This window comes from Thrips palmi, unplaced genomic scaffold (assembly GCF_012932325.1).
Source record: "Thrips palmi isolate BJ-2018 unplaced genomic scaffold, TpBJ-2018v1 HiC_scaffold_8, whole genome shotgun sequence".
In the NCBI taxonomy this organism is placed as follows: Eukaryota; Metazoa; Arthropoda; class Insecta; order Thysanoptera; family Thripidae; genus Thrips; species Thrips palmi.
The window spans coordinates 8097939-8236004 of record NW_023144635.1 but is presented as its reverse complement, the minus strand read 5'-3'; the positions used below and the strand labels follow the sequence as shown (position 1 = coordinate 8236004).

Sequence of the window (138066 nt, the reverse complement as noted above, 5' to 3'; positions counted from 1 at the left end):
CTCTGGATAGACCTCGTCAAGAAGTCGGTTGCCTCTGCCGAAAATTATGCTCATGGCACTAGCCTCGAACCCGAGACCTGCCAGTCAGGAACGCAGCACTCTAACCACGGCGCTACCAGGTTGCTATGCGCGCCACTAACCTAGCGCCAAACTTCAATAGCCACCCATCTTGCTTGATGCTGGACAAATAATAACTTCGGCGATGGGGTGAGCGCTGTGCGTAGCAACCAAGTAGCGCTGTGGTTAGAGTGCTGCGTTCCTGACTGGCAGGTCTCGGGTTCGAGACTAGTACCATGACCATATTTTTCGGCAGAGGCAACCGACTTCTTGACGAGGTTTATTCGGAGAGGATTGAGTACCAGCGCTGGCAAGGCGGGTGCCATGGCGTCCCGGTGGCTCAGCGGTTAAGAGCATGATGTGGGAAGCGGCAGGTCCCGGGTTCGGGACCGGTAGTATACACAATTTTTTCGGCGACCAATTGCTCGGGGAGGTATATCCAGAGAAGATTGAGTACCAGCGCAGGCAGGGCGGGTGCCATGGCGTCCCGGTGGCTCAGTGGTTAAGAGCATGATGTGGGAAGCAGCAGGTCCCGGGTTCGGGACCGGTAGTATACACAATTTTTTCGGCGACCAATTGCTTCGGGAGGTATATCCAGAGAAGATTGAGTACCAGCGCAGGCAGGGCGGGTGCCATGGCGTCCCGGTGGCTCAGTGGTTAAGAGCATGATGTGGGAAGCAGCAGGTCCCGGGTTCGAGACCGCTCAAAGTACCATTTTTTCGGGACCAGATTTCTCGAACGGCAGCTCAAGACGAGTTGCGACATCGCCGCCGACAAGCTGGTTCGGTGGCTGAGCGGTCAGGGTAGAGGAGTTGACTAGACTCGGCACTCGGGGTCGCGGGTTCAAATACCCAATGTGACCCCTCTGAGGTAAGGCCTCTGAATCTGGACTCTCACTGTACCACAGAAACCGCGCGCACTTCGGGTGGGCCAGCCTAATACGAACCCACTAATCTGTCGAATTGCGCGGCAGGGAGCGTCGGATGAAGGCCCGGTTCCCATAAGAACACCGAAGCTGATCGGCGGGTCTCCTTGAGACTTTCGTATTGCCACTTTAAGCCGCCGATTTTTTCGTTTTTTTTGTTGAATATTTTTATTTAATTTTTTTTATTAGGTAGGCGAACTATAGGGAGGCGAAAAATGGCAATATCTTATTGAATATTTTTATTCAATATTTTTATTAGGTAGGCGAAATATAGGTAGGCGAAATAGACAGGTAGGCGAACATTTAGGTAGGAGAAATGAACAACTCCCGGAAAAAGGAGAGTCTCGCACCTGCCGGAGAGAAAGAGGGAGAGAGGGAGAGCGAAAGCGAGGAGGAGAGACAGAGCCAGAGAGAGAGCGAAAGCGAGGGAGGAGAGTGAGGAGAGCAAACACGCTGTACGGTGTAGCTTTGGCGGCGGCAATCCGGTCGGGTCTCAATGCGCGCTCGCTGTACCGCGGAGCGGCTGTGGCGGCGCGGCGCGGGGCGGGGTGGTTGGGGCGGGGCTGGCGGCGGCGGGCGGTTGTGAATATTGAGCAAGTCAAGTCCCACCCGCGAGGCGCGCCGCGTGTAGCCGCGCGGAGCACCAGAACAGAACCATCAGAAATAGTTACGACCAACTTGGGGATCCGCAGCGCCGCGCAGCGCCTCCCAGAGCCGCGCTGCCGCACCGCGCCCGGCCCGGTCTCCATACGGGGTGCCTGCCTGCCTGCCCGCCTGCTGCCGGTGAGGGAACGCGCCTGGGCCCGGCAGGTGCAGACATTCTTTCGTAATGAGCGGCCCTGGAATTCGGCGAAGCGAATCTCCGACTTTGAGCTCGCCGTGGCAGGGCGGGGCGGCTAGGGCTCAGAGAGACCAGAGGGCCGTGGCGAGGCTAGCGGGAAATACCTCCGAAGGGCGCGGCCGCCCAGTCAAGGGCCCGGCCGCCCTCGGTAGGCACGCGCCGCCCTTTACAACCTATATCGACAAGCGTTCCAGCAGTCAACTTTTTCCCGCTTCTGTTTTTTTATTGAAAACTTTTCATTTTCTTAACGGACTGCTGCGTGGGGAATTCCTTGCGGCCGCTCGAAGCGCGCCCCGGCCCGGCGGTGAGGGGGTGGGGGGGCGAGGCGCTCAACCTGGCGGACTTGAAAGTTGGACCCCGGGCCGGCCGGCCGGCAAGGGTTGTTGAGGCAAGGCGGGGCCGGGCGAGGCGGCGTGGCACGCCACCTCTTCGTCCCACCTATTGTTTCTGGCCGCCCTAACAGCGAATTTACGAGGCCTTCGCGTGATCGGGGCGCCGCATCGCGCCTCACGCCGCCCCGCGCCTCACGCCGCCCCGCGCCGCCCCGCGCCCCGTCTGCCCGGCCAAGACGTATGCGTGCGGGGGGGAGGGGGGGCGGAAGGGGCCGTGCTCAGCAATTATACGGGCAGCCATCTCGCACTGCTTAGCCTTCACTCCCCGTCACGCTCCCCTGCGTGCCGCCCTGGTGCCCGCCCGGCCCGGCTCGCTCCGAACGGCGCTTTCGCCGCGCTGCCTGTCTCGCGCTCGCGGGGTGCGAGAGAGACAGCGAGAGACAGCGCGCAGAAAGTACTGTTCGGAAGCCTGCCTCCTGCCGCCCCCCCCCCCGCGCCGCCAGGTGCGCTCCACCGGCACGGCCACCGGCACGGCCACCGGCACGGCCACCGGCACGGCGCCGTATCGAGACACATCTACACGGCGTCGTAGCGCCGTAGTGTCCCTCCGTGCGGGCGGCTAAGAGGCGCAGGACCACCGGTCGGCACGGCAACGGCCTACCCGCCAGTGTCCGCGCTGTCTCACTCTCGCTCCCGTTTGGCGCTAGGCTTCGCGCTCCAGGCTTCGCGCGCCGCCGCCTCAACCCTCAACTTGGTCACTTCCGCTCGGGGTAACTTTGCCAGTGCCGTGCCTCGGCCGCGCCTCGGCCTCGCTGCACATCGCGTGCTGGGCGTGCCGGGCCGTCGGGCTGTCCTTCCTGGCCGCTCCGCCCGCCTCGCCGCGTCACTGAATCTCTTTCGATTATCTTGTCACGGCTGTGACAAGGCGCCTCCCTGACGTGGGGCCATGTGTGCCATGCTGCCTAGCTGCGCGAGCTGCGCTCTGCCTCTCTCGCTCCTCGACGGCATCCCTCATGAGTGCGAGAAAGACAACGCGGCGAGACCACTGTGCGCGGCATCGTTCCACCGCCGCCTCCATCTCACATGGCCGAATGGAAATCCGGCGCCCCACGCGGTGCCAGTGCCGCCCCGCCCCGCCCCGCCCCGCCCCGCCCCGCCCCGCCCCATCGCGCCGTCATAACATGCGAACGCCTGCAGCTGTGTTTGACGCGCGGCGCCTTTTTCCAGTCAGAGCAAGACGTGTCGGATAATAGACCCTGCCTTTCGGCCCAGCTTATTGTTTCTGTTTTTCATAATCTTTTCGATTAGGGTCTCCGAGCTGGATCGGTAAAGGCGGTGCAAGGCGTAGCGGTGTAAGCAGGGCCCGGTCACGCTCTACAGCGCCTCCAACACACGGTTCCTGCGGCCAGCGCGGCCTGCGGTCGCCCCTGCTGCAGGTGCTCACCTCACCCGCCCCAACTCACCCCACCTTATCGGGGCCCTTGTCGACCGTCAGCAGGAGGGGGCAGCCGCACGCTATCACGCCCGACGTGTACGCAGTGTAGGCCGGGCGCAAAGCGGGGCGCAAAGTCACACACAGGGATGCGGGGCACGCCGTCAAAGGAAGTGCGCCGTTAAGGTCCCCCCCCCTCCCCCCCTCACTACGGCCGGGGCTCTCGTTGGCTCCTTGGCTCCGCGGCCAAAGATCGCGACCGGATCCAGTTCCAAAGGAGAGCTTGGAGGCGCCGAGCACAGCGAGCGCCGGGCGCGCCTTCATAGTGCTGCCGCGCTGCCGCCATGGACGCCGCCGCCATGGACGCGCGACGGGGCGCCGAGTCCTGGGAGTCCTCCCTTCCTGGCAAACCTGGCCGCCTGCCAGTCCCGTGTCCCGCTGGCATGGCGCTGCCGGCCCGCCCCGCCTCGCCCCGCCCCGCCCCGCGAGGACGCTCCTTCAGGTGGACAAGGTGGTCTGGGTCGGGGACTCCTGGGACACGTGGCGGCGTAATTGAATGTGGGGCCTAGGGGGGCCTGGGGACGGCACCCGCGGGGCTAGGGGACCGCACGGGGAGGGGCGCGGCGGGGGGTGGGGGCGGCATCGGCTCGAGGGGGACGCGCAGGGGGAGGCTGCAGGCTTTCAGCTTTCCTGGCTTTCATTGTCGCCGAGCCTCGGGGCATATTGCGCTGTGCTGCGCCATGCTTTGCCATGCTTGGCGCACCGCGACGCGAGGAACCGCGGGAGGCTCCTGCAGGAAAGTACCCCCGCAAACCCCGCCGCCCACGCCACCGCCCACGCCGCACCGCGCCCGCATTGTTGCCTCTTTTTTTGTTTTTCAATTCCAGTAATGGCGAAATACCGGCTTTGTCTCCGGGAGAGAGAGAGAGAAAGACGACGCCGTCACTTGGAGCCGTCCGCGGCGGCAAAGGCTCCCCTTGCAAGGAGGACTCCCTCCGCGCCGTCGTCGCGTCGTCGCGGGCCCGGCGCGAGGCTAGCCCGGCCGGCCCGTCCAGCCTCCACGCCGTGCGGGTGGTCGGTCTGTCCGTAAGTCTGTGCGCACTCACTCCGCGCGGACGTGACGCGGAGGGCGGGAAGCCGAAAATGCTGTTGGGAAACAATCCGGGCCACTTCCTGGCTTCCTGGCGCTCTTTATTCTGTATCTCTGGCTGCTGCTGGCCGGACCGGGGCCGCGCCATGCCGCCGCGGGAGCCGGGACCGGGACCGCCCGCTAGCGCCGCCAGCGCCGTCACAGAGATACTGTGTAGTTTGCCGCGAGCGTGACTCTCATTCCAACTTGTCCAGCCTTCTTTGTGGCGCTGTGCTGTTTACCCCCCCCCCTTCCATTCGCCCCTGGAGGACACGGAACATGGCAACGTCCCTCCCTCGAGAAATATCATTTTGAGCGAGGGGGATTTATTTACCCGGCCACGCCGTGCCACGCCGCTACCGGCACGCTGTGCCTGGCCGCCTGGCCGTGGCGTGGCCCCGGGCGCCAGCTGGCCGACGAGCGCGATGGAGATGAAGACGATCATGATCGCGGCGATGTGCCTTTTTGGTGATTCGGCTCGCGAGGCGCCGCGCTGCTGCCGCCCTGGCCGCCCCGGCCGCCTCCCTCGCCGGCGGGCTGACGGGCCGACCGACGGGGAGCCGCCGACCGTGTAAGAACTCGAGAGCACTTTTCTAATAAGACACGCCGGCGTTTTTCTAATTACGCGGCGGCCGGGGGAAAGGAAGGCGAGGGGGGGGGAGAGAGATCAGGTGTCGCCGGTCTTTTGTCTCTCCCGCGGGGAATGAAAAGGACGCTGCGACGACGGAGGCAGGCCGAGCCAAGTCGCCGCGGCCACGCCGGCCTCACCGGCCACGCCCGAAACGGCGGCAAACTTTTAAAACTGTTTTTTTACTTCTTTCGAAACTGGTTGCTGAATAAAATACGCTTTTCTTGTTGCTGAATTTTCGGTGCAGTCCTTCGGTCTTTTGCATAAACGCTGATGTGAAAGAGAGTGAGAATCTGATGACAGAAAATGACTTACTAGTCACATGTGCGTGCGTTTTAGTGATGTATGCAATAAACTGAATCAATAAATTTTTCAGAGGGGAAATAAGAAGTATGATGTGCAAGTTGGACTAGGGCAAGATTTTTCATGCTCCTTGGATGAGGGGTGAGACCTACTTCAATCGACTCGTCTGGGGACCTGTCAAAGTTTTCTTGTCTCCGATAGTCTGAAGTGCCTCTCGTTTGCACCTGTAACGGCGAAGCGGCGTCGGGAATACTCCTCGCACCAGAGTCTCGGCGGCGGCGATACCCCTCGCCGCGCCGCCAGCGTGGTGTAGTGACGTCAGTGACGTCGGCTGCTGGGCTTAGAACGTCCCGAGTGGTCCAGAGACAGGCCGTCCACATACCTAATTATTAACCAGCTCTTCGCCCAGCCTCGGCCAAAGCCGTATTGACATCCCTGGCCCCGGTCGCCCCTGCGGCCCCTCCCTCCAGGCCACGGCTCGGCCGCTGACCCACTGCAGACCCGGCAGTGACACGTCTTCCATCTACACATCTCATCCACACTCACTGCACTTCTTGAATGAAAGATAAATAAAGTCTGATTCCATTTGCTACAAAATATTGACTCAATTTATTTGGAGAAGCAGTCTTTTAATATGAATACATTAATGAATAGCACTGGCGCTACACACTCGTCTCCCTGCTCAGCCTGTGCAGGGCCTTCTCGAGCACGCCGCGCTCCTCCAGCTTGCTCCACTGGTCGCTGGAGAAGTACTGCCGCAGCCTGTCCGTGACGGCCGCCCGGGGCGGGCCTCCGCGGCCGCCGCCCTCACCCTCGAGGCCGTCAAGGCGCACCGCGCTGGACAGGGACATGCTGTCCTCGGCGTAGTCGGCCGCGCCGCAGCCGGGGATGCCGCCGTCGTCGTCCTCGTCGTCACCAGGGCCGTCCTCGCCGAGCCGGGAGGGCCGCGGCGACGGCGACGCCACGGGCACCACGTTGAGGCGGGTCAGCGCGTCCCAGGAGCGCGGCGAGAAGCAGCCCTTGGCCGCCAGCACGTTGTCGGCGGAGGACGGCGCCGCCGTGTCCGAGGACGCCGATGACGAGGATGACGACGACGTGGAGGGGCGGCCGCGGAGGCAGCCCAGCCGCTGCAGCTTCTCCCAGGCCACCGGGTCGAAGTACTTCTGCACCGAGGAGGCGGGCATCGAGTGCAGGTTCATGCTCGTCATCTTGCGCCACGTCTCCGGCGAGAAGTACTTCTGCACGTCCTCCAGCGACATGTCCAGGTACTGCGTCTCCTCCGCGGCGTCCCTCGCCTTGCGGAAGCTCTTGTTGCGGCCGGGGCCGGGGCGCGCGGTGCCCGCGGCCACGGGGGGCCGGCCGGTGGGCTCGGCCATGTCGCGACACTCACGTCACACGCCACGCATGGCGCTCGCGACACGCACCGGGATCACGCACTACAACAGCACTGCGGCGTCGGCTTGACCGGCACGGAGACAGTAGCGCGGCGCCGAGGCGCGCAGTTCCTGACCTCGCAGCTGCCCGATCGTGTGGTCTATTCCGAGGCGAGAGGCACCCCCTCCACCCCCTCCTCCACGCGATGTCCACCCTTGGCCCACAGCGCCTAGTTCGTCCCACATATCCCAGGATATTTGTATTTAAGCGCGAGGAGGGAGGGGTGGGGCACGCCGCACTCGGGGCCCAGGCCAAAAGAAGGGAATGCCTAGGACCACTTCCTGGAACACGCCGTCGTGACTCGCGCGCTTTTCAGGCAGAGGAAGTGACGTCATTTTGACTTTTGGCAGCGATTTGGTTTGTACATATTTGCGTCGCACTTGGCAGGGAACGTCGCACTACGTCGCGCCGCCCAACCTCTGCATAGGCTGTCGGAGTCGTATCCCTCCGCGCGGTCAACATAACCTATAAATGTCCCGGTTTTCACTGATTTTAAAAGAAATGACGCATTGTTTTTCTAAAATGATGCATCTAAACCGTTTCTAGAATGAAGTGGAGCACTATAATTGAGGTACTGTGACATGTCCGCGAAACATCGGAAGTTTATCGTAATTATAATACATCGGTTTTGACGAAATTCATCAGTAAAAAAGGATCTTACGTCAGTGGGTTCCGAAAAAAATCAGCTTTTACGAATTGTATGGTTAAACTGCTAACTTTTGAGTAGTTTTTTCATAATTACCATTGCAAAATTCGGTCCCATAAGATTAGCATTGTAACATAGTCCCTCTGGTCCTCGCGGATGAACACAGATTCGGCCCACTCCGCCAGCCTATTTCGGCCCGCACCGCCGAAAGCAGCGCCAACACGTTTGAAAGTGGCGACGGAAAAGAAGAAACTGTCGTATATTTCATACCGTTAAGCTGTGCTTCATCAGCGCAGAGTGTCTCTGCCACGCTTTTGCTCAACTCATCTATGAAACGCGTCCGGTCGCCTGACCGGATCGCCACCCTGCAATATTCCCGTGGCGACTGCGTTGAAATAAGGTTTTCATGAATACTGAGCGGGAAATATTTTGCCCTCGTCCTCATGCACGATACGCCTTCCTCTGCGAATGACGCAGACTAATGCGAGAGTCAATACTCCGCGCTTAACGGCTTCCTAGCGCGACGCATAGCAGCTCTCGCCGCAGGGAGTAGTTCCACTCCGCGGCGCGCGGCGATACTCCCTGTCGGGATTCGGGCCGCGGAGTATCTCCGCGCTTGGCGGACTGCGAGCTGCGAATGGGAAGCGCGCCATTTCCTGCCGAGAGTTTAATGGTCTCGCGTCCGCCGTAATTTCGTTAGCAGAGCGCCGCTGAAAAATGAGGGCGTTTTCAACGAATGACCGCGGCACTGGTTTTTCCAGTGGTGCGTGGAGAAGGAAAGGGAAGTCCTGCGCGGCGCGCCGTCGCTGGCAAATACTCGTGGACCGCGCACACACTGTTGTTGGCGACAAAGGTGCTGGTACAGTGTGGTGTCTCCGCGCCGGCGCGGCGCCCTGCAGGCCGGTCAGACGAACAGCCAGACGGAATGGCACGGCAGGCACGGCAGCTGTGGCAGCGCGTAGCTGGCGGGTCCACGCCGTTGAGGCTGGCGGGCTGGTGGGGCCAGGCCGGTGCCTCTGACGGCGGCTCGGCCTGGCGGCCCGGTCGCGCGGCAGCGTGCGGGGTGGGGTCGGCCCGCCGGCCCGCGCCCGCCGCGTCGCGTCAGATGGTGGTGCCGGCTCGGCGGCGACAGGCATGGCCATGGGTACGGCCAGCAAGGCCATGGGCGGCGCGGGCCCCACGGACGCAGCGCGCAGGCACGCCGTCGTGCACGCAGCACTGCTTGGGCTCGCCGGGCTGCTGCTGGTGCTGCAGCACCACCAGGTCGATGGCCAGGCCGTCCCCGCCAAATCCTACTCCAAGTAAGTCTTCTTCTGCTGTGCCGCTGCACTGTTTGGAGCTCTCGGCCAGGCGAGAGGTCGATGACTTTCGCGGTCGAATCGTGTTCGACATGATTGTCTGCGATGGCCTCGTGCCTGAGGGGTGCACGCGGTCTCTAGTAGGCGCTCAGATAAGATGACACCTGTGCCCGAGTGAGTGTCGAGGGTGGCCGACGCGGTCCCGTTCGCGGCCGGAGCTCCCGGCACGGGTCATGCTTTCTTCCCTTCTCGTCGCGCACCAGTGTCGTTGTCGCATCACTGGCGATACAGCTCCGCACCGACGCCGTGTCCCGGGCTTGTCCGGGACGTGTCCGGGATGCCTCCGGCCGCGTCGCCGTCATGCTCGACCTGCTGCCTCTTCCGGCGCGCCCCGTCCTCGGCGTCCTCGGCGCGGCCCTGGAGCCCTAGTCCGCCCCGGCGTGCCCCAGCCTCGGCCTGCACGGCCTGGACCGCCTGGCCAACAAGGTTGCCCAGACGATGACCTCACCTCGTTACGAATTGGACACACGAAAAATACCCCTCCCCTTGGCACTATCCGCTGCCTCCGCCTGGCGCCTGCCCCTAGGTCGCTCCGCTCAGTGTCAGAGAAGGCGGAGCACACAGGAGCCTGTTCACGTGTTTCCACTCCCGGAAAGCCACGCGAAGCGCATCCGCCAGAAAACGGACGCAGCTTTTTCACTCGGGAGTAACGGCAGCCTCTCTATCGTGCATCTGTCAGTCCGCCCCGTCCGCGCCACTCCGCCACTCTGGACTCCACAGCGCGTGCGCGATGCGCGATGCGCCGGGCGACGGAAAAGTACATTAATTTCCAGTGGGCTCCCGGAAGCGGTCCGAACTGCGAACGCGGCTCGTTGGATGTACGTGTTCGCACTCGCCGCGCCGGCCGCCGTGCCGCCGCTGGGTGTGGGCGTCGCCAGCGTCGCCGAAGACCGGCAAGGGCGACGCACGGCCGTGTCAAGGGTTCAAACACTGACCGCGAGTGACGTCACGCGATCTGTTTTTCTGGGTTCGCGATGACGCGCGGGCTGCAGCTAGTGGGCTGGAAGGCGCTCAAGATGGCCTGGCCGCCGTGCCCCGTGGGGTTTCCTCGCCGGCAACCGGTCCGTGACGTCCCCAGCCAAAAGTATTCTTTTCATTGAGCAGCCGTCAAAACATTATGGAGACGGCATAGAACCGGTTTGTCAGCGTTTTGCCGCCAAGCTTATCAACAAGAGGCAGTCTTCTTTCCTTTTTATCTTCTCGGCGAGGTGAGACTGGAGGGACGGCGAAGCGACGGTCTGCATCCACGCCGCGCGCAACGCCGAGTTTTGAATTTGGCGCGAAATTGCCGAGTGCCGGTGTCCAGACGCAATGTTTCTCTTGACTAGCGCCTGCAAGACCGAGGATAGGCAAGCCCGCTCAGCTTGGATGTTCGGCGGGCTTGTCTACCTTGCAAGGCGCCTGCGAGACGAAGGATAGGCAAGCCCGCTCAGCACGGGTGGTCGGCGGGCTTGTCTATCTGCAAGGCGCCTGCGAGACAAAGGATAGGCAAGCCCGCTCAGCACGGGTGGTCGGCGGGCTTGTCTATCTGCAAGGCGCCTGCGAGACGAAGGATAGGCAAGCCCGCTCAGCACGCATCTAGTGCGGGCCTGCCTACCTCGCAGGCGGCCCATAGCGCACGGCTCCAAGGACGCCGCCAGATTGGCGCTTCACAGCAGGGCACGCAAGTCGCCTCTCCTCTGCTATGTCTCGTCACGTGCCGCGTGAGCGCCGTGCCGTGCCGTGCCGCTCGGCTTGGCGTCGTGGGGATGGCCCGGCTGGTTAATAGCGACTACTCGCCCAACGCTGGCTCAGAGCACTTATCCTGGCGTGGGAAACGTAAAAAAGAAATACACAGAGAAAAGAACTAAAGCACCCGGTTTAAAGTGAGCGTGCTAAATAAAGTGATTGGATGAGTTTGTCTGACGGTCTGTTCCAGTTGATGTGTGGAAAAGCGATTTGTTAGTCATGCATTTGGCCGCTGCTCCCTCGAGCCGGCGTTCATCCGGCAGACCCCGTATTTATTGGTGTTGAGAGAGATTGCGCGCTGCACGCATTGGACTCAACGCGACCAGACCAGACCCCTTCCTCATTCCTGCGATCGCTGGCACGACTTGGGGAACGCACACAGAGAATCATGTAAACACGTTGAGGTAAATGTGTTCCTTGTTGCAGCTTCACGGTGCTGCGCGTCAGCCCCGCCACCCAGGAGCAGGTGACGGGCCTCCTCAGCCTGGACGGCCGGCCCGGCGTCGACTGGTGGACGCCGCCCCGCGTCGGCGCCCCCGCCGACGTCATGGTGTCGCCCGAGGCCCGCGACGCCGTGCTGCAGCAGATGAACAGCCTGGGCCTGCAGTGGGAGGTGCTGCACAGCGACCTGCAGCAGTGAGTACACACTGGGAATTCCCCGCGACGTGGGTGGGGCGTGGGGCGTGGGCGGTTGGCTCGGCCGAAGGTGGCGTTGTGTTGCTGCTCCCGATCCAGGTTCCGTGGACGCGCGGCCGGCCTGCCGCTCTGCCGCGACAAGCACGCCGTGGACGAGGTCTGATGCAGCGGCTCGCCGTGGCCGTGGCCGTGCGCCGTCTGTTCCCAGCTCCATGGAGGCCGAGGCCGCCGACCTGAGGGAAGCGCGGCGCAGCCGGCGGAGCACGTCCAGGTCGCCGACGCTGCCCTTCCCCGCGCTGCCCAGAGCGGCCTCCTGGACGGCGGGCTCACGACGGTATCCGCCAGCATGCCGCACTGCAGCACGACGGCGCGCATGCGACGCTACACCGCAAACACGTGCAAAGACACCGCTTCCTGGGCGCATGCATGCAGCATGCCGTCGCGCGTTCAGGTCCCTCACGCCTTCCAGGACGCCTTCCAGGACGCCTTCCAGGACGGCCCGGCGGCCGGTGGGGCTGCGGGGCTGCGACTGACCCTGGCCGTGACCGCCAGACCGCCACCGTGACGCGCTCGGCGGGGCGCGGCATGTCGCGCGGCGTGTCGCAGCGGCGGGACGCGAGCGGTGCGGCGCTGCGAGCCCGAAGCCCGAAGCCCGCGCCGCCATGGCGGACGCCCCAGCAGCCGGCCGGGGTTTTCCTTGCCGCATTGCCGCACTCCTCTGGCTCTGCCTCCTCTCATCTGTTTTTCCAGCACTTGCCTCCTCAGTCTCGCACCGAGTACCGAGTTCCGAACCCTCTTGCAGCGCGGCCCAGGGCCAGCCCTGCTGCGCGCCAGGGCGGCCGGCCGGTCGGACCACTCTGCTTGCGAGGCCGGCGTGCGTTTGCTGCGTCACGCGCACGAAGACCCACTGCACCGCCACCAGACGCACGACCTGCACGAGTGACGGCTCGCCCGCTAACGCCAAGCTCCCCGTTTTGCAGGCACAACGGCGTGGTGGACAGAGAGCTGGCGGCGGCCCAGCTGGCCGGCAGGGTGGCGGCGGACGCCTACATCGACAACAAGCGGTACTTCCTCTACGATGAGGTGAGCCATGGGAGTGAGCTGGAGAGCAGGGAGCGTTCCTCCTGGACAGACAGCCGCCAGACTCGGCGGCACGGCGCGCCGCCGCGGACGTCACTGGCTGGCGGCGCGGCTGGCGGCCTGGCTGCCAGCTTGGCTGCCCGCCAAAGGGACTCTGACGAGGGTGGCTCGGGTTTTCCGGGGAATGCTAATGTCCCCGGCGGGGGGACGGCGAGGACGACGCGCTGACAACCAACTCGTTCCAGATCGAGGACTACATCAAGCGGGTGGCGGAGAACCACCCGAACCGCGTCAAGGTGCACGACATCGGGCGCACCTTCGAGGGCCGGCGCATGCTCGTGGTGCACGTCAGCAACTGCCCCTACTGCAACTACACGGCCATCTGGGTGGACGCGGGCATCCACGCGCGGGAGTGGATCGCGCCCGCCACGGCCCTGTTCGCCCTGTCGCAGCTCGCCGAGAACGAGACGGCGCACGCCGACATGCGCGAGCAGCTGGACTGGTACATCCTGGTGGTGGCGAACCCCGACGGCTACCAGTTCACGCACACCACGGTGAGCTGCCGGTCGGTGGACACGGTGTCCCTCGAACCTCGAACCATCGAACCAGAATGGACTCAAGATTCACTTGACTTTGCTGTCCAAGCGCCTAAAACTGCGTTATTTTAAATCCGCAGGACCGCATGTGGCGAAAAACGCGCTCCACCACCTCCATGCCGGGATGCTACGGCGCGGACCCCAACAGAAACTTCGATTTTCACTGGAATGGTAATTATCAAGCACACAGTGAACGATGCCTGTCTCTGACACAGTTTCGCGACGGTTTTTCGTTGCCGTTTTTCTGCACCCGGTGATTCCAGCACAGCTGCGGGACTGATTGTCATTTTTTTTTTGCAGAGGTCGGTGCCAGCAAGAATCCGTGCAGCGAGACGTTCGCGGGCCGGAACGCGTTCTCCGAGATCGAAGCCAAGAACATCCGGACCTTCCTGTGGGACAACCGGCTCAAAATCAAGCTGTACATCAGCTATCATTCTTACGGCAACGTAAGTGTCTCTCTCACGCCACTTTGTTCTTTGAAGTGATTGGCCTGCCAGAAGATGGTGGAGTGAGAACGGCGCTTTGTTCCAGTTCATCCTGTACCCGTGGGGCTACACGGCGGAGAATCCCAAAGACTGGCAGACGCTGGTGAGTGACGATGTCGCTGACGGTGTAGCGGCGGCATGGCGGCGCGTCGAATGGGCTGCCTACCCGGCGGGCGCTGGTGGCTGGCTGCTCGCGCTTGCCGCCACCGTTCGGCGCGGGCGCAGCGCGACGCCACTCCAGCTAAACACGATTTTCATTGTCTTGTTGCAGAAATCGGTGGCGATGAAAGCCAACGAAGCCATGGTCCGCGCGGGCAGCGAGCCCTACACGATCGGGTCGTCCACGCAGACGCTCTGTAAGTGACTGGCGGCGCGGTCTGGCCATGGGGGCGTGGCCGTGGCGGGCCTGCACTGTTCGAATCGAGGCCGCCTCGCCTCGTCCCCGTAGCGCGGCCCTAGCGCCCTTATCTGCCCGCGCCTTTCGCCATATGGGTCCGCGCGGCTGGGCGGGTCCTTCATTAAGTGCCGTTTCAAACCGATTATGCATCACCATCGCGAAGGGAAATGCTGGAAAAACCCCTAATTGCTCCCGCTTTCGCTCTGCCCCTCAGACGCGGCGGCGGGCGGCAGCGACGACTGGGCGAAGGGCTTCGCGGGCATCCCGCTGTCCTACACCATCGAGCTGCCCGGCTACAAGTTCGGCTTCCAGCTGCCCACGTCCTACATCGACGCCGTGGCGCGCCAGAGCTTCGAGGGGCTGCGCGCCTTCGCGAGCGAGGTGAAGCGGCTGCGCGCCGTCAACGGGCCCAACCTCACGGTGGAGACGCGCGCCTTCCCCCGGAGGACGCAACAGGGCCGCGCGCAGGCCCCGCCCACCACCAGGGCCTTCGGCCGCCTCTGACGCGGAGCCGCCACCCTCGCCGAAGGCCGCTCGCCGCGCCACCGAAAGACAGGAAGGAAAACGAAGACACCCCAGACTGACCCAACGAGCCGATTCTACTTAAAGACAGACCCTCTTCCCTTTGTCGCTGCAACGTCACCCCGTCCCCCCGCCCGCGGGCCAAAAGACTGAGCATCACTGTGTTCGTTTCAGGCACTCGTGGCAGCCAACGGGTACGCAGTGCGCCGCGGTGCGCAGTGCCCGCCAACGAGTGCCACAATTGAATAGCGTGTAATTGAAAATAAAAGGAAAGAAAACGAGGAATCGTCGGCGCCAGTCTCCACCTCCTCCCGTGCCTTGCGCCGTGCCTTGCGCCGTGCCGCACGCCAGACCGATTTCACTTCCATAGCTTCCACAAAGACAGTCAGAAACAGAGGCGTCTCGCGCCCGACGCTCGACCGCAGTCGCAGGAGGCCCTGTCACACTAGTGGCGACAGGAGTGGGCCGATCACAGGGACCCATTTCCACACTTTACAAAAAAAAGGTTTTCATTGAAATACACCGATGTGTCCTCCGTTGTTGTTGGTTGGCTATCTATCTATACATCTATGGCGTTGACGCCGCGAGGCGAGGGGGCTCACTAGGAAAAATTGTACCTCCGTGAACCTTCTCGCCGCGAGCAGTAGCCGTACGGCTACGTACCAATGTATTGAATAAACGATGCAAACCGAGCTTCAGAGCAGCACCGCGCCAGTGCTGTACTGACGGGGACCGAAAGTAACCAAAATCGCCTCCCCCTCCCCCGCGGCCCTGCCCGGCCCTGCCCGGCCCATCGGATCGGGGCCCATGGCTGCCCATGGCCCGTGCCGTGCCGGTATAAGAGGTGCGGGCCCCGCGGCGGGCGCAGTGCCGGGGCAGGGGCAGGGGGGCACGCTACCATCACCATCGCCGGCACGGAGTCAGCCAGTCCGACCGCGGCCATGTCACGCTACGGGTGCCCGGGGGCCGTCGCCAAGGCCCTGGAGCTGGCGGTGCTGGGCCTGGCCCTGGCCGCCGTGCTGGAGGTCGCCGTGCCGGTCGCCGCCGCCGCCGCGCTGGACGTGCTGGGGGACATCGTCACCTACGACAAGTGAGTGGCCATAGGGGTGGTCGCAATGCAAGGCCTGCCTCGCGGCGAGGGTGCTGTGGGCCTTCGGCGCGGTGCTCTGCCCTAGTCGGCTGACTAGGTGACCTGCTCTGCATGTGCCAGAGTCGCGACTTGCTCAGGTCTTCGGCCTCCCGGTTGACGGTCACCCCCGAGGACGGCGACGGAGCTGGACCATTGTCCGAGCCGGACTGGCGGCGCGCACGACACGGCCACGGCCAATGGCACCGACGTAAACACGACGCGCAGACATTTTTTAATGTGGGTGATCGTCGGGGGAACGCAAAACGCTCATTACCGTTTTTTAGTGGAAGAGCAATGTGAACCAGCGCTCCATTATTGCATGCCGAGCATGAGTAGTGTGTACCCAGCGACCTCGGTGCGCGCGATGCAAGCTGCAGCGCAATGCGCATCTCTCACGCGCTTCCTGGCCGCCGCGTCCACGACGACGTCCCCCGGACGACGGCCGGTGACGTCACTGTGACCGCGACACAGAAAGGGGCGAAGTGGCGGCCCGAGCCTCACCGTGGCGCCACGCCCCGGCCAGAGTGTCCGCGAGGGCGGCGAGGGCCGTGAGGCGACCGCGCCGCGACCCACCAGATTAGGGAAAGTGGAGCAAAAGCCGAGATCGGTACCGCCGTGCCGGCCCGCCCCGCCCGGTTGGGCTAAGCTAGGCCCTTCCCGGCGGGATTCCCTCCGCCCTAGTCCCCAGTGTGGTGTCGTCATACATGTCACTTTCTCTGGCCGACGAAATAAAACAAGTCAAAGTTGTGACCGTTACATGCCCGCAGCCACAAGGTGTTCCGCGTGGTGCCCGCCGACCAGAGGCAGCTCTCCGCCCTGGACGAGCTCCTCCAGACCGGCGACCTGGACGTCTGGAGCAAGTCGCGTGAAGTCAACACCCCGTGGGACATCATGGTGAACCCGCGGTCCGCCGACCTCGTGCGGAAGGCCCTGGAGGAGCACCAGCTGGACTGGAAGGTGCTCATCTCCGACGTCGGCAGGTAAGGAGTGCAGGCCTCACCGAAGATGAAAAGGAGGGTGAAAAATAATTGGGGTGAATTGGTGACGCAGGGCGCTGTCTCCTGCCGAGAAGAAGACCGGGCAGCCCGGCGTGTCCTCCAGGTCGGCGCCGGGGACTTCCGACAGCCCGCGGTACCTGCGCTACAAAGAGGTCTGTGCTCAAAATACGCGCGAGTCCTCGATCTTCCGCTCATCGACAGATCGCTCAGTGTGTTGCTATCCGCTTCTGTAGGTCAATGAGTTCCTGGACGACCTGGCCAAGCGATTCCCCAAGATGGTGACCGTCAAGACCATCGGCAAGTCCAGCGAGGGCCGCGACCTCCGCGTCATCACCATCTCGTCGTCCAAGACGCTGGGCGACGACGGCGGTGACATCGACCCCACCGACGTCGAGGACAAGGACAAGCAGGACAAGCAGGAGCAGGACCGGGAGGGCCGCGCCAAGAAGAAGAACCGCAAGGGCAAGGCCAAGCCCGGCATCTTCATCGACGCGGGCATCCACGCGCGGGAGTGGATCGCGCCCGCCACCGCGCTCTACATCATCCACCAGCTCGTGGAGAACGCCACGCACACCGCCAAGCTCACCAACGACGTCGACTGGCACATCCTGCCGCTCATGAACCCCGACGGCTACGAGTACTGCCACACCACGGTGAGTGCGGGCCAGCGACCGCGAGGCGCGCGCGGCGGGAGCGGGATGTAGGACCGTGTGCTTGTTGTGCTGCAGGATCGCCTGTGGAGGAAGACGCGCTCCAAGACGTGGTGGGGCCTGGGCTGCGCCGGCGCCGACGCCAACAGGAACTTCGACTTCCATTGGCGAGGTGAGAGGAGGACCGTGTCCTTTCAAGTCCCATTGCTATCGCGGCATCCGCCATGCTCATTCTCTTCGTGTCCTCCACAGAGGTGGGCGCCAGCTGGTCGTCCTGCTCCTTCACCTACGCGGGCAGCAAGCCCTTCTCCGAGCCCGAGTCCCGCGCGGTCCGGGACTACCTGCTCGCCAACAAGGAGCAGCTTAAGATGTACCTCACGTACCACAGCTACGGCAATGTGAGTGGAAAGCCGCTGGACTCATCCTCATTTTTTCACCTCAGATTTATGATCTTAATTCCACCCCCCTTGTCCACAGTTCCTGCTGTATCCTTGGGGCTACACCAACACACTCCCCAGTGACTGGAAGACCCTTGTAAGTAAAGCGTCGTTTTGGCAATACTTTACGACTGTAGCGACAGTGACTATAGAATTAAGCATTCTGTCTTCTCCTAGGATGCTTTGGCGAAAAAGGCCAACGCTGCGATGGTTGCCGCTGGAAGTGAACCCTACACCATTGGCAGCTCAACGAATGTGCTCTGTAAGTTTCCCTCCAGTCGGTTTACCACTGGTTGGTGCGTGTTTGCGGTCGTGGAGTATTGACGGCCTTGCGTTGCATTGTGCGTTGCAGACGCGGCGGCGGGGGGTAGCGACGACTGGGCGAAGGGTGTGGCGGGCATCCCGCTGTCCTACACCATCGAGCTGCCGGGCGGCAACGGCCACGGCTTCGACCTGCCCGCCTCGTACATCCCCGAGGTGGGCCGCCACCAGATGCACCTCATCACCGTGTTCGCCAAGTACGTCGGCGCCATGAAGCAGGGCCAGAACAAGGAGTGACCTGGACCCGTACACGCTAGACTGAGCAGTCCAAATAGGCGCCTCGATTACTAATAAAAGTTTCAAAAAAGTTTTGAACTGCCGTTTTGCGGCGATTTGGAGAACTATCCTACGGTGCTATCTCCCTCATTTAATTAGTGTAATTATATTTAATATTTATTTCAATCTGTGTATTTATGTTAATAAATAATTCTGCCATCGCTTGAAGTTAGTTGTGTTTTTAAAAAGTTGAGTGCGCAACGGTTGTGTACCTTTGCGGCGCTGCCTGCCTTACTGTCATCTTTGGTCAAAATGCACAAGAATTGATAGGCATTTTCTCTAGTGCCGTGTCTGTCCACACATGTAGCGAAGCTACGGGCGTTTGAGGCGTGGGCTGCTCTGCACCACGGATTTCCGCTTGAGAAGGAGTCAGGAGAATAAACACAAAAGACACGATTTGGAAATTGACAGCTCATTTAATAATTTAGACATGTCCATGCAAGACAAAGACAAGGTTGCACCTGTAACACTTTTACCATAAATGAGACCAAACATTTTTTAAAATTTTTGGTACAAAGACTACCTTATTCTGTATAAAATTCATTTTACATCTCAAGGTACATAAACAGAAACTACAAGAAGATGAAACCATAACAATCTATTTCCGAATGAGGATATGAATTCTTTCTATTGTATCAGACATGCCACATAAAAGAATAAGAGGATGTTCCAAGGTATGATTAAGAATAATCTCAGGGAGACACATATCATTAAAAATATCAGTGCTCTTTGAGCCATTAGTTCATTAATTAAAACATAGCAGTGAAGCTAGCACTGCATTTGCACAATTCCATTCTGGCCTGATAAATTATAAAGGCAATCAGAGACATAAATAATAAAACAGATAAACTGTAAAATAAACAAACAACAGATCAAAATTAAAACGTAAAACAAACAAAGACTCATTTTAAAAGTTTTGGCAAATAGAAAATTAATTTCAAATGTCTGCCAAGCGACAAATACAGAAACAAACTGACTGGGGCCATTCTCTAGTTTCATCAATAGTTCTCCAAGTACAAAGTTCTATCAAACCAGTGAGATAAAAAGTACGGATCAGGCTATGAAAGAAAACAAATCTTCTATACAAATTGTAGGCTATTCAACAAAGTCTAATACAATCATGGCTGAATCCAGAGGTTGCAGAACATTGAAACAAGGAACAGAAATTTAAACAAGGCTTAAGTTTTTGTCAACAACAACAAAATTGAAAAGGAAAATACTGCAAGATTAAAAACTGCAGATGTTCAGAACGTAATGTTGAAATTTCTGATTTGTTTTTTTTTTCTTATAGAGAATTAAAATGTAAGCTGCTCAGAGACAACCTCATTCCTCTTACCTAACAATATTCTAGTTTTAATTGACATCTCCAAAACAAGTGATATGAATTATGTTCACTGAACTCAGCCATTACAAGAAGTTATCATACAACAATATGCCAAGGTAACTTTCTTACAAGCCCCGACATATTCTTTATATCCATGATTTAAACAAAAAATCAAACAAGAGTTTCTTATGTAACACTGTTACTTTGAAAAGAAACCAATGAAATCACAAAAATGTTATGAGGTACTTGATACCTTTAGACTAATTATAAAATCACAAACATGGAAGTATTAAAACCTGTCATATTAATTTCATTGAGCCCCTTGCTTAACACCTGTAGTACAAAATTCATTATTTCATAAATGGGAATGATCATAAGATATCTTACTCGTACTCATTGTGAGGTGCATTGTCTTAACTCTGCATAATCCTTTTTGACATTGAAGCTTGTAAATACTGCAATAGTAGCAGTCAATGCATTTTGTGCGTTTACCAAACTTTAAGTGATAGACTCAATATTGACATACTGGGTACAGTTCAACAGAATGAATAAAATTAATATTGCATACTTTTTCTTAAATTTGAAAGAAAAGTAGAGCCAAAGACTATTTCACTCTAGAAAAATAATGTGGTTGAAGTGAGGAAATAGCTTTTTGACGATTTTCACAGTAATACAGAGTGTCATATCCCTTCCCTCCCTTCCCAAATGAACATTAATTGTATTCATATCCTTGTATTCAGGCTCTGGACAATCATCGTACTTATGAGAACCTAACCCATCAACATGGTTGAATCAAAAATACGGACTATATCAGAGGCCATTAATCTCTAAAGGTGAAGTATTTAAATACGTATGCTTGAGAACGCATCCGCAAAATCATTATCACAATCACAACTAATAAAAATCACATCCTGTAACTACTAATGGAAAGTTAACTAAAAATCTTACACACAGCACTGGGAGAGTACATACAGTCTACACATTTATACTTCTGGACTTGAAGCGTCACTATTTCCAAACTTAATCTGGAGATCAGCTGGTTCGTCATGTTCACTCTCTGTATCAACAGACACAGTTCTTGAGGCAGGTTGGCGAACAGCCTCCCCACTAGATGTCCAACGCCGTTTCCATGACTCCAGTCTCATGATCTGCAAACAAATTATTTTTATGTTAATTTTCTCAAAGAGACAAAAGATGAACGATAAACAACTCTACACGAACACGAACCCAATAGGGGACTGAATGCCAAAAGAATACCGTTTCACAGAAACTGCTACTACATGCCTCACACAGAGTACTACCTACACTACAATGAAGGACAATTCCTACGAGATTTTAAATAAACAAAATAACAGACAGATACTGCAGTCAATATGAGAAACATGAAAATACTGTAGTCAATATAACATGCATCAAGAGGGAAAACCAGTTGAGATGACAAATTTGCATCTCAAAACCATAAAAATGGAATGGTATTATCTTACACCAATAAAGGAGGCCTTGAGATAAACAGCACTCATTGCACAGATTTTTGAAATAAGTACTTCTCTTAATCCCCCTTCAGATTAAGAAAACATAGTTGACACTGAGGGAAAATTGACCACTTTTACAGAAATGAAATGTTAGTAGAGTACAAAACATGCAAAAGTACATTGAAATGATTTTATTGATACCCTAAAGTATACTTGTAGTTTTTCACACATGTAGTTTTGTTTAGCACCTGTTAGTGTGATATCTGCAGGCAACAAAGGTTGGTCACAATGTAAATAAGCCATGCCAAAATTTGTGAAGCTTTTCAAATATTATCTGGTTGCAGTCCTATCAGAGATACTTTCTCACGCATTATATATGACGTTGAAACTTATTAGGCAAAGTAAACTACCTAAATTACGCAATGCTACAAGTTGTTTCCATTTGTTCTCTTTTTTCATAAGTCAGAGTTGTTACCAAATTTTTATTAACCACAATGCATAACACACAAATGAGAAAGAGGTTTTTACTTTCAAGACAGCGCCTACAAAAGGTGGGAAAAAGAGAGGAAAGTCATAACTTGGCATGAAATTAGAGGAGAACCAAAAGGCCATGCACAATGCTACAAGATAGCAAAGTCGGCTTTTGCTCTGAGACATCACAGCATGGCACTTACTCCGGCCACTTCCAGGGTTCACATGGACTCGTTGGTGTTTGTAGATTGGCAAAGTACTGAACAACATAGTGATAGTGTAAAGTACTAGTTAAATAATTCATGAAAAGATCTTGTTAAATTTTTATCACCCAAGACATAATAAACTTAATCTTAAACTAAGTTTGAATGAACATTTTTCAGGGAATATTTCCCATTAAAGTTGGGTTTTCACTAAACCATAATGAAACTCACCTCTGCTTTAAGTTCTGCAACTTTGTCCTGAAGCTCCCGTACCCTGTCACTGTCATCAAGGTTGCTGCGTAACTCACCCTCTGCTACCATCTCTTCATTCTGCCAAAATCAACAAATTTTTATATGAATTTTTGTTTTTGATTCCACACATCAAATCACACATTTTCATTCAACTGATTATTCATTACCTTCATTTCTAATCTGGAGATCTTTTGTGTCAGCTCAGCCACAGCCTGAGCATGTTCAGCATCCCTTATTCTAGCCATCATTGTTTCATCCTTCATCTGTAAGTAAAACAATATGATGTGTAAAGATTTTACATTAATCCGGAAAGAGCAGTGATCTGAGGTGAATTTACCTTGGATTCCAAATCAGCATAGCGATGCTGTTGGTCCCTGAGCTCCCTAGCTGCCTCTCGCTCACGGGTGGCACATGTCTCAAGGTCCTCCCGTAACTGCTTGTTTTCAGCATCTTGGCGACGAAGCTGGTTGGTGCTGACTTGTACTTGTGTTTCTAGTTCCATCACCTTCAGTCTGAGCTCCTTGACCTCTGTAAGAGTATCCATTTCTCGGATTCGTGTAGTCATGAGCTCCTCTTCTAGTCGTTGAGTATCGGCACTGCGATTGTCCCAGAACAAAAGCTTTTTAGGAGTAGAATCTGGAGGTGGATTGGCCTCAACACGATGCTCCTGTAATACAAGGTATTGCATTAGGGCAGTGGAAAAGAAAACAATCTGAAGTGACAGAACATGGGTAAAAGCTTTTACCTGGAGATGCCTCTGCCATTGTGAACTCAGTTCTGACACACGTTGGCGAAGATCTTTCAGAGAGAGGTTGGCTTCAGCTTCTCGTAGCTTGACTGCAATGAGCTCTTCTTGCAAATGTGCTACTGAATTGTCTACTGTTGATTCTCGCAACGTCTTTTTATCCTGGCAATTAAAACAGGTTAAGGGTTTATGGACTTTTTTTTAAGAGTACAAAATTTACATAGCACACATGAAATTTAAGTTACACACCTCCTCTAGTTCTTGGATACGTGACCTCAGATCCCTAATGATTGCTTCATTTTCTGCTTCTCGGAGTCGAACTTTGACAAGCTGTTCTTGGAGGCACTCAACCATTTCTTCCTTCTGAGTAAGCATCTCTTTTTTCAATGAGATTTCATCCATTGAGGATTGTGCTGAATTGTGCTGAGAAAGGTCATAGCAAATTAGTGCTCCAATTAAACTCAATTTTTATGTGCAACATGTTAGATGAGATTCAAAGTTAAATGGGAAGCAGGACACTTACTGTCTCTTCCATAATCATTGAAAGCTTGCTCAGTTCTTCTTGTGCTATTTCTAGTTTATGAGAGGTTTCTAAATGAGTGTGGCGAAGGGCAGCCAATTCTCTTTGGACAACAAATGTTGTTTCCTCTTCTTCTGCACGAGACACTTGTCCTCGTACCAATCTATCAGCCAACTCACTGGATTCTGCTTCAAGAAGTTCAACTCGTTGACGAAGCAGTCGGTTCTCATTGCGAAGTCGCTGAAATTGGTGAGTCATATTTTAGAATAAAACCAAGTTTATTTTTAACAATGTTTTTAAAATAAAGTAAGGCAGATTTAATGTACCTTTAATTCCACCATTTCCTCTTGCTCCTTGGTTTTCAGCGCAGTGTACTCCTTTTCCAACTTTTTCATTTTCTTCGAATTGAGCTTAATGTTGTATGCCATGTTCATAAGACCATCAGGGTCCTCCTCAGCACGAGGTGGTAGGTCCTTTTGGAAATACTATAAAAAAAAAAAAAGAGTTTTCATTGAATAAAAAAAGTGCAAAAAGAGAGGCAGGACACATAAAACACAGCTGTATTGGTCATTCACCTTGAGCATGCCCTCCATATCCAAGCTGAGTATGTTGTCTTTTGCAATTGTAAGAAGAGCTAAGGCCACTTTAAATATAATTTCCATTCCTTCCAATAAAAATACATCCATTATCCTGGCAAAAAAGGACATTATTTTGACAGAGCTTCTACTTTTAAGACAAAAATGAACTGATTAAATAATTGATGTATACCTGCATGCAACTGGAAGAGGCAGAGCAGTCGTGAAAAGAGTTAAAAACCAGCTACTTGCATACATGCTGGTATGGAAACTTTGAGATAAAAAGTGAATGTGGAGGTCTTGAAGATGCTCCTGAACTAAATTTTCCAGTTGGTACATGTAAAGTCCTAGTTCTGCCATGGTGGGCTTGAACATTTCTCTCAAGCGATAATCCTGCATTAGTTTCACTAGAACAGCAAATGTTTCTTCCTCAGGCATCTGTTTAAAAAATCAAGAGAAAAAAAATCAGTACAAAGTCACAAAGACCTTTCAAATATTTTTTTTTTAAATCTGCACAATTATGGCACACTTACATGCATGAGTAGGAGGCCAACTATGAATCCTGAGCCCTGGCAGTAACCCACTTCACGGTCATGCAAAGAATATGCCTTCATGACGTTGAATAGACTCTCCTGGCCCAAGCCATCCTTCTCCTTAAAAAACTCATGCTCAGGATATGTCCTGGCAATGTCTCGTCGGATCACCTAATGGCAGATACAGGAATAAATTAAATAACTGGGTAATAAAATAAATGAGAACTTTGCTAGTAGAGAGAATAACAACTGCTAACCTTTTCACAAGCCGATGTTGCCTTGATATACTCTGCATATTGTTTGGTGATAGGAGACTCCTGCGCACTGCATAGCCTTTGCCAGACAGTGCCTCGCAGTTTGTTTGGGATGCCCTTACGGACAAGATCCTGTGAACATCAAAATTTCAGTTGCTTCCATGACACTTCATAACACTTAAATAATGGTCTGGAACATCCAGCATTAAAAGAGAAGCTTACCCGGACATACTGGTTTTTCTTTTTGAAGAAATTGTCCCAGTCACTGACAACCCGCCCCCAGATAGTCCATGCATCTTCTTCAGCATCTTCAGTTCTGTCTTGACTTGAGCTTGTGCCTGGAAAAGAATTCAATCTGATCATTGGATCTAGATAGAACAATCACAAGGCAAACTGCAATGACGGACAGGTTGGCATAAATAGACCCGGTAAAGTCCCCCTTCCACATAAGATAAGAGATAAGACTGATAGCATCTGAATTTTCTTATCTGTGAGAAGCAAATACAGTCCGCTCACAAGGTGCATTTGGTTTTAATCACATAAAGAAAACGTCAAGAGAAAAGGGAATTAAAATACGTACCAGATGTTAGGGATATTTGTGAGGTGTCCGAACTCTTGCGGGAATGTCCACTGGTTCCAGACAAGGAGTTCAAGGATTTGGCATCGGCTTCGATGAGCCTGTAGCAGAAGAAACGACAAATCAGACCAAAGAAACTCGTTCGTCTCACTGGGATTCGAACCCGGGCCTACCCCTCATTCCCCGCCGCCCCGTCCTTGTCCTTGTCCTTGCCCGCCCCGCGCCGCTTCAGCTCCCAGCCCCGGTTCAGGCTCAGAGGGCCGAGGCGGCCGAGGCCGAGCAGCCGCCGGGCAGACTGCTCCAGTTTCACCCTTCCCGCCGAAACCGAAACCGAAGCCGAGGAGGCGGCCATGTCGCGGGCCTGGCCGGCTTGGCCGGCTTGGCCGGCTTGGCCTCGGGTGCGGAAGGAGGCGGTAGCGGACACCGGCATTTCCAGGTCGAAGGGCAGCGCGACAGCGCGGCAGCACCGCCAGACGGCCGGCGGGTACTTTGGGAGCTTCCCCGAGGGGGCGTGGGCCGGGCCGGGCAGTGTCTCTGCGTCTCAGGCTGGCGGCCGACTGCCAGAGGGCTGGCTAGAGCCTAGGGCTGCAGGGCCCAGCCGGGCAGGTAAGGGAAGGGAATGGCGCTGCCCTGAGGACGGCGACGGTGGCGGCGCGGCGGCGGCCTCGGCCACGACATGTGCATACGTACCGGTTTGCCTCCTCCAGCTTGGCGAGTAGCGCCAGCTCGGCGGTGGAGACGAGGTCGTTGTTGTTGGGTTCGGCTTGCTCCGCTTGCTCGGCGGGGCCTTGGGGGCCTTGGCCACAGCCCTGGCCACAGCCTTGGCTCGGGCTGGGGCTCGGCGTGGCGCTCACGGCCTTGGCGTCGGGGTGTGCGTCGGTGTGCGCGGCGGATTGGGCTGGCGTCGCGGCGGCCTGCACCATGGCCAGCTTCACGGACGCGCCCGGCCCGGCCTCGGACACGGCCCGGCGAGCAGGTGCAAGGTCCGCGCGGGGCTCCCCACCCCCCCGGCCGTCCCGGACGGGGCCTCGGCCATCCGCGGGTACCGCAGCGCCGGTCCTGCAACAGTCAAAAACAATGCCGTCAGCGCCGTCAGGACCGTCAGGACGCAGGGCCTCGCTGACCCGCCTCAACCTCGCGTCCACTGTGTACTCGGGGGACTGGAAGGACACGCTACAGGACGCTGTCGGGCTGACGCCATGCAGGACGCGGTCCCCAGGTCCCAAGTCCCCAGCACGTCGCCAGGTCAGCGCCCTGCCGCGCTGCCCCGCGCTGTCTCCAGACGCCTCTTGGCCGACGCCAACCTGCTGTGTTGCCAGCCCCGGGCCCGGCCCCGGCCGCGGCTCAGCTGACTGGAGCAGAGAAAGTCCTGCTGGAGTCCGGCCGCTGGCCCCGCCGTGTGCCCCGCCTGCATGGCCTCTGGCCGACACGCCGCTGCAAAATCGTCTTTGGCGGCCGGCCTAGCCTCTCTCTCACCGCCCGGGACACTTCTTCCAGTAGCAACTACGTACAACTAGGCGGCACGCGGCACGCGGCCGTGGGCGGAGTGAGAGTGAGAGTGTGCGAGTGCGCGCCTCGGCCCGCTCCCATGTCCCTCCAGACCTCCAGGCCCTCCAGGCTCGCTCGGAATGACGTCCTCGCCCGAGTATCGCAGCCAGACACCGCATCATTGACTGACTGACACATGAGTTTTCTGATCGGTTGGCCCAGAGACAACATCAACTCTCAACCGGGTTCAGGAAAACAGGCGGATCTCGTCCATGTTTTTCCGCAGGCCACACGGCCGTTGGTCGCCGACGCCCCAGAGGGCCAGAGGCCCGGCCCGCCGGATGCGCGGAGAGCGGAACCAGCGCGTCGGTCCGCCGGACCTGTCGATGCGTCCCGCCCTCCGTGCCGCGGCGCCGCGCGGTGACACCGCCCGCCCCGCCCCGCGGCTAGATATGACCGCAACCGGTACCGAACCACGGCGCGGCGGGGCGGGGCGGGGCGCGGCGGCGCACCGGCAGGTCAACGCACTGGCGTGCTGGCGTGCCATCCCGAGCAACGGGATGCGCGGCGGGGCGGGGCGGGGCGGGGCGGGGCGCGGCGGGGCGGGGCGGGGCGCGAGGTGTGTGCAAGAGGGCCCGCAGGACCGTACGCCACACCTTGGACCGCGGACCGCGGCGCGGCCGTGACCACAGAGTACACGGAGTACACCATTTGCTTATTTCCGCCGCGGAGGAAGCCAGGGGCTGTCGGCGGGGCCGCCCAGCGACGGAGTCCACCCGCCTTCCCGGCTGGGTGAAAACCAACGAGCCGACGAGACGGTTTCCAAAATGAAACTTGCTGTTCCCGTCTGGTTCACGTTCACGGCCTGGACGGTGGCGATGGCGAGGGCGGCCTCGCGCCTCGCCGCCACGCGTGCTTGCTTACCAGACCCTCCTCTGCTGCACCACGCTGCACATGACGGCGGCTGTCTAGAGGCGCTGGCGCTGCATCAGGCTGGGCACCAGGCTGGACTCCGCTTCACACTTCACATGGCGCTGCAAAAGGGGAGGGGGGCGGACGACGGGGGTAATCCAGCGCCAACAACGCGGAGCGTGAAGGCGCCGCCGCCGCCGGGATTTCGGACCACACGCACACACACACGCACACCGCCGCGTGAGATCGTTATGGCCGGGCACTCGGGCGCGCACGCCGCGCAGCAGGTCGAGGGGGCCATTACACTTGACGGAAGGAAACGGGGGCACGGCGACTATAAAAGCGACGTCCACGTCGCTCGTTGAGTAATTATCACACAAACTGGAACTGCCGCTACCCGGCTCCTTGTTTGCTCCTGACTGCAACTGCAAGTACACTGCACACTGCGGTGACGTCACCGCTTGACGTGACGCCAGGCTGCACGCTACACCGCGCACTGTCACTTTTGCCGCTCGCGTCTCTCCTCTTTTTTAAGGACGTGCGCGTCGCGACGACTCGCACGGCGATAGGGCGATCTCCCGCGAGGACGCCGACGAACGCGCCAGCCCGTCAGCGCTTTCGTCGCTCTGGCTGTCTCTCTCGCACTCGCGGTGCGTGCCGGTCGGGTGCGAGAGAGACAGAGAGCAGGCCGGCCACCTTTCTCCGGCCCCAGGCCTAGGCCCCAGGCCCCAGGCCGCCACGGGCAAGGCCGCGGAGTGCTTGGTGCTTTCCCATGCAGGGACTCTCGCGCCCACAGCCCCGCGCCCCGCCCCGCGCCCCGCACCTCGCAGCCCCGCGGCCAAGGGCACCTGCACTGGAGCGGAGTCCGGGCCGCGGCTTTCTCACCAGAGCGCAGAGGGCCACGGCGGCCACCGGCTACTCGACAACCTTCGCCGTGTTCGACAGCACCGCGCGCACTTCGCACCGAGACGAGCACGCCCCGGGGCCGTCCAAGCACGCCGCCATTGACGTAAGCAGGCCGCATCACTGGCGCCCCGTCCATTCTCACACTCTCGTTGGCGTCCGCCACGTACACGCGCGTGTGTGTTCCGTCCACGGCACGACCGCGACGCCGCGGTGCAGCGGCGGCAGGTTCCCACCGAGGCCTGTTGTGCTCGCCGAGCTTCGCCTCGCCGCCTCTCGTCCTTTCGTAAGCACCCAGTGCCTCTCGGAGCCTTCGGCAATTGCAGCCCGGCTCCAAAAAGTCGAAAACTCGGCCGCAGGGCCGTGTAGCTCGCCCATTCCGTTCACTGTGACGCGCTCGTGGGGCGCCCCTCCGGCCGGATGCAAGTGAGTGAGACGAGACTGTTGGAATACTTCTAGCGCCTGCTGGTCGGCCACTGGGACGCGACGACGCGGCGACGCGGCCAGGGAGAAGGGACGCGGAGTCTAACGGTGTGGTGGACGACGGGCACGTCATTAGGCCGGCCGGCTAAGACGGTCGTCGGCGCGGTGCGGCCGTCGTCGGCGTCCTCTTCGCCTCGAGGCGCGGCCGCGGCCTCCACTCCGTCTCCCTCGCACTCGTGGCGGGCGAGAGCGACAGGGCGATGCAGCCTCCAGCTACGCCGCTGCCGCTTTCTCAGTGACACCCCTTCCCCCTCCCCCCAGCGACGCGTGCCCCGCAGCCTGCCACACGCCACGACGCCCTGCCGTGCCCCGCCGTGCCCCGCCGTGCCCGCGCCCAGCAAATCGGAGCCACTTGAGTCGTCGCGCAGCTGGGCGGCCAGGCACGGCGCGGCACGGCACGGCGGCGTGGGCCTGCGCGAGAGTGCCAATGACGGCGTCTAGTTGATCCCCGAGCAGGAGAAGCGCCCTGTCACCAAGGACTGCGCGCCGACCGCGAGGAGTGGCACCGCGTAGCGCAATGTTTTATAGTGCACACTACCTGCAGTCCTAAACCACAGATGATGCACCGCGCTCTGGACCATCCAACCAGCATAAAAGTCACTTCTGCATGGACTGAATTATCGCTGGGGTCTTTGCGACTGATTGTGCACACATGCTTGCGCATTACAGCCAGGAGCAGGAGCACTTAATAGTCACACCTAAAACGTATCGTCGCCCCATCCCCAGGGCAAAATAAATACAAAACGCGTGTCTGCTGTCACAGAACGCCTCCCCGCGCGGCCCGGGCCTGCCAGTCCAACTGTCACACGTAAAGGGGTGCGGTGCGCGAGTGTGTACACGAGGGGGCGTGTGGTCCGAAATCCGGGGGGGGGGGCCGTGGTGGTAATCCAAAAGGCGTAATCCAAAGGGCACTGTAGTCACACAAACACACAGACACGCACACACACGAACGACGGTCGCGGAGGACGATGGGGCGTCCGGCTCGGGGGTCCTCGCGGTCCACGCTCCGGCACGAGCCAACATGCACTGGCGGGGCCTAGCGGGGCCCAGCAGGCCCAGGGTCCCAGCGGCAAGCGGCACGGCGCGGCACGGCGCGGCACGGCAGTAAGGCCATGTGGTAAGGCGCTGCCGCGCTGCTCCAGCCCCCTCCCGTCCCCCCTTTCTCGGCTCGGAGGCGGCGCGGTGGCGGGGCGGGGCGGGGCGCGGAGTCGAGTCCGTCCGCCCCTGCACGTCGAGCGCGGCGGCGCGGCCGCGTCGGGGCCGCCAGACAGACCTCGGACAACCCCGCCAACACACATGACCATACTGGTGCGCCCCGCCCCACACCGTGCTTTGATTCGAGGCGGGGCTCGCGTCGTCGTTTCGCCCGCAAAAGAAATAAGCAGCAAGCACCCCCACCCGGGCCGGCCGGGCCAGTCCGCCCCACGCGTTTGCGTTTCGCGTTTATCGCCACCCGGCGAGCCGAGGCGAGGCAGCGCACGGATTCCGAGAGTCGTTTCCATCGCGCTGCCTCTCTCGCACCTACACGGCACACCGTGTGAGCGCGAGAGAGACAGAGCGATAAAAAGTCATGCTGGTGGGTCCGTCCGTAACGCCATCGCGCACAAATCAAGCCTAGCAAACGACCGCGAGCGCGGGGGGCTCGGAGGCGGCCAGCGGGCTGTCTCTCTCGCACCTGTAGGGCACGCCCCGCGAGTGCGAGAGAGACAGAGCGTCGGGAAGGCTGTTCGGAATCAGCAGGCCGCGGTAACGTGGTAAAGATTCCCGCCGGATTTGCCTCATCTCGCCTCCAGCGCCTCCAGTGTAGTAGTACAGCGTGCGGGAGCCTTCAGCCTTCCCTTCTCGCCCTGCAGGCTGCCAGGCTGCCAGGCTCGCTGGGATGGGAACGTTGCATCGCATTAGCGGGCCACTTCCCGGTGTGCCGCCCTGCCTGCATCTCTAGTCCCCAGTCTAGCGCTAGCGGACTCCATGACGGGGACGGGGCCGCCGAGGTTCTCATTAGCGGAGGGGCTCGAGCTGGTCGCTGACCCCTGGCGGTCTGGCAAGGCGGGGCGCGGCCCGGGGGCGGTGTCCGGGCCAGTGGTTCAAAACGGTGCCGCCGCGCCGGGGGCAGCCAGGGATCGCGAGCGGGGGCGGGGGCGGGGCCAGGCCGCCGGTTAGACGCTAGACCGTCGCGTCCCACACGCGTCTTGCCTTCTCCCAGAAGGCGCCACATTCTCAAACGCGAACGGCGTGCATTCGCGCGCACCGAGCAGCAAGCACCGCTGGACATGTTTATTCATTTCATTCCGAGTCCGGAGCCTCGCCCGGCTTGTCGCTCGCACTACACGGGCTGTCCCACGGCGCGTGCCGCGGCGCCGCGGCGGCAGTCCGGTCACGTCGCCGCCGGCGCTGCCCTGGCGTTGCCGGCAAACAAAGTTAAGTGGCGCGAACTGCGGAGAACTGGCCAACTGGGCCCCGAAACGAATGCAAATGGCCCCACCCGCGCCGGGCCCGGGCGTGGCGCAACACAACTGGTTCCGAGCCGTCCTGGGTGCCACCCAAGCCAGTGCCGCACGGTGCCACCCAGACAGAAGTCTAGGCCTCGTGTCATTCGGGCACTGCCTTTCCCGTTAGGCGACGAACAGGGAGCAGTACCGACCGACACCTGGTAGCTACGTACTTCTTTTACTGTCCTCGCGTGTGAGTGTGTGTGAGAGAAAGAGACACACACACACAAGCCACACAAGCAAGGGCGGGGCCCCGCGATGCGATATAATGTATCGCCGGGCTCTTGTCGCACGCACGGGGCGTGGCGGCGCGGCAATGCGAACGCCCACCGCGCCGTGTCCATGAGCCCCCCAAGGCCGGCCCGCCGCGGCCCGCCGTCCTGGAGAAACAAAACAGAACGAAATCTACGGCGGCGAGAAGGAGGGAGAGAGACAGGAGAACGGGGGGACGTCGTCCCTGGGGAGCCTGCCGCCACACCGTCAGGCTACGCTAGGCTACGCCAGGCCAGGCAGCCGCCCGCGGCGTGTCACACTTTGGGGCGCACACGCCACACCGTCGTCAGGCCGACATCTGCTTATTCAGAACGGTGCTTTCGTCGCGCTGTCTCTCTCGCACGCCCGCGACGTTCCGCAAGGGGTGCGAGGGAGAGGGGGATACGCCGCGTGCGTGTGGCGGCAGGCACGGCAGGCACGGCAGGCACGGCTTGCGCGACCCCTCCGGAAGTACGTTCGGGCGCAGGGCGGCTAGGACCGGGCCGGGACCGGGCTGGGACCGGACTCGCTAGGCGCTCGACGCCCGGAGGCTGCATCCAGGCGGCCGGGGCCTACCCGGCCGGTGTTACAGTGTTACACCACACCCACACGCCACCGGCTGCGTGCGGGGCGGCGCCGGCTGGGCCGTGCAGCCGCGGAGCCGCGGACATGGAGACGGACGGGTCGGCGACTCTCACGCACCCCGGCCGTGCCGCGACTTGACTTCCCCGCAGTGCCGGCCTCTCGTCGCTCTGTCTCTGTCACACGCACGCGGGACGCGCCGCGAGAGCGACAGAGACAGCGCGACGAGAGGCCCACCGTTCGGAGCCAGCCCGCAGGGCGCAAGGCGCACGCCGCAATCCCCCATCTTCCCACAGTCTAATTAAAGCAGAGCCCCCTGCCCATACGAGGCCTGCCCTCTGCGGGGCCCTGCCTCTGCCCTGCTCGCCGAGCCCGGCGCCAACAGGTAGAGCAGGGAAGACGCAGCCGAATGGCCGCTCCAAGGGTCCCACGCGCTCGCACGCGCAACTGCACGCGGGGAATGCGAGCACGGCAAAAAAGACACCGACATAAACACGAGCAAACAAGACATTTCGTTTTCTAGCGCGCGGCGCCGCGCCGAAATACGCGTCTCGAAATACGTGCGCGCGCGCCGCCCCCCAAACAACACGGCAATGTCTGTCCGTCCGTTCGTCGCCCCGCTGCTCCAGACGCATGTCATCCGGAAGCAGGCAGACAGACAGACAGGCAGACGGGAAGCTGCACAGAGCCGACCTTATTACATCCGGTGCAGCAGCCAGGCAGCCAGCCCTAGCCAGGCCGAGCCTTGGGCAGGCAGGAGAGGGTCTCGTCCTCCTGGCGGAGGGAGGGGCGGGGAGGTCGTTAAACTTTCATGGCGTTCGAGGCCCCCCGCCACAACAACCACCCCGCTTACGTACCGCCCCGACGTGTTAAAGGGCCGCACGCGCGCAGTCCCCGCGCAGTCCCCGCGCAGTCCCCGCGCAGTCCCCGCGCAGTCCCCGCGAGACGCGGCGCCACAGTTTATGGCGACTCGCGCGGATGGGATGGGATGGGTGGGCCGACGGCGCGGCGCCGCGGGACACTTTTAGTAAGGACACGGGCGCGAAGTGTGGCATCGCTCATGCCGAATCAAGGAAACTGCTTCATTTTCGTGTCGTTGATGCGGAGGACTGCGGACGATACGAACCACCGACACCGGTACGGTCACAGCACCATGGCGAGCGTTCCACCGAACCAACCTGAAACAGACACGAGAAACGTCAACTATTAGAACACTGCCCACACGACACTGTTTAAAATTTAAAACCTTGCGGTCCCGCGGCGTGGCGCGGCGAGTCCACCCACACCGCGCCATTCCGTGACAAAGCCGCGAGCAAACCATTCCACGCCGCGGACGAAGCTTGACCGACCGGGCGGCCGCGGGTAGCGATATCCGCGCGGACCAAATTGGCACCCCTCCCCTCCCCCTCCCCCGACCCCACCGCGTTCGCCGGGCGCGCCGAAAACCCGCGCTGCTCGCCGAGATTCGAAATAAAAACAGAAAAAACAAAACAGAAAAACACAAAAACGCGCCGCTGAAACAAGAACCGGAAATAAAACTAAGAGGGCGCGCGGCCAGCACCGCTGCTGCTTTGCATCACAGTTTCCTCCTGACAACAATGGCGCCGCTCGCCCTCCCTCTCTGTCCCTCCGCCCCGACCGGTCCCGTCTCGTGCAGTGTCGTGACGCCACCGCCAGTGTAGGAACCAGGGGCGAAGGGAACGACCGCGCCGCGCACGGCGAGGAAAAGACGACAAAGTGAGGCACTCGTCGTGGAGGCGGACAAAGTGGCAAAGCGAGGCGCCGCGGCTTCCCTCTCAGACACCAATCCGACGCTCCGTCTCTCTCGCACCCCGACGGGACGCCCCCAAGGGTGCGACAGAGATGGGGCGACGAAACGACTTCTCGAGGTGCGCGATGGCGGTGGTCTTGACCACGTCAACCGGCACCACCACACCGGCAAAGAAATGCTAGCAGTGTCTGCGTGTTTTGGTGCGTGGGCGGATCGGTCGGTCTGACGCAGCCTAACGCAGCCAGGCCGGTCCGCGGCGGCGCGACCTTGGCGAGCCCCCTGGCCCCCCTCAGCGCCGCGCCGCCGCGTCGCGGACTGGCGCCCCCGCGGCCGCCCGGAGCCCGGCCCGCCCACGCCGCTGGAGCGCGCTGCTGGAGAGCTCCGTCTCTCTCGCACTGCTTCGGGACGCGCCGCGAGTGCGAGAGAGACGGAGCGAGGCTGCTCGGCATCACTCTGGCCGGGCCGGGCTGGGCCCAGCGCAGGAGACGTGTCGTCACTTTATTAAAAGCCCTTTCCTTTCCGAGTGTTGACGACAGCGGCCTGCTCCGGCACCGCCAGCACCGCCAGCACCGTGACTCGTTTGCATGCGCCCCGAAACACCGCCGGGCCTGCCCCTTGACCTGCAAGCCTGGAGCCGCTCCAGCAGCATAACCTCATGCACTCCAGCAAACTCCAGGGACTTCCAGCGCAGACTTCGGTCCGGTGCGGTCAAGCAAGCTGCAGCACAAGGATCCACTCCAGCAAACTCAAGCAAACTCCAGCTGAGGGTTTTACAGTGGAAAGTAAAGCCTCCGGCGCTCCAGCACACGCGTCATTTAAAATACTTAAACTGTACTAACGGCCTGGCCAACGGGGCTGGCTGCCTGGCGGCGCCCACGCGGTCTCAGCGGGGGGCTGCGCCGCCGCACCTGAGAGCGGTAGCGGGTCCCGCCAAAAACGTTTCGCCGGCTGGCCGTGCCTCGCCTCGCCCACGACTCCACTCCACTGTTGCGCTCTCGCTCACTCTCATTGTTCCACTCGTCTGGTCCGTCCTCCTTTGCGAAGCGAGCACCGTTTGGTTCCGTTCCATCCGGGCCCCACACGGCCACCATCTCCGCGACGCTGCTGGAGTCGTCGCTGGAGTCAGCGAGTGGCGGGCCGGGCCGAACGACGCTGCGCCGAGCCGTCTCCGTCTTTGCATCACCACATCACTGGCATCAGCAACAACGGCGGGCCGCTGCACCGCGGCGTGGCACAACAACACCGCTTGCGAAATGACTAATGGCCCGTTTACTTGGCGGTGACGTCCGACTTCTTTTCACTCGTTTTCTCCCCGTTCTGCTACGCTCGTCGTCGGCGCTTCCCGCGCTTCGAGCTTCGAGCACGCCGTAAATCGAGACGCAAAGGAGCCGCGCAGGGCTGACGAGGCTCACGGAGCGGCGAAGAGGAGAGAGAGAGGAGCGGGCGTAGACACACCGCAAAGCAGAAGGCACGCCGACGCCGTAGCAGGCGTCAAAGAGTACGCTCCAGCCCAACTCCAGCGAGGGGCGGAAAGGGCCAGAAGGGAGAACGTGAAACCATTTCGCACGGAACAGCCCCCTCCTTCCACACACACCGACAGACAGACACACAAACACACACACGCAGCCGACACACACCTCATTAATTTCCAGCAGGCCGGTCCGTGTCCCGGCCGGGCTTTACAAATTTATCTGGGCCGCCGGACGCCGCGCCGAAGCCATGACTAACGGTCCCGCTGCGGCCGGGGTGGCGGTGGACGGGGTGGACGGGGCGGACGCCGGCGACCCCTGCGGGGTCCAATGGGGTCCCCGATGGGGGCCCGGGGACCGCCGCCGAGAGCGCCTCCCCGCCCAGGACGCCACATTACACCTCCTCGGCGACTGCTCATCGGGGGCTGAGCGCGGCGGGCGGCGCTGCGCGGTGCGGGTCCAGGACGCCGACGGTCACGGCGGCGAGGGAGGGGCGGGTCAGCCCGGCGCCTTACGGCACCTCAGGGGGTTGGCGCCGACCTGGCCGGCCGTGCCGGTGACCCGCTGCAGGCCATGCTGGCCCTGCCCGTCACTGGGGCACGGTGGGGCACGCCGGCCGAACACGAGAAGTGCGAGAACAGTGCCGAAACCCCAGCCGGTGTTCTGCCTTTCCTTCCTGGCATCGACCATTCAGCCGTGCGCGGCCCGGCCAGGCCAAAGCTCCGTCTCTCTCGCGCCCCTGCGGGACGCCCCGACGCCCATGGGTGTGAGAGAGACGGAGCGACGAGAGCACTACAATGGGGCACCGCACCGCCACCGCCGCGAAGTGCGTTGCGCCATCCGCGATAAATATTCACGGCGTTGCGCAAACCGATACACAAAACGCAAAATTAACAATTGCGATACGAATTGCGATACGACGACGCACAACCGCACCGCCACAGGCCGAGGCAACGCCGAGGCAGCGCGCGCCGACCAGCCTATCATCAGCACGGCCTGCGAGGCCTCCCACACGCCGCTGCAGATGCACGACAGCTGCCAGCGGCTGCAGGTGTCCAGGTGCGCGCCGGGCGGCCGGCCAGCCAGGCGTGGCGGCATGGCACGGCGCGGCACGGCACGGCCAACAGGGTCCGGAACTGTTTGCAACTTTGATGAGTCCATTTTCCCACGTGTGCCGCTGCTCGGGTGAGGCGATTCGGGGAAGTTCCAGCGAGGAGTTCCAGCCAGGGGTTCCAGCGAGGAGTACCAGCAAGAGATTTTAGCGAGGAGTACCAGCAAGAAATTTCAGCGAGGTTCCCGCAATACTCTTGAGTCGGAAATGGTAAACAAGGTTCGAGCATGTCCAGCATGGTCCAGCATGGTCAGTTCAAAAAAGGTTTCCAGCTGGGTGGGGGGGGGGGGGGTCCCCGCGGCCCACCTCAGGTGGAAGGGCCCGGCCGAAGGGGCCCCGCCAGAGAGCACCTCTGCAACTTTGATAATGACAAAACGCTCTCCTCTCGTTCATCTGCACTGCACCGCGGCACGGCCTCCGTCGTCGTGTGTGTGTGGCTCGACGTCTCACTCGACGGCGGCACGGCGGCGTCGCGGTGGGTGGATAACGGGCTGCGGCACCGTAAGCTCGCACGCGCGCACACTCTCTCACACCCACACACACGCCCCCCACACACACGCACGCGCAGACAAACACATTAAGTATTTTATGAGCACGCACACACACATGCACGAACACAGGCACGCGCACGGCGTCTGCGGAGTTTGCATATATTGCGGCGTTCAACAAACACGACAAAAAAATGCGTCCCCGCGAACGGCGGGATTTGGTGCGACGCGGCGTTCTGGCGACCGCGAGAAAGGGGGGGCATTTTGGACGCTTTTGTCGGTGTCCTTTCGGATTCCACGTGCCGTGCCGCCGCGCCGCGCTCTCGAAATGATTGCAGCCCGCGCCTCGGCTGCCTCGGCCGTGCCGCCGGCGAGGAAGACATTCCAGGCTGCAGCATGCGGGACGCGATGCGGGACCCGCGGCACCAGCGGCACCAGCGGCACAGGGGCTGGCTCCCGTTCCCCGTTTGCAAAGTGGATTACTTCGCTACTCATGGCCGGTGCAGCGGACCGGAGGCCTATGGCTTGGAGCCTACGCCCTGGGCCCTATGGCTGGGGCGCCTTCAGTCCCGCGCAGCTGGCTCGCCGGACTCAATAATACACGAAAACTTTAAGTGGCGCGAAAGGCGGAGCAGAGGAAGAAAAGGGCGATAACAACAACAACAACAACAGCTGCGACTCAAGAGCCCATAAGCGTTCCGGCCCCCGGAGCCCGCCAGAACCTCTAATGCGAGGTTAATAGGAACAATCGTAATTACATAGAGTCGGCTCGAAATGAAACCAGCCGCGACCGAGCCCGGCCGGCGTCGACCCCGCCGCCTGGCCGCGCCGCGCACCGCGATCCACGATCCGCCTGCTGCCGCCGACCCGACCCGATTCGCGGCCGCGGGCCCCCTCGGGTCCCCCCGCGGGTCCCCCCGCGGGTCCCCCCGCGGGTCCCCCTCCCCCTTGCGTCACAAACTCCGCGGAGAAAGTCCGCCAAAGACTCACTCGGCTCGGGGTTCTCACTGTTATGTGTTAGGCGCTTATTACGCACCCAAATTGCGTTTTCTTTACGACTCGGCGGGGAAACCGGGTTAAATTGAACCGGGTTTAATTCAGTGCGGTATATCCCCGCCTGCGGACCTAGCGAGCCAGCCGGCCAGCCCGTGGTGGTCACGCAGCCCGCGCGGAAGCGCGGGGTGCCTGCAGGCCCTGCGAGGCACGTCCCTCACCTCGACAACAAGGGCGAAAGCCACCACCACGCCGACGCGGAGGTCGCCGACGTCGCCGACACAGCAGGCGGCTCGACGAGACCGCAGCCGCTTTAGATTATCCGCCGCAGCCACCGCAGGCTCGGCATCAGCTCGGCATGGCGCTGGGGCTGGGGCGCTGGGGGCGCCGGGGTGGCGCCGCGGCGGGGGCGCACGTCGCCGGGGGGCTGTGCCTAGTCGCGGAAGTACACGTCGTCGGCGAGGTGCACGTTAACGGGGACGTTCAAGTCGTCCGCGAGGTTCGCGTGGTGGAGGTGCCCGTCGTCGTCGGGGAGGTTCGCGTCGGCCACTCACGCGTCCCGCACACATACGCACGCACTGGCGGCTTGGCGACGCGCAGCTCGGCGGTCTGCAGGCGTTAGCGTTTTCCGCCGCTGGCGGTGTAGTGGCCGCGTCGCCGCGCCTCACTGCCGTGCTGCCTGACCCAAATACGAACGGGCGCCGTCAAGGCGAAGAGCGGCGCGCACTGCCGGCACGTACACCGGAACGCCGCGCCCGCCGCCCGGGCTGCAGTTGCTCCCCTTCGGGTACATCGAGGCACTCGCCGCCCTCATCAGCAAGGCGGGCAGTGGCGGGGGCGGCGACACGGCGCCAAGATTTCCCCCGACGTCGCCTGGCTCGGCGGCCGGCGGGGCTCCACACCCGGGGCAATGAGCAATGCGCCGTCCCCCGCGTCAAACATGCACAAGCAATCTGCACGCGCAGATTGCCCACGGCGGTCAGCCACAACACCGACGCACGCACCGCGAAAACAGTCTGCTCCACTTGAAAAACGCAATTTTGTTTTATTACTGCGAGGCCGCCTTTGTTTTGTTTTTTCGGCAAGCCGGGCGTTGTCTTTCTCACTGTGTCCGTCTCCCCTGCGGCACGCCCCCACGCGTGCGAGAGAGACGGAGCGACGAGAGCCCTCGGTACCGGCAGGACGGTGCGGCCTCTGGAGGTGACCGCGCACCACGTCCGCCGGGGCCTCATTGATCGGGGTCTGGCGGGGCCGGCGGGCCGGCGGGGCGGAGTGCAAACAGGTGTTGTCAGGGCCAGCCCGGCCAGACGCTACGACCACACACCGCATAGGCCTCGGGCCTCTCGGGCAGCCTCGGGTCTCAACGAGGAGGCGAGGCGCCTTCGTCCACGCCTCCAGGCCCAAAACACTGAGGGATCTTTTTAACAGTGCAGGGTGCACAGCATTGGACGGCTATGCAAAGATGGAGAAGAATCTAAAGCAGCATCGACACACTGACCAAACAAAAAAAGTGAAAAAAAAAAACAGAAAAAAACTGAAATTTTAGTACAGGTACACATACACAGGTGTATGCTAGTCGCGAAGTGGATGGGTACGGAGTGAGTGCGCGGCGTGTGCAGGACGCTTCTGCCGGCCTCGTCACCGGGTCAGGCAGTCGGGCCTCGTCCGTGACCTCACTGGAGGCTGCGGCACACTGTGGCACGCTGCGGCGATGAGCTCAGCCGGACCGGAATAACGCACCGCGCCATGCCGCGCCACGCCGCGGCCGTGAGGTCGAGAGGCGAGACCGGAAGACGAGGCGAGGCCGTGCGGACCGCGGCGAGAAGTGACTGGATTCAAAAGCGGGTCAGCAGGGCGCGCCGGAACAACAACAAGAGCCCCCCGAAAAAAAGCAGACACAAAAACAAAGGCCGGTCATTGTCGTTCCATTCATCTCGGAAATGAGAACTTCATCGCCGCGCTGCCGCACAGTGGGCTAAAACGCCCTTTTAGACGCTCAAAACCTACATTTCAGCCATTTTCGATCGTATATGTCCCAAATTTGGTACAGACCCTCTTTTGGTCTTACTTTATAAAATTTTGAACAAGCGGCGGCAAGTGTGACCTTATCTCAGCCGTGGTTCACCGAAAATTGATTTAATATAATCGTATTTTTATGTTGTATATTTCTGAGTCTGCGGGAGCAGTCTCTCTTTCCACTAGATCAATGCAAAACATATTGTTGTTTTTAAATGTAAATTTCAGACGAAACAATTGAAAACTGCTGAAAGGAGTCAAAAAGGAGTCAAAAACATCACTTAAATTATATGTACGTTCTTAAAAACATTACTGTGAAAAATCATGGCTACAGATTTTATAACAACTGCCAAACTTCAATTTCCTAAAACCAATTTTTAAATGTTATATCATTTTACTCTTCATGGAACAATAACATGGCAGGCTCATTAGCCTGGTCATCAAAGGGGCCAACTATAAGTGAAAGAACTGTGGCACACAGTTTTTAAGACTTGGCTTTAGGTTTTTTTTTCTGAAAGAGCTGATCACAGAATCAGATGAATTAACATTGCAGTCAGAAGATCTGCATTCCCATCAATTCTGTTGCACTTCCGGGTGGCCTTTTCTTGAGTGTTAGTTGAAGAGAAGGGGCAGGGGGGCTAGGGAAAAGGAGCCAAATAGCACGTGAAAAGACAAGGGACGGTTGGGATGGTGACACGGTTGCTTGGATTCTTTCTTCGTTGGGACACATTTTCTATCAAAAAGGGGAAAATTGCCAATTTTTTAATGTTTCACAGCCGCGTATTACTGTTTGCGCAAATATGCGCAGGTTTTCTCTGTTGATCCTTTTAATTGACACATAGGTTGGTAATTTCCAGCGCTGAAACCTGCTTGATAGTGCTTGATTCTATAGTAGATCTCAAACTTTTGTTTTTAAAGTAAAAGTTATACAAATAAAGCGATTATATGCACACCAACACCCTTCAAATTATCGCAGGAAGATAACTCGGGTATCATTTTGAACGGGAATACTTGTTCTTTAAAATGGAACCTCCGGAGGTTCAAAATCTAGATGCAAAGCCGTCAAAATCGCTGTGGCGTTTTGTTGCATTTTTTTACTAAAAATAACACATTATCACAAGTTTTAACTTTGACGGCCTGTAGTGGTCGTAGTTTTGGTCTGACAACAAAAATAAGACCAGATTTGAAATCTGCGGAAAATTTCCTATCCGATGGAGACAAAGTTTGCCCGTTTAAACGATTTTTAATAAAGAGGTTTTGAGCGCCTAAAAGGATGTTTTAGCCCAATGTGTGCCGCCGGACCCGGGACAGCAGTGCCATGCATTTCATGCATGACATGCAAACGAGCCGGCGAGCCTCGCGTCGCGGCGCCCCAGTGCAGGGCCAGGGCCAGACAGGACGCGCGCAGCCTCAATGATTTCCCCGCAGCCTAGTTTGCAGGAGGGGCGACGCAAGGCGACTCAGCCCTTGGCCCAAGCCAGGGCCGATCGGGGCTGGCGGGGCTGGAAACAGATCGGCCACTTCCCCCCCCCCCCTTTCACCTCGGCCCTTCCTTCCTCCTCGAGGACCCGCAGGATAACGAGGGTAAACAGGGCCACGAACAGGCGGCCGGGCGACTGACGGGGAGACTCAGGGTGAGACAGGCCTGCCACCCTCTCCGCTCCACTCGACGGCTCGGGGGATGAAGGCTAAGGCAAGGCTAGCTCGGCCACAAAGGCATCGGCACAGTCAGCTCTAGCCCGGGACAGCGGTTTGCCCGGCAGTTAGTCGAGACGGTCGGGTCGGCGTTTAGCCCGGCAGTGCTGCGCCGCGCTGCGCTCAGCCTCCCAGCGAAGCCGCGGCAAGAACTTGGCCGCCACAAATCAATCCACGCCGCAAAGTCGGCGCTAAGCCGCGCCTCGAAACTCGAAAGGCAAGGCGCCTTTTAAAAGTTGCTCGTCTCTAAAAATCGGAAACTTATCAAAAGCGCGGCACGAGAAGCGGGCGGCGCAAGCGGCGCAAGGCGCAACTCGGGCCGGCTGAAGTTTGGGTCGCCTCGCCTCGCGGGACGTGCTAGTCGTTATTATGTGCCGCCGAAAAGTTGCCAAAGCCGGATGGAAATAAGGGGGGGGGGCAGGTGCAGCGGTCCTCCGTCGCCATGGCGACCACGGCAGCGGCGAGGTGCATCGGCAGAGCCACCCGGAGCCACTCACCTTTTCAACGCGGTGCGGTTGTTGTCGACGGTGAAGTCGACGTTGTTGTTGTTGTTTACGTTACAGCTGTCGCTGGCGTGATTGTTGTTGTTGTTGCATTCGCCGCCCCTGCTCTGCCAACGGTGCAGGCCCAGAGTCTGCAGGACCATGCTGTCCGTCGTCTTTACATTTCAGGGAACCGGCCAATCTCTATCGGAATCAATTACATCTCTAAAGCCGTGGCGTCTCTCTCATCCGCCCGGCGCGCTCAGCGCGCTCAGCGCCGCGAGGAGGAGGGAAGGAAAGAAATGGCACTACTTGAGGAGGAAACGGAGAAGGGGGGTGGCGACTTGCACTCAGCAGGCACCGCGCCTTCCTTGCCCAGCCAATGCAATTAGAAGTGCCATTTAAGGTCCCCCCCCCCCACTCCCTTCCCCTGAGGGCATTGCTATTCCGTCGGCACGGCGGCCAGCGCACCGGGGAGAGGAGGGGGGGGGGCACGCGGTGGAAGCGCAAACCGAGTTTGGCAGCTCGGCGGCAAAGGCACAGAGAGATAGAGAGGGATAGAGACACAGTCGGCCCACGTCGATGACAAAGTAGCAGGAATTCCAACTTGCCAGAGCAACGCGCCGACCGAGAGGCGACGGCAAACTTGATCCACAGTAAAGCCATCAACACGCCGAGCTCTATAGTTCGCTACACTGTCGGTTCGCCAAGTTGGCGGTCGAAGCCCTTGGAGGAGAAGTCCTAGAAATCTGCTCCCTATAGAGGGAAAGCACAAGGAGATTTTCTTTAATTAAAACGTGCCGGACGTCCCGTCGGACTGGCCAGGGCAGACAGGCGGAAAAATCTGCCGGGGCCTTCGGTTTTGGGACCAGTAACGTCACAAAGTTAGTCAAAGAGTGACTAAATCTCCGAAAATAGCCGTTTACGCTGATTTTGGGCGGCCACTGTGTCCAATCTAGTCACCGTAAAAGGCCTCCCTCGACGTCCTAGTATTCTTAAGACCCTACTCTTTCATGCCCTGTATCGGGAAGACGTTGACCACAACGATTTTGGCTTTGACCGCAACGATTTTCCGACCAAGTTGGTCAAAAGTGGTCGAATCTCGGAAATTTGCTGATTTTGCTGACTTTGGGTGGCCACTGTGTCCAATCTAGTCGCCGTAAAAGGCCTCCCTCGACGCCCTAGTATTCTTAAGACCCTACTCTTTCATGCCCGGTATCGGGAAGACGTTGACCACAACGATTTTGGCTTTGACCGCAACGATTTTCCGACCAAGTTGGTCAAAAGTGGTCGAATCTCGGAAATTTGCTGATTTTGCTGACTTTGGGTGGCCACTGTGTCCAATCTAGTCGCCGTAGAAGGCCTCCCTCGACGCCCTAGTATTCTTAAGACCCTACTCTTTCATGCCCGGTATCGGGAAGACGTTGACCACAACGATTTTGGCTTTGACCGCAACGATTTTCCGACCAAGTTGGTCAAAAAGTGGTCGAATCTGGGAAATTTGCTGATTTTGCTGACTTTGGGAGGCCACTGTGTCCAATCTAGTCGCCGTAAAAGGCCTTCCTCGACGCCCTAGTATTCTTAAGACCCTACTCTTTCATGCCCTGTATCGGGAAGGCTATTGACCGCAACTAGTTTGGGAGCGGTAGCCTCACAAAGTTGGTCATGAAGGGTAAAAACATAATGATGATCGGGGGCCATTTGCGGCCTTTTGGGGGCCAGTCCGAGCCTGGTCTGCGAGGTCTGCGAGGTCTGCGCTGTCCGGCGGGGCGGCCGCCACATGGCAGCGTGCCCGGGGCGAGCGGCGAGCCGGGCGGGGGCGGCGCTCCGCTCCGGCGAGACCATTCTATCCGGGCCGCCGCGCGCGAAGGCGAAAACATGAAAATGGAAAAATGAAAATGAACGCGGCAGCGGCTCTCGCGGTATAAATAAATCCCAAATAAATCAGGCGGCCGGCGAACGGACCGACAGACAGCTGGAGAAGACGGCCAGCGTCCTATGCTGGAACGGTCTGCTGGAGAGGCTCGCGGCGGGGCGGGGCGGGGCGTGGCAGCGCACCCGATCCCCCACCGCCACCCCACCCCACCCCGTGCCGTTCCGTCAGGACATAAGCACCGGCGGCGGCCTCGGAGACCGCCGTGCGACGTAGGCCACCCGGCCGACAGCCGCGCTCCACGGGACGGCATCCGAACGCCGTGCGAGCGCGCGCGCGGGGCGCCAAGGGACACGACACGGGGAGGAGGGAAGGGGAGGGGGACAGGACACGGATACACTGACACAGCACACGCCAAAGGGATGGGGAAAACAGGAAACTTTCCGCTCCGTCGGCAGCAGAAGCAGCAGCGGGGTCGCAGGCTGTACCGGAGGCGACCGGAGGCAGGCAGGGGGCGAAGTCGACCGCCACACGCCGCGTCCGCACTCGCACAGAGTCCCGAGGACATTCCTCCTGCTTTGCGGCCGTTGCCAATGGGGATGCCACGGTCCGGCGGGGCCCGGACACACTCCCCGGCGCCCACAATGTCGTTACCAACGTTACCCTCGGCGATGACGGCGGCCTCCGCGATAACAATGATGCAGCAGCTCGTCAAAAAGAGGCACTGGGGCCGCAATCGGGGCGGCGATGGGGAGCGCGATAAGGGGGAGGGGGTCATCATCCCCCGAGGACTCGGAGGGGGGGGGGGAGGCCACGAGTTCCTCAATCAGGGCCGAGAGGGCTGACGAGTGCAGATCTCCGCCCCTGCTCTTGCCTTTCCGCAGCCTGGGCCGCCCGGCTCAGGGAATTAAAAGGAGATGAAGTAATCCCGGGGATCGGATCATCAAAAGGGGGCGGGGGCGCGCGCCGCACTGCGCAGGCCTGGAGGCGGGCCCTGGTGGACGACGAGGAGGACGACGAGGAGGACGACGGGGAGGAAGACCGCCATCCCCACGCCACACACAGCCCGTGGACACAATGCGTCGGCCTGGCCGGCTGTTTCTCCGGGGCAAATGTTGACGGGGATTATCGAGCGACTCGACTACTCGAAGCAGACTCGAAGCCCGAGCCAGGCACAGTGGGCCAGAAGACCGGTGGAGGCGGCCAAAACTCTAGACGCGTTTTGAGCTCCAGAGTCGCTAAACAGGACTCGAACCGAACGTGTGACCCCACCAATGGATTCCTCGTTCGGAGACCAATAGATTGGTGGGGTCACACGTTCGGTTCGAGTCCAATTTAGCGACTCTGGAGCTCAAAACGTGTCTGGAGTTTTGGCCGCCTCCGCCGGTCTTCTGGCCCACTGTGCAAGGCGAGGGCCAAACCCAGGCCAGTGCCGCCAATCTCCATCCAGCAGGCTCATTTCGAACACCGTCCTCTCTCTCGCACTCGTGGGGCGTTCCGAGGGTGTGCGAGAGAGACGGCGCGGCATGGCTGGGGGCCGGCCGCACCCCCGCGGACCGGAAAGGATGCCGCAGGGGAGCGCAAACAGCACGCAGAAGAACAGCCCCGCCGCCACTGGGCGCCTCGAGGAGCAGGAGGAGGAGGAGGCCGAGCTCCAGAAGACGGACCGCCAAACAGTCGGGGATCGAACAGAAGCCGAAGCCGCCCCGGCTGCAGGCTCAGCGGAGGCAGCTCCGCGCCTGGAGGGCGGGCAGCCCGAGTCTGGAGAAAAGGGACTCCAGCTCCACTCCTGCCTCTGGAGGCTCCAGGCTGGAAGCACACTGGAAGCCCTGCCGGGGGCGCCGCAGCGCCGTGCCCCCGCGACCGCCACGCGGATTCATCAGGCAGGGTTCCCCGCGGCGCGGCGCAGACCTTCCGTCCTTCTGTCTCTCTCGCACCCCGACTGGGGCGGCGCGTGAGTGCGAGAGAGACAGCGACAGCAAAGTTCGGAGTCGGCCTAGGCTGGGTGGTGCGGCGCCGAGGGCGGGGATCGAACGCGTCGCCGCCACGTTGGCCGACGGGGCGACGGGGGTACTCGAGGGGGACGCACTTCCAAATCAATTCGGGGCCGAGGCGCAGGGCCAGGCCGGGGGGAACCCCGCGCCGGGCTTTACGGCAATTGCGGCAGTAATATTTTTATATTTTTATGCGATGCCCGTAACGGCAGCGCCAGACTTGGGGATGCGATGCGGCGACACAACGGAAGCAAAAACCAAAAAACCTCGTCTGCCACGGCGCGTCCCATCCCATCGACCACGCTTGCATTCCACCATCGAGATACCCGCCGGCAGGACCATTCCGGACATTCATGCTGTCGCGCTCCGTCTCCATCGGGGCGCCCCGTGAGTGCGAGAGAGACAGCGGCCTGCAGGCACTCGGACACCACGCGACGTCCGCGTCCACCACACTGGCGGCGCGCTTCCTGGCCGCGGGCCAGCGCGGCGTCACCCGCGACATCGCCGTCAGCGGCAAAAACCGCGGCAATACCCAGCGGCGCGCACTGCGTCTTCCATAAGCTTCCCGTTGAGAGTCCCTAGCGCGAGGGGTAGCGACGGGGCATTTCCTCCCCGCCGCTGATAGTGCATGCGCCATCGGACCCCAAAGAAATGGCCCGGGGAATTGCAATGCCGGCCGTCTATCGCGCGCGGAGTATCGACGGGTCGTTTTTCCCGCCGCTGATAGCTCACGGCTCTCCTTTCCGGAGGCATAAGTCGCCGATTGAAGAAGCAGCAGCGGAAGACGCACTGACTCTCTCTCTCTCTCTCTCTTTCTCTCTCTGCCTTTTAGCGCGCAGCGCACGCACACGGACCGTGAGGGGCGGAGAAAAGTTGCTCCCGGGAAACTGATTTCCGCTTTCCGCGGCGCGAGCAGCAGCAAGCAGGCAAGGCCGACGACTGGCGGGGCGGGCACTTACTGGGACAAAACGGGCCAGCCGACGCTCACTGCTAACGCGGACCAACTTTCCACCCAGCGAACCAACGAACCTGCGAACAAAAGAAACAATTTCCCTGTAATTACGAAACACCAACGCGGCACAAAAGGGGCGCCGCCACACTAGACAGACGGACAGACAGCGGCCGAGCGAAATGTGAGTGGGGTGGGGGTGGGGTGGCGGCCCTAACGCCCCCTGTCAGCGGGCGTTTCTCACACAAGCCCCTATAGGTAGGCAAACTCTCCACCCGGCCACACTCTTTTTTTCTGCCCGCAGAGAGACAAGACGAGCAAACAGGACTGGCTGGGGGCTGGGCAGCCTATCGGGCAGCCATCGGGCGGCCCACTAGGCGAGGGATAGGGGCTGCTAGGCTGCTATAGCCAGACGGCCGTGGAGGTTAGAACGCGTTAAAGGGCGATGCCGTAAAGGGTCGCACTGCCCTCGTGGCCGAGGCGGGGCGGCGGGGCGAGCCGTGGGCCCCACAGTGGGCCCCACACCCCGTCTGGGAGGGCTCAAATACTTCCCTGAAGGCCGCTAGCGCCGCTAGGGCCTCTCCCGGAACGTTTACACAATGTCAAATATTTATTCCGGTCCCGGGGCTTCGAGCTACGGCTGTGGCGGATCGCGCCCGGCTCCTCCTAACCATTCCGTCCTTCGACCGGGCCAAAAACAACAACAAGCAACCAAAAAAACAGCAAAAAACCAAATACGAGATACGCTGAAAACCTGCACTGCGCGATCCTCCCTTGCCTGCGGACCCAGCTGAAGAACACTCTCGCAGCTCAAAAGAAACGCGCCTTTCGCGAATCGCCACGGAACGATAGGAAAAACGGCGGGTTTCGCCGAAAATCAGCAATTCCAAGCCATTCCCGTTCGCGCACATAAACACACAGCTGCTCTCCGCTGGCCCGCCGTTGGCACGCCGTGTGCATAGCGCAGCTACCCTCCGCCCTGGGCCCCTGGGCCCCTGGGGGACTCGAGGGACCCCTCGAGGGGCTCGGCGGGGGCTCCGGTTTCCTCGCAGAGCGAGCCGGGCCCCGCGGCCCCCGCGGCCCCACCTGTGCACCTGCGGGGGGTAGGTAATTACGGCGAGCCTGCGGAAAGAGGGAGGGGGAGAGGGGAGGGGGGCGATGAGGCCCGGAATTAAACTGCCACTCTGCGCGAAGGCCTCGCCGTCGGTCGCTGTCGATGTCTTTGTTGCGCCGGCCGGAAGGCGCAACGCACGCCGCGGCACGCCAACCGCTCAAAAAACGACTCCCACTTCGATCGGAATCGAACCCGGGGGCCGGCACTCGCGGACACGAGACCAAGGACAACACAAACACAACACACCCGCTCACTCACCTAGCCGGGCACTCCCCCCGCGATGCGGGCGGGGGTGCTTCGCGGTGGGCCTATGCTTCGCGTGCTTCGCAGTGTGCTTCGCGGGCTGCTTGGCGGGCTGCCTTGCGGCTTCGCGGTGTGCTGGTCTGCTTCGCGGAGGGCGCGGGGGCGTCTCCTCTCCAGCGGGGGGCGGCGCCTCGGAATCGCGCGGCTAGACTGAGCGCACGGCGCGCGGGGCGCCCTGCTCGCCGGGCTGCCTACCGCCAGGGGGTGGGGCGGCAGGCGGCGGCAGGGCGCAGCCAGCGGGGAGGGGAGGGGGCGCTGGAGAAATGCCGGTGGCGGTGGAGGGGGAAGGGGAGGAAGGGGGCGAGCCACCCCGGACGCGGAGACGCGACACGACGCCGCGCGCGAGATTCAAAGGCAAAGGCAAAGCGGCAAAGGCATGCCTGCTGGCAGCGCCTGCCAGGCAGCCCAAGGACTCCAGCGGACTCCAGCGAGTGCGGCGCGGCCTCGCTTCGAGGACCGGGGCCACGAAACGCAACCCCGCGCCCAACACAAACGCCCACGCCAACCCACCCCCACACACATGCACACGCACATGCGCGCGCACACGCACACACACACACCGCGGCGCGAGACTGCCGTCAGAGAGAGAGGTGGATGGATACGCCCTGCCCTCCGAGTCCCTCCGAGTGAGCGATGCGCATGTCCGCATCACTCCCACGGGGTGCACTTGGCGGCCGCGGTACACTGCACCACCCTGCCTCTTTTCCTTGCTTTTTTTCGCTTTTCCGAGAAGCAGGGACGACCCCGCTCGGGGGGCTCGGGGAGCGTGTTGGGAGTGATATGGGATCGGGGGCGTTGGGCGGGGGCGTGGCGGGGGCGGGGGCACGTGTGGCGTGCAAGGGAGACGTAACTCCTGTCCCGCTGCGAGCGGTCCGCCTAGAAGCTCGCCCAGCCCGAGGAGGAGCAGCGCAGCGACCAGCCCGACCCATTCCAGCGCCGAGGGGCCGGAGGGTCGCACCGTCGCGCCGTCTCCGTCGCACTCACGGAGCGAGGCGGAGCGAAGAGGCGCCCCTCTCGGAGACGGCCTGCAGGAAGGGTGCAGCGAGGCAGCGAGGGCGGCGGGCGGGCACACCGCAGACCAGACCAGACCAGACCAGACCGCACTGCCGTTGCATTGTCTGCGCCGGGCCGCCCTTTGACAGACGAGGGGGAGCCTCCTGCGTTCTCCGCGCTGTGCGCGCTTCGCACGAGAAGGATGAGGCGCAAAACGGACGCGTCGGTGCACCCGCCACTGCCGAAAAAAAAAATATTGCGAAATCCCGGAAAAAGCGGTCTGGTGCGTTGACTGGCAAAAGGACAAGTTTGGTCGGAAGGCGTGCAGGACGCGGGGCGCGGGTGTCTGGACCCCATCTCCTGGCGAACCAAGCCGCCCTTCCCGGCTGGCGCGCACACACACACTCACACAGTGTTCAAATAGTGCTGCCCGGCCAGCCCGGCACCGAGCCTGTAAGTTACGGGGCAAGTTGGCGGCACGCGACTCTCCCCGTCTCCGTCGCACCCCGAGAACGACTGCCCGCGTCTCTCTTTCGGTCTCTCTCTCTCTCTCGCCGAGCCAGCAGTAAACTCAATAACGAGTGGATTAAGGCTGGCGGGGAGGTAAACACGCTGGAAGCACTGGAAGCGTGGGAAGCGCGCTCCAGCAGACACGCGCCCTGTCGCTCCGTCTCTGTCGCACTCATGGGGCGTCCCGTGGGGGTGCGAGAGAGACGGGCTGCGAGCTTTGCGCCCGATCGGCCGGCCGAGTCAAATCCCCTGCACTCCGGCCGCAATCAACCGCGGGGCTCACTGCCGTCCGCCCCAATGAGGCCCCGATCTAGCAGTGGCGGGGCGGGGCGGATAGCAGTGCACTGCCATGGCCGGAGCAGGGACGGCCAGGCCAGGCCAGGCCCCCGAAAAAACAAAGATAGCACTCGCCGCCGTAATCCGAAGAGGCCCTCCAGTCCGCGTTGCCGTTCGCGAGGCGTTTGCTCGGCCGGCCGGAGTGAAAGTGCGGCGCGCTTTTGGTAAAAAGGCCATACACTTTTTAAAGGCCGCGCACACTATCGGGCGGCGGCGAGGGGTTCTTGGTTTCCTGGAAGAGCAGGCCGAGTGCAGGGCAGCCTATCGGGCGCAGGCGCTCCTCGCACACCTCGGCCACGCCACGCCACGCCGCGCCACGCCGCGCCACGCCGCGCCACGCCGCGCCACGCCGCGCCACGCCCACCGAATGAGATAGCCTGGAAACGCGGATAGCGCGCCCAACGCCCCAGGCCGCCAGGCCCAGGTCGTCGCCAAACCGGGTTAGCTGGTCGGGAAAATAGTGAGGTGAAGGCAGCGGCGCTAGTGCAGGAAAAACGGATCCAACAACAACAAGTATTGTCACCGCGGCCAGGCCGTCACAGTGCACCCAACGAAAACGTAAATAATCTGCAACGCCCCCAAGAGACAGCGAAAAAAGGGAACAAGAAAATATGAAATATATTGCGCCTGTCCTCTGTCTTCCTCCGAGGGAGCAACAGCATGCTGCTAAGCTGAGATGAAATACTGGGGAAGGACCCCCTCCCGCCCCCCTTCCCTCGGCCCGGGGAGGGCGGGGGATATGACCGGGATTATGCACTACTCGTCTGTCTCCGGGGCGCAGCGGCGGCAGCCCGTCGAACAAGCAAAACACACAGACACGGCCCTCGCGCACAGCTGACTGCATCTCTCGCCTCGACTCAACAAAGGGGGCTCCCGCGCACGCTCAGGGCTCCGCCACCACAGCGCTTTCAGCGCGACCTCCGGCGACAAAAAAGAGAGAGAAAAAGAAATTCTCCATTTCAATTTGGGAAATGTACCTGTGTGTGTTGACTCGAGGCCCCCGTTCGCTCGCACCGCGCTGAGCTGGTCGTCCGGAACGGGGCGTGGCGGGGTGTGGCGGGGCGGGGTGTGGCGACGCCGGTTCCGGCCCTTGGTTATTGGGGGCGCCCCGCCGCACCCCGCCCCGCCCCGCCACGCCCCACGTGGAAGGTAAAAGCCCGCCGGCCAAAAAGGTCTCGTTATGCTCGGGTTGTCGTCGCGCTGTCCGAGGCGACGAAGCCTCGGCGCGACTAATTAATTCCCCCTTCTATTCGGCCAAGCTGACTCGCACCAATCACAATACAATTCGTCATCGGTACCCAATGGGGATCACCCACAACTACGCATTTCGGGTGACCAACAGTGGGGGTACCTCTGACCCATTTAACTTTATCCTAACGGTCTGCCGGATGAAAGGCAAGTGGCGGCGAAATGTCACGATATTTAGCCAGTGTATGCACGCCCCGGTCCCCACCGCCCAGCCACCCCACTGTCCGTCAGGGGCCCCCTCCCACTCCACTGGCAACCGGTGACAGGGGCGTAAAGCGGACGGCAGGCTCGGCAGGCTCGGCTTGATGGAGGTTACGCATCACACGGAGGCCTTGCGCGATGATCAATACAGCGACGGCATACCGACCGAGAGCAGCCGAAAGGAGCCACCCCCTACTCCCCCACACCCGAAAAAAAGGACAGAGGGCGCACGCACACACACACACACACACAGGCTGCGAGGCCCCTACACACACACACACAGAGCATGCACCTCCTTGGTGCCCCAGTCTTCCGCCACATAAAAGAGTTGTTGGAGAGCACTGGCGCAGGATCGTGCTGTAACGGCGAGGTCTTTCGGTCTCTACATCCGCGCCCCCTCCTTCCCCGTCGCCCCCGTTGACCACCAACGACACTTGGATTAGCACTCAGTGCCGACTGCGGGGGCGAACTCAAACAGCGACACGGTGTAAGTGAAGCCGTGGCGGCGCGGCGCGTCTGTGCGCCGAGGCGGGCGTGTCTTCCTTCTCCCTCCGCCCCGGGGAGAGCGAGAGAGACGGAGAGCAGGTGGCAGACATGGCTGTACACACAGCGTACACACACAGACGGCAGGGGTGCCCTCTAACGACCAGCTCATCCTCGCCGCGCGTCTCGGAACGTCTCGGAAGCCCAGAAGGACGATTCTCAGAGGCGCCGCTTTCGTCGCGCTCTCTCTCTCTCGCACCCGTGCGAGGATCGCCGAAGTGGGAGAGAGACAGAGCGACGCCGCCGTGCAGGGGGGCCCCTCGACGACGACTTGGTGGCGTGTTTGCGAGCCGGCGCCTCCTGCATCTCAGCGCCGCTCAGCAGCGCCCCGCTGCAGACAAGTCGCGTGGAAGGCGATCAAGAGCGACGAGGAGAACACGCGACTCCCCACGGCGCGCGGCACAAAGCGAAGCGGATCCCGCCAAGTCTCGCGATGCAAATGCAAAGGAATCCCTTTCGACTGGCGCGGTCAAACGGCGGAGGCCGCGGCGCAAAACTTAGCCTTAGCTCCAAGAAAGTAGAGGGGAGGGGAAGGGGGGCCGCTTTCATAAATTAGGGTAAGGATTAGCAGCGGCTCACAAGAGACAAAGCGGTCGGGTTTTACGCGACAATGTCGTGCAGCAGGCCGAGCAGGCCCCTTCCGTCGCCTCCGCGTCCTGCTTGATGGGCTTCACGGCGACGACACGCCGGCAGCATGGCAGCACGGCGGTGTGGCTAAACTTGGCTCGCTGCGTTATTGAAACAAGTGCGGTGCGGAACTCATGATCAAACACGTCTATTTTTTCCCCCCAAATTTTTCCCTTTCGTTGCCGCGCGAGGCTCGCGCATACCACGTATCAGCGGCGGACAAATTCTGTGGAAGAAGGAAAAAATGAAAAGTGTGCAAAATTGTGTCTGTAGAACGACGGATGCATACAGTGTCCGAGAGGAGTTTCAGAGTGTAGGCGAGAGCGTGAGTTTTGTTTCACGCTTTATGGGCGGGCCCTGCGCCCCGCCACTCCCCGCGCAGGCCCGCCTGCCATCTTCTATCTTCCGGCTGAAAAATGTGGACACCATACAGGGCCGGGCACAATGAGGCCAGCAGCGCCACTAGGCTCCAGGACCGGGTTCCAGGACCCGGCAGCGGATTTGGGAGCGGGGCTCGGCCGGCCCCCCGCCTGGCGGCCTGGGCGCCGCGCTCCACGCCATGCGCCGCGGCGCTGCGTATGGGAGGTGGCAAAATAAGACAGATACCGCCGCGTGCCAGGGGGTAGGCCCCGCGGGGCCCAGGGGAGGGGGCAGATAAATCAAAATTACGCGCGCCTGGCCGCCTGGCCTGCCCGCGTGTGCGCGCGTCGTGTAGCGGAGAGTGTCCTCGCCGCATGCGTGCATGTGTGTGTGTGTGTGTGCGTGGTGTGTGTCACCACTGTGTAAATGTGGCGACAGCTACCGCGCCTTGTGTGCCGAGCAAATACCAAAAGTGACACTCGGCCGAGGAAGGGTCGATCCCCGAAAAGCCTTGACACAGAGCGCCGCCAGTCGGTCGAACGCCCGGCGGACCCGGCGGACCCAGGGGCGACATTTTGATATGCCAACCCCCGCCGCCGCCGCCGACACCCGGCCGGGAAAGGACGACCAACCCCCTCTTCTCCTGCAGCGCGAAGAACGAAGACGAACGACAAACAATGCCCGGGAGAGATTCAAAGGCAAACCGCTGAAGGGTTTAACAAAGTTTTCGGCAAGTCTGCTTGATAGCACAGCGGATGAACCAAAGGGGGCGACGTCTGCACACGGAAACAGGCGACGTGTACACTTTCAGCCGACGCACGGAAACGAAGGTGGTTCGGCTGATTCCCCTCGCCACGATAAGAGCGATGTGTCAACACACTCGAAAAATCTCACGCGGGGAAAGTTGTCGGTTTCGCAAGCGACTTTGCAGGCGGCTGGGCAAGAATACTGCAACACCGTAACTACCAGTGTGGATGTCGGACAAGACGCGCGACGCGAGCCTCACCTTAATAGAAGTGACGATGTGGGTGGCGGGGCCGCGTCACCGAGCCATGCACCTGTGGGTGGGACAGAGAGAGGAACACGTTAGCGACAAGGAGAGCCTTACAGTGCCGACAACGCCGCGGTCGGTCGGCACACCTGTGCGCCACAATCACCCGCCACAGGGCAGCACGCCCGTCCACGAAACACGTAACGCGCGTCAAGCGCCTCGAGCCAAGCGGCAAGACTATGACAGATAGATGGATAGATACCCTGTTCGACGGAATTCTTTTTTTTCTGCGGCCGCGGCTACACTGTGTGCCGCTCCCCGATGGCAGGCCGGGGCGGGGTAGGGCGGCACCTCGCCGGCCGCCCCGACCGTAATGCACGAAGTTCGAGGGCGTTACCATAAATACGGGAGCGCCGCCACACTACAGTGTGTGAGAGAGTGCGTCGCGTCCGCAGGGCGAGATTGACATGCAGGCACCGCCACACCCAGAAAAAAAAAGACTTCGGACTCTCCCTTTTAACAAGATTGTGTTGTTTTCTGATCGGGTTCTTCTTTCTTCGGTCTGTGAATCAAACTCCTTTCAATTTTTTTTGTTGGACCACTCTCACCCGCCAAAGAAATTAGTTTCAAAAGTTGGGGCACAGTTAGTTATTTTTTATTCCCTTTCCCGACCCGGTTTAACTTTTACGCGTCGATGCTCACTTATCAATAATGCAACGAAGGCGGGTTTTTTCCTCTTTTTGTTGAAAGAAACCCGCGCGTCTGGCGGCCAACCTTGAGGCGGGGGACCAGTGCGTCCCGTCCGTCCACCCAGTCCACCCCGCGCGGCGTCCCGCGTCCCGCCTGGCCAAACTTTGCTCTTGCCCTACAGCCAAAGTGCCCAACGATGTCACCGCGCGGCGTGGCGTGGGCCCTGCCGGTGCCCCGGGCTGGGTTGGCGGTGCGCTGGTGGCGCCGCCGGACAGCGGGCGGCCTCTGGCGGCCAGGCCGCGAACCACTGGGCAGCGTCCACGCCGTGCCTGCCGTGACCGATGTGGAGCACGACGGCGACGCCACAACGTCACGACGTCCAGCGGGAGGTCCTCGACTCGCCCCGTCGGCCCCAAACCACAATCACATTCGGCCAGCCCTTTGCCCCGATCCACGGGCCAGGCCGCGACTTCTGGTCCACTGCCCGAAAAATTCGTCTGGCCAGGCCATCATCAGCGCGCCCTTCGCGCATCGCGGCCGCAAAAACCTCTTCCAGCGAACGCGTGCGGCGGCGGCGCGGCGGCGAGTGTGACCTGGTTGGAGGCTAGCGTGACCGCGGCGCCGCACTCGGGAAAGCGAGCGGAGAAAGGATAAGATTGATATCGCCTGCAGCCCGGGCAGCCCCGCTAATCCGCGGCGGAGCGGGCCACCCTACGGTGGCGGTGGCGGTCAAGCAGGCGGAGAGCCCCCGGCGGGTAGGCAGCGCGGACGCACGCCTGTCCCGCGGGTCTGCCACCCCGCCGGGGGCTCCGCCCGCGCGGCGCGTCCACACCACGAAACGCTTTTCCGCAGCCATGTCCCCGTCGCTCCTCGCGGACTGTCGGTGCGTGCGAGGGAGACAGCCGGCGACGCATTGTCCGGCGTGACCTTTCACTGGCAGCCTGACTGGAGCGGCGGCTGGAGCTGGAGCCCAGGCTGGAGCGCGAGCAGAGCCCGGCGAAACTTTACTGGTGGGCTGCCAAAATTGGTGCGCCGCTGGGCGCTGGGCTCTGGACATGGCGGCTGCTCCGCGAAGTCCGCCCCATCTGGTCGCGGGTCCAGGCAAGCTGGAGGCAAGCTGGGGGCAAGCTGGAGGCGAGCTGAAGTCGGTCCCGGAGGACTGATTCCGAAGACTGCTCTCGTCCCTCTATCTCCCTCGCAAACCTACGGGACGCCTCACGAGTGCGAGAGAGACAGAGAGCAGCGCCTATTTCCTGGACCGCCACACCACCACCACACCGCCTCATCGCATAACGGCTCCGCCAAAACTTACGCAATCTCCCAAAAGCGAGCGAGGCGGCGGCGCGGCCGGGACGAATAGGAAAGAGAAAGAAAAGGCAAAATGGCTGGCATCTTCTTTGCTTTGGTCGGTGCCATCGCCGCGTAACGCGGCAACGCGCGGACGGGCGCTTTTGATCCGCGGCAGCGCAGCAAGGCGCGGCTAAATCGTGATGGGGCTTGGGGGAGGGGGAGGGGGCGGGGGCAGCCGGGTACCGCCGTGGTGAGTCACGGCGTGCGATTCGAGTCGGGCCGTCGGGCCCATGGCACCTCTACTCTCATCGGCTGGTCCGGCCCGGCCCGACCTGCGGACCGACAGACAGACCGCCGCCCAAGGCCTCGCCTCGGCCACGCCGCCGCCGCCGTGCTCCGCTTCACTTCGCTCCGCCGCGAACCGACCTTTCCGCGCACGCCGCACGCCGAACATTGGCTGTGAATGCATGCCCCGTCCGCGGCGACGTCCACTCGCCGATGCTTCCTTCCTCGTCCTCCCCGGGGCTCTTCCTCTTCCTCCCGATCATCGACGTCGCGGGGAAAGCGGCGCGGCGGGTCGGCCGGGTCGCGTCGCCATGCGGCGGTCCAGCGACTCCCCCGATCAGCGCCGCTGTCTCTCTCGCACGCACGGGCCGGCCCGCGAGGGTGCGAGAGAGAAGGTCCGGAATCGGCGCGCAGGTCGGTGACTCACGGCCGCGCCGCGTCACGGGCCGGGCCGCGGACACCGGCGGACACGCACGCCCGCGGGCCGCGTGCCGCCACGGCGTGCCGACAACGCCGACGCGCGTGCAGAGCGGCGGAGCGGTCCGGGCCCGGCAGGGCAGGCACGGCGCCAAACGGTCCGCGGGCACAACAACCTCCTCGAGCACAAGCGGGCCGTGATCTAGACCACGCAAACAACGGCCAAGCAAACACCGTCCCGGGGTGGGTCCAGGCCTGCAGGCTCTGACGTCGGGCGAGGGGCGCGGTAAAAAATGGCTTCAGTCAGGCCTCATGAACCCCGGGCACTCCGGGCCGGGCCGTCAGAATCTGCCCCGCTGCCCCGCCGATGCGACGGACATCATTCAACACGACGGTGACGCTGACGACGTCGTCCAGAGACGCTCGCTACACCCGTGGCGCCTCCAGTCTCCAGCCGCCGCCGCCGCTCCAGCGCACACGAGGCGGTCACACAAAACCAGGATCGCGTGCTGGCAGTGCTAGACGACGGCGACCGCGGAGGAGCGGCGGGTTTAACGTGGCGGCAGAAGCGGGCCCTGTCATGCCTCGCGGAGCTCCTCCACGCGCACGGCAAAAAAATAAAAGGGTTTGAAAAAAAAATGGCGGTGCGGAGCGACCAGAGCGCGCACAGTAGCAGGCCGGTGATGGACGGAGGCACTTGAAGCGCCGACAGGGCGATACCGCGATTGATACACTGTACAGTGTCCTGCCTGGCCGGCCGGCCGTCTTCCTTGCCAATCCTGTCCGAGAGCCTCGGCGGCCATGAAGGGCACGGCGCGTCGTCGTCAGGAAAAGTCCACGCCGTCACAAAAGACGCCCGAGCTGTCACAGGGGCGGATCCAGAAAGGGGTTCAGGGGGGCTGTCATCGAAAAACAAATTGAAGCGAACAGCAACCCCCCGCGGGGCCCTCGTGCTCCGGGCCGCGGGCCGCGGGGCGTGGCCGCGGGGCCGCGACGTCGTGATGGACGACGGGGGCCTCAACCGCCTCGACAAATGGCGGCGGCGGCACGGCACAGCACAGCACGGCAGCACACCGCCAAATCCCAGGCCGGCCAATTAGAGCGACGCCAAAGGCAGCAAAGGCACTCAAACGAGGCCTTTTCGGCGCGCTGCGAGCGGAGCGAGGTGGAGCGCGACCTGCACAGCCACGCGCCCATTAAGGGCGGTGCGCCGAAGAAAAACCAATCACAATTAACTAATAATGACAATTAAAACTAATTTCCGAAATGTCCCAAATTTGTAAAAAAGTTATGGCCAAAATTTTAAACGTCGATTTTTTTCCCTTCCCACTGACATTTAAATTTTTCGAAGAGTAGATCTGCGCCAGGACCTTGTGCTACATCACCCGGCGCAGCGGCGCTGCCGCGCGGCCACGCCCAGCCACTCCATTGAGCTTGTGCGAGGCGTGTCGCTGGCGTGTCGCTGGCGCTGGCGGCTGGTAACGAGAGACAAAGCCTTCCGCCCCAAAGGCCCAAAGGCCCAAAGGGTCAGTAAGGTGAGAGGCTGTCACGGCGGCCCCGCTTCTGTTCCGCGTCTCCGCCTCGCTTGGCTTGTTGCTGCAGGCTCATTCCAAGAGCGGGAGGTGCCGGCGGCCTGTCTCTCTCGCACCCACGCGGGACGCCCCATGAGTGCGAGAGAGAGAGAGAGAGAGAGAGAGGGGGGGGGAAAGAACCGAGACCCCCGCTCGGAATCCGTCTGCCGCTTCGCCGCTTCGCACTGGTCCGCCACCTGGGCCAGGCTGGGGCCAGGACCTCGGCGAGGACGTGTCCACGGCTCCTAATCTAATGACTTCAATTAGTCGACGCAGTGTCGAGGCGGCGTGCGACCGGCTGCTCCCATTTCCAGCGCATCGATCGGCGTGGTCGCCGTCGGGGTGGACTTCCCCGGGCCGCCTCCGAGCGGCGCCCTGTCTCTCTCGCACACCCGGGGGAGCGAGAGCGACGAAAGCGCTGCTCGGAGTCAGCCTGCTGGGCGATACACGGGCGCGCCTCACTGCTGAGTCAAACCGCAGACCGAAATCCGAAATCCGCGCCGGCCGAGGCCGAAAGTAGGGCACGACCCGTCCGCGCACCTACACTGGAAGTGGAAGCAAGTCCAACTTTATTATTCTTTTTTCGCAGTGAGGGCGTGGTTTGCTCCAGTCCGGTACACCGGCATGCCGTGCGGCCAATGCATTCGCCCGCGCGACCGCACGCCCGGAGAACGCCCGGAGGTTCTCGCCGGAGTCACCGGAACGCCCGGAGCCCCCTAGGGAGGCGTGCTGGCCCGCCGGCCCGCTGGAGCGCAGGAAAGGATGGCCCGGGCCGCGCGCCGCGCATGCGCCCTCCCAGTGTAGTGGCGTGTTGCCCCGAAGCACCCGAAGGGCCTAACTCCACATCGACAACATCGATCCGACAACAAGCAGCAGAGCGACGCGCCGGGCTGCAAAACGGCAGCCGGGGCATTCCGCCACCATTAGCGCAGCGCGGGCGGCACGCCACTCGAAAATCCTCCGCGACGACAACGACGTCGTTAGGCCGGCCCGGCGCGCAGCGCGGCGCAGCGGGTCGCCACACTTTTGCAGTGCCGTGCCGTCCGTGCCTTTGCTGTGCAGCCTTTGTCGCCGAGCGCCGCCGAAGACAGACGGACAGAGACAGGCCGATGCTGCGGCGTTGCGGCACCGGGAGGTCCGCGGGGTCCGCGGGGTCCGCGGGGAAGGCCGGCCCTAGCGGGGGAGGCGGGGGCCTCCGATCCGTCATGGTACCTGGAGCCGTCCGCGTCAGAGTCGAGCGCGGCGGCAGCGGGGCCAGGCTCCAGGCGCTCCAGGCAACACAGAAATACTGTGGTGCCGCCCACACGCCCCGAGTGCGCCCCTGCGGTAGTTCGATGATTCCAAACAGCACCCTGCGAAACGAGTGCGAGAGAGACAAGCGGCGAAAGAACAGTTCGGAAATGGAGCCGCTGAGGCACCTCTCTGAGCCCCGCTGGGGGCTTGGCTTGGCGGCTTGGCGGCGACACGGCCCCGCCGTGGGCTCGTCCGGGTCCGGGCCCGCCGCACAACTTCGGTGACTCCGGGACCACGGCGGGACTCTATCGGGACCGCGGCGCGGCGCCCGGATGCGGCGAGGCGGCGAGGTGGCGACCCGCAGTGACATTATTACGACTCCGGCAGGGCTCCAACGCTCGGCGCCACTCGCTCCGGGCCGCGTCGAGTTTGGCTGCAAAAGCCAGGAGGCAGGCGAAGGGTCTTTGTCCTCGGCGGAAGCAAAAAGGAGGGGGAGGCGTTGGCCCATGGTTGGCCCATGGTTGGCCCACGGCCGGGACTAGGCTGCCCCGGGGACCGGGACCCCACCGATTGCCACGCGATACCCATTGGTACCGCTCGCGGCACCGCGGCCGTGACCAGGCACTCCCCTCCAGGCCCCTCCAGTCCCTGCTGCTGCCTGGCTGGCTGGCTGGCTGGGCCTTCATCGGAACTACCGCAGCAAACCCCTGTCAACTATCTTAGCTCTTACAAATTCTAAGCATTAAATTTTTCAAAAATCAGAATTTAGATTGAAATTGGAGGGCATTAATGGTTTCTGTGAAAGTCCAATAAGTGACATGCTGATGTAGGAATGAATGAGCCCAAATGCATGGCGGAGCGAGTGGAGCTGCGCTGAGATTATATAGTGTCGTCTTTGCCATTTGATACTGAGAATTAACAACAATGCTAGCACAAGCAAAGGAAGGAACAGGCTTTGATGGGCACTAAACAAGAAAATAAAGCAAAATATGGATAGCTAATACTGTGCTGAGAATGTATTCAATACAGTCAGTTGACTGACGAAACATGTACTCGAATACAACTTGTACCCCTTTGCTTGTTTGAGTAAAACGTTGATCCCGCCTACAGCACATTTGGCTGTTGAGAAAAAAAATCGTGGGAATATAGGTCAGATAGCGGTGAACCGCATCGCTGGAAGTGAGGTTAGGACAGCCGTCGGAGGAACAACAGCAGCAGGATCCGCTTTCTGCCGCTCTCAGCGAAACCGTTTTTCTGCCGATCTAGGCAACACCTCGCAGGGAAGTGTTGGCTCAGCATTCCCAGTTTAAAGAACTTGTCCTCGGCTGCTCAGGTCCGTGCACAGGTGTCCACAAACGTCAGACAAGCAGCGTCTGCAGCTGCAGGTACCTCGGTGTAAACAAAACCCGTCTCGGCGTCTTACCTCGAGTTGAGAAGGGTAATCCGCACCGACGGGCAATCCAAACTCGCCAACCACAAAACAGACACGATTCTACACTTTTCGAGGGCGAGTTAACACAAAAGATGAATAAAGGCCGACGGAAAACGGACGTCAGCTGGCGAAGTAAACGTAAACACAACTGCAGCGGTGTGTCTCGGTGCGTCTACTGCTCCCACCGCACCGCTCCCGCCCCCTCCTACCGCCCCCCTCATGCCACAGTGGCAGAAATTTCTCTTCTCGAAATGCTACCCTCCCATTGGTGGAACGAGTACTTCGTTCATTCTATCTTCCCGTGTCCACCAATGGCAGGCCTTGATACAACGTCAGCAGAAAACCTACAGTACAGTTAGCCTCAGAATCGAAAAAGACGTTGTCGATTTATGCTAATTAACTAGACTAATGTCCAAATAACTTGACTCATTAAAAGGAAACTTGCAAGAGAATTATTTTGTAAAATTTTAGACATTTGAGGTGTAAATAAACTTCTTTACATAGACATGAGAAATCTAGTCGTCAGAAAAAATTAATGACCATTCATTTACGGTAATCTGTGTACAAATAAAACGCTGAACTCTCCAGGTATGTGCTTATTAGGTTTCCAATAGTAGCCTGTCCCATTCTTATCCATTCAAAAAAATAATTCGGGCAGCTCCGTTCAAATAACTAAAACGGGAAGAAAATAAAACATCCGCAAATTTCTCATGTTATTCTGCGAATAGTGTGCTTGTCACAGTCGTCACAGTGCTGCGAATAGGTGAAGCGACGTTTGGGTGAACTGGTTCAGAGGTTCAGTAGGGCAGAAATGAATAACCTTAAATTTTCTGCTCAGTGACGATGTAAAAACCCTTTTCAAACAGAGAGGGGTTTCTTAGTTCCCTCTTCTATTTGTGTTCGTGCTCTTCATTCGCAAATCTTCAAGATTTATCAACATGGCTCTTCGTAAAGTTAAGGGAAACTTGGAACGTATGTTTGACAAGAATTTGACGGATCTTGTCCGGGGAATTCGGAACAACAAAGACAATGAGGTAAATATTTGTGGTTGTTGTTGTGCGATATTTGCCTTCCTAAAATCACCCATTTTATCATGAAATTATCAGTTGATGGGACCTGCTCCTAAGTTTTCTAACTTGGTTATCAGGTTTTCAATGTTCCTTTGGCTGTTTTGTCTTGATACTTCCCCTGTTATGTGCTATTAATGGCTGTATCTGCCTCTCTTTGACCCTTTCTTCATGTTTATCTCTTTATTACATTTACTTGTCACTTTATCACCAATCACCACATACAGAATTGGATGTGTGAAACTTTCATTCAATCTCCGTCCATCATTATAATGTTAACACATTTTTACTTACCCTTCTTTCCTCAGGCCAAGTACATAGCTCAATGCATCGAAGAAATCAAACAAGAATTGCGACAAGACAACATCTCTGTGAAGGCTAATGCTGTCGCAAAACTTAACTATGTAAGCCATCTGCATGTTTTTTATGTCCATTTTATGTTAATTATGTATCATGCTTTATTCTCTCTAATTTAAAGTATTGGTTATTAATATTTTTTCCTTATTACAGCTTCAAATGATGGGTTATGACATCAGCTGGGCGGGCTTCAATATCATCGAAGTAATGAGTTCTTCAAAGTTCACATACAAGCGAATTGGTTATCTAGCATCTTCCCAATGTTTCCATACTGACACTGAGGTAAATCAAAAGATTTGACACTCTAAACACTATTTTATCAACAGAGAATAACTGTGAACTTAACTTGTCTCTTATGTAACAAGTCACTCTGTGCCGACACCTTAATACCACTAATACATTTTTTTTTTCCTTAACAGTTGTTAATGCTTACCACTAACATGATTCGAAAAGACCTAAACAGCCAAGGGCAGTATGATGCTGGACTTGCCCTATCTGCATTATCGTGTTTCATTAGCCCTGATCTTGCTCGAGACTTGGCCAATGACATCATGACTCTTGTAAGTAATGCTTTCAGATGTGTTAATTGTTTTAAATGGTGATTACAAATCATATTTTACTTGGGTTATTTTCATGACTGTGACAGCTAACATCTACCAAGCCCTACCTGAGGAAAAAAGCAGTCCTTATGATGTACAAAGTATTTCTACGTTTCCCAGAGGCTCTTCGGCCCGCTTTTCCAAGGTTAAAGGAAAAGTTGGAAGATCCAGATTCAGGTTTGTGACAGAATATGGATTATAGTGTGCATTTCATATTTTGGTTTATTTTTATATTCAAACCTTGGTTTACTTGGATTTAAACTCGCCTCTTTTGGCTTTCAGGTGTCCAATCTGCAGCCGTAAATGTAGTGTGTGAATTAGCTCGCAAAAATCCGAAGAACTACTTGAGTCTTGCCCCCATGTTCTTTAAGCTAATGACTACATCAACTAATAATTGGATGCTAATCAAAATCATCAAGCTGGTAAGTCTATGATAGGTAGGATTAGGGCTTCTCACCTTGAGTCTTCTACCTTCCAATGCATCAAAGGCTCTAAATACAACATTTTCTCTTAAAGTTGTTTATGTAAGTAGGAGGTACAGTACGTATCTGGTAAATTATTTAACATTCAAGAGGATTATTCATATTAAATATTATATATAATTTAACCTACTCTTCATCTAAAACAGTCAATTTAAATTTGAAACACTTGTTTTTAATCTTAATGTAACATTACAGTTTGGATCTCTGACACTGATTGAGCCACGCATTGGTCAAAAACTAACTCTGCCATTAATTGAAATTATATCAAGGTAAATTAAATAAGCAAGACAATAAACACCAGTGTAGTTGCTTTTTGTAAATTCTGCTGAGAGTAATTGCCTGCTTCAAGCACCCTCACATGGAAGATGTCATGGACATTTTGTACCAGTTGTGTATTTTGTTCTTTAGCATCGGGTTGGGTTCATAGAGATTGCAGAGATAATTAACAGAGATATAGTATTAGGATGTAACAGAGTGTTCTTTAACCTAGTTGAGAAGGTATGCTTTTAAAGATTTTATACCCCTTCTGAGCAGCTCATGTTCAACAAGTTGAAAAGTGTGGATACTTAAAATTTTCCAATTTTGAGTGTCACCTGTGTTTCAGTTTGGTGCTCTGACTCCCTTGGAGCCTCGCCTTGGTAAGAAACTCATAGAGCCTCTTACCAACCTTATCCACAGGTAAATACTTTGACTCTTTGGAAATTAGATAGTATTAAGTATTTCATCTAACGTAATTGGAAGATACTTAGGAAGTTTACAACTGTATGCTGAATGGTGTATAGTATAGATAGAATCAGAAACCAGAAAAATGTGCTCGTGTAGGTGACCTATACTTTAAATCATCCTAGTATTTCATAGTGTTCAAGTTGAGTTTAGTTAATAATTTCCTATCCATTGGGAATGTTTGGGTTAGCATTGAATGCTGTTTTGTTGTGGCACCTATCTACTTTTTTCTGTGACAAACAGTAGAGTGCATTTTGTTCTTTCATTATCACTTACTTCAACACGTTTTTTCTTGTGAATTCAATGTATGTAAGTGATTGACCTGTACAGCACAAAATTGGTTTCAATTTGAACACAGAGATTGTTGATAATTTCTTCAATGATCTTGCACATTTATTTACCATTAATGTATTTTGACTATAAAAAAAGTTCGGCTTCACACATTTTATTATGTGGCCAGCAAAATTCACCATTGGCTGCTTGTTTCTCTTTGCCCACCATGTGCACACCTGTTTGATTTCTTGTCCACATATGTTGTGTGTATATGTGTGTGTGTATCTGGTTTCCTATAAGGTAACAGCTTGGGAAATATGTTGCTAAAATTTCTATGTAAATTCATTTTGCACTCATTTTCTTCTGATACATTTCTGTTTTTTGCCTACATATTACTTACTTTTGAACCTGTTACAGCACATCTGCCATGTCATTGCTTTATGAATGCATCAATACTGTGATTGCGGGTGAGTGAAATAACTGTTCAAGGGTTTTGGTGTGTGGTTTAGTGTAATTTGTGTGCCCAAATTAAAGGCCTTTCTATTTACAGTCCTGATCTCCATTTCGTCTGGGATGCCAAATCATAGTGCTTCTATACAGGTTTGTTGTGATGCACAATGTACTTTATTTGCACAAGTCATCTGGAAATTATAGTGAAATATTCTTCTTTGTTATGCAGTTGTGTGTTCAAAAACTCCGCATCCTGATTGAAGATTCTGATCAAAATTGTGAGTTTCTAAATAAATAGGTATTTTTTCTGTTGTTTGTGTGTTTGGGCTTAAATAAATTTATCTTTGATTTCTGTTGCAGTGAAATATCTGGGCCTTTTGGCAATGTCAAAGATACTGAAAACCCACCCTAAATCAGTTCAAGCTCACAAAGATCTTATCATGCAATGTCTGGATGATAAAGACGAATCTATAAGGCTAAGAGCTCTCGACCTTCTTTATGGAATGGTTTGTATCTATGTCACATTTATGTGTCAGTTATGGAAGGTCCAAACAACAACTTCAAGTTTTTGTTCCCATTTAGGTGTCGAAGAAGAATTTGATGGAAATTGTTAAGAAGTTAATGGTCCACATGGATAAAGCAGAAGGCACAACATATCGAGATGAGCTGTTGTCAAAGATAATCCAAATATGCTCTCAGAACAATTATCAGTTCATAACAAACTTTGAATGGTATGTATTACAGTAGCTACTACTGTTTTTTGTGACTGATGTCGGTGTAAGTGCCAATGTAAGAGAAGCTTTCTTAATGTACTCGTTTGGTTTATAGGTATGTCAGTGTCTTAGTGGAACTGACAGATATGGAGGGAACTCAGCATGGTCCATTAGTGGCTACACAAATGCTTGATGTGGCCATCAGAGTCCAACAAATACGTAGTTTTGCTGTCTCTCAAATGGCTTTGCTGTTAGAAAACGCTCACCTCTTCTTTAGGCCTAGCTCAAAAATGGCCGATGTGCTTTATGCTGCTGCATACATTTGTGGAGAATTTGCATCGTAAGTGTGCTCTTTCTTTTTACTCTATTAATAGTGCTTGTGTTATCTTATGTTATTCATTTTTTTAAATTTGAGCAGAGAACTCTCGGACCCTCAAGCCACATTAGATGCCATGCTTCGTGGTAAATTGGTACAGCTTCCAGGACATATTCAAGCTATTTATGTTCAAAATATTTTAAAGGTTTTTGCTCACATTCTGAGCCAGGAAGAGGAGAAAGGAGACAATGATGGAATATTACATGTATGAATTTTTGCCTTTGTAATCTTTAACATAGTTGTTATTTGCTTTATAAATCTTATGAGTTACGTGTAATTTTGTACTTTCAGTTGTGTGACTCAGTGAGTTCCAAACTTCAACAATTTGTATCCAGTGCTGATCTAGAAGTCCAAGAACGGGCTAGTTCTGCTGTTCAGCTTGTGCGCTATGTTCACAAGCAAATCAGTAAAAATGAAACAGGCATAGCAGAAGAAGTTGCTGCTCTTTTCACTGGAGAACTCAATCCTGTTGCCCCTAAAGCACAGAAGAAAGTCCAAGTTCCTGAAGGGTATGCTTTGCAAGATGTCTGCACTCTTCTACTTTGCGCAAGTACTGTAATAAATCATCTATAACTTTTTTGTTTGCAGCCTGGATTTAGATGCGTGGATAAATGACCCTCCTCCATCGAGCAGTTCAGATGAAGAAGATTACAGCAGAGAAGATAATTCAATTTTCATCAATGTTGTTGGCAATAAATTTGCTCCATCAGCCATTCCTGAACCAACAGAGGAGGAGCTAGAAATTGTAAGGCAAATGTAGTATGATTTCAATTAAATATTGTTGTTCTACTTGTTGCTGTAATGCTGTGTGGAAGTTCATGGTACATTTCTTATGTTACAGAGGAGAGCAGCTCGAAAGGTTGAACAAGCAAGCAACCCTCACTATCTCAAATCTTCCCATTCCTCTAGTCGTCGATCTGAGAAAATGAATGGACAAGATGATATCAATAACATTCCAGTTGCAGAAATTGATCTACCTGTTCCCTTAAAGATTCCAGGTACTGTGCAGCTTTACATGACTTCCTCCCTCCCACCTTCTTTTTAAAAAAATAAGTAGCAATTTTGTTTTTATTGGAAAATATTATAATATAATCTATTTTTTCTTGTCTCTCTTTCCTCAGGACTTGCTTCATCTAATCACTATTCGTCGCCATCGAAAGCCTATGAAACAGATCTGGATAAGCATTCAAAGAAAGATAAGAAAAAGAAGAAGAAGCGAAGGAAGGGAAAAGTGTCGTCAGATGATGACGATGATGATATTCAAGCTTTACATGTTGTCAATACTGACATTGGGGAAATGCCAGAAGGTGCAGAGTTGTCTGATCCTGATGACAATGATAATAGGCCACAGGATGATCCTCATAGAGCTTTGGATATTGACCTTGATGAGTAAGTGATTTATTCTGACAGCTGACTCTGTAGCTATATGGGGAGATGTCATGTATATTTTTGATTGCAAACAGGCCTCTCCGTGATGAGGAGAAGTTACCCGTGCCATCACATCGTTATGTGGACGATGGTATTCCTGATGACATGGAACTTGAAGATGCTGTTGTGGCCAAGCCAACTGATGAGAAACGAATCAAGTCTTCTGACAAGCACAAGAAACGTAGTAAAGAGAAAAAGACAAAACACAAGAAAGATTCCAAGAAAAAATCAGTTATAGATGAAGGACGTCAAAGAGGAGTTGGCAGTGAAGATATAAAGGTAGGATATTATTGAACTTTTTTCTAGTTCTGTACCTGGGGCAGTTACAGGATTTTTTATATTATGTTTTGTTTATTCTTCTCAGACTGATCTGACCAATGATGTTGACTTATGGCTTAACCTTGATACTCCTGCTATATCCAATGATATCAAAAGTGAGCCCAAAGCATCTGCTGAACTTCAGGGTGATGAGAAGAAGAGCAAGAAAAGCAAGAAAAAGAGCAAGGAATCAGAACGGCCATGTGAGTATACCATGCACTCCTTCTCCTTTCATTACTCTAAAATGTATTCATGTTTTGAATATAATGCATTTTCTTTCACCTTATTGAAGCTAAACATAAAGATTCGTCCAAGTCAAAAGAAGGATATGAAGAAGCTGCTGGTATTTCAACACCTTCAAAGGAAATCCTCAGTTTCTCAGAAAGGAATCATAATGCACCGCCCTCAGCTGCTGCTCCACCTCTGTCTGCTTATACCAAACTTGCTTCGGATAAAACTTTACAACTGGTATGTTACCGTACCAGGTGAACTAGAAAAGTTGAAGAATTTGTTCTAATTAGGCATGGCATTTCTTCAAAATTTTCTTCTTCACCTTATTATGATTTTCAGATGCATGAAGTGAGACCAGTTGGTTTGGAGAACAATCAGATTGTGGTGTCAGTAATGTTCAAAAATATTAGTTTACATCTGGTCAAAGAGATGGATTTCAGTGTTTCTGATTCTTCTTCTGTCAAGCTAATGAAAAGTGTAAGTGTTTTGGATATTATACAAGTCCATTATTTCACTTAAGGTACTTTGTAAATCATCACTTGATTTTGGTATTGTTTCAGGATGGTGACCATTATGGTGTAAAGCTTCCATTCCAGTTGAAAGCAAGCGCCTCTGGTGAGGCTCTCTTTGCTTTTGAAGTGTCAGATGTTACATTTGCTCAAAAGTTGAGGTGTACGCTAACGTACATGACTGAGGTAAGACCTTTTATACCATATCAAGGAAGAAACTAATAATGGAAGACACATGGCTAATTTTGGTGAATTTTTTTTTCTTTAATAATCTAGGGTGCTGAAAACATATCCACTCAAGAAAAACTAGACTTTTGGTTACATTTGCCTTGCTCAAGCTTCATGATAGGGCGCTTGTCTCATCGTGAGACTGTTACTGATTTGCTGGCCGGTGGCACCCTAACTGCTAGGAGCAATTTGACACTGGAGAATTTGAGCTCAGACTTTTCTCAGGTATGGTCCCTTTTCCTTCACAAATTTATTATTATTCTTTGTCTTGAATGAGTCAGGTTCATTGCATCTTTTGATTTTCAGATTTTGCAGCGAGTATGCTTTTATGCCCATATGACATTGGTGGAGCAAGTGGACCTTACAGCTTCACTGTATAGTCATTCAATTCAACAGCACAATGTGTGCCTGCTTCTTAAGTTTAATGTAAGTTTGACAATAATTTCAGCATTAAAAAGTATTGTGTGTGTGGCTTCTATACTAACTTTCCACATTTTTACAGCCGTCATCAAAGACCCTAGCTGTGGATGGTAAAAGTGACTGTAGCCCATTGCTCTCTGCTATCCTTGAAGAAATTCGGATCCTCTTGCAGCCCTCAACATAATGTGATAGTGCTTCCTGCTCCATGACAGAGGAAGGGTGGATTTTCCACCAGGTATCTTGTTTATGTTGCTTGCAACATGAATATTAGTTTGAATACTATGCTAAAGTGTGTTTTTCAGTTGACTGAGTCTAGACTTGGATTTCCAAAATGGAGTTAGTAGGTAACTGGTGGTATATGCCAGTCAGTGTAAGTTCTTTATCAAGTCAGGGTCCTGTTCAATATTTTTTATGAAAGCATGGACTTGTATATCATGTTTTCTATTCACGACTGATTGTAAAAACAGTGTAGTTTTATTCTATGTTTTATGTATGTGAGATTATTATTGTTACAATCATTTTACATTTTGTGCTGGAGCTCTTGCAGTCTGTATCTCCTCAAAATCATGTGTACTTGCCTTGAGTGGTGGATTCATTCACCTAACAGTATTTTTGGACATAGACATTGATTTTGAACAGTAGTATAACAGCCTCTAGGTTACTCTATCAGATCTATTTTACTACACAAATTCTCAGAAAACTAGTTGGTTCTGAATAAAGGATTACTATTATTACTCTATTTCATCTCATACACTGATATTCCTTTCTTTGTTTAAAAAGAAACTTCCTACAAACTATATTTTTATTGAGCCAGTTTGTCCGTTGTTCCAGTCAATTACTATCCCAGTCACTAGATTAAAACCAGAATCATCCTAGTGATAAGTTTGTAATTTGCCTCCTGTGTCAGCATGCCGTCAGTTTCTACGTCAAGTTTGCTGTTAAACCTTCAATCCTGTTCCAATGTTATCCGTCCACCAAAGATCTAATTTTTATTCAGACTGTTAAATCGAGTGCGACTGTGTCTTGTAACTTAATGATCACAACTGATTTTTCTGAATTTATAAAGATAAAAGATACTTAAAATCTTTTTCAGATTGTGTGGTGATCAAACATATTTAGTTCTGTAGCCTGAAAAATACTTTAATTCCATTCTGAATGTTCTTTACTTGTAGTATGTACTTGAAGATTTTTTCTATTTTTAATTAGCTTACAAGGACTAATGCTTGATGTTGAGAATGCTAGTGTTGTGTGGTGTGGTATATTCACAAGTCTGACTTGGTAAATATGTTATGTGTCCATGATTTGCTTTTTTGCCTGGAGTATTATAATACATAATTTAAACTGTCCTAATGACGCAAGGCAACATTTATTCTAATTAAACCATGTTATTACATGCGGGCCTGAAAAAAAAAACAAGAAAAACTGATTAGGATGATACATGCTAATGTACTGGGGTGATATGTGATACCACTTTGTGGTGCAATCTCAAATATCGAATTGTTTGATAGTGGAAAAGCTTGTGGTTAATGGAACATTCCATTTTATAAGGTATGTTGTTTTCTGAGCATATTATAGCCAAAGCTGTTTTCTGTTAAATCTAGGAAGTCTCCTGCTGGCAAGGGAACACAATTACACTGTACTGTAAAATCATGTTGCCTTGGAAAAATGTTCCGAGCGTTTTCATTTACTTTGCTCCATCCCTCACTGAAGTGTTTCTATAGTTTGCAAGAAGAATATGAATCGTGATGAAGAAGCATTTATTTGAAAATTTTCCTCTCTTAATTTGTGTAAACAAATAAATCAACTGACTAGGTAGAAAATGCTGGCAAGCAACGATTCATTGTGTAAGGTTTATTTGTCATTTTAAATGGGGCAAAGAATGTGGTGCCAAGCATTTATTCTAGTGTACTGTTTACAAGATGTGTTTCAATTTCTGCTTCTTTCATGTTAATTTCAAACTGCAGAAGTACTGAAAAGCATCTTGTGAGAGTTCATTTGTAACTGTTTTGTCTTTTAGCTTTATTTTGGAAGCCCATTGGTCTGTAGTCACACCGTTCCAACATGTATAAGTGTAATTTTTGGTGGGCTTACTTGTTAATTGATATGTTCAAATTTAGTTATTTTACTATGTTTTTCATATAATATTGTTGACATGATGTATGCATATATGGAGGAATTTGTTATACAAGTAAAAGATCTTTGATATAATAATAAAGTTAAAAAATTTATTGAGATCTAGTATAATACATTATTTACACCCTTAAAACATACTTGTACTATAAATTATTCCTAGCATCACCACACGTCCACATTTGGCACTAAATTTCTAATTTCACTTTCTGACTATCGATTGGCCGCCCAGCGGCGGACGAGCTGGCCGTCCGTGGCCCAGGCGCGCTTGATCATGTCGGCCGCCTTCTCGGCGATCATGTACACGGCGCCGGTCGGGTGGCCGGAGATGATGGTGGGCATGATGGAGGCGTCCACGACGCGCAGCCCCCTCACGCCGTGCACCCTCAGCTGCGGGTCCACCACGGCGCCCGGGTCGCTGGCGGGGCCCATGCGGCACGTCCCCGACTGGAAAGGGTTTCAAAGCGTTATTTGCGAGTGGAACTCGGAGAAAGCGGACAAGTTGAAACTAGTGACGTTGACCGAGCTGACCTGGTGGTGCAGGTTGGTGGAGATGGTCCGCGCGGCGCAGGCCCAGTACTCGTCCGAGCGGAAGGCGTGCTGCTCGCAGCCCGGCGCGGGCCGCGAGTGGAGGCGCGCGCCCCACCGCGCGTAGCCCTTCGTCTCGCCCAGGGCCACGCCCTGCAAGTGGAGGAACAACACGCGTCTGCATCACTCAGCCAGGATCAGAAACAGCGGGAAGAGGCGGCCACGTACCATCTTGAGGCCCTCCACCATAACGCGCAGGTCCTCCTCGTCGGCGTAGTAGTTGGCGAACAGCAGCGGCCAGTGGAACGGGTTGGCGGAGCGCAGACGCACGCGCCCGCGGCTCTTGGGCCGCAAGAGGACGGGGTTGACCGTGAACGCGTCGCGGCCCTCCACCTCGCCGAACATCTGCAAAGCCGAGCAAGGGCGCCGTCAGCACTCTGTCCACCGCCACCTCCCCCCCATGCCCGTGCCCACCTTCTTGAAGAAGGCCGCGTCGATGCCCAGCAGCCCCCGCAGGCTGCCCGACGAGTCGCCCGAGAGCGCGCCCGGCCCGAAGGACAGCTCCATGTCGGGCCGGTCCGGCTCCCGGTTGCGCGGCGTGTTGACGAAGGCGATGCCCTCCGCGCCGCCGGGCGACGTGAGCGGGCCGTCCTGCGTCACCCAGTAGTTGACCACGCTGCCGAGGCGCCGCGACTCGCGGGACTCGACCACGGACACGGTGTCGTTGAGCAGGAACGTGACGCAGCCGAAGCACGACACGTGGTCCTGCAGGTTCTCCCCGACGCCCTGCAACAGTGTTGCTAAGTACACTCGCCGCTGCGCTACGCTGCGCCCCTGCAGTGCGAGAGAGACGGAAGCAGCCCACTCACCGGCAGGTCGCGCACCACGGGGATGCCGAGGGCGCGCAGGTGGTCGGCGGGGCCGAGGCCGGACAGCATGAGGATCTGGGGCGAGTTGAGCGTGCCCGCCGACAGCACCACCTCCTGGCGCGCCTTGGCCACCCGCCACTGGTGGTTGCGCACGAACTCGACGCCCACGGTGTTGGCAGTGGCGCGGTCCACCAGCACGCGCGTCACGCGGGCCCTCTTCACGACGTGCAGGTTGGGGCGGTGCTGCACGGGTCGGAGGAACGCCTTGGCGGCGCTGCAGCGGCTGCCGTTGCGCAGCGTGGCCAGCGTGAAGGAGAAGCCGGTCATGTGCGGGCCATTGTGGTCCAGCACCGGGTAGCCCATCTCGGACGCGGCCTGCGGGGACAGAAAAAGGAAATGAGACTGCGGGGATTCGAACCGCAGACCTTCCGCGCTGCTGGCGGGCCGAGGCTGACCTCGAGGAATGCGGGCGCCATGGGCGACTGCCACGGCGACTCCGTGACGGTGAGCGGACCGCCATGGCCGTGGTACGGCGAGTCCCGCAGCGAGTCCACCTGCACGTCCTCGGACCGCTTGAAGTACGGCAGCACGTCGCGGTAGCCCCAGCCGGGGTTCCCCAGGGACTCCCACTCGTCAAAGTCGTGGGGGCTGCCGCGGCCGTACACCATGAAGTTGAGCACGCTGGTGCCGCCCAGCACCTGCGACAGAGCGGGGCAGAGTAACAGTCATCAACCACACGGCACTCGCGAGTCCCTCGGGATAGCGGCAGTGTGCATTGCTTTGGCGGAGCACACGTTGAGGCGAGGCGACCCTGGACAAGAATCCAGAAGCCCAGGAGGGAACGGAACGCCCACGACGGAAGAGACCCTGCGGCGGCGGCCGCTCCGCTGGGGCTATTTGTTATTTTCCCCTCGCGCGCACACTCGCATTCACACATACGCAGTCACCCCTATCCGGCTCCGGCTCCGCTCCACTCCCCTCCCACACTCATACAAACAAACACAGAGTCACGATATGTCATGTTAAAAAAACTGAAATAGAAACAATGGCTTTGTCCGCCGAAAAACACAAGGGGGAACACGCGATGCCTGTCGCGGCCTACTGCAAAATAATCTAATAGAGACGGAGTGGCGCCAGTCCGGCTGTGTGGCCGGGCGGACTTCCGCGCGCTGCAGCGAGCAGGCAACGCAGGCCGCGCCGAGCGGTGTTCTAGTGCAGCGCTAATTGATGGATGACTATTCGTGACAGCCCGAAGCAGAAAATTCACTCCGCCACGGGGTTGTGTGTGACCCTTTGGCGGTGCCAGATGGAGTGGCAGCAAGTTTTCCCCCTGGGACCGCATTGGCGAGCAGAGTGTAGTCAAACTTCAACACTTCCGGTGAAAATTTATAAATCGAACGGACAGCATTTAGTTTGCGAGTGTACACAAGAATAGCGAAATGTGACCCGCACGTGTGGGAAAGAAATGAACTCGTGTCCGCTCCAAAAACAACAAAACGTCCCATATCAAGTGTGGGAGCAGTGTGGCCTTCATTATGGATCGACCCGCAGCTGTCACCACTGTCCCCCTCGCGTCACCCCTTTTTTTGGCGCTCCTCTTTTTTGCGATGTCGCTGCAGCACAACTATGCAGCCCCATAAAACGTCAGGAAATGATCGCACTGGCGGCGGCACCGTCCGTGTGCCTCGCAACGCGTTGATTGGGGCGTGGAAGAAGGCGGCAGTCGAACTTCAGGCAGCCGCAGCTCGCCGCGCCGTCTTCGCAGCGAATGGACCGGGCGGCGAGCTCACGATGGCGGCGGATGACGTGAGCGTCGCATACTACTGACGGGAAACTCGCCCGGCGCGTCCGGAGAAAAGGGCAAGGGCCCTAGCGGCCTAACGGGCAGCGAATCCCACGCTGTCTGGACTCTAATCGGGCAGGGCGGAGGCGATGATCGATGCCCTGCCGAACCACGGGCGTACCTTGCCTCGCGGCCAGTTGCAGGCCTGGCCCTTCATGGCGCGGCAGTAGTCCGGCGAGGGCTGCGCGTGGTAGCCCCAGTTGTAGTTGGTGTTGGCCACGTAGCTGGCGAGCAGCGGGATGTCCGTGAAGATGGCCTCGTCGCCGCCCGCCTCCAGCAGCAGCACGCTCCAGGAGGGGTTCTCGGACAGCCGGTTGGCCAGCACGCAGCCCGCCGTGCCGCCGCCCACCACCACGAAGTCGTACTCCTTGAGCAGCGCGGCGTCGGGCACGTCGCGCACGCGCGCGTCCCGCAGCGACGTCAGCGGGTTGTTGCGGGACAGGCGCTCCGCCATCTCGGCCAGCGAGAGGCGCGGCGCGGCCGGCCTGGTGGACTGCGGCGAGGACGGGCACGCCGCCAGCAGCACCGCCAGCACCAGGGGGAGCTTCATCGCGGCGCCGGCGGGTCAGCGAGGGTCAGCGAGTCGGGGAACCTGGCGCGGACAGAAAATGAAAAGAGTAGAAGTCTACACTTCATGTGGGATTATAAGCCACTGAACAGTTATTTTTCCTCCATTTGAACAGGCAACCTGAATGTCTCAGTTGTGTCATCGGAAAACTGTCACTCTCAAAAAAGCATGACGGAAACACCTGCCGAACCTCAGCGACCGGTCGGGATCTCGTGACCGACAGGACCGAAACAAGAAACAAGATCTGCGAGTCGGTCAGTGTGGCGGACTGGCGGACGTGCCGCAGCGGCCGTCGCGCCGGCCACGCCTGCTGCCTGCGGGAGGTGGTCTTGTAGGCGGCGGGCGGGCGGTCAGGGCAGGGAGGCTCCAAGGCCAATGTCATGGCGTCGATGATGAGGCCCGGGCCGCCACCGCGCCACTCGCATTGTGCAAAAGTTGTGCCCCTCCGTGCCGCCGGCAGCCTGGCAGCCTCTGGCTCCGGTCCCGCCGAGGGCAAGGTCACGGCGCGCGTGCCACGCCGTGCCGTGCCGTGCCGTGCCGCGGGCTGCGGCGAATTTCCACCTCTTTTTCCGGTGCTTTGTCCGATTGTTTAGAAAGGGACCGGAACGGACCGGAACGAGGAAGCGCGTAATTTGTTCCGAGTCTCTGAGTCGCAGACAGTGTAGCCGGCAGACCCGGCGAGGCTTGGCCTGGCCCGGGCCCGGCTTGGCCGTGCTGCGGTCTCGCGGCCCCGCCCGCCTGTCCGCTGACCGCGTAGAGTTTGGGGAACGGCAACGCCGGCCAACGCAGTGCCGTTCCATGTTTATAGACTCCACCAGCAACTTCCCGCTGCTTCCCGCCGGCTGGGATTCCTGGGATAGCCTGGCACAGCCTGGCATAGCCGTGCAGCGCGCTGCGCCCCGCCGAGGAATGCACTGCGGGGCACTGCGGGCCACTCCGGGGCACTGCCGAATCGAACGCGCCGCTATTGATTGGCCTGCATTCTGCATGCACCGCCGAACACTGCAGAGTTTAACGTGCACTCAGGGCCTGCACTGCAAGCGAGCAGGCAGTACGCAGTGGGGCTTCAAGAGTCCGCGAGGCCCACTAGTTGGGACTTGTAGGCCGAGAGCAGAGGGCCTACTCCGTCAGAACGGCGAGGCGTGGGGTTTCCCATTCACAACTTGGTCGCGGTCCTCACAGTGGTGAGGATGCGGGCCGAAATGATACGGCGTGGTGCAATCGTCTGATTCCGAGCGCGGGCCCCAAGAGAATGGTCTCTCTCTGTCGCACTCGTGGGGATGGGGCCGCGTATGGCGCGTGATTGCGCGTAATCTCATTGCCAGGAGCCAGACGGCAGTGTGGTTGTCTGTGAGTCGTCGCGGTGGTTCGCGGCGCCAAGGGGCTCCGCAGTGCTTGTCGGTGGATGCTTGTCGCTGCGGCGCTCTGTGGTTACCTGGGATCGGCGGCGTCACTCCGCTGGCTGGCGCGCTGGCGGCGCACTGCGCACTGCGTGGCCGCGGCCGCTGCACTCCTCGCCGACGGGGGTCTTGTTGCTGCTGGTGCACTCGGGGACGCGGGGCGGGTCACTCCGCATTCACATCACAGCGGCGGCGCGTCGCGGCGCGTCGCGGCGAATGGCCAATTTGCAGTGGGCGCGCCTCCGGCTAGCCTCCGCGGCATACCAGTGTGCTGGTGAGCCGGTGGCACCGACCGACGAATTGGCACGGCGCTCGCGGTCTTGATGTCGCCGGCGCTCGGTTCGCGGACTCGTCGCGGCCGCCCTGCGCTTGCCAAAGCGGTGGCCACACGCGCAGCCTGGCACGGCACTGCAGGGCCTCGAAGACGACACGGGCGCTGCTCCCGCGGAAAATTCGAAGTGCCACTTTGCGGGCACGACGCACGGGCGTGACAAAGTGCAGGCGTGCGTGCTTGCGCTCCGTGCGACTGGAGCACAACACTGGGACTGTGGCGGCAGGCACGCGCACGCCGTGCAGGCGTTCGAACAGGGCGGGGCGGGGCGGGGCCGGCCCGGGCCGGCGGCCGGAGGAGGGATGTGGTTCGCAGAGGAGGACCTTAGCCAGCAGCGCCGAGTCGTGATGGCCAAGGTGAGCTACCCGCAGGGACGGGGCGGGGCGGGGCGGGCGACGCGCCAGCGCGCCAACGCGGTCAGAGCGCGCTCACAACAATAACAGATCCAGTGCACCGTTCGACCTGGCGAGCCTCTGGAGACACTGAGACTGGCTGGAGTGGCAACCTCGGTCTCCACATTCGTGGTGGCTCTAGGACACGGACCCACGCGCGCGGCGCCGGGCACCGGCACTCCTTTGACAGACCATTCAGAGCGGCAGCGAGACTTCGGAAACGAGAGACCTGAGACCCGTGGCCTAGAGAGCCTCGAATCGATACAGGTACAGAGGCAGGCGTCGGCTGCACACGGAGTGACGGAGGAGGGGCGTCGGCATCTAGCCGGAAATAGGCCAATTCCATGCAGGATTGGCTTCCCCATGCGCCGCCATGGCCAGCACGGCGCATGGGATGGCCACCGCGCGGTCAGCCTCGAGCAGCGCGATGACGCGCGCATGTGAGAGTGGTGGGTCCTCGGTCTCCTCGGATCCACGGATTCCTTGTTATCCTGCGCATTATTCGAGGCATAATTTACGCAGTCTTTACTGGAGAGCCGTAGGAGCACACAATGAGATCGCGCTTACCAACTCACACGCATCAACACACACACACACACACACACACACACACACACACACACACACCTACATGGCATAATAACGGCGCGCGAGGTAAAGTGAACTCTCGGCGTGCCCGGGCCGAGCGTGCCGAGCCCATGGACAGCCATGAATAATGATCAAGAAACAAAACCACTCGCGAAGGCGGCGGCTGGGCTGGGCTCCTCTGAGGCTGCAGTGGCGGAGGAAGAGGAGCCAGTGGAGCCAGTGTACTAGTGCAGACGGGGCCGACAGGGAAAGCCAGGGGCCTGCGCGATAGGCAGCCCCGCTCACCTGCAAGCGCAGGCGAACACTCGCCTCTCTCTCGCACTCAAGGGGCGTCCTGAGTCGCTCTGTTCGGAAGTACTCTGCAGCCCGAGGTGCCGGCCGAGGTACGCGGAACTCGGCAAGGTCGTCGCCGACGGCAGTGGGCTAGCAGTGTGGACCCCTGGCCGAGATTTGATACTCCTCGACGGTCATTGCCTGGCGCGGCGCGGCACGGCACGGCACGGCGGTCTTCTCCTCGGCCAAGCCAGGCCATCACGCGCCGAGCCTTCGCATCGGTTTTGGTCCTGCACCGCTTGGTCAAGGTAAACACGTATGGATTTTTGCTTTTGCCTGCAGCCGGCGGCCCTCCTGACTCAGCACTCCCTCTGATGATTACCCGGGAAGGAGATCGTTTCGAGGAAAAGTGAGCGGAAATTTACCTCTCGGCGCAATTTTAATTTAAGTCAGCCACATTTTCGAACAAAAAAAAGTGGAAATGGATGGGACGTTGGTGCCGGCGACAGACGCAAAACCCGTTCTGCACTCGTGTTTATTTCTTTCAGGGCTCTGGGCCGCGCCGCTCCGGCCTCGCGTTCGATCCCAGGGCGCGGCGGCACCGCCAGCTCATCTGCATTTTATGTGATGCCGCCATCGCCGCCATCGCGCCTCGATAACGGCCACTCAAATAGTTGAACACAAAAAAGCAAACAAGAAGGAGAGTGCGGCGAAATAATAATCCGTCGTGTCGCGAGAACAAAAAGCGAGGCGGACAGAAAGAAGAATAATGGCCGAGGCCGCTCCATTCAAACGTGCATCCCGGCAGCGCGGCAGCGCGGCAGCCACTGGCCTCATCACCGGTTCATCTGTTCAAGTGCACGCCCCGCTCCGCCCCACCTGCCGCGCCTCCACGCCACGCCCCGCCACGCCCCGCCACGCCTGCCCGTCAGAGGCCGTTGTTCGGGGGACTTATGATTAATCAGCCATGGCGACGCGACATGGAACCGAGGCGCAGCCATCTTCTGCTCCTGTCCGTACTACATGTCCTGGAGCGGCGTGTACGTGTGATGGCAGTGAATGCAAGTTTGTGTGTGTGCGTGTGTGAGTGTGAGTGAGGGAAAGGGGGAAGGGGGCTATGGCAGCGTGATGATGCAACACCGGTTCAAGAAGGTCCTCTCCGAGGTGTCCCGTGGTGTCGTCGGCCCCCTGCCTGCCCCCTGCCTGCCTCCGCCGCCCTGCCGCCCCGCCGCTGATCGAGCGGCATTCTTTTTGGCGCGCAGAGCGGCGAGGAGCTGACGTGCAGCTGCAGCCTCCCGAACCCCCCACCTGTCGCGCTGGTCGCGCTGGTCCGAGGAACCAGCAGGAGCAGCGTCTGATGGTCAAAGGCAGCGGAACCTGACCGAGACCGGACGGCGGGGCGGGGCGGGGCGCGGCGGGGCGGGGCGGGGCGGGGCGGGGCGGGGCGGGGCGGGGCGGGGCGGGGCGGGGCGGGGCGGGGCGGCGTCTGGCGGGTCGCAGACCAAGGACGCTGGCCCCATGGCCCCATGGCCCCCTCGCCTCCGCGCGTCAAGTCCAGGCCGCCCCGCCCCGCCCCGCCCCGCAGTTCCCACGCCCCTCGAGCGCTGAGTGGACTCTGCTGGGTTTCGTGACTCCGCGGACGGATGGCGGATTCGTCCCCAAACTTGGCGCCGTGTCGCGGCGTCGCGGGCCGTGGACACCGCCACCACGACGACGCGATGAAGCAGCGACTCCAGTCTGGCACGGCCCGCTGGAATGTCGGCCTCACTGCACGCGGCCGAGTCCGCGAACGTCGTCTCTGTCTCTCTCGCACTCACAGGGCGTCCCTGGTGGGTGCGAGAGAGACGCGGCGAAAACACGTCCCAATTATGCAGGCGGCCCGATCACTGCGATCTGGGCGGGGCGGGGCCGCCCGGCTGCAGCGGAGTGCAGCGTAGCCTTGCGGTGCTGCACTGTAGGCCGAGCCGCCGGACCAAAGTAGGGGCAGCTTTACAGCTGTGCAGCTTTACAGCGCCGTGAACGTGAACCCGGCGCAGCGCGAGGCGCGGCGAGGCGAAGCGATGCACCGATCGCTCTGTCTCTGTCCGATTCATAAAGGGCAGGGCGCCCCGTGCAGGTGCGAGCGAGACAGCCAATCCGGAATCGCCCGGCAGGTGCATTATCCGCCTCGAAACTCTCGATGGCTATTACATTGTAGCGCCGAGCTAACGCCGTGGTCAGACAAGCCCATGCAGCCAGCCAGCCGCTCAAGGCTCTGCCATGCCTTTCGAACGGCGACTTTGACAGACACTATGACATTCTCAGTGTGATGCCTTTGGCTGTGTAGGAAGGCTGCGTTTTAGTGCGCGCCCGTCTCTGTCTCTCTCGCACTCGTCCTGAAGCGAGGGACGTCGGCGGCCACACCTTCCGCCAGGACGGCGTTGAGAAGTGCGCGTGCTGGACGAGACACGGCCGCCGCGCCGCAGGCGGGCAAGGCCAAGGCCCAACTGTCGCTCGCCGCCAGTGTCTTCCTTTGTGCTTGTTGTTGTTTTTGTCTGTTTTTTGGCGGGTAAAACGAATCTCTAGCGCGGTGACAGCTCCATGCCACGCCGCGTTGGTTGGTCCGCAATGCGAGGCCCGGCGGCGCGCAGCGGGCTGCGGGACTCATGCGTGCATGCCAAGTGGCGCATCATTCAAAAGGCACATGCACACACACACACACACACGCACACACGCACACACACATCCACACACACGACACACAAAGCCGATGTAATTTTGCAGGAGCTTCCCCATTAGCAATTCAATTGTGCCGGCCGCCACGGCGCCACGCGGTGCGCGGCGCTGGCTTGGTGTCGCGCTGCCGGTGCCGTGGCGGTGGAGTGCCGCATGCCGGTCGTCGCTAGCCTCCTACACGACCCTCATGTCCGGCTCCGCGCCCCTCTGCGCCCTGCCGCTGACAGCGCCCTCCCGAAAAAACAAAAACAAAAATAAAAGAAAGTCCCCTATCTTGAGCGGGCTGCGGCGGCCTGCTGTCCTCCACCATGACGGGGCCTTTCTTCAGGTGGCTCTCATGTGCGAGTCAGCGGGCAGCTTTACCCGCAAGCCTCTGTCCTGTAGGAAGGCAGCTCCACATGCAGTGGGGGAGTACCATTTCCCGCCTTGGATTGGACACGGTGGCTGCTAACAGTCAGCGCAAACCACCACATTTGTCACGTTTTGACCGCCGAGCCGACTCGAGACCTGCCTGCGCTGGGTGCCGCCTGCCGCCTCCCTGCAGTTCCAGTTCCGGCAGAGAGACGGCGGCCGCGGCAGCTAACCCCGAACAGCCAAACTTGTGGGAGTTTCTCCGGCCGCGGGGAGTTTCTACCAGTGCCCTGCCTGTGCCCTGCCTGTGCCCTGCCTATGCCTCCCCTGGCGCGCCGCCGCGGTGTGGCCTTGCAGGCCGTGAGCCCCGCCAGCCAATCGCGGCCATCGCGGCCACGATCGCGATGGGAGGACAAGCGGATATTGAAGCCAACACAAACAACAACAACAAAACCAAATAAAAAGCGGGACGAGTACGACAGGGAAGCGCTGCTTGGCGGCCTCTGAGCAGGAGGCAGGGCGAGGCAGGGGCGCGGGCCGCAGGGTGTGTACACTGTACACGGCCAGGCCCGGCCCGCGGCCCTAATCCCCGTGCACTACACGGAGGCCGCTGTCCTTGTTCTTGTTGTTGGGTGGGCGGGCCGGGCGGGCCGGGCGGGCCAAGCTGCCGCGGAAAGCCCCGGAGCCAAAGTAAGCACTGCGAAGCGCCGCAAGCCACACCGGGGCACACACACGGCTCACATACGGGCCGCGGGCCCCACGGCGGCGGGGCGGCGGGGCGGCGGGGGGCAGGGCACCCACCAGCACCTGGATGGCCCGGCATCGAGGAGGGCCCACCGTGTTCGGGGGTGGCGGAGGCGGCGCCAACGAAACGGTAATCGCGACAGAGAGAGACAGAGAGGAAACGCCCCACACGCGCCCGTTAAGTCGAGCGCGCGTTGCTCCCAGGAGTGTGCGCCGCGAGGACGGCGTCGAACACGCGAGCGACTCCACTGTTCTGTCTCTGGAATGTGCACATCACTGGAACAGCCCCCGCCGCGGCCCCGTCGGGCGGTGAACCGAGCGCGCCGTATGAGACAGCGGGATAGGGACAGAAAGGGAGAGATAGATAGATGTGTAGACAGATAGAGAGGGAGGGAGAGAGGCGGGGGCTCGCTCCCACCTGTCAATAAGCAGTCGTCCAGGACTCCAGGACGCGCTCCTCCTGGACTCGATCTGCAGACGGCGCCTGATCCGCTATTTCCCCAGAGGCCACGCCGCGGGCTGCGTGGAGGCTGCCTGGAGGGTTCGTGGAGGCTGCGTGGAGGCCGCCTGGAGCCTGCCTGGAGGCCGCCTGGAGCCGCCTGGAGGCTGGGCACCCCCCTGCACCCTTCCCTTGGAACAGCAACACCAAGCCGCCACGGCATACAGCCTCGCTGCAGGCTTCTCCCCAGCCGGCCTCCCCACAGGTGTCGCCCCGGTCGCCCCACCCACCCCACCTCGCGCCCCGCCCCGCCCCGCCCCGCCACTTCAATCAGGGCTGAGTGGATTATTAAGATAAGCCGCGCCACACGCCCACCTTGCGATGTACTCCCAGCCGTATTCTCGCCATTAAGGGGACCGAACCGAGGCCGAGCCGGGATGAGAAATTTAGCCCCTTCGCCGAGCGAGGCAAGCGAGGGCTCGGTGGCTCGGCTCACTCGGAGCCGGCAGGATATGAGCACGTGTTCCTCCGACCCGGTCCGCGCGACGGGACGGGCACACTCTCGGAAAAGGGATAAGCAGGCATGATCGCGGCGTGCGGGCCGCACAATCTTGCCCCAAGTTCTTTACTACTTTCTTGAGGCCTTTTCTTTTGCTGTGCCGTTCAACTTACACAAAAGGACGGGGCCACGGCGTGGCGGGGCGGACGCACAGCAGGAACGCGGCTCCGGAACGTGCAATGATGAAGAGTGATGCCCGCATGGCGCCCGACCCCGCCAGCCCCGCCAAGCCCCGCCAGAGGCGTCGATCACATTTTTCATTCAGTCTCATCGCGACGCGGAGCATTGCACGGACAAGCTGCGGGGAGGGGTGATTTTCGATTCACTGAAACCCTGTCTGTCTGCCTGTCTTTCTGTCCGCCTGGCCGACGCGAACTCGACTGGAAGTTACAACAACACGACAGACACTCAAACGTGTAATTATTGAAGCAACAGAGCGCGTGACCCTGATGTTTCTTCGCTTGTCGCGCTTCGTGCCGGGTGACGTGACTGCGAGTGTGTGTGTGTGGTGTGTGCATGTGCGTGCGTGTGCGTGCGTGTGTTTGCAACAGTGGTCCGCCCCTCCCCCCTCCCCCGCCCCGCCGTGCCCCCAACTGGACCGCAACGCTTTGTTCGGACGGGAATGAGATTCGGATCCGCTTAGCGCAATTGGCTACTCGCGGGCAAGAAAGAGAGGTGGAAAGAAAGCAGCGGGATTGGGATGGCAAGCGGAAAAAAATAAAATCGTGTGTGTGAGTGCGTGCGTGTGTGTGAGTAGAATAGGGGATGGGGGTGAGAGAGAAAGGGCTGTATTGAGCCCGCGTACAAGTGTGTGTGTGTGGGGGGGGGGTACAGGAGTAAGAGTTTGCAAAGTGGGGGAGTGACTTTGTTATGTTCCGTATTCGGTGATCGGTGATCCGGAACTGTTACTGCTGGGCTCTCTCATTACTGGCTTCCGCGTCCAATTTGCAACGCAAGGAAACAAATAAAAAAACAGTCAACAACAAAAAAAAAACTCACACAAAAAAAAAAGAGAGGAAAATAAGAAATCGGAAGGCGCCTGTCAATGGGCGCGCTCGCTGGAAAACACGACAACTAGTGCCAGACAACAAAAACAACAAGGCAAAACTGGCTAAAAATTGGCGCAGAAATGAAGCAGTTCCGTGCTCCGCTGCGTCGGTAGGGCTGTGCGGTGATTCGATTTTGAAAACGGTGACGGTGATTTGAATCACCGCCGGTTGCCCCGGTGAACGGTGACCAAAACTGCACCGGTGATTTTCGTATCACCGGTGAATTTTTCATCACCGGTGATAAAAAATCACCGATAATGATAAAATCACCGAATTTTTAATCACCGGTGATAAAAAAATGAACGGTGATGAACAAATCACCGCTGTTTTCGTTCCCAATGGTTGTAAAAACCCGTTTTTTTTGTGAAGTACAGTCAAAGGGGCACGCACACCGCCGTTCTGTGTCAACTTATTGTCTGATTTGGACACTCTCGCCGCGCGCGACGACCGCCACCGCTATTTCGGACTTTTCTGGAAGCTCGGTTATGACGTTGATTGGTGATTGGTGACTAACCGGTGTTAGGTGGTTAACCGGTGATCGGTGACTAACCGGTGATTTTTAAAAAGCGGTTAACCGGTGATTTTAAAAACAAGATTCGGTGATGCGGTGATTGAAATCACCGAAAAAATCACCGGTATACCGCATCACCGCACAGCCCTATGCGTCGGGCCGGACTGCCCAGTAATGGACTCAATTTGTTTGATCGCCCAGAAGGGGAAGAAGGAGGAGAGGAGGAAGCAAGCACGGGGGGGGGGGGGGGGGCGCTCTCTGTGTCAGGCAACTTTCCTTTGGCGGATAAATGAGAAAATGGCGGAGCGTTTTATTTCGCGGCGCCACTGGTAAAAGTTGGAAAGTGTGACAGTGAAATGTGCGACGACGGAGAAATGTGACCGATGTCCCGACACGAGCGAGGTGGACTTGGGCGTTTTCAAGAGGCGGGGCAAGGAGGGGGGGGGTGAGAATCCGGGTGAATCAGGCATATCGACGGGGCGGCGGTTTGCGCGGGAGGACTGTTCCGGAGTTCCAAGTTCCAAGTTTCCGGAGTCTTCTCTCTCTCCCTCTCGCTCTCTCTGTTGGCCGCAACGCTGCCGCCACTGCCGCCATTGCGGCCATCCCGCCCGCGCCGCCCCGCGACGGAACAAGACGGGAATGTTCGGACGCTCCTCGAAGTGGTCCAGGCCGCCCAGGCATCCAGGCATCCAGGCATCCGCGCAGTCGTTATTGCGTGACTGCACACTTTGACGTGGAGCGCCGCGGAAGGCCGTGGCCAGGCCCTGGCGCGGGGGCCGCCGTGACGGTAGGCATCCCGTCGGCGGGGGTGCGCTGCGGGACGGCCTGCCTGCCGGCGTTGGCGGCACGCGGCAAGCCACCGCACTGGCAGGGCGGGCAGCCACCGTGCAGCCACCACCACGACGACGGGGCGGGGCGGGGTGGGGCGGGGCGAGCATTTCATCCTCGTCTTAGAGACCATTACGCAGCAGTGCGTCGGCGGTGGCGTGGCAGGAAGAGAGAGAGAGAAAGGGAGAGAGAGCGCGTTGCGCTAACGCGCCTGTGCTCCGGAGTCATCCATCTCCAGCGCAAGTTGCGTGCCGCGCCCCGCCCCCTCCGCCCCGCCACGCTCTCCGCGCGCCGCCCGGGCCACGCCCGCGCCTAAACAGGGTCATCGCGACACCCCTGTTGCATCGCGACGCTCCGACGCTCCGCTGGCCCCGCGGGGACGCGGCGACGCGCTTCCGAAACTAAGCGGCGCCACATGGTAACAGCTTAGCGAGGGGTCGTGCAACAATCACGTAACACGGCGGCGGCGTGGCGGCGGCGCGGCGCTGCCAACTTCCGCGGAGAAAAGCCCGGGTTCGTGTTTCGAGTGTATTGGCCCGGAAATGGCCCACACCCCCCGACACCTCCGAACCACCCCTCGGTCCTCGGCGTCCTCGGCGTCCTCGGTGCGGGTGGCCGAGCAGCCGGGGGCGGGGATGCGTTATTTCTATCTTACGGGCCACCCACTCCCACCCCCTCTCCGCCACCTCCCCCACCCCCGCGACCCGCCAGCCCGCCGAGAATTCATATATCGCACCACCCGGCCGAAATACCTGGCCGCCTTTCCCTAGGCCGGGCAGGAGGCCGGGCAGACCGCCCAGGCCAAAGAGGAAATCCGAACCCGCCGATGCCGTGAAATAGGCGAAGAGAAGCCGTCCAAGTTAAGTTGCCGGCGCCGTGCTTCCAAAAACTGATTGTCAAGTCCGAGAGAGCTGTTCGGGGGAAGGAACTTAGCTGGAAGGGACTCCAGCGAAGTGAGGCCCTTTTCTGGGCAGTCGAAGGGCCGCAGGGCCACTTTGCTTCGGCAACAAAACAGCGACGCAGAAAGGCGCACAATGCCAGTCAAAGTCCGCGTGGCCGCACGGCCGCCGGGCGGCAGCATCGCTGACATTGTCGTCGGGTTTATTTTGCGGAGGCAGTCGCCGCGTCGCCGCGTCGCCGATGTGGAATTGCACACTTTTGTCCCGGCCAGCAGAGGGAAAGGCAGTCAGTCGACTGGCAATAACCGTCATGGAAGAGGGTTAATTGATTAAGGCGGTGGCAGGGCGGGGCGGGGCGGGGGAAACGCCGCTATTCCCGAATAATTTAATAGCGACCCGGTGAGAGATTGGCGTCGAGCCCAGCAGAGGGATTCGTTATTATTTCGACGAGCGGCACACCTCCCGCTTCGTCTTTCCCACTCCGTTTCGTCTCGCTCCCTCTGTTTTCAAGGGTCGTCGTGTACTTTCGACAGCCTCTTTTCATTTTTTTATCAGACGTCGAGGCACGACGACGACTTTTGTTGTGTCTGGGCCTCGCCTCGGGCTCATCAAGAAGGTCTGCATGCACGGCGGTCGGGAGAAAAGGAGGGGGGGGGGGCGTGCGAGTGGAAGCCCAGGGGCGCGGAAGTAAGCGCGTTTTCGGATCTCTGACATGATAACGCGAAACTTGTTCACCGGCGCGCGGCTGCCTGGCCTGGCAGGCTGGCATGGCAGCGGGGACTGGCGGACTGGCGGACTAGGACCCCTGTCTGCTGGAACTCGGCGCTGCTGGGCTGGCTGGGCCGCTGGAGCGGCACCGAGCGATAAATTATCACCCGGCAAAAGCCATTTTCAACTTCTAATTTCCGCCGGATGAGCTGCGCGATTTCTCACACTCCCCCCCCCCCCCCCGCCGCCGCCGCGCCGCCGCGCACCTCGGTGACCTGCAGGTGCCGAGCGGAGATAAAAAAAAACAAAAGGAAACACAAACAATTGGAGCGGCGCCTAGTGCTCGCCGCCGTCCGCGCCTTCCTGGAAGCCATGCTAACTCGCCAGTGTGTTGATGGTGGTCCGCGCCCCGCACCCCGCGCCCCGCCCCAGGGAGGGGAACGGGGGGAGGGACGCGCTGCTGGCCCTGCCTTTTTGGCTGAGCGATAGCGAAGCCCTTGCCGTGTTTGGGCGCTCCGAAAAGTGACTGGTCGTGCGTCTGTCTGTCCGTCTGTCTGTATGTAATCACTCACGTTTCTCAGTAACTACTGAACGAATAGTATCCAAATTTCACACCTGATGTCTCCTAAACATCCTACAGGGGGAGTTTATCTTAGATTAACAATTATCATCGTTTGAAATATTCAAAACATCATTTTGAACTAGGTAATTGGCGTGTTTAGGTTGGTAGCAGCGTGTGGCAGACCAATTTCTCATACCGGCTGCCGCGCTTGCAAGCCGTCTGCAAGACGGGACGGCACTTATGCAAATAAACAAACTAAAGAGCAAAGGGGTTCTCAAATTCTTGGTTCCTCGGCTCCTTGAAATTGCCTACATTCAGGGGACAACATACAGCGCTGCGGCACGGACATAATGCGAACTACTGATATGGCGGGAGATTTTGAACTTGGAACATTTCAAACAAGGTTTGGGAAGTGAATTTTGATCCGTGTGACCTAAATTTCAATGAAGATGCTTCCCATGATTAAATATTGTGGCCTAAAGTTGATCCCAGGCACATGATTGACTACTTTTTGGTGTTCCCAAGAGCTCGGGTTGGGGTGGTCCGACTAAAGCTTTCTCGACATTTTTTATTTTAGACCTAATGTTTTTTCTTGAATTATTGATTGACTATTTTTGTGTTTTGTGATCACTGATCATGTTAACCTAATGTTTCATTAGAACTTCAATGTTACTTCTTCTTGAACAATTGAGTGAAAACTTATTTATGCAGCTCCTTTTTTCTTTGACTTTTTGTACGCAAATGAAGTGAAAAATTAATGTTTAAAATTTGTATTAATTAAATCTTAATATATACTAACAAATCGTTCACTTGCATGCCCTTATTATCACAGTTAAGAGAGAATTATGGCTGTAGTGTCAATTTCTTTATGAACTGTGATAAGGGCGAGCAAGTGAACGACTGGTTAGTATATATTAAGATTTAATTACTACAAATTTTAAACAAAGGTGAGGAACATTAATTTTTCACTTCATTTGCGTACAAAAAGTCAAAGAAAAAAGGAGCTGCATAAATAAGTTTTCACTCAATTGTTCAAGAAGAAGTAACATTGAAGTTCTAATGAAACATTAGGTTAACATGATCAGTGATCACAAAACACAAAAATAGTCAATCAATAATTCAAGAAAAAACATTAGGTCTAAAATAAAAGATGTCGAGAAAGCTTTAGTTGGACCACCCCAACCCGAGCTCTTGGGAACACCAAAAAGTAGTCAATCATGTGCCTGGGATCAACTTTAGGCCACAATATTTAATCATGGGAAGCATCTTCATTGAAATTTAGGTCATACGGATCAAAATTCACTTCCCAAACCTTGTTTGATATGTTCCAAGTTCAAAATCTCCCGCCATATCAGTAGTTCGCATTATGTCCGTGAGGTAGCGCCACGGGTCGCCGATGTTAGCAGCAGGCCAGAGGAAGCTAGAATAGGTACTGAGATAGTTTTTTAACATTCTAGAATGATTGAAACCCTTCCGGGGTGTCAACAGAGGAAAATATAGAAACTAAATGTGAGAATGGTTTACGTGTTTCGTTCCCCTCTTCCCCCTCCCCCGTCACAGGAGAACAGGTCAGTGCAGTGTAGTTGTGGATTGTAAATAGAATGTTTTCTTTGCCTTTGTGTGCATCTACTGATTTTATTCTCTCTGATACTATCCTAATTTTTAAATTTCATAGTAAATAAAATCAGGTAAATGCATGAATAACTTCTGTTGAAATTAGAAGACATGTTAATTGTCTTGGTTTGTCTCGGGGAAATGACACTCTATTGCAATGCTGCAAGCTAACATAAATATTCTAGTACTTACATCTATTGATTAAAAGAATCCATAAATAGATGTATTTTGTGCAATAAATAATCCATATATTTAGTGCTAACAGATTTTGAACTGATACTGGGTTCAATGAGACGATTCAGGTTTTGAGCGGTGGGTGACTTGGTAATTGCTTTTAATGGGACGATTCCTTTAACTTCACCAAAGCTTGTGTCCAACAGCTGGAACCAAGTATTGGTAATGATTTAAAAGCTGGCTTTCTTAATGTAAGCCCAATGTTAATGCTACACTGTATTCTTTTACTCTAAAGATAAAATATCACGAGGCATGAATAAGGTAAATTAAGTTGGCGTATTGAGCAACAAGTGGCCTCTGCATTTGACTTCATGAGACGATTCACTGAATTTGACACAACTTGTTCTCCGTCAAATGCTTCAGATCAGCCTGCCGTAAACTGAGTCACTTAATGAAAACTATGATTACATATTCCATTCTGTATTGTTTATTTCACTGGTTTTAAATGAAAGAATGACAAAAGGCTTCTCAAATATAACTAATAAATTTGTGAATTCATTAGTTTGAAGAAAAAGATGTATCGAATAGTGAGTCAAGCAGACGAGTAGCTAATTAAGCGATTCAATGCTGGCAATGGAATGTTACTCGACTGAAGGAATCGCATTGGTGTGGCATTAGGGTATTGGTGACGACAAAGGGTGATCCATGAAGACCAACCAAGACCCATTCTTTACCGATTATTGATCAATTTGATATCGATATTTTTCAATCGAATCTCATATTGATTCTTGGAGTTTTTCGAGTGCTGATTATGAAAACCCCTTCCATTTCTACTCCAGACTTATATTTTCATCTCAAATTAGGTCATTTCGGACCGAAATTTTCAGGTCGAGTTTTATATTGTTTCCTGCAGTGTTTGATGAGCTGAACTCAAAAATAACTTCCAAATTTTTCCCAGACTCACGCTTTACCTAATTTTGACCAAATTTGGACCAAAATTTTTGAATTGAGTTTGATGTTGATCCCAACAGTTTTTTGTGTGCTGATAACGAAAATCACCTCCATTTCGACTCCAGACTTATATTTTCATCCCAAATTAGGTCATTTTGGACCAAAATTTTCAAATAAAGTTTTTTATTGTTTCCTGTAGTTTTTGGTGCGCTGAACTCAAAAATGACTTCCAAATTTTTCCCAGACTCACGCATTACCGAATTTGGACCAATTTTGGACCAAAATTTTGGAATCGAGTTTGACGTTGATCCCAACAGTTTTTTGTGTGCTGATAACAAAAATCACTCCCATTTATACCCCAGACCTACATTTCACTCAATATGAGCCCACAAGCTGCAGTCCGAAGTGCACAAATTCGCATCGCTCAGCCACACTACGCGCCCACACAAAACGGCGCGTACCCCTAGTATATTATTTTTGGACTCCTTTTGTCTCCGGCGGGCTCCCAACCGGCCTCTCACCTGTTTCCACGAGAAGCAAACGGCAAGAAAATTCACTGCAGTGTTTCGTCCTGGTCGGGCCGGGCCGGCCCTCTCCACCCGACTGAAGCTGAAGCACCCCGGTACCTGGTCAGCGAAACCAACGGAAGTCGTGTCTCTTCTCGGTGGGTCGTCGCAACGACCACAAAAAGTTTCGCGTTGAAAGTTTTTTTTTTGTTTGGAGGAAGAAGAATATTTTTCCACTCAACTCTTAGCTTTTTTAAATTTATTTTTGAGAATTATAGACGTATATCACAAATGCATTTTCCTTCAAGACGCGAGTTGGAAAGTCTCGCGACGACACAATCACTCTGACACTCTTCCGCTCTCTCTCACACACACATAACACTGACGCACACATACACGCACACACATTTATTAAAGGTACTAATTTTCTTTCGCTCGACACGCTCTCCATGATTCTACTGGCGATATCCACGTAAAAGACATTGATAACACAAACGAAGGCTTAAGAAAGAGGTACATTTACATTTTCACGGAGTCTGGCGTGCTTGACAAATACTAAAGTTGGAACTACTACCGGGAAATTTTACATCTTTGGTTTCTACAATAATTTACAACTATCTGGAGGGAAGACCTGTACTTTGTGCGCGTTCCGAAGATAGAGAACTCAAACCGGCGATGGGAGCGTTGAATAGAAATTAAACTGTCCAGTGATCGTTGTTTGTTTTCCCGAGTCGATCGAGGTTTACAAAGAAAGCGCGGAAACGGAGTGATATGTAAATTCGATCCAGCGGGTAATGGTGAACGAGCTGAAGTCCGGTGAGCGTTGACTTTAACGGGGGAAGCAGCGGCAAGCACGAAGGGCTTCTACACGTTACAGCTTAAGAAAAACAGAGACATCGCGCTTCTTTCAAAATCCAGGTACAATAAACGCTACAATGCACATCCCACGCGCGGCGCGCGCGGCGTCACCTCAACTGGTAAAAAGTCAATTTCTTGCACTACGAATCCGTATAGCAAGGCATCACAGTGGGTATAAAAAAATGGTTGTCGCTGAGTCCACGCAGCACTGTAGCACTTTGAGTCTCACTGCCGCTCGGCGTCCTCTGGAGGCGTGGACGGCGATCAGCAGGTGCGCCCCGCCCCCGCCCCCGCCCCCTCCCCCCTCCCCCCGCCTCCGGGGACTCACACCGGCTCGGGCGGCGCCGGGGCCGGCGGGGTCGAGGGCGGGGAGATCGGCGGGGAGGTCCGCAGCCCCGGGGGACCGCATCAAATGGCGACCTCCTCCAGCTTGTCCGAGGAGTTGACCCGCGTCTGCCGGATGGACCCCACCGACGACCTGCACAGCGAAGCCAACCCGTCAGCAGCAGCAGCACGGGCTCCACCACCACTACACTGTGCGGTGACGCGGTGCCTACCTGGGCGTGTAGTCGCGCAGGTGTGTGCAGGACCCGTTGTGCTTGGTGGCGCACAGCCCGCCCAGCCCCGGCGCCGACCCCCGCGGCGGCGTCACGGCGGCGAACGAGGCCTTCTGGTTGGAGTTGATGGACGCCGAGGACACCATCTTGGAGGGCGTGGGCCGCTTGCGGTCCAGGTAGGCGCCGGCGCGCATGGACACGCTCTCGTAGCCGCCGCAGCGCGCCGTCAGGATGCGGCGGAAGGCGTAGCGGAACTCCTTGTTGAAGATGGAGTAGATGACGGGGTTGAAGGCGGAGTTGGAGTAGCCCAGCCACGTCAGCACCTGCGCCAGGCCAAAAGAAAAATACGAATTGAAATCTGGAACCGGAGGCGACAGGGGACCTGTCTCTGTCTCGTCCAGGGGGAATAATTTCCGGCGTCCCCTGGCAGGGTTTGGTGAGCGGACAAACAGTGCAATTCGCAATTCACGACTTGCGTCCCCCCGTGTGGCGACGGCGCGCTGGAGGCACCGCCCTCGCCGTGCACGGAGACCTTCCTGCGGCGGGAGGCCGCCGTCCCACCCTGGGCAGTTTCGCCTTCGTCTACGCCTCGATGATGGATAGCGCGACGCCGTCCTCCTCGGCCCCGCCCCGCCCCGCCCCGCCCCGCCCCGCCCCGCCCCGCCCCGCCCCGCTAGTGAAAGGATCGCCGCCTCCACCCCCAGATTCGTCCCCCGCCATACACTCACACTCCAGCAGGCAATCTGTAAAACGTCACCTTGTACACCCCTGGTCCCCCACCCCGCCCCACCCTGCCCCCAGGGAGGTACCGTCATGTGATGATGCCTGTGTTCTGGCAGGAAGGTCACCGGGTCGCCCCTCCGCCAGGATGACCCGCTCGCCGCTCGTTCTGGAGGACGTCCTGGGGGAGCCGCTTGGCCGCGACATCAGCCCTCGAAGCGGCCTGCTGGGGGCTCATCCGTCTCTACACTCTACACGCCCCAGTAGCGCCACAACGCCAACACGCCAAAACGCCGCGTCGTCGGCACAACGCCAGCCGTTCAGTGAAGCACACACGCACACACGCACGCACGCACGCACACAGACAGAGACGCAGTCTCATTCACACTCCCAGGCGGCACTCCGCGCGACTGAGTAATGAAGGTGAGAGCCCGGAGCGAATTGAAAACTTGCTCTTATTGTCTCTGATCCAGCTGCGCTAGCGCAGCGCAGGGCAGCACAGGGCAGCACAGGGCCCAGCAGGGCCTCGACACTGACAATGGAGGGAAGTCATGCAGAGCAAAAGGGAAACGAAGTTTGGGGAGGGGCCGGCCGGGCCGGGCCTGGCTTTCAAGCGGGGTCGGCGTTGGCACACCCTGCGCCGCCCTGCCGCCCCGCCGCCCTGCGCTGTGGCCTAGGTGCGGAAGGTGAAAAAAGAGAGGGCAAAAAAAAGGCCAAATTGGAATAAGTCTCGCAGGGCGAAGAATGTGGCTGGCCCACGAGAGGAGGGAAGGGGGAGTCGACAGATTGCAGCCTATTGTGTCCACAGCGGCTCGGCATAAAGTCCCTCCTAAGTTTTAATTATTTCCCGTAAACATTCCGAGTCCGGTGTTTATTCTGGAAGTTAACGCAGGCTCCTCGGCGTGCCCGGCCCGGCCAGTCGCAGTGGCGCAGAGTGGCAGTGCTGAGCAAGAGCACACCCACCTTGAAGGCGGAGGAGGGGATGCAGTCCTTGCAGTAGGCGGCCACGATGTTGATGACGAAGAACGGCACCCAGCACACCAGGAACACGCCCATGATGACGCCCACCGTGATGGCGGCCTTGTGGTCGGACACGTGGTAGGGCGTGGAGTGCGCGTGGAGGTGCAGCGGCAGCGACGGCCCGCCGCCCACGCCCACCCTGGCGCCGCCGCCCGCCGCCGCCTGCGCCGCCAGCGGCCGCGTCACGGCGCGGATGTTCTTGACGTGCTTCTGCGCGTAGCAGTACAGGCGGCAGTAGATGCCCAGCATCACGACGCACGGCACGTAGAAGCTGCAAACCAAGGAGTGGATTAGTCGCCCCGCCGCCACGCGGATGGCCAAAGCAAACGACACAAAACGGCGTCCCCCCCCCCTCTCCCCGCCGAACGCGGCCGAACGGGACCGCACCGCGGCTCCGCCCGCCAAATTAGTATTTGTATTTAGCTTTTCTTTCCGCGGCTCTGTTTTCCCATCATCCCTGCGCAATCTAAAAACGAGATAGAAATTATTCGGCGCGGCGGCCCCGCGGGCTGGAGGGGGAAGGGGGTGGGGCGGCGGTGGTGGTGGCCTTAGTGTTTTATTGATGCCTGCATCGGAGGCGGTCTGCCGCCCCGCCCCCCGCCCGCTCCGCTACAATGTAAGCGGGAGACACCTCCGCCTCGTCGGCTCGTCGGCGGCTCTGCGTCCCAGAGGCACCCGAGGGCGGCGCAGGATTCCGACGCGAGGGAGCGGGCTGCACCAAGCCTGCCAGGGAGACGACAGCCAGGACGGCGGCCAGGCTCGGCCAGGCTGGCGGCGAGGAAGCGTGATCCCTCGCATGGTTGTCTTCGGCCGGCTCGCAGCGAAGTGCCCCTTCCAGGCTGCCAGGCTCAGGCGTGCGCACAGCACAGCGCAGCACAGTGAGGCACTTGGCTTGTTTTTCCGCGCGCAAACAAGCCCGACTCGCGTCGGCGAGCAAGCCAGGCAGCCAGGCCCCGGGCTCCGGCCAGGCCGCAAAGCGGAGCGTGGGGGAGTCCCAGCGCAGGCACTGCTGTGGCAGGAATGAAGCGGCATTCGTTTGAAGGAGAACCACCATGTGGCTTCAGTGCGAGTCAAGGCTCGAAACGAAAGCGTCGCGCGGGGCCGGGCCGAGCGCCTGCGGAGTCCGGGGTAGGCCCGCCCGCTACACTGCGGCGTCGTGCGGTGGGGCCCACCCCGGACTCCGCAGGCGCTCCCAGCGGCGGCCCAGCCACTCCGAACCCATGCAGCGCTTTAATCCGCGGATGCAATCCCGGTACCCGCCGCCACCTGGGGACGTGGAATGGCTTGAAAACGGCAAAGGGGCCGTGCGGGCCAGCGCGCGGCGGGTGCTCCACGGAAACCGAAACCCCGTCCCCCACTCCCGGGTGGGGAGGCGGGCCGGCAGCACGGCGGCGGTGCGGTCTGAGGCTCCGGCGACTTGGCGTGCCCGACGACTGCTAAGCTGAAAATTCAATGAGCAGGACCGCAGAGAGGCGAGCTGGCAAGCCCGTGTTCCCCGGGCCGCCCACCGCACTGGAGTCTGTTCCGAGCCAAGCCAGCCCGCGTGCCGCTGGGCGGACACAGTCACACTCGCTGTGGATTTCTCTGTTTGTGACGTATCAGAATGTTCTCACGACCCAGCCATCTACCGCCAGATGAAGAATGGGTTGGGCACGCGATCACACCGCGGGCAGGGAGTTTTCCTCAACTCTTCTGCAACGCGGGCCACGCCGACGTTCAATTTCCTGTCTGGCTGCCGCCGATATGCGAGGCGCTGCCGCCGATATGCGAGGCGCTACGTGAAATGTGGACCCCGTCCCCCTTCCGCACACGTTCTTCCTGGCGAGGCCGTCGCCGAGGTCGTCGCCGAGGCCGTCGCCGAGGAGGGCGTGGATATTTATCCGCGCGGATTATTGGCGGGATCTCTTCTTATTGCATTCCTGAGCCCCCTCCCCCTCCCCTCCCCCTCCGCGACCACGCGTGGTCGTTATGGGTCATCATCGGGGACCTTGCCCCGATTCCACACATGTGCCGCTGTAATGCGGCTTCCATGTCGGACGACAAAGTAAATTTAAAAAAAAAATCTCATTCAACGAACGTTAATGAAAGCAGATGATCCGTCGCGTTTCACAACTGCTGTGATAGCCGAGAGGTTAGAGACGTGGGATCGAGTTACCGCAGGCGGACGTTCGAATACCAGCGTCATATACGTTTTTTCGACTTACTATCATAAGGGTGGTGGTTCGAGGCCATCCGAGCGGAGCCGTGTGCAACAGGCCCACATGCCGGAGGTTCGACTCCTAACAAATATTTCCATTTAATTTTACTGCCTCACCCAGTGCGGTTGAAACCCGTGAACGTGAGCCCGCTCCGTGCATGGGACGTGGTGGTCCAGGGAGTAGAGGCGTCGGTTCCCAATGCTAGGGTCGGCGGTTCGACTCCCTCGACTTCTTGCGAAATTTTGACCGGGTCGGTCGAGTCCTGTTGCGTCAAGAACCCACCTCACGCCGGTCCCCTCATCATGGGCCGTGGTGGCCGAGAGCGTAAAGTCGTGTGATCCCGATGGCGGGGTCCGGGGATCGAATCCTATCATTTCATTACATTTTTCGACCGCCTTCCTCCCCGTGCAACTCAAACCCGTCGTCCAACACGCTGCCAGACGTACAAGCGTGATAGCGTAGTGGTCAGAGTCACATTCACCTGGCCACTCCGCTGTGGGTGTCTAAAAAGCAATCCGCTTCGGCGGGTTGGCCTCGGCACTGGAGCGATGGCGTATTTGATCCATCAATCCAGACCACCCGGTGTGTGGTTGCGGGTGGTGCCTCCTTGACTTGTCGGGGAGGCGATGATAAGTCCTTTGAAGCTGGCCTAAAACGCTGTATGTTCGGTACGGGAGCGCCGGACAGTGGGGGTACCATGGGGTACACAACCAACCCTACGAAAACAAGAAGCTCCCACCAAACCTCTTCTCTGTCTGAGTCTCTCTCTGTCTCTCTGTCGTCTCACTCTACGTCCCGCCCCTCAAAGAGCTTCGTACTGGGTGCTCTCACCCAGCTGCCTGAGCTTTGGGGTCCTACTGGGTCCCCCGGCGAACGCTTAGGGTCGCTGACGGGATTAACCCCAGGTACCTGATAGCACCGGTTCCCATCCCGAACACCGAAGTAAAGCAGGAGGCCTCCCCATTAAGACTGGGGAGGGGGTGTAGAGTTCAATTTTTTTTTCTTTTCCCTTTCAAATTTCTCAGTCAATTACTCGTTCGGTTTCCTTATACGGGGTAGTATGCGGGCTCATTCCAAAGATAGTAATTAAAATTGTGTATGAAACAAAATATTATATCTGCTAAAAAGGCTTGGGCTGACGTAACACACCTGCACTGTCGTTATGTTTGTGCGGAGGGGGTTGAATTAAAACGCGAGGGTGGCTGACCTGATGCAGGACGAGACGACGGCGTAGGTGGGGGCGAACTCGACGGCGCAGGTGGGCTTGCCGTCGATGACGGGCTGCGGCGCGTCGGGCCGGTGCAGGCCCAAGCTGATGGGCAGGAAGGAGATGAGCCCCGCCAGCATCCACACGCACCCGATGGAGGCCATGGCGATGCGCCGCGTCACCCAGCGCCCGTACCTGCAACCAGCCGTTTTTTTTTACAGTTTGTTTTTAAACTTGGAAACCGTTGAAAATGCGACTTAGCCGGAGCCGACGGCGCTGGCGAACGCACCTGAGCGGGTCCTTGATGTGGATGTAGCGGTCCAGGCTGATGGCGCACAGGTTGAGGATGGACGCCGTGGAGCACATGACGTCGAAGGCGATCCACGTGTCGCAGAGCTGCGGCCCGAACAGCCAGAAGCCCAGCAGGTCGTTGAAGGCGGCGAAGGACATGACCAGGGCGGCCACGAAGAGGTCCGCGATGGCCAGCGAAGCCAGGAACAGGTTGCCGATGCTCCGCAGCCCCCGGTCCGTGTAGATGGCCACGCACACCAGCACGTTGCCGGCGATGGACATGACGATGAGCACGGCCAGGAAGATGCCTGCAACACGACACGGCAAGCTCTTATGCCAAACTGCAGCGACTCGCAATCAAATTCACGGAGCGACACACCATTAAATTCGTCTGGTGGTCCCCGTTCGTGTTTCACCCGGGTTCGGCTCTTTCTCTTTGTTTTTCGCCGTCTGCAGCCTGCAACCGACATGTGCGCCACGAGCGGCCGCTGCGCCCGAACACGCCCGCCCCGCCCCGCCCCGCCCCGCCCCGCCCCTCCCTTCCTCATTTCGCAGCTCGGAATGTCGCCCGCCGCCAAAGCTGATACGATCGGTATAAATAACACTGCTCCGCGGCGTTTTTCTTCGGGAGAAAATGGAGAGAAGACGACGAGCGGCAGCAGGACAAAAATGCAAACAAAATTGTCTGCACGAAATGGCGACGAGGATCATTTATTTATTTTTCTACTCCATAGCCCGCCTCATCGCTGACCGGGAACGAAAATGAAGGACTCCTTTGCCGCGCGAGACATAAATTATTCTGTCGTAAAAAAAAGGCGAATAATTTCAATATAAATACGTCGCCAGGGCGGCGACGGGGCAGCGCGGACGGAGCGAAAACACGGCCCGGGAGGGGAGGGGGCGAAATCTGTGTAGCGGCGTCTCATTCACAGCGCCGCGAACACCGAGGGGTGGGGGAGGGGGGCGAGGCAGGGGGCGGGGGAGTCGCAGAAACAGATGGGACGTAAATAGAGCGGACGCAGATAGCGGCGAAATAATGATTCCAGCGAACGCAATAACAAGCTTTTACGGCGCGATATTTTGCTGTCGTCATCGTCGTCGTCGTCATCGTCGAGGAGAGACGTGTCGCTGGACCGGCCACGCTCTTCGTCGGCTCTGTTGCCGCGGTGCCAGCGGGCGGTACAGGCCACGGACGGTCATGTAGGGCTCGATCCCCAAGGCCTCGCTGTTTCCCGCGACAAACACGCGGAAAACCAGGAAAACCGGCTGAGCCACGCCGCGGAAAATCCGAGGACGCGGCGGTAGCGTAACGAACGAGCAGGCGGCGGGAACCGCGCTGCTGTTCCTCGCTCCGTCAGCAAAAGTGCGGCGGGCTGGTTCCGAACGGTGCCCTGTCTCTGTCGACCTCGCACCCCCGAGGGACGCCCCGCGAGTGCGCGAGAGACAGAGCGAGCGGCGAAGGGGATGAGCGTGCTGGGCGGTGCCGGGCGGCGAGGGCGGCGGCGAGCGAACCGCGCCGCTTGCCTGCGCTTGCCGCTCACCGCCAGGCTGCCAATTCGCTTGGCGCTTCGCACCCACTCCTCGGCAATCAAGTATTGATGGCACCGCCGCCTTTGGCGCGCCATCTGTGGCAGTTCGCTCTGGCCGTAGCCGCTCCGGCCTCGCCTAGGCCGCCCTGGAGGCCGCCGAGGCCCAGCCGCCGAGGCCCAGCCGCCTCGCGGGGAGGGCGCCAGTTAGGAGAACAAGTAGTGCCAACTGCCGACGGCCCCGCCCCGCCATGGGGCCGGCAGGCTGCGGGGCCAGCCCGCGGCCTCCGACAAGGGCGCGGCCCCACTGTCGGCGCAGTGAGACAGCGCGCTAAGCGCCCCGCCGAACCAATTCGCGAACCAGTTCGGGGTAATGCGAATCGGACGGCGTTGGGAGGATAGGCGCGCCTTTCTGTGTGTGTGAGTGTTAGGGGAGGCCTCCGTGGTTCGTTCACACGGCAGCCTTATCTGCAGGGTGTCTGCGTGTGCGATCGACTGCGAGCAGTTTGGACGGCAGGCACGCTCGGGAGGCTCCGGCTGACAGGACTCCAGCGAGCCCTTCCTGCGCCCCTTCCTCATCCCGGACGGCTTATGAGTGGCGCAGCAGACAGTCAGTTTGAACCCAGCAGCGCGAATCCAAAGTAGTGCGGCTCGGCATCCTGACTGGCGTAATGAGAAACGGTGCAGCAGCCACTTTCAGTGCCTTACTTCCTTACTTCCCGACCGCGTTCCGGCCCGGCTCGGCCCGGCTCGGCTCGGCCCGGCTCGGCTCGGCTCGGCAGCGCGACAAAGGACAGCCGCAACAGCGCGACATCGACGGCGTGCCCCACAGGGGAACGCGCGGAAGCCATCATCGCTTCTTCGCAGTGAGGATGGGGAATGAAACGAACGGGGGCAAAAAAGGAGGGAAAGGAAAAAAGTGGTTGCTTTGCATCGTAAAGAGCCCCAATAGCAGCGCAGGGCGGCGCGGGGTTCCGCGGGAAGAGGTTTCATTAAGCCGAGATGACGGAACGACGGAACGGCAGCAATGAGATGAGAGGGAGGGCGGCGTGGCTTGGCTTGGCTTTCACCTGGGCGGGGCGGGGCGCGGCGGGGCGGGGGGATGGGAGCCCCCTGGAAATGCCACTCGGCCAAGGGCAAGCCATGATTGTCGTGACGCAGGGCTGCTGCTGCTTATCTCGTTGCAGGACGCTAAGGTGGTTACGAAGCTCAGGCTGTTTCTTCCGGACTCGTCGTTTTTTGGTCCGGGGATCGTGACGCCCACCTAACGCCTTGCTGCGCCTCGCCTCACTCCGCCACACCTCCACCGCCCGCCCCGCCCCGCCCTGAGCCCCGCTGAGGACAATGCAACGCCGCAAGACGTTGCACGGGGCATCAGGTCGCCGGCTTGGCAGGGCTGTCCTCTCCGAGATAGCGCAGGCGGCAGGCCCGCGGGGGGCGGGGTGGATTTGGGGCTTGGCTTAGGGGAGCGAGAGGGTGGCGTGGGCCCTGCGACACGGCGCCGCACGGCTCTGTGTTGTACTGCTTTGTCTCGAAAGGGGCGTCGCCTCGCTACGTCGCCACGCTCCCCGTCTCCCTCACACAAAGCAACGCGACGCCCACACTGCCCCCCCTCCCCTACGCACACGTACTCACTTCATCCCTCCTACACGCGCTCACGCACGCTCACACAAACTTCATTTGGAATCAACAGGTTCCACAACGGGCCTCCAGGCCGGCCTGGACCCGGTCTCGTTCCGTCTCGTTCCGATCGAGGGCAGGGCGGCCCATTCTGGACACGCACTATTTCGTGGTCCGGCCGCTCGGACCGCCGTGCCGTGCCGCGCCGCCTCCCATAGCGGCCCTGCCCGGCTGTTTCTCCTAGCCCTGGACCTGCCGGTGACAGTGTGACACATCTGCGTTGTGCGGTGCGGCCGGGCACTGCCCCGCCCCACCCCGCCCCGCGGTACCACTCCCCGCGCTCCCCCGCTGGGATGGACCTCAGCCATCAAGGGTTTAGACGGACCTTCATCCCCACAGAAATATACTTATCCGACAGCGGTCGAGGGACGGGATTGGGGAGGGGGAGGGGGAGGGGCCATCATTTCAGCCGGCCGCAGATGGAGCCCGGCCAGCGGGCCCCGAGCCAGGCAGCGCCGGGCGGCCAGCAGGTTGGATCCGAACGGCGCTTTCGTCGCTCTGTCTCCCTCGCGCGCGGACGGAACGCCCCGCGAGAGCGAGAGAGACGGAGCGCCGCCTGAAGGCGTGCGATACACTTTGCGTGCAGTTTGCGCGGCTGCGCTCAGCCTGCAGCTCGCGCGATGCGGCGCCCCGAAGGCCGTGGAGCACGACGGTGAGGTGACGTCACGCCGGTACGACGGCCACTTGGAGGGGCTTTTGATGTCGCCGGGGCTGCGCTGGAGGGCGGAGCAGGCGAGGGCCTAAAAGGGCCGGAGTTTTGACACCGAGGACCACCTGCTGCCTGGCCGTGCCGTGCCGTGCCGTGCCGTGCCGCGCGGAGGGTGCTCGCCCCGGCCAAGGCAGCCAAGCCAAGGGCACAGGATAGCACCGTATCGCATCGGCCGATCAAAGGACACAATTCGGGTGTTTTCTTTTTCGTCGCCGCCCGCGCCTCGAAAGTCGCAAAGTCGTGCGGTGCACAGACACAAAGTGAGGGGGTTGCCCGCGGCGAGGTGGGGCGAGGCGGTCGGTGCGGGTCGCGGCGCTCATCGCCGTGCTGGCACACTGGCAGAGTGCGCTCAATACGGGAACGGCCGCAAGGGCCCCGCAGAGACAGAGCCGGCAAGCTGATCACGAATGCATGCCGAACAGCAAAAACATAAACTAATGCGAACACACAAAACAAACACGTGGACTTTTTTTAAAAACGGAAACAACGGCAAAAAACACGACAAAAGCACCAGAAACGCTGGGTGTGATAAGCCTGGTTTAACTTTCATGAATTCAGTGGGGCAGGTCGGGCGGCACACTCTCGCTTTAAGCAGCTAGTCTGGCGGCGACGAGTCGCGAGCCGCCAGTGCGTGTCTGGAGGAGCGTGGCGGGGCGGGGCGTGGCGTGGCGTGGCGGGCGGGGCGGGGCGGGGCGGGGCGGGGCGGGGCGGGGTGGGGCGGGGCGGCTACGCACAGACCTAGCCGCGAGCAGCCAAGGCGGCCGAGGCACACAATTACGCCAATTTGCATGCGCCCAACCGGACGCCATAGCAGAAGGGGTGCCGCTGCCGCGAGAGTTGAAAAGGGCCGACGTGGGGGGAGGGGGAAGGGGAGGGGAGGGGGGGGGTGTCGCCGGATCCATTGCAGCTCACCGGACGCAGGGCGCCGCGCCGGGCCGTGTCGTGCCGCTCTGGCTGTGGCCGGAGGACTCCTGGCAAAGCCGCTGGGACTTATGCAAATAACTGAACAAACGGCTGCAAACACTCTCTGACTCTCTCTCTCTCTCTCTCCCTCTCCTCTCTCTCTCTCTCTCTCTCTCTCTCTCTCTCTCTCTCGCTCTCTCTCTCTCGCTCTCTCTCTCTCTCTCTCTCTCTCTCTCTCGCTCTCTCTCTCTCTCTCCCTCTCCGCGCCGGCTGGCTGGAGACAGGGATTGCTCCAGGTATTCCCCGAACCCTTCATAAATGCCCCACCCCACGACACAATCAGCAGGCAGCCGTTGCGGGGCTGAATCCCCCGGCAGTGCTGTAAGCACAACACGCGCCGCTCGAATCGAAATCACTCCCGGAGGGGCGGGGGGGGGTATAAAGATTAATCGCGAAGGAGGTCCCCGACACACGCGGAAGCGGTCGTCAGATCGTTGGGCTTTTCGATCGCGTGAGTGGGGGCGAGAGAGCGGGCGGCATTGACGCCACCGACACGGAAGCAAGAGCGGGGTGTAGCGAAATCAACGAATCCAATTTTCAGTCGGGGCCCGCGCGCCTCGTGAACAGTGCAGGTGCGAGCGTCCCGCACAGAACGAAAGCAATCGGAAATTGAATTTCAAAACCGTGTCGTCCTATACATTGAGTCCGCGAGGCCCGCCACGAGGACACCTGCCGAAAGTTTGGCAAGTTTGGCGGAGGCGGGCAGTGCCCGGGCACTCCAGCGGCAGTGCGCTCCTTGGCGGCGGGGCTGGCGGGGCCGCGGCGCGTCTGATAACGGGTCGTTACTCGTTACGGCGATGAGGAACACTCTTCAAGTTTTGCCGGAATGGCTTTGAAGCTTAATAACAACGCGCGACGATCTCCGCTGGAATTACATCGTCGCTCAAATTCGCGCCGCCATTAGGACCAAGTTTCGCGGGACTCTCAGGACGCCCCGCCCATAAATATGACTACTCATTTTCGGACCGTGGAGAGAGAGCCCACGGAAGCCCGCAGAGGGAGGGGGAGAGAGAGACAGAGGAGAGTCCCTCCGCCAATCTAGCGCACTGGAATAAAATCAGCAACTTTTTAAGTGTTTCTACCCCTTTGTGGGCCGAGGGCCCGTGGCTCTGCGCGGCGAGCTGAGGCGGCCCGGCCAGCCAAGGCGAAGCGAATCGAGGCGAGGCGGTATTTCAAAGTCAAATCAACGGTGGCCGCCGTGGCGCGGCGTGGCGTCGGGGCCTCCGTGTCCGGGTGTGCCGAGGGCGAGGGCCGGGCCGGGCCGTCCGGAGGCTGCGGCCAACCTTTGAGGCTCCCTGCCTCTTCGGGCACGGCCTCGGCACGGCCTGCCCCCGTCCTGCTCGCGCTGCAGCACAGCGCCCAGCACCTCGGCAACCCCGGCCCAGAGTCCCCGCTGTTTTTGTCGGGCCCACTCCAGTGCGGGGACTCCGATGGTAAAAACTTCAAGTCGTGTTCAAGCTGCAGCTCGGTCCCCGCTCTGTCTCTCTCGCGCTCGTGGGGCGCCGCGTAGGGGTGCGAGAGGGGCAGGTGAGCGCGGCGGTGTTGGGAATGGCCTGCTGGGCGTGGCTGGGCGAGGCCGGCCGGTGTCCACAAAGGAGACAAGCCGGTCCCTGTCGGGGCGACGCCGGCCGGCCAGGACTTGGCCGGACTTGGCCAGTCGGTCACTTCGGAGGCTTCTAATGAGGATTCGCCGAGTTTGGCCCGCAGTCCGCCCAGCCCGCCCCGCGCTGCCTGTCGGCCCGGCGGACAGCGGACAGTGGAGCGGACAGGCGCCTCGCATCAAATATTAACGGGGAAGTCGTCCTGCCCACTGTTTGACACTCAGTTTGGAGCTGGAGCGTCAAACTTCGCGGACCGGCCTGTCGATTTGCAGTTTATACTATTATTGCAGTGGGGGGTAGTATTATCTTTTTTGAGCAGTGGCCAGCCTCCGATCGAAAAGGGTCATATTAAGGGTCTCCAATCACAGGAGCAGCATCAAGCAGGATCGAAAAGGGCAGTACTGTATTATCTTTTCTTGGACTACAGGAATACTATCTTCTCTTTGGACTGGGGCAGTGGTTCTCAACCTTAGGGTCGCGACCCCAAGTGGGGTCGCGAAAAAATTTTAAGGGGTCGCGGCGAGGTAGCTGGGGTCGTGTTTTGGGCCGATTTTAAGCAGCCACTGCGTCTGATCCGAGGCGGGCATTTTGCTCCCTCAACCGGCAATTGGTCTTTGAACCTTCCTTTAGCATTCATTTGTTACGGAGTGTGATTATCAGTCTTAGTTTGGGAGCAGTATTGTCTCAAAGTTTACCAAAACGGTCAGAAATGTCTTCGAAAAATCGTGTTTTGGGCCTATTTTAAGCAGCCACTGCGTCTGACCCGAGGCGGTATTTCGTCCTCCTTCAACGGGCAATTGGTCTTTGGACCTTCTTTTAGCATGCCTTTGGTACGGAGTGTGATTATCAGTCTTAGTTTGGGAGCAGTATTGTCTCAAAGTTGGCCGAAACGCTCAGTAATGTCTTTGAAAAATCGTTGTGCCTGTTTTGGTCAACTTTGAGACAATACTGCTCCCAAACTAAGACTGATAATCGCATTCCGTAACAGGGGCATGCTAAAGGAAGGTCCAAAGAACAATTGCCCGTTGAGGGAGCAAAATGCCCGCCTCGGATCAGACGCAGTGGCTGCTTAAAATCGACCCAAAACATGATTTTTTAAAGACATTTCTGAGCGTTTTGGCCAACTTTGAGACAATACTGCTCCCAAACTAAGACTGATAATCGCACTCCGTAACAGAGGCATGCTAAAGGAAGGTCCAAAGACCAATTGCCCGTTGAGGGAGCAAAATGCCCGCCTTGGATCAGACGCAGTGGCTGCTTAAAATCGACCCAAAACATGATTTTTTAAAGACATTTCTGAGCGTTTTGGCCAACTTTGAGACAATACTGCTCCCAAACTAAGACTGATAATCGCACTCCGTAACAGAGGCATGCTAAAGGAAGGTCCAAAGACCAAATGCCCGTTGAGGGAGCAAAATGCCCGCCTCGGATCAGACGCAGTGGCTTGCTAAAGGAGGGGTCCCGTGGGGTCGTGAAACTTTTCCTGGGGGTCGCGGAAATTTTTGGCTACAAATTTGGGGTCGCGAGCCGAGAAAGGTTGAGAACCGCTGGACTGGGGGTACACTTGTCCGCCGACACCGTTCTCATAATTCATCCGCCAGCGCTGCCGCGTGTTTGCTGCGCCAGGCGGCCCCGCCCCGCCCCGCCAGCACTGCGCCCTTCTTTACCTGCCGCACGCTCAAACAACGGCGCGCCGCCAAGGCAACGCCAAGGTCAGCAAGGCTCAAGGCCGAGACCCTCAGGGCGGGCGGTCTCCTAAATTTTCCTTTCCTCATTCAGTCTGCCGGTTCAAAACCCCGCACCGCACCGCCTTCTCACATCGTTAGAAAATAATCCTCGCACTGCGACCCTCGGCGAGTGGGCGTGCTACCGAGTTTCGAGGAGGAGAAAAGTCACTGCCTTTCATGTAAGCGGAGCACCTGCAGGCTGGTTACGAAAGGCGCTTCGTCTCTCTCTCTCTCTCTCTCTCTCTCTCTCTCTCTCTCTCTCTCTCTCTCTCTCTCTCTCTCTCTCTCTCTCTCTCTCTCTCTCTCTCCTCCACCCCGTGAGGGCGAGCGCGTGAGAGGGAGAGAGAGAGAAAGACGAAGCGACGAAAGCGCCATGTTCGGAATCAGCCTCGTGCCATTGTGCGGCGCTCGACTATTTACCGCGGCTAATTTAGCGGCGTAAACCGACAAAAATGAAAATGGCTGCGGTCCGCGACCCGCAGCGCCCCAAACAACAACAACAACAACGTGGCGGTGCATGTAAATTCGTCCGGCTCGCCCGCCGTGACCACTAAATGGGAGTGCGGCCGCAGCGGGCGGCAGTGGGCGGCAGCCAGTGCACGGCCATGGTGACTGCCATGGGGCTGGCACACTGCCGCGGCCGGCAGGACGAGACAGGTCGGTCGCTCGGCGCGAGATACGCTGCGCAGCACTGAAACGACGCAGGCAACAACAACAACAAAATACGAAAAATTTATCAGCAGTAGTGTCACGCGCTGCGCGAGGCAATTTTGGGGGCGGCGGGATCGCGCGCGTGGTATCGCCCGGCCCGGCGGGCTTCGCCGGGCCCTGCCTGGCGCTGCGAGCGTTTCGCCGGGCATTGCCAGTGGCCGCGAGAGTTTCGCCGGGCATTCCCAGTGGCCGCGAGAGTTTCGCCGGGCATTGCCAGTGGCCGCGAGAGTTTCGCCGGGCATTGCCAGTGGCCGCGAGAGTTTCGCCGGGGGTCGCCGGGCCCTGCCTGGCCCTGCGAGAGTTTCGCCGGGCATTGCCAGTGGCCGCGAGAGTTTCGCAGGGGGTCGCCGGGCCCTGCCTGGCCCTGCGAGAGTATCGCCGGGCATTGCCAGGGGCCGCGAGAGTTTCGCCGGGCAGTGCCAGTGGCCGCGAGAGTTACGCCGGGCATTGCTAGTGGCCGCGAGAGCTTCGCCGGGCATTGCCAGTGGCCGCGAGAGTTTCGCCACGGGTGGCCGGGCCCTGCCTGGCCCTGCGAGAGTTTCGCCGGGCATTGCCAGAGGCCGCGAGAGTTTCGCCGGGCATTGCCAGAGGCCGCGAGAGTTTCGCCGGGCATTTCCAGTGGCCGCGAGAGTTTCGCCGGGGGTCGCCGGGTCCTGCCTGGCTCTGCGAGAGTATCGCCGGGCATTGCCAGTGGCCGCGAGAGTTTCGCCGGGGGTCGCTGGGCCCTGCCTGGCCCTGCGAGAGTTTCGCCGGGAATTGCCAGTGGCCGCGGGAGTTTCGCCGGGCATTGCCAGTGGCCGCGAGAGTTTCGCCGGGCATTGCCAGTGGCCGCGAGAGTTTCGCAGGGGGTCGCCGGGCCCTGCCTGGCCCTGCGAGAGTATCGCCGGGCATTGCCAGTGGCCGCGAGAGTTTCGCCGGGCAGTGCCAGTGGCCGCGAGAGTTACGCCGGGCATTGCTAGTGGCCGCGAGAGCTTCGCCGGGCATTGCCAGTGGCCGCGAGAGTTTCGCCAGGGGTGGCCGGGCCCTGCCTGGCCCTGCGAGAGTTTCGCCGGGCATTGCCAGTGGCCGCGAGAGTTTCGCCGAGAGCGGCAGAGTCCGTCCGTCCGAGCGTGGAAACACACCCCCGCCGCCGAGGACGAGTGTGGGACTCTGTCATGCACATCGCAAAGTCATTTCTAAATCTTATTTTACCAAGTTTCTTTTTTGCCGTTTGTTGATGCTGTGCGACGCGGACAAACGCTAACACACACACGAAGTCACGCAGACGCACACACACATGTACGCCTTATTCGCACGAGGGAACAACAACCCTGTGCCGTTGAGGGCCGTCGGACAGATAATTCCCCATGTGTGGACACTGCGGTCCCCGTCCCGGCCGCCGGCCCCCGCCCCGCCACTTGCTCCCCGCGAGGCCGCGAGGAATCCTCTTAGCGACTTCCACGCTAGACTGTCCCCCGGCCCTTCAACGTCGCCCACATCCGCCAGCTGGCATGCCCCGCGGGGCGGCGGACGCAGCGGACGCATCGGGCCGCGGGGGAGCGCGCGACACGCCCCGCCCCCGCCCCGCCCCCGCCCCGCCCCCGCCCCGCCCCCGCCCCGCCCCCGCCCGCCCCCGCCCCCCCCGCCTCGCCCCCGCCCCGCCCCCGCCCCGCTCTGCTTTTGACAGATATAATTCTTAGTGCGGCCGAATAGAATGGAACGTACATCTGGATTAATTTCCCCCTCGCGCCTTCAATTTGCGAGCATCCCGCTGTTGGTTCAAGCCTGGCCGGCCCCGCCTCGCCCCGCCCCGCCCCGCCCCGCCCAACACGTGATAAGTTTGGCGAAGCCCCGGCCAACTTTGTCGGGCGGGGGCGGGAGGGCGGAAGGGCGCGGCGTGTGGTTTCTCTCGTCATTCTCCGGGGCATCATGCCGGGCTCGTGCGTCGCTCGTGTGCCGCTCGTGTGCCGCTCGTGTTCCGCTCGCACGCCGCTCGCGCCAGGTACGGGGATAGAGAGAGAAAGCCGCTCCACAATTAGGACGAGACGTCGTCGTGTTTCGCCAAACTTTCGGTCGGGTCAAACCGTCGTCGTTTACATCTCTGGCGATGAACGCGTGGCGCGGCGCAGCGCGCAAGCCGGCCGCTCCAGACTTCAGCCGCCACAAATAGACGTTATTCATGTTGTATCCCCGGACCGGGCCGCCGGGCCCCGGGGCTGAAATAGGGCCTCCGCCGCGAGACCCTCGCGCCAAATATTCCACTCTCGGGCCGAGGAGAGAGACGGAGAGCGATCGGGAGTGACGTGCCTGGGGGTCCGCGACGACGACGACGACGACGACGTTGTTTGCCCGCCGAAGCCCGATGCCACTTGCTAAGCCCGACTTGTTGACGTCGCATGCCCAGCTGCCTGTCGCCGGCCGGAAAGAGTCCTTTCGTCACTCTGTCCCTCTCGCACCCCGACGGAGCGCCCCAGGAGTGCGACGGAGGCAGAGCGACCGAGTTGGGAAGCAGACTGCGTGACGGCGCCTGACGGACGGACGCGCCACTCCACCAGAAATATGCTGAAATATTGGCCGGGGCGGCCCGGGGCGCGGGTCGTCCAATCACAGCGACACGTGTCCGCCCGACGTCCGTCCGTCACACTGCAAGGGCCCCAGCAAGAAGGGCCCGCACGCGGGAGCGACAGGCACCGCGCGCGGAATCGCAAGAAAAACAAACAAACTGGAAAAGGAAACAACAACACTGAGATGAATAGACGTGAATTAACGATTGGCTGGAGGGCGGGCCACGTGCGCTGGGAGTCGCCGCGGCGGGGAAGGGGAGGGGGAAGGGGCACCGCGGAGGGCGGAACCGGAAGAAGGGGGGGGAGGGGGGAGCGTCAAAGAAACCTCGGCTCGGCAAACTCCCCTTGATCCGGCCAGGACTCTTGACGAGGACTTCCCCGGCCGTCCCATCATTTTCAGAGCCAGCCGCCCGACCGGGACTCGACTCGGGGCCCTGCCTGCGTGGGGGAGGGGGAGGGGGAGGGAGGGGGAGGGGGAGGGGACGGGGCCCCAACTCGCGGACGGCGGCCTGGCGGTGGGGAGCTGCGCGTGATCACCCGGCCCGCCGTCATCTCCTCCTCGCGGCGGGGCGCCGAAGTGGTCCCGGTGGCCGCCGTGGTCGCCGTCCTCCCGCACGGCCACTGCCAGTGTGCCAGTGGGACGCCGTCGAACAAGGCAAGGCGCGCCCCTGGTGACCTTTGTGATCCGCTTCGTAATGCTCTTTGCCGGGCCGGCCGGGTCACCTTGTGTTTGCTGGGGAATAATAATGCGTCGCCGGACCTATCGGGCGCCCCGCCCCACCCCGCCCCGCAGTGACAAACTAACTTACGCAAATCAGCGCGTCTGCTGCAGGCGGCGGCGCGGCGGGCCTTTCTTTCGCGACCCGTAATTGGAAAAGGCGTCGAAGGGCGGCTCGGCTCAACTCGAATCAGCTCAGCTGCGGGGCCACGGCGGGGCCCCGGGGCGCGCGACCCCTTGAGGGGGCCTCATTAATGATAACGCGGGTTTAGTTTTGCTGGCAGCTCTCCGTTCCAGTTTTGACGCGACAATTCGCCGTCACCTTGACGTCGGCCCTGCGACTGACCTGAGCCCCCTCGCGTCTCAATGGGGCTCCACCGTCCGTCGGAGTTCGTGTTCGAGGGGCCATCCTGCGATTGGACACCAGTTCAATTTTGAGTCACGATCACGAGTTACGATCAACGACGACACCACCACGACTATCAACATCATCATCAACAACTTCAACAACGACAACAACAACAACAACAACAACAACAACAACAACAACAAACGAAGGAGAAATGTCGTGATAGAGTCTGCCCTCAGCGAAGATGTGTCTCTGTCACTTTCGAAGCGAATCCGCGGCGTCTCTTTGTGTTTGTTGAAATGGCGATGTAACAGTGTCGCCGCGGGCGCAGCTGCCCGGCAAAATAACAGCGCGCGGTCCATATTTAGATTCAGGGTGACAAAGACACATTGCGCAACATCTTTCTTCGTTTTCGTGCTTCTTCCGCCCCGGTTAGGTGAGGTCTGTAATCTGCCCCGCCCAGCCCCGCCCCTCGGCCGAGCTCGGGAAGGGGGCAGCAAACTGGGTCGGGGCGACGAGTTTCAAGCGCGCGTCCTTCGCGGAGGCAAATCTTCGGCCGCGGCCCGCGGGCGGTCCGCTTCGCCACCGCAGTAAATTGGCTGCAGACCGATTCCAAGAGTCGTTTGCGTCGCACTGTCCCTCTCCCACCCATACAGGACGCCCCGCGAGTGCGAGAGAGACAGAGCGGTGGCCGGCGATGCCCCGTTCAAGACGGATGCGGCCGGACGTCCCGGGCCTCTGCCGCTCCGGGCTGTGCCGCTGTGCCCCGGAGGCGCGCAGGGAATGCGGACGCCGGCGAAACGGCTGAGTGAGAGTCGTCGAAAGAAACGACGAGGACGACGAGGACGACGAGGACGGGGCGGAGAAACACGAGAAGAGGCGCATTCTTGGTGAGCGCGCGTGTCTGCCAATGCACTCTGCCAGAAGAGGGGTCGCGCTGCGAATTCGGGAATGAAAGTCCCGGGACGCGAGGTGCGCGTCGTGGCGTGTTCTTCGCCAACAGCCACGCCTAACGGCCGGCCGGCCGCGCCCCAAGGTGAGAAGGCGGCAACGCCCAGCCATGCCATCACCCTCAGCCCACCGGGGTAACCGCAGTGCCGGAGCCCGAAGCGGCACGCCGGGCTGCTGGCCACAGAGGCGGCAAAGCGCGCTGCCTGCAGCACGGCATGCATGGCTAGCGCACGCAGCCAGCCGCGACGCGGTGACGTCACACAGCAGCCAACGTCATCATGCCACGCCTAATGGCACCCTGCTGCGCCTTGGCGCGTGGCGGCTTGGCTGCCGAGAACACGCCCTTTGTCGCGCTGCTCCGCGAGCCGCACGCGACCCGGCCCCCGGCATGCCCCCGGAATCCCGGGCAGGCCGGAGCGGGACGACTTGAGCCCCGCCGCGTGGGGTGGGGGCCACGCCGGGGCTCAGTGTAATGAGATGCGCCGCGTCAGCGCCTCTCCGAGGACGCCGTCAGCGCGGACTCCTTGACGGCGCCGTGATCCTGACCAGGTTACCGCCGCGCCAGCAGTGCCAGCACTCATTATTATTTGGGACAGCGCGGCCTCTGCCGGGCCGGGCCCTAGCCTCTCGGCGCGAGGCTAGAAGCGGAGACGGGAAAACTTTTCAGAGTAATTAGGTGGGCGACGGGACGGGCGAGGCGGCGGGGCGGTGCGCCGATACTCCGGGTCGGCGTCGAGGCCGCCGTCGAGGCCCACTTTGGATTCCGCCGCGGCCGCGAGGAACTCGGCGCTTCATTCGAGGATGGCGAGGCGGGGGCGGCCTAACGACCCCGCCCGGAATGCTAAAGATATAAAAATCTCGCCGGCAGCCGCTACTCGGCTCTCGCTTTCATAAAAAAGAGTAAACAGCCGGCCGGGCCGCGGCGCGCTGCGCCGTTCCTCTCGCGAGTCCTCCAGCCCCGCGAATTTCATCCGTCTTGCGCGCCGCGCCGAAGTCCAACGCAAAGAACGCCCGCGCATCGCCGCATCGCCGCGCTGCGAGTATTTATGGCGAAAGACGCGAACGGGGAGCACGCCTGGGGCACGCCTGGGGCACGCCTGGGCCTGGGGCTCGCGGCCCGGACCAGCTCCTCTTGGTCGGAAGACGCCGGGGAAGGCGGAGGGGACACATTCATCTGGGAGCGGGACGGCTGCATCCGCTCCACTGTACGTGACGCCGCGGCGCAGCGCGCAGCGGGCACGACCAAATGGACGCTCTTGGGCGAGCGCGCCGAAACGCGGAGGGACAGTTCTTTCGCGGTGCTGTATAGCACCTGCTACGCCCAGGTACGGCTTCAAGGAGCTGGCGAGCAGGCAGCGGGAGGTCCCAAGGAACGCTGCACTGGAAAAGAGCTGACCGCTTCCTGTGCACACAGAGCGCCTGCTGCGTAGGCAACACTGGGCCTCCACGCGCACGGCTGTGAGGCGGGCGGCCTACCCTCGCCACGACAGGCGCTCGCCAGCGGCGCAGCGGTGCGCAGTGGTTCCGAGGGGTCCCCGACGAGACGCAACCGTCGGGGCTTCGCTGCCTGGACCAATTCATCTCGGCGGTGGACGCGGACAGTCAGTCCCAGCTGCGGCGACGAGGCCAGGCCTCATTCACGGCAAGAAGACCCGCCCGAACAACGGGAGCGGGACGAGGGTCGGGGCGGCGCGGCGCTGCCCGCAAAGCACCGCAAAGAGACACACAGTTAGTTAAGCCGTGACTTCTGTTGTGTCCCCGGCCGACGCGATACGCCACTTCTTGCGTGAGTGCCACTGTGCTGTCTCGGCGCCGCTTCCCGCCGGCCGGAGGAGGACCTCTGTCCGTCTCTCTCGCTCTGAAGAGGACCTCTCTCTCTGTCTCTCTCGCTCCGCAAGAAAAAAAGCGGCCGGCCGAGATAAATTGAGGGGGCTGAGAGCCGCGCTGCGTGCGGCCGTTTCCGCTTCCAGTGCGCGTGCCAAGTCGGACTGCGCCGACTGCGCGGCCGAGCGGAACCACGCCGGGAAGCGCGGCGTGGAGCGGAGAAAGTGGAGCGTGGAGCGGCCGAGAGGTTGCCGCCCCGGAACGAGTGCATCATTAGCGAATAAGGAAGTCGGCACGCACTGCCTGGCACCGCCCGGCACCGCCTCGGTGCGGGTAACGAGCTACGCGTTCACTCCCCCCTCCCCTCCCCCGCCGGCACTTGGCCGCACCTGGGAGGCTTGTTCACACCGTCCACACCCGGCGAGCCGCCGTCCACGCCCAGTCGGGCTCCAAGTGTTGTTGTTGTTGTTTTTGTTTTTGTCGTTTTTGTTGTTTGTTGTTGTTGTTGTTGTTGTTGTTGTTGTTGTTGTTGTTGTTGCTGCTGCTTGCTGCGCGACCGGCGGGCGAAAAAACGCCGCGCGCTCTGAGCGCCGCTGCACCACATTCGTTGCACTTCTTTCTTTCCCGCCCGGCCGCGCCACCGTCACCGCGGACGAGGGGATAAAAAGCACGCGAACACACAGACAAGACGAGCAAGAAATATACTAAAATGTGGGGCCGGCGGCCGCTGCAGTGTGTGGCACACTGTGTGGCGGGGCCGTTTTTGCAGTGCAGACGCACCGCTCGGTTTATCGACCACCGCGCGGCCAATGAGCGCGGGTCCGTAACCCCGATGCAACGAACGCGGCACTTCCAGTGGCCGTTACGTCGTTACGACAACAAGCCCGGCTAAACGTTATGGTGCACGGGAATCACTTGGTGTTTTCATTTTTTTAATTTTATATTTCCCGTAACGTGGCGTTTATTATACCGCGGGAGAGGCGACGTCCCCGTCGGAAAACATGGCGTCGGCCCTCGCCTCTCGGTCTGCACCGCCTGCGCAGAGCGAACGGGCGGGGGAGGGGAGGGGGTGGAGGAAGGCCCGTTGAATGGACGAGGAAAAAAAAGTCCGGCTGCGCTGCGCGCTGCGCGCTGTGCGGCTCCAATAGAGTCTTTTTCTTGCCCGCGGTGACCCTCATCCGCGTCACACACGGATTAGCTCTTCATCAGGCCCGGCCAGCCGCCGCCTGGGATGAGGAGAGGGGGGGGGGCTCAGCGGCGCGGGGGGGCGGGGGAGGAAGCCATTTGTCGGCGTCACGTCGAATGGAATCCGCGAGCCTCTTTGCGGATCTGTCGTTGACGCATGGGTCGGCCAAGGAGGCAGCCCCCGGGACGGAGAGAGGGAGAGAGAGAGAGGGGGGGGGGGCGGTGAGTGATTTGACGGGCGTGCGACCGCCTATGCCCCAGCATGGCCCTAGCACGGCCCCAGCACGCCCCCGCCCCCGTGTACGAACGAGACGTGCCATGTCGAGGGATGCGATGTTGGCAAGGCGGAGGCGTCGGGGACCTCAAGCAAACTATGAAGCTGAGAGGGGAAAAAATGGCGATAACCTCGGCAAGGTCCCGCCACCCCGCCCCGCCCCGCCCCGCCCGGGTCTCCCGGGACAATGCTGGGTGAACGACAAAAAAGGCAGGCGGGAAAACAGCAGCCAATTTGGCGGCAAATTTGTCGCACGCGCCGATTTCTTTTTCTCTCCGTTTTCGTGTCGCCGCGCCGCCGGGTTGCCGGGTTTGCAAGTCCGATGGCGCGTCCCGAGTGCCGCTTTCTGCCTGGCTGGAGCGGCTGGAGCGGCTGGCTGGAGCGCGGCGCGCGGCCCCGCCACTCCGCGTTGTTATTCAGCTGTTGAGTGGCCGGTGGACCGAGGACGAGGCCGGGGCAGGACCGCCGACCGCGAGGGCCTTTTGTCTCGGCCTCGGGGAGAGGAGCGCGGCCTCGATGGACGGCGCCGTGCACCTCGCTGGAAAAGCAAACCCGCCCTCCCCGGCCCGGCCCCGGCCCGGCCGGTCGCGGGGGGCAGCGACACCACATGTGGACCCGGGGCCGCGGGGACCGAGCGGGGACCGCGGGCCGGCGGGTCTATTCAGGGCGGACGGAGCGGGAAAGTCAAGCAGCCCTCGCCGAATCGCCCCGCCGGGCAGCCGGGCACGGACCGAAAGGCAGAGGGACCGCGAGCACGTGCCCGCCACCGAAGCGCGGTGGCCGCGCGGGTAGAGGCGTCGATCCCCGACTGCGCACTCCGGGGTTCAAATCCCCGCACGTCATCCTGTTTTTTCGGCGTGCCTCTGTTTGTTTGCTCGGGACTCAGCTGCGTCCCCGGATCGCTGCTCCGCCAGCCCGTCGCCCCGCGGCGAGGCTGGCGGGGGGTCGGCCCGGTGCGCCGTGGCACGCCGTGGCACGCCGTGGAACGCCGAGGTGCGTGTGCGTTGTGGCAGCATAATGGTGGGCTGCTTTCTTTGCGATAATGTCAATGTTTTCCCTGCAAATACACGGCAAGGCCGGCGGCCGCGGCCTCCCGATCCCTTTTGCGGTCATCGCACCTCCACTGGCAGAGGCCGGCAGTGCCGACAGCGTCTTGGAGGCCGAGGCACCGTGGCGGTGGCACGCCTTGCCTGCCCTGCTGACCTGGCCTCTGCTGGCCTTGGACCCGGCCCATTGGAATATCAAACGCAAAGCCAGCGAGCTCCTTTTTGCTTACGAATGGATCGGCCGAATTATGTTTGCAGGAGTGGACGCACGAGTCTGGTCCCCGCCAGCATTTCCAACTTTGTGACTCGCGAGATTTAAAGTCGCCGCGCGAGTGAACGAACGCGAACTTCCGGTCGGGAGGGTATTCGTAGGAATCGGCAGTAAGGGCTCGAGGGGCCTTGGCCGCCTGGGCCGCCTCGGCCGCCTTGGAGGGAACGGTGTGGTAAGTCCCGCCGCTTATTACCAAGGACCACCTGCGGCTGCAGGGGGCTCATTTCCGAGCCGTCGCTCCGTCTCACTCGCACCCACGCGGAACGCGCCCGCGAGTGCGAGAGAGAGGCAGACCTCCCACTCGGAATCGGTCTGCAGTGCCGAGCCGCTCGAGAAAGGGGCTGGAGAGGGGGGGGGGGGGGGGGGGCGGGGCGTTGGGGGCTGGGTTGGCCGGAGCGGGGGCGCGGCGTTATGCCGGCGGAACGTGTAGCGGCCATGCATATTCATCAATTACCAGCACACTGCAAGTCGCCCCGCTACAAGCCACTCGCAGGTAGGCGATGCGTGGGACACAACAAGTCCCCTCCACTCGGCCGCGCCGGCCAAGATATTACCGTCCTTTTTGCCCCATTATTCTTTCTGGTGGCTTTAATTTAATTTTGTGGCTGTCGCGGGCGCGTCGGGTTGGCCGGGCACCTCTTCCACGGTTGTTCTACGGTTTACAGAGGAGGGAATATTATTCCCAGGACGACCCGCGGTGAGTATTATTTTCCTGCAGGCTGATGATGTCGAGGTCCTGTCGGCGTTTCTCTCTCGCACCGATGCGGGACGCCCCATGAGAGGGAGAGAGAGAGAGAGAGTCCGCGGATACACTGTGCTGCCGGGCCGCCACTGTGACCGCATTACTGTGCAGTGCGGGCTGCAGCGCCCTTCACGCTGACAGTGTGCCCGCGCCGCCCCGCGCTGTCCCGGCGTGTTTGCGGCCGCCACGGCCGTGTTGTGGTGTGGTGGCCGTAGTGCCCGGAGTGCCGACGAAGGCCTGCCACGCCAGACGGGCCGGCGGCCGGGACAACCAGTGCCCCCGCCACGCTTTGTTTTCCCGCCCGGTAGGTTATGAGAAATTCGGGTACGACGGTGAACCGCGTGCAAGGCAGCCCTCCGAGGCCTCGCCTCCTCGCCGCCGCCAACGGGTTGCCGCCTTATTAAGACCGCCAAGTTGGCCTGCACCGCGCGGCTGGGGCGGGCGGGGCGGGGCGGGGCGGGGCGGGGCGGGGGGGGCGGGGCGGGGCGGGGCGGGGCGGGGCGGGGGCGCGGGGCGGGGCGGGGCGGGCGTCGCTTTGAAGGCGTGCGCGCAATAAGGGATGCGCCAAAGAACAGGCCCAACACTTCACCCCGCCGACGTGGAGAGCAGGCGGGCCAATGTGACGACGTGATGAATTAACAAATCTGGCTCCGAATATCGATGCACGCGCTGCTGAATATGTAGGAGGAGCGGCAGTCCGGGCGGGCAAGCAGCTCCGCCGAGCTCCGCCGCCCCGGCACCTCGTAAGTTGGAATAGATGATGAAGACTTTGCGGCTCCGCTTGGCCGCCTCGCCGCCCCGCCCCGCCTGATGGACGCCCCGCCCCGCCCCGCCCGCCCCGCCCCGCCCGCCCGCCCGCCCCGCCGCCCCGCCCCGCCCGATGGACGCCCCGCCCCGCCCCGCCCCGCCCCGCCTCCACTTCGGCTTATTGCTTCATCACGACACGCACTCGCCGCTTCAAGCTTCAAAGCGTTGCTGCTTGGCAGCCCCGCCCCGCCCCGCCCCGCCCGGCAGCCCTGCATTGCATACCAACCACAGTTCGAGTTCAAAAGCCGCGCGCAAGGCGCCTGCCGTCCGTCTCGCTGGAGACCGATTCCGAGCTCGCTCCCTCTCTCTCCCACTCCCCGGGTGCCCCGCGGGGGTGCGAGAGAGAGGGAACGACAAGGATCCCGCGGGACAGCACGGCGTCCTGCGAGATGAAAATTGCAGCGGGTCACCCACTTTCCCATTAGGAGCACGACTACGACGAGACAGGCCGAGCCGCGACAGTTTCACAACGAGTCTGTCTACGGAATAACAAGTGGCGAAAAGCTTGATGCGAATCTCATCAAGATTTACCGCGGCGGCGCCATCGTTCCCTGCGCGGGGCGCTTCCGCCGTGTTCTAGCGGGGAATGCAATGGCGCCCTCGATTGCGCAGTGGGCCAGAAGGCCGGTGAAGGCGGCCAAAACTGTAGACGTGTTTTGAGCTGCAGGGTCGCCAAACAGGACTTGAACCGGACGTGTGACCCCACCAATGGATTCCTCGTTCCGAGAGCAATCCATTGATGGGGTCACACGTTCGGTTCGAGTCCGATTCAGCAACTCTGGAGCTCAAAACACGTCTGGAATTTTTGCCACCACCACCGGTCTTCTGGACCACTGTGCGCCGCTCCGCCCCGAGGTCTGCCGGTCTGGACGGGTACTCGGAGGTTCGCTATGCAAAGAGGTGGCGGCGCGAGCGCGAGCCGAAGTGTGCAATTCAAGAGGGGGCTCATTTGGGAGCGACCGAGCTTCTTCTGCTCGAACAAATCGCCCTCGCACTTCCTTATGCATTCGACGAGGGCCTCGCCAAGAGGACCGGACCGCCCTCGGGACGCTGACTTGCATCCCGGGGCCCACGCGGCGCGCCACGCGGCGTTGCATCGGATGGAACGAAAACAGAGACGAGCGTCGTTTCATTCGTCCTTTTCCGTTTGTTTGACAAGTTTTCGGCATTCTCTATCCGAACATGTTGACGGGGGAGGTCTCGGTGACCGACAGAAGGCGGCAGTTAGTTCGAGACCAAGCGCCACCCAGTCTGCAGAGCGCGGGCAGCACAAAAACAGCATCAGACCAACAAAACCATAAACAAAGTAAGAAACTAGTGCGCCTTTTTCAGCCACCCTGCCCGCGCGCTGGCCCGCGGGCGCCACTCTGTGCTGCATTTCAGACGCATTAGCGACGCGGGCCGGGAACGGCAGAGTCACGAAGATAAGAAAAAGTGTTCCCGAGCGCGGCCGCTCGCGATGAGTGGCCGGACACGCGCGGCTGCTGTCGCCCCTTTTTGCCCGACGAATTAATCGTAATCTCAGCGGAGAGACAGCGGCGCTGCGCATGCCACGGGACGAGGCTCGCGTACACTGTATGCGGCTCGTTCCTCTCGTCATTACAACGGGGTGTAACGGCACGCCAGTGTAACGCGCGAGCGTCGGCCTGCATCAGCGTCGCCGCCAGTCGCCCCGCGCCTCGCCCCGCCACTCCCAATGACGCCGCGCGGCGTCCCTACAGTGTAGAGCCGGGCTACAGCGTACGGCCGGGCTACAGTGTAGACCCGGGCTACAGCCAACCCCCCGGCCCTTGTCACAGGGAGATAAGCATTCCACTCAGCTGTTGCCCGCGGGCCTCTCGCGTCGCGTCCGGGGGGGAGGGGGAGGGGGCAGCACGCTCCACATCGTGGGGGTCATCGCCATCGCGAGCAGCAGAGCAGAGTGACTCCCGAACCTTTTTTTGCATGGGCGATCAGTAAAGTCGCGTGGAAAGTGGGAGATTGTGGGGTTGTGTGGGATGTGGGTGGAGCCGCCCGCCACATCCGCGCACCGCATCCCCCCCCCCCCCACCACCACCGGCATTTCACGGCGAGGTGCGCGCTCTCCGCTCTCCGCCGCTCTAAAATTGAATTCCCCTATCTCCATACACAAAAAAAAGAACCTAAGAGCCTCTGATATTATTTTGAGCCGCGCTTTTTCCTTTTGGGTCCGAATTAAACTCTTCCAAGCGATTTCCATGCGTGAGACGCGGCAAAGTGCCCCGCCGCCCGCAGCGCCGAAGGGGCCTTACGAGTGGCGCACAGGCCGGAGGACCGGTGGAGGCCGCCAAAATCCCCGACACGTTTTGAGCTCCAGCGTCGCTAAATAGGACTCGAACCGAACGTGTGACCTCACCAATGGATTGCTCTCTGAACGAGGAATCCATTGGTGGGGTCACACGTCCGGCTTGAGTCCTATTGAGCGACTCTGGAGCTCAAAACGCGTCTAGGATTTTGGCCGCCTTCGCCCGTCTTCTGGCCCACTGTGTGGCGTGCGAGGGAAGCACCGCGGGTAGCGCGGACTTTCAAGTTGGGGCCGAGAGCATCCCGACGAACAAAGCCACGCGCGCGTTCCCAGCGTGCCTCCTGTAGTACCGCGCCGCTGACCAAAGCAAACCCGATGGGATGGCCAAAGTCCGGGCGGCAGCGCGTGTGTGTGAGTGCGCGAGTGTGTGCGTGCGCGCGTGGACGCGGCCGGACGGCCGGCCCGTGCCGCGAACACCGATAAAAATCACAATTTATCGACAGCGAGTCGATTCTTCTTCACCTTGCCGGCGATGCCGGGCGATGCCCATTGCGATGCCGAGGGCCGCAGCTGTGCGAAATAACTCGTCCGGGTAAATGGCATGGAAGCGGGCACACCGTGGGCACGGGCCGGCCCGGTCCAGGCCGTTGATTCTGCCGGTGTGAACGGCCTTCACCTATTCGCCGCCGATCGCCGGACTGGGCCTGCACGCCACGCGGACGCCACGTGCACGGCGCGGGCCATGCCACTGCTTTTTCCTCGTTTACGAAACGTGATTCGTTTACTTTGCAGTGACGCGTTTTTTGGCTGTTTTTTTTCTGGCAGAGTGTTTGCGGCCGGGCCGAACGGTGCGGCGGTGAGGGTAAACTGCTGCCTGCCCTAACATAGCACCGCTGTTTGGATTGATATAGTACGCGGCGGTTTCGGAGTCATCTGGTCGGAATGGCTGAGAGGGCCGGGCGGGGCCGCGGGGGAACCACTGGTCTGGAGCGGCTCGCTGCTGACCCACCCCGCCCCGCCCCGCCCCGCCCCGCCGCGCCCCGCCCCGCCCCGCCCCGCCTTGCTGACTCAAGCGCCCCTCGCTCCGAGCGCCGCACGTCCATACCGACAAAACTGTCGCCCGGGCCGATTTTATGGTGGCGTGCCAAAACGAATCGCCTTCACAGTACACGTGCAACGCACGCAACAAGCGTCGCATTTCCCGGCGGTTACCGCCCCCCCCTGCCCCCGCCCCGCCCAACCTCGCCGCGGTTTAGAGGTGTGACGACCTTCCAGTGGGAGCGCCTCCTCCAAGTGTAAGTGGCCGTAACTTACGGGGACCTTCGAGGGGTGCGTACGACCGACGGGCCGCCGCAGCAGTGCCGCGTGGACGGGGATCGAGAATTCAAGGTCAAGGTGGGGTGGCGGGGGATAAAAAGGCGATTCGGGCCGGGATTCGAACCCGGGGCAGCCACCAGCGCGTCGCTCGGGGAGACGGTCCTGGGCCTGGCCCACCGCATCGGGCGCGTCTAAACTTAGGCTGGAGTGTAAAATCAATACGCCGATACCACACACCACTGGCCTGGCGCGGCCCGGGCCCGGGACTCTGGGACTCTGGGACAGCCCTTCCCTGCTGGAGCCGCCCAGTAAAGAAGCGCGCACACACACTGCCACACACACACACACACACACACTCACAACACTCCCAGCACTACTTGAGACCATCCCCGCGCTGGGCCGTTCCCCGAACACGTCACATGCAAACTCCAGCCTTCGTCTTGACGTGCCTGGTCCGGGCCTGGCCGGGGCTTGGGCTGCAATGTGATTTGACGGCCTGGCCCTGGGCAAGGCGGGCAAGGCTGGCAAGGCCTGCCCGACCCGAGCCGCGGGGCAGACGAGAAGAATAATATTTGGGTCGGATTGGCAGCGGGGGGAAAGAGGAAAACGCATCGAGTCTGCTGTCTGCGCGGGGCGGGCCGGGCCTGGTCGGGGACAGCCGGCCTTCCAGGAGGAAATACAATAAAAACAAGAAATAAATAACAAGGAGGCCAGCGAGGGGAGGTGGTGGAGGTCTTACGGGCACGCCTTTTCGGGGATGTTTATTGTCGGCCTGTCACTCCGTCATTTCTCATACATGCCCGGCGCAGCACAGCGCAGCAACCCTTTTCATCCCCACTCATTCGCACCTCCAGCCCGCCCACTCCCCCCTCTCCCCCACTCCCCCCCCCCCCCCCCTCTGTCCCTCTCTCTCTTTCCCTTCGATGGCGCCTAGACTTATTTTTCATGGCTGGCAGATTGCGCGCTTTGATGGTGGAAGGGGGAGGACGCCCTAGGAATGGCACCAGCAGCAGCTGCGCTGGCCGTGCCGTGCCCTGCCGTGCCGGACCCCACACAACGGACAATAAAACTCGGCTGGAAACGTCACGACAACCCGTGGACCGGGTAAGCACACTCCAAGTCATGGCGGAAGTATTCCATTATTTTTTCGCCGGCTATCTGTCGGCGTTTCTGGGCGTGGCCGGTGCCGGTGTTGGTGTTGCCGGTTGACCCGCTGCAGGTGTTGTACCTCGGCGTCGGCCTCGCCCGGGCTCGCCCCCGCGGAGAAGCATTGACGCGCCATCAATCTTGGGCCGCCGCGGGACGGCCTCGACCACGGCCTCGACCACGGCCTCGACCACGGCGTCGACCGCCAGCGGAACCGCGACGCGTCGACCTGCTTTCGTTGTTGTTACTTCCACTGAAAAATGTAAGGACTTTCCCTTGACTCGGCCGATCGATGGGGCTTGTCATCACACGCTGCGAAGGGTCCGAGGGTGTAGGGAACCCGCCGGCTGCCGCCAGCAGCACCGCGGACCCACCACGAGATTCGCAATAAGTTGGATGCACGGCGCTGGCGGTACGGCGTGGTGCGTCTGGTGGCGCCGAGCCACGCCGAGCCACGCAGCGCCCTCCTTGGCCTGCAACGCGCCGCCTCATCCCCGAGACTTTGTCTAGGGCATTCCGCACGCTTGCTGGCTGTCTTATTGAGCTCAGCCAGCGCCGTGTGTGTGTGGGTATGTGTGCGTGTGTGTGAGTGTGCCGGCGTGAGCGTGTGATCCCACCTGACGGGCTAAGCTGCTTGTGGGTGTGGCGGGAGGGGAGGGGGAGGAGGCATACCGTCTCACGTGATTTCGCGCGCTGTCCGACTCGTTATGTATTTTGAACCAAGTCGCCGCGCCACTGCTCGAAGCGACCCCCCTCCCCCACCGAGGGCTCCGGCGATGGCAGGGTGGGCCACACAGCACAAAACATCCATGGAATCTGAGCGTGACATGAATGCCTGCCTCCCGAAAACGCCCCCCGTCCCTAGGATCGCCTCGTCCGGCACGACATGTCGTCCGGGTCGGCCGGGGACGGGCAGCGCGTTCATCCTGAGCAGTGCCCTGCCGCGCCGTCTCCCTCGCACAGTGTGCCGTCGGGGCCCGGGACTACAAAGCAGCGCTGTTCGGAATGCTGTCCCGCTGAATTGTGTATTCCCGCGGGCGGAACAGGACCCCGCGAACCGGGAAGGGAAGTCGGAGGCGTCGGCGGCGCGGCGCTGGGCACACCTGCGCGTAGTGGCGTGGCGCTCCGGCAGGAGGCGCTGACCCCGTGCCGCCCCGTCCGCAAGGTCATGGTGCGATCCGCTCTAGATTGCCCCGTCGTAAATCGAGCCCGGGCCGGTCCGCCTCGACCGCCTCGGCCGGGCACGACGGCCAACGCTTTATACGTCACCCCGGCCGTCACCGAGACCGTCACCGAGCCCGTCACCGGCCGTCCGAGCCCTGCGCCCTGCGTCGCCAAGAGGGCAGGGCTGCTCCAGACTTGGCTCTTCGTCCCGCGTACGAATGCCTCGCGGCGCATCGATTTTGCTTCGGGAAAAACAAACACTCGGCGGGCAAACAGGCGTCTTGTGCTCGTTACGGCGCGGCCCTTGCCTCGCCTTGGCGCGCCTTGCCGTCCTCATCGAGCGTCATGTTTTACGTGACCGGCCTGCCGACGGCCCGCCCGCGGAGACGCGGCGTACAGTGTGCCACACATTGGGCACATTCCGTGGCGCGGGGCTCGATGCGCGCTACGGGGAAGTCTGGCGGACAGAGTACCCGACCTCCAAGCCGCATCAAAGGACGCGGAGCGAACAACAAACCCTTCGAGGCCGCGCGGGCTGACATGAGGCCGCGACACTGTGGGTCGCAAGGACGCCGAAAAGAAAGTTATCGGGCCATTCCGGGAGATTGAATACCTCTGGGAGGTGCGGCGGCGGCACGCGGCCCACCGGGCAGGACTTACCTAGCAGCACCATGGTGAGCGTCGACAGCTCGTCCGGGGCCAGCGCGGGGCCGGCGGAGGCGGGGGACGGGTCCTGGGTGCTCAGGTTGTCCATCCCCTCGGCCGAGGCCAGGGCGGTCATAGCCGCCCCCGAGACCCCCGCGGCCCCCGCCGCGCCGCCGCCGGCCACGCCACCGCCCCCAACAGCCGCGGCCAGCAGCAGCGTCATGTGGGGCCGAGGTCCAGGCCGAGGTCCAGGCCGAGGTCCAGCTTCCTCAGCGCCATGGGCTGCAACAAGGCGAAACAGAACTGCAACACTAAGCCGAGGCAGGGCGAGGAAGACCGGCCGGGCCGGGCCGGGCCGCACGGAAGACAACTTGATGGAGAAGTTAGTGAAGCCGGGGCGGGCCGCGCGACGGCGGAAATTATTTCGGAATCCAATTGGACACGGTAGCGGACCGTACATTTCCGGACACATTGACGAAAGGCAGGGTGGAAAATGGGCGGCCAAGTGTCACCCAAGAGTGTGTAGGCTGCATGCAGTACTGGTGCCGTTAAAAATACTTGGTTTGTTGATTCAATCAGCGGGAATTTGAAATTCGTCCACGCGTTGTCACCGCACTGTCGACAGGACTGCTTACCGCCGTAGCGGACCAGGATGGCATCACGTCATCACTTGGCTCCGTTTGCACCACGACACCTGCCCAAGCCATTCCATAAAGAGGGCTAGGCACCCATTAGGATTTTGATGAGCCCCCAGGCCTTCCGTGCACCCTTCAAGGACCCAGGTGTTTCGCTCACCGCAGGGATGCCCCGGCCAAGGGAGAACACAGGGCCCGGCAGCGACCGCGGCAGCGACACAGGTGATTCGAGACTAAAGCGCTGCAATAAACTTTGCCCTGGGTACATATTTCCCGAAGCACTCGTCGGCGAAACTTGGCCATCGAGGCCCCGTGCTGCTGGTGCCCCCTTTCTCCTACTCATCCGCAAAACACTGCCGTCACCGGCGCGCGAAATATTTTATTAAATTAATTCTCACCTTGCTGGCGCCTTCGGGCTTGCCTCCAGGTCTGCCTCCAGGTCTGCCTCCAGGCGCCGCCGAGCCCTCCGGGGGCGGCCCTCCCCCCAGGCGGGGCCCGCAGCCCTTTGCCGAACCACGGCGCGGAAAAACGCCCCCCCCCCTCCCCCGGGCCCCGAGGCCCCCGAGGCCCCGCGGGGCGCGGCGCGCGATACCGCCTCGCCGTGATAAATCACCAAGTTGATTCGCCACAACGAGAGGGCGGTGGGGCCTTTGTCAGCGCGCCGCGGGGAGGCTCCCTGCTTTCATTATGTCGAACAACACCGAGCCGCGGACGCCGCGAACGCCGCGGACGCCCTCGCCACGCCCACGCACTCGCTTGGCTCCAGCCTGGCCAGCAGCAACAGCATCAATGGCGCCCCATTTAATCAAGCTCACAGTGTGGTCGCCGGCAGCGCCTTCCAGACGCCGCAGGGAATGTCAACAGGAAAATGAGGTTTAATCATCGCAGGTACGCCCTCCACTAAACGGGACGTTTTTCAACACTATTTAGGTGAGCGCCAGGTGTATCAAATCTGGGAGTTTTCCAGGCTATTTCTGGAAACAGTCGCGGCTGTGCCGCCCCGCCAGGCGCCGCCACCACCGAGACGAGCGAATGGAGCACTTTGTCCGCCGGAAATGAGTGTTCGGATGGCGCCGCACCGCGCAGCACGCCCAATTCGCACCGTTTCCGCTGCGAAATGCACTATCCCCGGCCAATCCCCCCACCCCCCATTCGGCAGTCTTTCCATGGGAATGTTAATCCGCGGGGCTAGGACCCCATTATGCATGCATGCGTGCTTTCCGAATCGAGCGGCACGACTTTCGGCAAAGTTTGCATTGGCTGCTCGCTGGGCTTTGTGACGCGATAGCGCCGGTCGCGTGTCGCGCGGACTTACGGGTCCGTGCGGCCGCTGTGTTCTCGGCATGTCTCACAGTCCCCGGGGGCTCCGCGCTCCGCCCCAGGACTGCTGCCTTTTTGGAGTGCACGGTCAATGCCGCTCCAACTCGGCCTGCCACGCAGACACGCCCTGCCACACACACAACCCAGCGCGCGCCCCTCTCCGAAAAGAAGAAAAAACCGATGGACTTCAATCAGGCAAATGTCGGCCGAGCTCAACTCAAGTTCCACTCCAACAAGTCCCTGATGCAGCCAAGGCTCCGCCTTCCGGGGCCTCGCCTCGCCCTGCTTAGCCCTGCTTTGCCCTGCAGGGGACCCTCGAGAAGTCACGTGTGCAGTTGGCTGCAAGACGGCAGAGTTTTCGGCGGCCGAAAGCTGCAAAGCTTTCCTGAAGCGGAACACGGTGAAATTGGGCACGTTCTCCTGGAAAGAGACGAAGCGGGGATCTCGGCAGTGGACCTTGCCTAGTCGGGCTGGATCCCCACGCCCCCGCGAGGGAGCATCGTACATCCCCGGTCGACCTGACCGCATCAAAGGAGAGCCGCGCCTGGGCCGCCCAGGGGTGTCGAGGGAACCCCGGTCGGCCGGCCGTGTAGCCGTGTAGCTGGTACTCACCGGTAGTCTTTGTTTTCTTTTTGTTCTTGCTAGACAATAGGCCGGTGCGCAACGCTACACATTGTTCCAAGGTCAATGGCTCTTGAAAAAAAGAAGAGGCAAGGAGAGAAGAGTCGAGGGCACCGGAGTAAAGGGCGATATTTATTTTTCACTCGGCGATCGCCCTCTGCGGAGTGAACGCCACACCGGTTAGTTCAGAAAAAAGTTGACCAAAACCTTAGAATGCGCAACTTGAGTGAGAAGTCAGTTAAGGCCCGACTTCTTTTACTTCGTCAAATGTACTGAATGCGCTTGCATACCAATGGATGCCAGGGGGCATCAAAAGAGGACGAGTGGCGTTGATTCTTCTGCTTTCGAGAAATGTGGGGATGAGACCACACCCAGAGCCTTGCCAGTCCGAACCACGGTCCTCCGGTCCGCACAGTGGCGTGTCTGTTTCCCCAGTCGGTCCGCGAGTGTGGTGGAAGGCACTGAATGCCCTGAAAGGAGGGCGAGGCGAAGGCGGCCGGCCAGAGGCCCTCTCCATCCTGCACCAGTAAATTCCAATAGAGGCTTCACTTGGCCGTATGGTTGCGAGGAAACGAAGAGAAAACGCCTGCCCACAATGGAGACAAAGCGGCCCTGGGCTCGGTCCCGGGCTCGGCCCGAGGCCCTCGGCCACCCCCGGCGAAGTGGACGGCCGGCCGGCCCTTCAGCGGCTTTAAGGACCTGTTTTCTTGAAGCGGACAGTGCTGTGACCGCGGCGTCCACCTTGCCTCGCGCGGGGCTGTCTCGGTGGCGGTGGTGGATTGCCCGAAGGACGACGGGGACGTGCGCCGCTTAGCAGATTGATGAATTATTCCTCGCGAGGCTGAGGCCGACGACAACAAGGGCATTCGATTGCAGTTGCGGCCAGGTCAGAGTGCTTTTCCGACCCTTGCCCGTGAAGCTCACTCGCCTGAAAACCTCTCCGCGACTGTTCCGAGCGGGCGGCTGCCGAGGGGTGAATCACTCAGCGTTGTGGTGTACACATGAGTACATGAGTACGCGTGAGTACACCTCCCTTTACTCATAAATTTTACATTTGTAAACAATTTAAGGCTTAATTTAGCGTTTAAAATGACACTTGACGCCAAATCGGTCGAAAAACTAGTGAATTTCGCCCTTTTTAACCTTGTGAGTACACTGAGTATGGGCAAATTTGTACACATGAGTACACTAGTGATTCACCCCTCGGCGGCTGCAGTGGCCCTGCAAAATGCAGATTGCAAGGAGTGGTTTGGCCACAAGCTCTCCGCCCGCCTGCGCCCGAAGCGGCCAATTTTTTCTCCCCTGCGAGATGGATGCCGGCAAGATTGTGATGCCTTGCAGGGAGAGAAAAAAATGCGCCCCCGCCGCGACCACGAAGACCAGCGTGAAGGAAAATTAATGCTGAGGCTGGGGCCTGCCCCGGGCCTGCCCCGGGCCTGACGCTGCGGTTCACCCCGGCAGGCTGCTGCGCGACACTCTACCGCCAGTGACCAAGAAGGGCTTTGCTTCGGGTGGGACTATTAATTCCAACGGGTGGGGCGCTCCACCGCGTTCCACCGCGCATCAGCCCCACCCTGCCTTCGCTTTTTCTTCCTTTTCCCTGTTCGAAAAAAAGCAGGGCCGAGGAGCGCGCGCGCAGAGTCACTGCTGTAAAGGTGACGGCAAATTTATGAACAGGGCAAAAGAAGGCGGCGAAATTACTTGGGGAGGGGTTTGGCGTGGGAAGGGCGAGGGGTTCGGCGAGGCTACAGCCTGCCTCGGCCTGCCTCGGCCTGCCTGCCTTACCTCAGGCCGGCCATTAATTGGAAAGCGCGTTAACATTGTTAGTTTGGGGACTTCAGCGGCAACAAAGCAGCTGGGAATAAAGAGGGCAAGTAAGTTACTACTGGATCAGAGTAACCCGGCCTCGCCTCGCCCGGCCCACCGAAAGCGTCCGGCCGGACGGGAGGGGAGGGGCTTTTATTAGTCGGGCAGCCTAAGGCAGTTCCTATCTGCCCAGAGGCCACACACCTTCCTGCCTGCGCACACTCCGGCACACTCGCACCACGCTCCACAAGGAAGAGTGATAAGCCCCGGGAAGGGAGGCGCCCGCCTCTCCCCAAGGCTGCATCCGAACGGCATGCGATACAGCCGTCGAAGCCGCCAGGAGTCAGTGTAATCGTTTCGACTTTGTGATATATGGAGGAAGTGACTCCACCATTTATTATATGCACAGCGCGCAAATCTGATAAGCAGAAAAAGTTTTTTTTAGGCTTGGTATTTTTTTGGTTAAAGCTGTTTTGCCTGGGAGAAAATATTTTTTCTCTCCACTTCAACGAAAGCCCCATCCACACTATCCAATTTCATGTCCGTCGTGTTCGCAGAGGTCGCCGCCCGCCCACCTCACCAAACTATACTTTCCAAATCCCCGGGAAAACTTTTCCCCGCCAACAAAAATGTCGCGCCCCCCTCTTAATCACTCCCCGGCCACGCCACACTGCGCCGCACCACGTGAAAGTGCGCCACGCCCCCTGCTCGGATTGCCAAACAATAGTGGGCGTGCAGCGGCGTTCGCTTTGTCCGGTTAATTACTCCTCGTCTTCGTTTGCCTTCGATTGATCGGTCTAGCGCCGCCATCGCCGCGCCTGCCCGCCCCGCCAACCCGCAGCGCCCTTTGCACGGAAGGGCCGCTTTGATGAGGTCACTGCCGCGGAACGCGCGGAATGACGTCCTTGGCTTCGTGTCATTACCCCAGATGGGATGGCAGTTTCGCGGCTTTTCAAACCACTTGCAGGAACGGTGTCTGCCGCCGCGCAGCCCGTAGCGCGTCGCGAACGCGCCGACACTTTTAATGAAACATCATTATTGTCGTTAACTTGGGCGGAACAAGGGTGCAAAAACATGCAGACCGTGGGATCCGTTCCGAATCTTTTGTTTATTTGGTAGAGTCCGTCCACACGGAGAAATAATTTTCCACGAAGACTTGCTTGGATCAATCACGGATGAGATTTGTTGGAAAAGCGCGGGAAATTTTTGAAGAGCGTCGTTCCAAACGGGAACTGTTGCCGTTGTCCTCCCGCTAAATATATCACGGCCCTGCTGTTATTACAGCACAGCGATGGAGCAAACAGTTCAACCAGCAAAATGCAGATCAGGCTATTCTTTACACGGTGGATGGCACGCGGGGGGAGAGGCAGGGGGACGTTAGCGGTGGTAGGAGGTTGGGCACGGAGTGGGGGAAGCGCGCGGCCTGCAGATAAGCCAGCCGTTTTGGGAGAGAGGTGGCGGTCTAGTCACCCGTTACGAAAAAGATTTTTTCCCGTAATAAAGCCGGTGGGTTTTATATCCCAACGAATTTCGTTGGCGTTTTCTTTGGGCGACAAATCCCAGCTTCACGGCGGCTCGCGTCACTTCGTCAAAAAGCATCCAGCAGGAGCGGCTAAATAAAGTAGAGGGCGTTTGCTCGCAGACAAAGCCCGACACCCAAACAGAGCCATCTCCTCCACGGCACATGTGCGCCTGTGTGTGAGCGCGCGCCAGCGTGTACGTGTGTTTGTGTGTGCGGCTTCTGAGGGGTCCCAGTGGATCCAGTTATAAACATACCCACGACCTCCCCATGCACCACTCTGCGCTGGATTGCTTCCGGAATCAAGTCCAGCCTTCTCTGCCGGAGAGCCGGACCACCTCTTGGCCCCGCTGCCATAAAGTGTCCCTCTGGGTCCTTGCGGGTCCGCTGTTCGAGGAGTACTATACATGGCTTGACCACATCCATTCTACTTTGGAAGTGCTGCCCAGCCAGCAGGGCGGACCAGTGCGCAACTTGCGCCAAAACATTTCAGTAATGTTTCAATTTGCGCGGCAAAATCTGACAGAATAAAACTAGGGGTACGCGCCGTTATGTTTGGGCGCGTAGTAGGCGAGCGATGCGTCTATATTCTTGTAGAAGATGGTGAAGAATATGCAAAGTAAGGCCAATACAGGGTCAATGTGAAACTCAATTTTAAAAGTTTGGTCACAAATTGGTAAATTTTGGGGAAAGTAAAGGTCTGGGATGAAATTGGAAGTCATTTTCGTGATCAGCACACCAAAAACTGCAGGAAACTATGTAAAACTCGATGTAAAAATTTTGGTCGGAAATTGGTAAATATTTGGAAAAGTAAAGGTCTGAGATGAAATTGGAAGTCATTTTCGTGATCAGCACACCAAAAACTGCAGGAAACTATGTAAAACTCGATGTAAAAATTTTGGTCCGAAATTGGTAAATATTTGGAAAAGTAAAGGTCTGAGATGAAATTGGAAGTCATTTTTGTGATCAGCACACCAAAAACTGCAGGAAACTATGTAAAACTCGATGTAAAAAATTTTGGTCCGAAATTGGTAAATATTTGGAAAAGTAAAGGTCTGAGATGAAATTGGAAGTCATTTTCGTGATCAGCACACCAAAAACTGCAGGAAACTATGTAAAACTCGATGCAAAAATTTTGGTCCAAAATTGGTAAATATTTGGAAAAGTAAAGGTCTGGGATGAAATTGGAAGTCATTTTTGTGATCAGCACACCAAATACTGCAGAAAGCAATGAAACACCGAGGAAATTTTGGTCGCAAATCATGTAATTCTAGTTGAAAGTATGGGTCTTCAGTTGTTAGGTTTCTTAAGAGCGTTTCCTGTTCATAGTGTCATGCCACGAACCCTGACCCTGTTACTCAGTCGAGGAACATTTAACAGCCAGCATTGAATTGCTTAATACGATTCACAAATACTTCAATTACCATTCGATATCTCCTTGTTACTGAACTTATGAATACGCAATGTTATTAGTAATACTTAAATAGCCTTTCTCCCTTTTAGTTTAAACTAGTGGATTTAACTATATTTATTTATCTGCATTAATTAAAAAGAGACATATTTACAGGCAGGCTGATTTCAATTACTTTACGGAGAAGACCTTCTGTCAGATCCAATGAATCGTGTCATAGAATCCAATGTCGAGGCCACTTATTGCTAAATGCAAGTTTATCTTATTGATAATGATAGTCATGGTGTGTTATTTAATCTTTGAAACAGTTTAGCAAAAGTATTTACCTAACATTCTGAGTAAATTAAAAAAAAAAAAGCAAACTTAAACCATGACCAACACAAATTACCAGTTGTCGCAGGCAATGTATGATTAAGTTAAAAGAATCGTCTCATGAAATCATATGACCAAGTCAGTGAATCGTCTCATTGAATCTGATGTCAATGTCAAACCTTGAATGCGCTACACTCACTCATCATATGGTTTTCTTTAAGGTTAGTACTATAGTAAACTCACAGCATTGCAATGAAGCCTTTTCCCAGAATCAGTGCCAGGAGTCAGCAAAGACTATTTATTTTGGCAAGATTAGCATCTGGTTTGTACTCATAGAATGTATTAATATATTTTCTAACTTGTAATTGAGGAAAGCAAACAACTAAAAAATATAGTGTCTGAGAATATAAATGGAAATACACTAACAAAGGTTAAAAAGACCAAATCATTCTTGCAATTATCAAACACACTCCACTGACTAAAACATTTCCCCTGTAGCTGGGGAGGGGAGGGGGTGGATGGACGGACGAAACGCGTAATAATTGTCACTTTCATTTTCCGTATTTCACTGAGTTGACACTCCGGAGGGGTTTCAATCATTCTAAAATATCGAAAAACTATGACCGTACTCACTTCTAAGCCCTTCTGCTCTTTAGTTTGTTTTATTTGCCAATGTTTTGCCAGGTCCCGTATTTGAGAGTCGCGGCCGCAAGTATGAAAAATTGCTACGAGCTGCCAACCACTGCCAACCTAACCACGCTAAGGACCTAATTCAAAAAGATGTTTTGAATATTTCAAACAATAGTAATCGTGAATATAAGATAAACTCCCCCTGGGGGAGATTTAGGAGCCTTCCGGTGCGAAATTTTGAAACTATTTGTGCGGTAGTTGCTGAGAAACGTGAGTGAGTTACAGACAGACAGACAGACAGACAGACGCACGACCAGTCACTTTTTGGTACCCCCAAACACGGCATGGGCTCGCTATCGCTCGCCAACAAACAAATGAAAACACGCCCGTGGGCATTTTCCACTTATCTTCTGCGTTTTTATTCTCCTAAAAATAAGCTGCATGTGTGGCTGGAAAGAGATGGGACCAAGGTGGGACACACGATACACGAGAAGAGCGCTACGCTACGCACCAGCTCCATGGCGTCCTTACGCATGGCACGTAGCATCTGATTGGGATCGCGTTACAGCAGCGGTTCGTCGCGACGTAAAGAATCCCGACGCCAATATCGGGCCGTGGTGGTTAGACGGATGCGACGGACGGATATTAGGGGGAATGGTCCATAAAGTAGAAGACGAGACGACGGCATGGTAAGATCCACTTTCAAAGCCTAGATGATTTCTTGCTTACAGCGGTTTCAGTGCATTTCCATAGATATCTAGGTTGTCGTCTTGGTGGCGCAAGCAAAAAACACAGATCGAAAAGCCGCAAAGATTTGTCCCACAACGCTGCATGCTCTTTACTTAACTGAGGGTCTGACGACGGACAGACTCATCTCCCCCGGGCAGACGAGGGAGGGCGCGAAAACAAAAAGAAAGAAGATTTGAACACACTTAGGACATCGTCCGCCCTCCGCGCGCCGGTCCGCAACGCTGCTTCTCCGTTTCACCACCTTGCCTCGGGCGATGGTGCCGGCTGCTGCCGGGAAGGGAAACTTTGCAAAAATATATCCGAGGCGGTGGTGTAAAAAGCCGGCGGCCCGGGCACTGTCTCGAGGCTGGATTCAGTTTTATATCGCGGACCGCGGCCCTGCGCATCCAGCAGAGGGTCGACGCAGAGCAACGCCGCCGAGGAAAATGAGAAAAGTACCAATGTGGGGCTGCCCTGTCGCGGCAATGGCAGGCTCTCCGTGCGATGGGACCGGAAGGATCAGGCTCGGTGGCAGCGCCGTGGCAGCGCGCAGCCTTGCCGCCGATAACAAGGCGACGCCTAAGTGGAAGATTAGATACCCGCGCAAAGTGGCCACAGCTTTTAGACTCCGGATGGACCCGCCACTCTGGGCGCGCGGCGTGGCCATGGCGCTGCCAAGCCAGGGGGAAGGCAACGGCCCTGGCCTTGGCCGCCCCACCAGCCTTGGCCTTCACGGTGGAGCTTTCCTCTTCGGCCTCGCGCTGCTGATACCCTCCAGACACGCCTCTGCATCTCAGACCACGGTTCGTTCGTGTTGCATCTCAAGATAAAAATTCTGATTCTGTAGCAAATTTCCCCAGCCCTGTTTTTGCAGGCACGATGCACTCCGGCCGTTCGACTGACCGCACAGTCTCGTGATAGACCCATTCAAAAGGGTCGGGCCACCCACCACACAGAGCGCAATGCTCGCCGAGCTGCTGGCACGTCCCAACGACAACCGGCTAAATCCACTGCCGGGCGCCACGGTCGAGGTCAAAAGGTACACTGTTGGGAACAGCTTTGGCGCGGAACCGGGTTTGTTTTCCCCACGCGGCGGTCCCTGTGTACTCACTGAAGTGACATGCGTCGCGGCATGGCGTGCGTGCTGCCCGCGGCCGACGACGGCTCCGGGACCGTGGGTGACGCGGCGGTGCTCCAAGCCGCGTTCAAGCCGCCTTCAACGAGGCTCCGCGCTCGGTACCGCGCCCTGACGCCTCACTCGTTACGTTTGCGGCGCCGCGCTCGCGCCCGCCAAAGCACCAAAACAGACTGGCAGGTGTCAGGCCCCGCCCGCCCCGCCACGCCCGGCCGCGCCGCGACGCTCGCCGCATCAAAGTGCCGGGCGTGTCACCCAATATCATGCGGCCGCACGCACACACCGCCACAATCTTGTGTAGAAACGGCGCGCCGCTGCCTCCATCAAGTGGTTGGAGTGGCTTTTATCATCTGAGAAGACTGCACACATCCCGATCTACCCGAAAGATTCTGCACATTCAGCCGAACTGACAAGCAAACATTGTCACATAGACGAGCATGCAAGCGATTTGAACACCCGAAAGTAGTTAGAATAGTTGCACCATTGGACTGGTTGTCAAATTAATAACTTTTATTAAAACTGCTTTATGGTCGTTGGCTGAATTGTTCCCTAGAATTTCGAATGTTTTGCATTCCTTGCGTGAGAACAGAGTCGCGTCCGACGCCACCGCCCTTCAGACTGGAGGCCAGTTACTGGTCTCCTCAGATCCCGTTCCGCTCTAACTGGACCATAAACCTCATGCACGCTGTAAAGCAGATCCGCCTGGTTGGGCCATTGGACTGCCGCACCACCCATGCCTTGCGTAGTCCATCAAAACGCGCAAACTTTCGAAAGAATTTTCGAAAGGTTTTAGGATTTTCTATCTTTTGTATGACAGACGTCGAGAACAATGACAACGCAGACAAGCAAGAGTCGTGAAATTAAACTTTTTTTGGGAGTAAACCACTTTCGCTCACCTCTTCAATGGCAGTTTTTCGGGGCCCACCACGCTGCGCGGGACATCCTCGTCCAGCAGAGCCGCGCCATCTTCCTGAAAATGAGAGAAAAGGTTTAAATTTGCATGCAAAAGTCTTATTTTGAATAAACATCCAGTTGATGAAAAACATGGCTAATTGCATCGCCCCGCACACAGCCCACATGGGATGTAGCGACATTACGGCTCCCTCATGCAGCTTCACACCTCACACTTTGACCGCGCCGGTGGCGGCAGTACACACCACGGGACTCACCGCGCCGCAAAGCAGCACCAGAGGATTAGCGAAAGGTGGCTTTAAACGAAAGGGTATGATGGGGGAGATGCTCATCCCTAGTAAAAATGTTTTTTTGTTTTCTTTAAAGAAGCCAATGGTTGAAGTAACAAGTGCGACGAAAATTGCGCCACGCCAGACGGCACTTCGGCCGTGGGATTCGTCCGTTTTCCTCATTCACCGCGTACCCCGCGGGCGTGTGCACCATCAACGCAGACAGGCAGTGTGTCACAGTGTTTGTGGAAACGGCATAGATTAGTCCCGGAGAGACGAAGTGTAATGAGCTTGACTTCTCGACCCGCTCCGAATCCACGAGTCCCTCAATCGCATAAAGCGCTCTCTGCGCCATGGGCCATGACCAAATTTGAGGATAGATTTGCCAGAGCGGGGCAAAGGAAGACTGTACCGGTCGCGCGGTGACGCGCGCACAAGACACGGCTCTGTTGATACCACGCAGTGCACGGGCAAAATAGAATACCTTGTCCACTCCCAGTCTTACACTCACCGACCCTCCGCCAGCCCGGCCAAAGCTCCCGGACCCACGGCGCCGCATCCTCATTGAGCCGTCGGGCCGCAGACGGTGGCGGCGCCACGTGGGCGGTGGGCGTGCACACGCGTCGGCCCTCGAGGCCCACCGCGCGGCGTCCCGCGCTGCGTCCCGCGAGGCCTTGGCTGTCAGCCCCACGTCACAACGAGTTTTATGACTTGGAAGTAGCGAGGCTGCCGAGGGCTGCCGAGGGCTGCCGAGGCGGCTGGGCCGGAGAGAAGGGATTCCGAGGGGAGGGAATGAGTATCGCCGCATCCCGCCCGCGGCAGCCGCAGCTTTCCATAATATTTTTCGAAAGTTTAACGTTTTTTTAGCTGTGATGTGCCAACGGTTTTATGAACACGGCCTCTCGTCCTTGGGCGTTGACGCGGCATTCTTTTATGGCGGTATCTTGGTGGTTGATTCGACATAATATTTGTCATATTTATCGATTTTGGTCACCGGATTTCAAACTTTATTACGGGGCTACACGTCATTCGTGAAACCCGACAAAAGATTACCGCCTCAGAGACTGTGGGGAAACTTTCACCGTCACTCGAAAGGCCTCGGTTACAGGGCGCTTCGGCATGGCCAAGCTGCCAGCCCTACCCGGCGGCTCAAACGTCCTGCCCGATCGGCCCCCACTCCGCCCCGGCCCTGGGCCTTCTGCACGCTATCAGTGACGGGCCTTTAATGGTCCCGCGACATGACTCTGTTTTCATCAGCAAAGTTGGCAAAGTTGGCCATTGACTCCCAGGTCCCCGCTGCTCCAGCAGGTGGCTGGCGGGGTGGGCGCGGGCCTGTGTTCGCCGTCGGCTTTCCGGAGCTGGCTAGGTTATTTATCATGCCGCCGCTATTGGACCTACACGGTTGCGATTACGCGGGACTAAAGGAAACACGTTTGAGAGTTTGTTCAGGATTTGGTGTCAGTGCGTAATGGTTCTCACGAGGCCACCGCATGGTCGCGACGACAGCAGAGAGCGCGGACCTCGATTAGCAACTGGAGTGCGCCACCACGCGAAGCAGATTTATTGCCGGTATTTGCCTCCCCGTGTTCGTAGCGCCGCGTCACGCGGGCCGTGCCGAGGTGTGGCGGGGCGTGGCGGGAACACCGAGCTCTCGGTAAGCCCCCGGATTGGGACGGCCCGCAACTTCCTCGGTCCTTCGCGCGATCCTCCTCCCCCTCCGACGGCAGCGTCGCAGGCAAAAACACATGGAAAACCGCATGTCATGAAAGTTGTCGCGCGGACGCGGGGAGTGTATCTGGGGAGGGGGTGGGGATCAGTGAACTAAGTTGGGCGCCGGTTCTTGCCAGCCGCGTGCGCACAATGTCGGCGTGCTTTGTAACTCGAACTAAGCGGCCGGGCGGGCGACCTACGCACTTTTTTTCTATAGGGCTTTGGAGGACGGAGAGCGCGACTTTTCCTCCTCTGGGCCATGCACGCCGTGAACCACTTACACTTCTCGACCTGCACTGTGGTCCGTGCCTCGCGAAGCAAAGCGGCCTTCCGACGGGAAAACAGCATTTAATTTAAGGGCGGCCAGCCGGCCTATTTGTATTAGCCACTGCTAGAAACGGCCCGCCAGACTGCACAATGGAAGAACAACAACTAGGTGCTAAAAGGGACGCTGCACGAAGAAAAGCCTGCCAGGGGAGGAGAGCAGGGTGGGCGAGGCAGGGGGAGGGAAGGAGGAGGTTGTTCAAGTTAAACCCCTATTCACCCCTAATGGGTTTGGTGGCGTGGCCCTGCGACTCGACAATAGTGGAGATTTCCAAAACTACTCCGCGAAAGCCGCAGTCTGGTTCGGCGCCTACCGCCGGTCGAGGGCAGAGCGGAGTGTCTGACGAGCGAGTTTGTTCCGAGTAAAGAGCTGAAGACATCCGTGTGCGATTTGTCTTCCGACAGTGTTGCTAACTGTCGAAGGAGGAAAAAGAGCAACTGCGGCCGTAGTGAAGTCGAAAAACAATGCTGGAGTTGTGAGCAAGAAGGCTTTGTCCAGACCAGTAGGAAAAAAACAAAGAATGCGACGATTTTGTGTCGGGGTGGGGTAAGGTACAAATCACTGATGCGAATGGCTGGAAATGTCCGTGGACCCGTGAGCACGGCGAGCGACCTGAATAACCAACTCTTGATTACTTGAACGCATTGTGTGAT

General features: G+C 58.6%; 6 protein-coding genes across 10 annotated transcripts in view; 3 read left to right on the top strand and 3 right to left on the bottom strand.

Moving 5' to 3' along the window:
* Positions 1-14814, top strand: part of LOC117653538 (carboxypeptidase B-like) — a 59452-nt gene extending 44638 nt beyond the window's left edge. The window contains exons 1-9 of one of the 2 annotated variants that reach the window (XM_034399279.1): positions 8847-9028; positions 11240-11449; positions 12430-12532; positions 12775-13083; positions 13206-13296; positions 13426-13571; positions 13657-13713; positions 13882-13966; positions 14222-14814. In XM_034399279.1, the coding sequence (XP_034255170.1) occupies positions 8862-9028; positions 11240-11449; positions 12430-12532; positions 12775-13083; positions 13206-13296; positions 13426-13571; positions 13657-13713; positions 13882-13966; positions 14222-14511 (1458 nt within the window). In that variant the 5' untranslated portion in view covers positions 8847-8861 and the 3' untranslated portion in view covers positions 14512-14814. Of the gene's footprint in view, positions 1-8846; positions 9029-11239; positions 11450-12429; positions 12533-12774; positions 13084-13205; positions 13297-13425; positions 13572-13656; positions 13714-13881; positions 13967-14221 lie in introns of those variants that run through there. The other variant, XM_034399280.1, reaches the window with a different exon arrangement.
* Positions 14815-15542: 728 nt separating this feature from the next.
* On the top strand, positions 15543-18496 carry LOC117653539 (carboxypeptidase B-like). Its single transcript, XM_034399281.1, has 9 exons — positions 15543-15619; positions 16426-16638; positions 16709-16808; positions 16890-17309; positions 17385-17478; positions 17559-17704; positions 17784-17840; positions 17921-18005; positions 18096-18496. Exons 2-9 carry the CDS (start codon positions 16550-16552, stop codon positions 18299-18301), a joined length of 1197 nt encoding a protein of 398 aa, XP_034255172.1. The 5' UTR covers positions 15543-15619; positions 16426-16549; the 3' UTR covers positions 18302-18496.
* A 236-nt stretch (positions 18497-18732) lies between these two features.
* Positions 18733-42580, bottom strand: LOC117653410 (ecotropic viral integration site 5 ortholog). Of its 4 annotated transcripts, none has more exons than XM_034399062.1 (17): positions 42416-42579; positions 26099-26325; positions 25957-26068; positions 25270-25367; positions 24912-25027; positions 24693-24821; positions 24436-24606; positions 24096-24340; positions 23903-24017; positions 23654-23812; positions 23331-23567; positions 23057-23230; positions 22808-22969; positions 22400-22729; positions 22230-22325; positions 22042-22140; positions 20648-20812 (listed from the first exon to the last, which is right to left on the bottom strand). In XM_034399062.1, the coding sequence occupies exons 1-17, from the start codon at positions 42562-42564 to the stop codon at positions 20648-20650; spliced, it is 2784 nt and encodes a 927-aa protein (XP_034254953.1). In that variant the 5' UTR covers positions 42565-42579. The 4 variants fall into 4 exon arrangements, with proteins under 4 accessions (XP_034254952.1, XP_034254953.1, XP_034254956.1 ...); XM_034399065.1 differs by lacking the exon at positions 42416-42579 and adding exons at positions 27679-27788; positions 29994-30046 and having other exon boundaries at positions 25957-26325; XM_034399064.1 differs by adding an exon at positions 21811-21866 and having other exon boundaries at positions 20673-20812; positions 25957-26325; positions 42416-42580.
* A 19718-nt stretch (positions 42581-62298) lies between these two features.
* Positions 62299-70947, top strand: LOC117653397 (AP-3 complex subunit delta-1). Its single transcript, XM_034399042.1, has 26 exons — positions 62299-62394; positions 62736-62831; positions 62938-63066; positions 63204-63344; positions 63431-63560; positions 63666-63805; positions 64470-64543; positions 65279-65328; positions 65412-65461; positions 65541-65589; positions 65672-65817; positions 65894-66042; positions 66140-66364; positions 66443-66605; positions 66692-66909; positions 66989-67145; positions 67242-67398; positions 67522-67789; positions 67864-68107; positions 68193-68349; positions 68439-68614; positions 68717-68854; positions 68938-69072; positions 69163-69339; positions 69421-69540; positions 69617-70947. Exons 1-26 carry the CDS (start codon positions 62299-62301, stop codon positions 69716-69718), a joined length of 3687 nt encoding a protein of 1228 aa, XP_034254933.1. The 3' UTR covers positions 69719-70947.
* Positions 70948-71737: 790 nt separating this feature from the next.
* LOC117653201 (glucose dehydrogenase [FAD, quinone]-like) lies at positions 71738-75454 on the bottom strand. Its single transcript, XM_034398701.1, has 8 exons — positions 75440-75454; positions 75026-75397; positions 73517-73759; positions 73062-73436; positions 72667-72978; positions 72421-72597; positions 72196-72345; positions 71738-72111 (listed from the first exon to the last, which is right to left on the bottom strand). The coding sequence occupies exons 1-8, from the start codon at positions 75452-75454 to the stop codon at positions 71878-71880; spliced, it is 1878 nt and encodes a 625-aa protein (XP_034254592.1). The 3' UTR covers positions 71738-71877.
* Positions 75455-92263: 16809 nt separating this feature from the next.
* LOC117653672 (dopamine receptor 1-like) lies at positions 92264-124229 on the bottom strand. Its single transcript, XM_034399495.1, has 6 exons — positions 124095-124229; positions 97916-98225; positions 97627-97821; positions 94165-94492; positions 92482-92804; positions 92264-92402 (listed from the first exon to the last, which is right to left on the bottom strand). Exons 1-6 carry the CDS (start codon positions 124213-124215, stop codon positions 92333-92335), a joined length of 1347 nt encoding a protein of 448 aa, XP_034255386.1. The 5' UTR covers positions 124216-124229; the 3' UTR covers positions 92264-92332.
* Positions 124230-138066: the final 13837 nt, after the last annotated feature.

Excerpts from the sequence above, each read along its gene's own strand:
- LOC117653539 (XM_034399281.1), top strand. The coding sequence starts at position 16,550 with ATGGTGAACCCGCGGTCCGCCGACCTCGTGCGGAAGGCCCTGGAGGAG. Across the intron at positions 16,809-16,889 it reads GGTACCTGCGCTACAAAGAG|GTCAATGAGTTCCTGGACGA; the intron begins GTCTGTGCTCAA and ends CCGCTTCTGTAG. Across the intron at positions 17,841-17,920 it reads CCAGTGACTGGAAGACCCTT|GATGCTTTGGCGAAAAAGGC; the intron begins GTAAGTAAAGCG and ends GTCTTCTCCTAG.
- LOC117653410 (XM_034399061.1), bottom strand. The coding sequence starts at position 42,564 with ATGGTCCTGCAGACTCTGGGCCTGCACCGTTGGCAGAGCAGGGGCGGC. Across the intron at positions 24,822-24,911 it reads AGAAAAACCAGTATGTCCGG|GATCTTGTCCGTAAGGGCAT; the intron begins GTAAGCTTCTCT and ends TGATGTTCACAG. Across the intron at positions 23,568-23,653 it reads AGGAAATGGTGGAATTAAAG|CGACTTCGCAATGAGAACCG; the intron begins GTACATTAAATC and ends CACCAATTTCAG.
- LOC117653397 (XM_034399042.1), top strand. The coding sequence starts at position 62,299 with ATGGCTCTTCGTAAAGTTAAGGGAAACTTGGAACGTATGTTTGACAAG. Across the intron at positions 67,399-67,521 it reads TGTTCCCTTAAAGATTCCAG|GACTTGCTTCATCTAATCAC; the intron begins GTACTGTGCAGC and ends CTCTTTCCTCAG. Across the intron at positions 68,855-68,937 it reads CTGTCAAGCTAATGAAAAGT|GATGGTGACCATTATGGTGT; the intron begins GTAAGTGTTTTG and ends GTATTGTTTCAG.
- LOC117653201 (XM_034398701.1), bottom strand. Across the intron at positions 73,437-73,516 it reads TGGCGCCCGCATTCCTCGAG|GCCGCGTCCGAGATGGGCTA; the intron begins GTCAGCCTCGGC and ends CTGTCCCCGCAG. Across the intron at positions 72,598-72,666 it reads ACGCGGCCTTCTTCAAGAAG|ATGTTCGGCGAGGTGGAGGG; the intron begins GTGGGCACGGGC and ends TCGGCTTTGCAG.
- LOC117653672 (XM_034399495.1), bottom strand. The coding sequence starts at position 124,215 with ATGACCGCCCTGGCCTCGGCCGAGGGGATGGACAACCTGAGCACCCAG. Across the intron at positions 94,493-97,626 it reads GTCGTCTCGTCCTGCATCAG|CTTCTACGTGCCGTGCGTCG; the intron begins GTCAGCCACCCT and ends CTTGGTTTGCAG. Across the intron at positions 92,403-92,481 it reads CTGCGCGACTACACGCCCAG|GTCGTCGGTGGGGTCCATCC; the intron begins GTAGGCACCGCG and ends TTCGCTGTGCAG.